Source organism: Schistocerca piceifrons, chromosome 2 (genome assembly GCF_021461385.2).
Source record: "Schistocerca piceifrons isolate TAMUIC-IGC-003096 chromosome 2, iqSchPice1.1, whole genome shotgun sequence".
NCBI lineage: Eukaryota > Metazoa > Arthropoda > Insecta > Orthoptera > Acrididae > Schistocerca > Schistocerca piceifrons.
In genome coordinates this window covers 510,422,883-510,544,778 of record NC_060139.1, presented here as the reverse complement: position 1 = coordinate 510,544,778, position 121,896 = coordinate 510,422,883, and the positions used below count along the sequence as shown (strand labels likewise).

General features: G+C 43.0%; 1 pseudogene; it reads left to right on the top strand.

Annotated features, from left to right (window-relative positions):
- Positions 1–11,052: 11,052 nt before the first annotated feature.
- LOC124775524 lies at positions 11,053–94,392 on the top strand (annotated as a pseudogene).
- The last annotated feature ends 27,504 nt before the right edge of the window (positions 94,393–121,896 follow it).

The window sequence follows — 121,896 nt, the reverse complement described above, 5'->3', positions numbered from 1 at the left end:
CAGCGCCTTTCCACGACCAAGTACCTCGCAGAGCCTAGTTCGGATATCTCGAACTCCTCATCCCTAGTTGCTGATGAAATCACGGGACAAATTGTTATTATCGCCACAAAATCACTGGTAATCACACTCTGAACTATCGGTGATTGTGCTCTGCGAAACTGACACATCATATCTCACCTTTCAAACATCTCCATCGAGAGTTAGGAGTTAAGCTTTTGGGGGCTATGTTTTCGTGTTTAGTTAATGTAGCAAACTGGATCAAAACTTCGACTACGTTCCATTTTATTTAAATTATCGTTGCTGTTGTGGTCTTTCTTTCATTTGAAGACGTCGGCTTCAAAAGTTACAGTTAGAAACAGTAAAATATTTCATCGCAAAGAAAGTCCTCAGAGCCATGTATCTTACATTTCACAAAAACCAGCGACAGGGTCGAAGAGCGAGATGGTTGCGGAGTCTTAAATGGCTTGACAAAATCAAATGGAGACCTTCTATTCATCTTTAGAGTTTGAATATCTTATACTTTTTCCGCGTCTACAGTTAAAATTATTGGAGAACTCACTCAGGAACAAGTGAACACCGACAGGGGCAGGACATACAACAACATCGCTTACAACGTGTTTAGCGAAGTGAAAAGGCGTTTGCTAAACCAAAATTTTACAAAGTATATTTAATGTGTGTGTGTGTGTGTGTGTGTGTGTGTGTGTGTGTGTGTGTGTGTGTGCATTGCTCTCAGAACAAGGAAGAATAAGGATGTGACTCAACAAAACGTGAGTAATAAGAAAAATATACACGCAAAACATTTTGCCACGCCAAAATGATGTCTTTTTTTTAAAAAAATCTAGGTCACAAGCTATCAGTACCGGATATCATACATATGGTCCTGCAAAACCATATAATGAAAAATCAAGGTAAGAACAAAAACATACAAAATTTGTCTTTAGGCCTTATTTTGTTAAATCAGTTACAACCTAAAATGTGTTCCCTTTTCACAGTTTTTCAATAAACAAAACCCACTGATGGTGGCACAGAGGTGCCGAAATGTGTTTGGATAAGAAGAAAAACAGTGTTCTGTATTAAAGGCGGAACTTATATCCAATAATTTCAACTGCAGACACGGATTAGGTACAAGAGCTGCAAATCCAAAAGATGAATATTTCGTCGCCCAGTCATGCATTATCTCTCAAAGCTCTACAGTAAATAAACACCTACCTTAATGAAACTTCAGAAGATAACCTCAACATATTGTTTAATAAAACTTGTCTAACTCGTATTTCCAGACTATACAAAGAGCTCTGTGAATAGCATGTCACCTGCTCCAAGGCGGAGGTTATGTTGTTAAAATATGACATTAAGGAACTATCAACTGAAAAACAATTGCTCACCAACGAAATTAGAATTTGCCAATAAATTCGGAATGTCACCACAGATTGAATAATTAACAGAGCCAGAAAAGGCACAGGTTAAGTAAATAAGTCAAGAACAACAGGAAAGATCAATCAGAGAACTAAACAGAATCATAAACACCACAAGCACATCCGCTGCAAACAGTCATGATAATAAAAAACATCAGTTCCATGACAGAATCACCAAACTAACTAATGTTAATCTCACCAAACTAGAAATAATTCTATTGGAAAAAGGTCCATAACACAGCGTCAACACACACATGCCACACAAAGCAATAGCAGATGTCATTACAGAAAGCCTATGTATCTTCATTGTTTCTCAGATCAAAATTTGTTAGCCTTACTTATTTCCTACGTTGGTAATTCTGTAACATGTCGGTAGGTTTTCATATCAACAACGCTAAACGTGCTTGTGGTGAAACCTGGAATACGAATTCCGTGGGTAAATTGCAGTAAGGAGTGGCAGTGATTAACTGATTGTGAACTATGTTTCGGTGTGACCTTTCACGTGTGAGGTGTTATCGACAATTTGTTTTGTCATTGTGTAGTCGAGAGGAAAACTGTAAATTGTCTAATACTGAAATCTTTATCTTGTAATCTCAGACTGCCATGAACGTGTTTATTTCACCACAAGATCATTGCATTATTTAATAGAAAAACCCTGCAGTGAATTTTTTAATGGAAAATCCCGCATTCTTCGCTCGTCCTTCTGTGGAAGATAAACTCGTGTGAAAGAACGAAAGCCGATACCAAGTCTGTCTAATTAAAAAATCTTATAGAAAATCTGTAAGACGTTTCCAAACACAATGGTACAATTCAAAACCGTGATTAAGTGGCAGCGTTGTAGGGAACACTCTTTTTTGTTATTACTTTGTACTATTTGGAATGGGTAATGACGGTTTTGAAAGGCATAAGTGGGGAGTAGACGAAGAGAGTCTTTAAAATTTCCTTTCGAAAGCTGAAGAGCAAGAATATTCCATTTCACATACCACAGCAGTTTTAAATGCAGTCAGCTCGGTACGCTCTTTCAGAGAAACACTCCTGGATGTTTTGAAATATAATTCGAAGGCTGATTGAAACATAAACATTATGAGGAGGCTAATTTCGACAATCTGCTTTTTAGCACGGGAAGAGTTAGCTCTTCAAGGTCATGACGAATCTGATGTGTCAGTAAATGAAGGAAATTATTTAGAACTTTTAGATTTATTAGCAGAAGAAGAACCATGCATGAAAGATCATTTAGCATCCGATAGACGTATCCATAGACCGGAGTGCGCAAGGCATAGCCACTGTTTTACTGCAGCTGTACAATACAAGTATCTTGTTCGACATCTTGCAAAGTAAAACTGTGGACATAACACGCTGTAGGCTCGAAATTAAAAACTGCGTTAAGACTGTTGAAAGACAAAGACGTGAAGTACATAGTGAAGCTAAGATCCTAATAATTACAGTAGGAGCGTCGGAAATTAATTTTAACGGACAGAAGCAAGTACACAAAAACTGAGAAGGCTAATATTCGAAATAATTGACACAGTAGTAGTAAATGTGTAAACTGACATACGGCCGGGAGAGCGATGTGCTGACCATATCCGCATCCGGTGACGCCTGCGGGCTGAGGATGACACGGCGGTCGGTACCGTTGGACCTTCACGGCCTGTTCGGGCGGAGTGTAGTTTTTTAGTAGTACACATGGAAACTTGATTCCAGGACTTCCGTGAAACAAGCTTTACAGAAATCGTAAATGAGTAAAAGTTCTCAGAATATAATAAATCAAACAATTTCCGCATACGTGAAGTTGAAAAGCTGCTTCAAAATATCCTTCCTTTGATAGTAAAAAACTGGAAGCAGAACTTACGTTTCGTTACAGCACAGAGGATAAACGTCTACAGCCTCAGAACTTCATTAAATCAGTTATAAACAATGAATTAAAAAACATCTTCTCTAAATGTATGAAATTACTGTTGTTAGTTCTTGCATATCCAGCAGCCGTTGTCGTCTTGCGAAAGAAGCACCAGTGTATTAAAATGAGTTGAAACCTACTTTCACAACACAGTGGCAAATAACAGAAGGTCAAACTGGTTGATTTTGGCTGTAGAGAAGGGAACTGTGAAATCTTCAATCAAATAGGAGGACTTCATATCTCATGTTATCGATACTTACGTCCAGAAAAAGAACAGGAGGATAGAACTAATTTATAAAAAGAAAATATGTAATGGTGAGTTACTATGTGTTACAATTTTTTAAAGGGGAACGTGTTTAATATTTTAATGTATTTATTTATAACAATTTCTGTAGTGGTTTCAATGCTAGTAGAAATAGGTAATTACGTCACTTTCACAGTGTTTTTGTTTCAGGATATTTTTTCTTTCTTCGAAATTCGTGATTCTCAACCTACCCTACAAAAATTCACGCTTCGTCACTGAAAGTTATATACTGGTACCGTTATGTCGATTGCATAATATGTCTGACTGGGGAACCCCTTCCCCCCCCCCCCCCCACACACACACACATAGAACAGCTAGACATTGAAATAAACAACTTACACCCAAAGATTCACTTCGCTTGACTTCATAAGATTTAGAAAACCGGCAACCACGAGCACCACCATTCACAATCTATCGAAGAACAGTGGAACTCAAGTAAACTTCAGATTCATGCTCGACAGATTGAACGTAACACCATAAGCAAACAGAATTACACACAGGAGCTCAACACAATAAAACAAATAGCAGTGGAAAATGGTTGCAAGAACCATATAGCATAGAAATTAAACCAAAAAATTGGTAAACCGAAAAGAAACGAACTTACTAAACACCCACTAAGCCTTACACAACATAGAACACAACACAAAAACAGTACCGCATGTGAGACACAACAGTGCTACAGCACACTTTTAACACAAAATGGCATCTACTCACTAACAATAACAAAACTTTGCACGGAATAGGCAACATATATAAAAAAAATTAAAAGACAACAAGGACTTCAAATAGGATGCAGGACAGACAACACAACAAGAAAAAACTCAGAACTCAGAAGACACACAAATAAATTAAAAAGATCAGGAATATATGAACTCAACAGGCAGCACTTGCCAATCACTATACGTAGGACTAACATGTAGGAATTTTAGAAGTAGATACTCGGAACACCTCATAGCCCTAAAAAGTAATAGCACCCAGAGCACATTTTCTGACAACCTAATAGCTCATGACCACCACCCAATTGCTACAGCAACAGATTTAAAAATACTGAAATCCAGCTACAGTCCATACCACAAGATAGAAGAAAACTTCCACATACAGAAACAATAGCATAGGGCAAACAAGTTTTAAATGAATGCATTACGCTATATAAAGGCACACTGTTTCACATATTAAAGGAAGTTTGCAGAAAAGACAACACAAATAGCTGAAACAGCTCTCTCTCTCACACACACACGCACATACGCACACGGAAAAAGAGAGATAAAAGTAAGCAAAATTCAAATTTGGTGCCAAACTCACTCGGGAACAAATGAACGCCAACGGGGATAGGACGCACCACATCATCGTTTGCACCGCGGTTTGCGGGGTGAAAAGAGGTTTGTGAAACCCAAATTATACGAAGCGTATTTAATGTGGGTACACAGTGGTCTCCGAATGACAAAGAAGAAAGATGTCACAACAAAACGTGAGCAGTAATCAAAAATATATGCTCAAATCATTTTACCATACCAAAACCAAGTTTTTTAAAAATCAATGGATTTGTTAACTCGCTGATAAAACTGGCATTTACATCGTTTGGTTTCCAGATGACAAGCTATCAGTGGAGGACACCATATAGATCGTCCTGCAAAACCGTGTAACGTAAAATCGAGATAAGAACAAAAACGAACAGAAACTGTCTTTAGGCCTTATTTTGTTAGCTATAACCTAAAACATGTTCCGAAATCCACTGATTATGGCACAGAGGTGGCGAAACATGTTTGGCTACGAAGAAAAAACAATGTTTTGCATATAAGCTTGTAATGGTACTTGAATTACTTAACCATTACGCAGCACACCCGAACCCCTCGATACCAGCTATAATCTACTGTGTTTCTGTAAAGTAGTTAACATATTTCTCAGACAGCATTCAGATTTAATTTCATTTGTCATACATCGATATGTTTATATTACAATGATATTATTCTTATGTGTATTCTTTCCTTTGTCACTATGATCTTTGACTTACTTGTAACTCTGACTTTTGGGCGCGTAAGCAATTAATAGTCAGTTAGTTAGTTGTTGAGTTGTTAGAGAGTCGGACCTTGAGAAAATCAAGTGTTGGACGTCATGATGGAAAGATGCTTAACGTAGTCCACTTATAATATGTAAACTTTAACAGTGACTGTGAGAGAGATGTTTTCAAGTATGTTTTGTATTGTCAAGTGATGATTTGTGTTTAAGTGATATTGCAATAAAAGCAATTAAAAGGAAGTGTAACTTAATTTCGGATTGCTGATTATTTTTTTACATCACCATTGTCCAGCAAAAGTGTAATCTTCAAGGATGGTTTGTGAAGCGCATCTACATAACTTTTGGATATAGCAGAATAAAATCTAGGCCTCCTTGCGTCCGAGCTTGGAATCATAACCACCAAGATTTTCAACGATTGAGCCATGATTTTACGACGAGAGCAGCGTGGGAAACACAAAAAGATGAGTGCCTAGTTTTTTTACTATTACATGATATGACTTTATTAACTGTGCTCTAATGACACCTGCCACAGAATATGATTGTTGTTGCCCGAAAATGCAGTATTTAGCAGCGTGAGCAACACCAAACTCGTTATTAATATTTTGAGCCTTGTTGTGGTAGGGTTGTTAGAAGCTGGAACCTATATATACTACTTTGAAATCCTCTCTGCGATGAATGGCGTTTACAAATTATTCTTCGTACACATACACATTCCTGAAGTAAATTTGGGGATTATCTGGAAACATTAATACGCCGCTGGCCATTAAGATTGCAGTACCATTTGTGGTAGCATATAATGTAATTTTAGTTATTCTGCATATTCAATACAACAGAACAAATATACGATTAAATGTGCTGGGGATTTGGGTGTATACACGCTGCAAAATTGAGAATCCCAGAAACAGTAGCTCTAACCAGGGTCAGTACGAGAACACAAGCGACTTACAGGTTCCAGAATGAGTTATTCACTCAACATCGGAGTGTGCACTGATATGAAACTTACTCGAAGGTTAAAACTGTGTGCCGGACAGAGACTGGAACGGGGGACATCTGCCTTTGACGGACAAGTGCAAGTGCTCTAACGACTGACCCAGCCACGACTCGCGACCTGTCCCCACAGCATTACTTACGCCCTTTAAAGCTCCACAGAAGTCCTTCTGTGTAACTTGCAGCACGAGCACTCCCGCAAGAAAAGATATTGCGGTCAATGCGGAGGCTGGCCGTGTGGCATCGCCCGCTCTGCCTGTGAGTGGACATGTGGCCGCTCCTTCAGCTAGGTCTGAGCAGGCACACGGGGGGAGGGGTTTATTAGTTACTGGGAGCTCCAACGTTAGTCGGATGATGGAGCCCCTTAGGGATATAGCGGAAAGGTCGGGGAAGAAGGCCAGTGTTCACTCTGGCTGCTTGCCGGGGGGTCTCATCCGAGATGTGGAGGAGGCCCTGCCGGCGGCGATAGAGAGCACCGGGTGCACACGACTGCAAATTGTTGCTCATGTCGGCACCAATGACTCCTGCCGTCTGGGTTCTGAGGTCACCCTTAGTTCATACAGGCGGTTGGCGGAGTTGGTGAAGGCGGAAAGCCTCGCTCGCGGGGTGGAATCTGAGCTAACTATTTGTAGTGTCGTTCCCAGTACCGATCGCGGTCCTCTGTTTTGGAGCCGAGTGGAAGGCTTAAACCAGAGGCTCAGACGATTCTGCGGAGTTCTGGGGTGCAAATTTCTCGACCTCCGCTATCGGGTGGAGAAATGTAGGGTCCCCCTGAATAGGTCAGGCGTGCACTACACGCCGGAAGCGGCTACAAGGGTAGCGGAGTATGTGTGGAGTGCACATGTGGGTTTTTTAGACAATTTCCTCCCTAGGCCCGACAAGACGCCTCCTGAGACGCGGCAAGGTAGGAGTAGGCAAAATGCAACCGGGAATAACAATATTAATGTGCTAATAGTAAACTGCAGGAGCGTCTATAGAAAGGTCCCAGAACCGCTCTCATTAATAAACGGTCACAACGCCCATAGTACTAGGGACAGAAAGTTGGTTGAAACCAGACGTAAACAGTAATGAAATCCTAAACTCAGATCAGAATGTATACCGCAGAGAAAGGCTGGACAGTGAAGGGGAGGCATGTTTATAGCGATAGGAAGTGCAACAGCATCGAAGGAAATTGACGGAGACCCAAAATGTGAAATAATTTGGGTGAAGGTCACGGTTAAAGCAGGGTCAGACATGGTAGTTGGATGTCTCTATAGGCCCCCTGGCTCAGCAGCTGTTGTGGCTGAGCACCTGAAGGATAATTTGGAAAATATTTCGAGTATATTTCCTCACCACGTTATAGTTCTGGGTGGAGATTTTAATTTGCCGGATATAGACTGGGAGACTCAAACGTTCATAACGGGTGGCAGGGACAAAGAATCCAATGAATTTTTTTTAAGTGCTTTATCTGAAAACTACCTTGAGCAGTTAAACAGAGAACCGACTCGTGGCGATAACATATTAGACCTTCTGGTGACAAACAGACCTGAACTATTTGAAACAGTTAACGCAGAACAGGGAATCAGCGATCATAAAGCGATTACTGCATCGATGATTTCAGCCTTAAATAGAAATATTAAAACAGGTAGGAAGATTTTTCTGTTTAGCAAAAGTGACGAGAAGCAGATTACAGAGTACCTGACGGCTCAACAATAAAGTTTTGTCTCAAGTACAGATGGTGTTGAGGATCAGTGGACAAAGTTTAAAACCATCGTACAATATGCGTTAGATGGGTATGTGCCAAGCAAGATCGTAAGAGATGGAAAAGAGCCACCGTGGTACAACAACCGAGTTAGAAAACTGCTGCGGAAGCAAAGGGAACTTCACAGCAAACATAAACATAGCCAAAGCCTTGCAGATAAACAAAAATTACGCCAAGCGAAATGTAGTGTGAGGAGGACTATGCGAGAGGCGTTCAATGAATTCGAAAGTAAAGTTCTATGTACTGACTTGGCAGAAAATCCTAAGAAATTTTGGTCTTTTGTCAAAGCGGTAGGTGGATCAAAACAAAATGTCCAGACACTCTGTGACCAAATTTGTACTGAAACAGAGGATGACAGACTAAAGGCCGAAATACTAAATGTATTTTTCCAAAGCTGTTTCACAGAGGAAGACTGCACTGTAGTTCCTTCTCTAGGTTGTCGCACAGATGACAAAATGGTAGATATCGAAATAGACGACAGAGGGATAGAGAAACAATTCAAATCGCTCAAAAGAGGAAAGGCCGCTGGAGCTGATGGGATACCAGTTCGATTTTACACAGAGTACGCGAAGGAACTTGCCCACCTTCTTGCAGCGGAGTACCGTAGGTCTCTAGTTGAGCGTAGCGTTCCAAAGGATTGGAAAAAGGCACAGGTCATCCCCGTTTTCAAGAAGGGACGTCGAACTGATGTGCAGAACTATAGACTTATATCTCTAACGTCGATCAGTTGTAGAATTTTGGAACACGTATTATGTTCGAGTATAATGACTTTTATGGAGACTAGAAATCTACTCTGTAGGAATCCGCATGGGTGTGAAACCCAGCTCGCGCTATCCGTCCACGAGGCTCAGAGGGCCATAGACACGGGTTCACAGATAGATGCCGTGTTTCTTGACTTCCGCAAGGCGTTCGATACAGTTCCCCACATTCGTTTAATGAACAAAGTAAGAGCATATGGACTCTCAGACCAGTTGTGTGATCGGATTGAAGAGTTCCTAGATAACAGAACGCAGCATGTCATTCTAAATGGAGAGAAGTCTTCCGAGGTAAGAGTGATTTCAGGTGTGCCGCAGGGGAGTTGCTATTCACAATATACATAAATGAGCTTGTGGATGACATCGGAAGTTCACTGAGTCTTTTTGCAGATGATGCTGTGGTGTATCGAGAGGTTGTAACAATGGAAAATTGTACTGAGATGCAGGAGGATCTGCAGCGAATTGACGCATGGTGCAGGGAATGGCAATTGAATCTCAATGTAGACAAGTGTAATGTGCTGCGAATACATAGAAAGATAGATCCCTTATCATTTAGCTACAGAATAGCAGGTCAGCAACTGGAAGCAGTTAATTCCATAAATTACCTGTGAGTACGCATTCGGAGTGATTGAAAATGGAATGATCATATAAAGCTGATCGTCGGTAAAGCAGATGCCAGACTGAGATTCACTGGAAGAATCCTAAGGAAATGCAATCCGAAACAAAGGAAATCGGTTACAGTACGCTTGTTCGCCCACTGCTTGAATACTGCTCAGCAGTGTGGGATCCGTACCAGATAGGGTTGATAGAAAGCCTTACGGGGATGATAGATAAACTCCAGTGGAAGACTCTGCTGGAGAGACGCTCAGTAGCTCGGTACAGGCTTTTGTTAAAGTTTCGAGGACATAACTCCACCGAAGAGTCTAGTAGTATATTGCTCCCTCCTACGTATATCTCGCAAAGTGACCATGAGGATAAAATTAGAGAGACTAGAGCCCACACAGAAGCATACCGACAATCCTTCTTTCCACGAACAATACGAGACTGGAATAGAAGGGAGAACCGATAGTGTTACTCAGGGTACCCTCCGCCACACCCCTTCAGGTGGCTTGCGGGGTATGGATGTAGATGTAGATGTAGACATGGTTAGGCACAGCCTGGGGGATGTTTCCTGAGCGAGTTACTACTTTGCACCCCGTCCCTCCGTCCTCTTCTCCTTGTACAGAATCATCCGTGTCAGATCTCGCTACCATTTGTGATCCATCTGACCTTTCTGGCGCTAGTCGCACGGAGCGGCTGCGATCGTACATAGCGTGGAGTATGGTCTTCCTGCATCCATAGATTCTGTAATGATTGTTGAAAGCCCACGATTCTGCAGATGTATAATTCGATAAATGGTTTCAGGCATCTCTCCATCTTCCATAATACGATCTTCTCATAAAAAAGCATTCAACTGCAATTACTGAAAGAGAAACGGGCTGTGTAATATAGCCTTGTGTTCTGAATGGAAATCTAATCATTCCTACCTACTCTGCAGGGTCGCGTTGATATGCTCATCACTGGCATACCCAGCCATGTAGCGCAGTTTTTAAGCCAAATTGATGCTTGTTAATCTTGCAAGTTTAATGGCCAGTGGTGTACCATAATGCTTATAACACACATCAACACGGCCTTTTATTTAGAAAAACTCACTACCTTAATTCATTAATGAACGCGTCTTTCGGTATGTGGATTACTTTCACAAAATGATCTACTGCGTCGGATTTAGGGGAGCTGAAGTGGAAGAGTACTAGAGAGCCATCGAGTTATGTGCATACCATTCAGTTTCAGCGCCAGCGGTAATCTTCGAAGAACTGATATCTCACTGATAACGGAGCGGTGTCCCGCTATCTCAGACACACCGGGCGCGGCAGGCTGACCACCGGGTCAGACGGCCGGCAGACATGGCACGACTGGGAGGCGCGGTGACGGTGACCATCCCGCAGGGTACGCTCAGGGGCCGCAAGGCCTAGACGCCCTCTGGCCGGCCCTACAGAGCATTCCAGGCCATCCCGTATGCACTGCCGCCTATCGGCCCTCTCAGGTTCAATTTGAGCTCTCTTAAGAACTACATTTACTATGATCAAGTAGCCTGATAAAGCTAATCCATTTGGTGTATTTCACTTCTGAGTCATCAGTAATCTGGAACACGTGGCCCGCCACTACGTCCTCTCCCGTGCCAATCTCTTCATCTGAGAAAGCACGTACACCCATCGTCTTCAGTCATTTCAGAAATATAACCCAATTTTTGTCTTCTACAATTTTTTCCCTCTAGAGCCCGCTCTTGTGTCATGGACATTACCTGCGTCTAAAACAATTCTCTCCCTCGCCCTTTCTAATCAATGCACCTACTTTCCAGCATCCTTCTACAACACATCTTAAACAATTCGATACTGTTCACTTATTATAACCTCTCTCGGATCTCAGTACACGTAAGGACGAAGGCTGCTACGATACAACTTGCAACCTCCCCTTAGAAAAATTAATTAATTACTATGCTGATAAACCTCTTACATTATTTGATTTTCAAACAGCTGAGCAGAACTGAACGCACCCAGACATTTCGCTCTTTACCTATTCTGATCAACACTAAACTGACACACAATATTTTTAGCGCAACGCAATATGACTTCCAAAAATCGCTACAAAAGAATGGCCCTGACTAACATTAGCCTATACCTTTCACAAATCACTTACCTCACCAAAAATCTTCGTTACTCGAACTACTGCAATACAGCAAGCGCCACTACTGCCAGCTAAATAAAAGATTCAAACTACTGATAGGCATAGTTAGCAAATGAAAGATTTTAATAGAGAACAGACAATGTATTTACCTTAATAGTGTTCAAAAGTCATAATATATATAGAAGTTCATGACATCCAGTCTTACAAATTTCCAAACTCCGCCATTTCTCTTCCCACATCCACCACTGCTGGCAGCTCACCTCCAACTGTGCAACGCTACGCGCAGTTAACATCCAGCTGCCCAACAGTACAATGGCAGACAACAATTCAAACTAGCCACAGACTGCACACAGCACAGCCAGTGATTTTCATACAGAGCGCTACGTGGCCTTACCAATAAGGAAACCTAAACAGCCTACTTACATAGCCCTCATGCTCCCCACAAAAAATTTTACAAATTGTTTTGGGCAGTGGCCAATACAGATTTGAAATAAATTTTCATACTTACGATAACAATGAAATCAAATGCACACACTTTTTGATGCAATGTTGGTCAAAAGCTAAAATTGTGTTTTTTTCTTCTCAAAGTCTGAGCAGTAAAAGAAAATGCACACAGAAGTAGTGGATTTCCATGCACTCTTGCAAAAGTAGTGTTGTCCTTCCAACAGAAAGACAGTGCTGACTCTTGACATGCAGACAGGTAATGGGCCACACCAGAGCAAACCCACAACAGAGTCAGTCGAAGTTTTCAAGAATATTGGTAGGTAAGTCATCACAGAGCAGACCCACTGCAGTCTTGTTAGAGATTGCGGTATTGGTGGGCCAACAGAGGTGCAGGCCCACCGCAGTCCTTGTAGAAATACTGGTATTGGTGGGCCATCAAAGATGCAGACCCCCTGTAGTACTTGTAGAGACGGCCAGCAACCATCTGTTGCGATGTGCAGGTGCACAATCACCATCGAAGAGTCTTGCGGACAATAGGACAATATTGCAAGTCCATAAACCACCACTTGTGCACTCACAATGATTTTTTTTTAATTGTCCTTAAAACCAGCAATGCTGTTAACCAGTCCCTCGCTAAATTATTAACACACGTGCAAACACTATCAGTCCCTACTACTCACATATTGTCCATATACTATGACCAGTGAAATGTACCTCACAAGTTACTTAATTTGAAGAACTGTTGTCAATTAGAATTTTATAACATCAGAATACAATAACAAAGGAACAAAATACGTCATTAAAAACGTAATAATACAGATAACATTTGTAGTAATACAGGCTTTACAAAACAATAGAAATAAACATATACATCAGTGTTACAGGAATTATGACATAAGTAAATACGTAAAAGATCAGACTAACTTTTGAAACATCAACTTCACATATGAGCATTAAAACAAAACAGAATAAATAATGTCTAAACATCTTTACAAAGTAGATAACATACTATCATAAAAATTCCACAATGTAAATCTTATTAGCTACATACATAAAGACAGGAAAAACACAAAGGCACAAGGGTACACAAACACCTAGCGGTATAATATATGAGGAAAGGACAGGGTTTGTTTTCAGTGTAACATTTGGTACTACAGCCCAACCCAAAACTTCATTCCATAGATCTTTTGTCCTATTTCAATATTTGTTTTCACCAAAGAAATCCTATCCAAGCATGCTTTCTGTATTTATATGTTCACATATTTCTTACCTCATTATTTATTTTCCATTATCTTACCTCATCATTTATTTCAAAGAAATTCCTACCTAAACCTGTTGTCCCTAAACCCTACTTTTTTGTTCATATCCTCTTTCAAAATACTTTTTTGGCCAAACCATTTTCTTATAGCTTCTCAATGCATTTCTTCCAATTCATCACAACTTGTTCTCTTATATGGCCTACCCCATCTTAAGCTAACTTAAATCTACTGAGCTCAGATGCTAAACTAAGGGACAAGGCAATGCAGCAGCACAAAACAATTAACACAAACAGCAATGACAAAAAAATGGAACATTGCAAAGCAAGCTACAGTAAATCTAAATTACCAAGCAATGCAACATTACAACTAATATGATCCAATGTGCAACAACAAGAAAAATAAATCAGTAGTAAAACTAGCGTAACAGAAATACAAAGTGAAATTTAGTGGCAAACAGCAGCAGCAAATGCAATAACTTATATCTGAATATGACATAGCTCAAGCACAAAAAATATTGCGCTAAAGACAACAATGCAGACAAGGGAAATGTATATTCATATCTTAATGTCTATGTAATTAAAGTGGTGCACCACAACTTATTCTATAAAAGAAATTACCAAGTACTTGAAGAGAAAATTACGTATGCAATTACTGTTATTAGTCTCTTCTTATTGTTCTTTTCTTTCCAAGTGCTCCTTTTTCGAAGACTGTGGATCATGAAATTATTATTGACTAGATCTGTTGCCTCTGAGCACTATGGAACATCTGAGGTCGTCAGTCCCTAGAACGTAGAACTACTTGAACCTAACTAACCTAAGGACATCACACACATCCATGCCCGAGGACGGATTCTAAACTGCGACTGCAGCGGTCGCGCGGTTCCAGAATGAAGCGCCTACATCCGCTCGGTCACAGAGGCCAGCACTTTTGCAAGAAACTCCATCTGGCCTGTTGGACATGCGGCTACACATTTGGTTACAGCATGATTTAGTACACTAAAGACAACAATGCAGACAAGGGAAATGTATATTAACATCTTAATGTCTATGTAATTAAAGTGTTGTACCACAACTTATTCTATAAAAGAAATTACCAAGTACTTGAAGAGAAAATTATGTATGCAATTACTGTTATTAGTCCCTTCTGATTGTTCTTTTCTTTCCAAGTGCTCCTTTTTCGAAGACTGTGGATCATGAAATTATTATTGACTAGATCTGTTGACAGAAGGTGTTCACATTAGCAAATGCATTTACTTTTATTTTATAAAACCAATGCTGCAACACAGCTGGAAACCAGATATCAAATGAAATAAGCAACTGTGTACAAAGTAAAGCATAAAAATATCATTCAATAGCCATGTGGCATTTCATAAGATAGTAGAAATTCTCTCAACTCTCGTAGAAAGACGCTTGTCGTAACCAGGTGTGCAGATGTAAGGATATTTCCCATCAGTTCATAAGCATTTCAGTAAGGAGCACAAAGTACGAGTAATCATATGTTTTCAAGTAATGAGCGTGTCATATTTGCGATGCTTTCTACAAAGAAATGTCAATAGCGAGGATAATGGCCTTTTATTTCCACCTGTGCCTGTGAAAGGCACACACTAATGGCTTTTTTCCAGGCAGGTGGTACAGCTGGGCGTCCACGACGCATTACGTGAAGGTCACTTAACTTTCTTACCGAAATATTTACGACAGCAGTGACAGTCTCATATAGAAATTTCACAGGTCGAGAGTTTGCGTTACAAATGTGTAGAAACAAAATTCTGTAAATATAAAAGTGTCCAAAAAATTTTCAGCGGCATTCTGATACATTCACGCATATACACACATTTCATTACTCTTTAAAGTACGATCTCAGCTTATTGATTATAAACGTACCTCAACAGCATAATACATATTGTCATCACAATAATAACATCATAACAGATCAACCACATCTCTGAATCGTTGCAGCCTCTTTCAATAATTTCAAGACCTTCAATAAAGTCATCTACCTCAAACGTACTTCAAAAATCATGATTGCTTACCAAATACATCATTCAAAGCTCTCATAGTATCACAATGGTTCAAAAAAATATGAACAGTTCACAAAGTACAGACAAAATACAATTTCATAAGTGTGAAGTTACCCAACTGTGTAATTGCGTAAACATGTGTCACTGATGTAGTAAAAAAATGTTTGTTTCTCTGTTAAACAATCAGATAGCTGTGTAATTTATGTGTTAGAGAAATATGGTACCGATGTGTAAAGTTGTGTAAGCAAATACCATATTAGCTAGGGCTCCTTGTGCTTGCCAAACACATGGTACACAAAGTAGGCGTGTACCCCCTGAGGATTAATGTAATTATACCCTCAGGTGTTACAGATTACAGCAATGGAATGAAATGTATCACGGAAAACCTTTGATCATTGTACTTCAAATATCTTTAAAAATAAACGATTTAAGTGCAAAATTAATCACTCAAATACGTGTACTGTAGCGCTAAACTGTGCGTCTTGTTGTAAGATAATATCTGTGGAAGTGTCGTAGTTATCGTCCTCCCAAAGCTAAGTTCTGCAGAAGTCAATGTACTTACCTCATGAGAAACAAAAGTGAAATGCTTTGCTTATAGATATCTTAGTTATTACGCTTATTGCCGTGATGAAGAAAGTACTGTGCTGTAACGTATTGTTGTGCTACGAAAAAGGCTGTCTCATTGTAGCTTTACCACGAAAGTTACTACTAAAACATGTTATATTTTCCAGAATAATACATATAAACTGTGCAGATATAAAACAGATACACCGCAAAAGCAACAATGTAAATTGTGTCACACATTAGTAGCGTCATGATATAATTGTGTAGCTGTCAAAGAAACCAAATGCAAAGCCATCTTTAATCCCACAGAAAGTATGTACTTCAAATAAAGAATGTCTTTTCAAGTAAACCAAAATGTTGCATGAAAATCTCATTAGCAGTACCAGTATATATTCTAAGTATGTAAGCCTTATAGTCGTTACGTAATCGTGCAACTAACAAGCAAGAATGTACACACACAATAACACTGTGACGTCTGTTCACTATAACAATGCATTCGTAATTTCTGTTTAAATAAGTTCTCTTGGTTCTTGATTGGATATTTAACTTCAAACATTGTTGCATGGTAACAGTTTCTTAGTCTGACAATGCATACTAGATATATGAAGTGAAAACGTTTATGCCAAAAACAAAGTAAAAAAGCAGACTATCTTTCAATAAACGGTTTTACATGTGAAATGTGGTGTAAACCTTTACTTTTCCTAGTACGCGTCAGTGGAATTATCATGTGGTGTATGGTACATCGGTAAAGAATGCTAAAATATTTCTCAAGGTTAGCGTCTATGTTATTTTTCCCTGAGCCAGCGGGTGCACGTGGCTGCCTGCGGTGCGAGTCATTGTCTGTTTCTTTGTTGGCGCATGTCGTTACTGGGATTAGGAGACCTAACTTCTACAAATTCACCTTGTCGAAAGGGCCCTGCTCTGTTTAAATCCCGCCAGTTCTGATGCAATTCAGGTCTGTCATTACGATCATATCGTCTGTCGTCATGTCGGAAGATTCCATAGTTTCTTTCTTGTTGGTCACGTGGTGGAGAATTTCTCCCTGAATCGTAACTGCGCGCTGGACCGTTGCGTCTAAAGTTATTCTGTCTCCCTTGATAATATTTATTTTGGTTCCCATATTGTCTGTTTCTCTGATTGTCTCTGTGATAGTCATTACCGCGGTGAGGTGATCTTTCCCTGTAATTATTACTACTCTGCCAACGGTTGTCATATGGGTGGTGTCTGTTTTGGTCACGATTTGTGTAGTGAGAATAGCCTTGTCGTGTCCAGTTATTATTTCTTTCATCGCGGAATTGCGACGGATGTGACCTGTAATTGTTGTGTTCCTGTTTTCGCGTTCCGCAATTGTCAGTGTCAATTTCTAATTCTTGTAAGAGCCCCTGAAAAGCTTCAATGTCGTCTTTGCAACGTCCTGCCAAAATAATATGTCGTAAATGTTCAGGTAATTTGATTAAGCAAATGCGGATGAGTTCTGAGGGGCTGTATGGGTTTGACAGGTACTGATTCATGTGCAACATGTCTTCAAAATATTTCACAAGACTGGAAAATTCAGATTGTTCGAAACGTTTCATCATTATGATGCTATGTTTTACTCGGTTTTGTGTAGCTTGAGACCAATATGCTGAGAGGAAGGCATGGTAAAATTCTCCTTCACTGTGACAATCGTAAATGACCGATCGCATTCTTACAGCTGGTTCATTCTCTAAATAGCCACACATAAATTCTAATCTATGCTCTAATGACCAGTTGGGAGGAAAACAATGAGAGAATTGATGGAGCCACGCTTGTGGATGAATGTCTTTGTCAGAATTCTTAAATGTTTTGAATTTACGAGTAGTAACGAACAGCTTATAGTCAAAGTCATCATGTCGGCGAGTGACATGTCAGTCATTGTTACGTCGTGTCGGCGGTTCCATCTCAAAATTCAGTGCACCTTGCGAATTTCTTCCATAATTTCCGAAATTATTTTGTGGCTTTTCCGTATTTCTAAGTCCCTCTTCCCGTGTTGGAGGGCGAGTGCCCTCTGAAATATGTAACTTTGTATTACTTGTGCCAACTGGTCTTGTACTTCCCGGATTTCTCTTTTGTGTTGCGTATTAATTTGATTCTGATTTTGTTTAAATTTCTTAATTTGTTCATACTCTTCTGTGTCAGTGATGACTACAGGTCTTGTGTCATTCAGGTCATCATCTACCTTTTTAGATAAGTTAGTGAACTGATCCGAAAGTTCGGCTACTTTCTCCGATAGTGTACTTATTTCCTCAGTGTGTTTTTCTGAACCAAGTTTCAGAGTATCTACTGTGTCCTTTAAGGTTTCCTGAGTTTTTGCAAGTTGCGTAACTGAATCGGTAGATGCAACTGAGTCAATTTTAGCTTGCAAGGTGTCGTGATTTTCATGAACAATGGTTTGCAGTTCTTTATGGCTGCTTCGTGATTCTGTAATGCATTTTCATGCATCAAAAAAAAAAAAAAAGGTTGAAAATGCTCACAAATTTGTGTTTTCACTTCATTACAGACTTTATGACATTTCGATTCAATGTTATGTAACTCAGTAGTTAAATCTTCACGTGTTTGTTCAAGTGTGGTGTCTAACTTTTGAAGCTTTTGCTGTGTTTATCTCTGATTTTGTTCCATTGTGTCTAACTGTTGCTGTGTTTGTCTCTGGTGTTGTTCCACTGTGTCTAACTTTTGAAGATTTTGTTCCATTGTGTCTAACTGTTGCTGTGTTTGTCTCTGGTGTTGTTCCATTGTGTCTAACTTTTGAAGCTTTTGCTGTGTTTGTCTCTGATTTTGTTCCATTTGTTGCATTAGCTGTAATAGCAATGCATTAGTGTGTGGAATCTGTTCCTCTACGCTTTTCGGCAGTGCATTTGCACCGGCAACATTCACATTTTGACAAGCAGAAAATGTGTCTTGACTTATTTGAGAAAACGGTGAGGACGCAAAACCTGAATCTACAGTATTTGTAAAATTGTGTCCTGTCATTTCGGATTCCTGAGGCGAGCTGTTTCCGAGCGATCGATCGATAATGCTTCCCTGTTCACTAATTCTTTCACTGCCTACGCCATTGTTTGCCGCCCGCTCCATTTCCCTATGCACAATTACCAAATTACCATGTTGAACATTAGTTAATTCATTACACAGTGGCGCTAACACACTGCTTTCGTCTTCACTGTCATTTCTCAGTTTACTTTGGAGCCTAGTATTACGTTTTTCAAACGCCATAATTGTCACAATATTTCACACGATAACACAGAAAAGCACAATTTGAAGAGCAAAATAAGATAACATAGCAATGGAAATAATGTCTACTTAATTGCAAGCGCAGCTGCGAAATACTTGGTGCAAGTCTACATGCATGTCACAACTGTTTTACTGTACAACAATGTAAAACTACAATTACAAAGAAAATTCTCTCTATGATTACGTGCTGGCAATAAACAAAGGCTACACTAATTACACAAACTACAAGAAAAAAATCAGAAGATTCCAGTGAGGTATCCTCGGCTAAGGGTCGACATATGAAACGTCCCCTTTTGAAAAATTATATACGTGACTGGGCTTAAACTGACACACAATGTTTTTAGCGCAACGCAATCTGACTTTCAGTAATCCCTACAATAGAATGGCCCTGACTAACATTAACCTATACCTTTCACAAATCACTTACCTCACAAAAATCTTCGTTACTCGAACTACTGCAATATAGCGAGCACCACTACTGCCCGCTAAATAAAAGATTCTAACTACTGAAGGCACTAACTACTGTTAGGCATAGTTAGCAAATGAAAGATTTTGATAGAGAACAAATGATGTATTTACCTTAATAGTCATAATATATATAGCAGTTCATCACATCCAGTCTTACAAATTTCAAACCTCCGCCATCTCTCTCCCCACATCCACCACTGCTGGCGGCTCACCTCCAACTGCGCAACGCTACGCGCTGTTCACATCCCTCTGCCCAACACTACAATGGCAGAAAACAATGCAAACCAGCCACAGACTGCACGCAGCACAGCCAGTGATTTTCATACAGAGCGCTACGTGGCGTTACCAATGTAAAAACCTGAACAGCCTACTTACAGATTCGATAAGCAATGAATAACACAGCGACATGGTAACGAAAAAAAAAGAATTAAGGAATTCATAAAGGGCTGTGAAACAATTAAAGCATTCGTGAAAGGAATTCACAGACAGCAGAGCAGAACATATCCGTTCCCAGAAGACAATCTGAATATTTAGGATGAAGCAGATGGAATAGGAAGAAAAGAGAGGCTACAGGAAAGTCTGAGACGTATTATCGAGTAAATTTTGATGCTGGGTGGTTGAAAAGAGCTAAATAAATAAATTTGTTACATTTAAAATATGAAAATAAAATTTTTTCAAATGGAAATGCCTTTTCCAGGACCAGAATATACTGGTAATGCTTTAGTCTCAGACTGACATAACTCTGTAGTGGAATTTACACTGAAGTTCATTCTCATGAAGATTTTTTTGTCTCCCAGATCGAGGTTATGACTCACGTCCTCGTATTTGCGGTCATCACTCTCGCAGATAGGACATATAACATAAACATACTTCACACTTTTAAGCTTCGATTAACTAGTACAGCTTTCTTACTTTCTAAAGTTTCACAGAAACCTTTCTACAAATCCCGGTAGGCTGAGGTACCACATCGAATCTAGTTGTTATCCATAGGCTATCGATAAGTTTTTGTCAATTAAGCTCTCGAGAGTTCTATACAGGAAGACCAGATGAGTTTCAAATGGGACATGGACTTCTGCTGCAAATAATAACCTCTAGATCGCTTATAAATTTATAATGACCGCAATTTAACGAACACATTTGCTTCAGTAAAAAGCAGACGCGGAACGCAAAACAATCTAACCCGCCAACTGGACAAAATGTGTGACGATGTCCCTTTGGATGACATCCAAGAACTCTTATCAGTCAGTGCCACGCCGAATAACTGCGTGTTTAAGTGACAGAGTTGGAACAACGCCTTAATAACTTGCTCAGTTTGTGAGGCTATTTCTATTGAATAAATCATCTTGTTCTTTCTAAACGTGCAATTATTCGTTCGCCTATACATGTACAGCGCATCTACAGATTTCTGTCCCATTAGTACAATTACTTGGTGATGCATTGCTTTTTTTCTTTTAGAGTGTATTAGAAACCGGTGTGTATTTGCTTCTGGCGTTCACATCAGGGATTAAGGGAAACAGCAATATATCTAATAATTCTATTTATGTGGCCATATAAATTCAAGAACACTTTGTTTTCAAGAACAATGACTCTTACTAAATGTTGTTTTTTGCTATGAAAACAGGAACTACTATCCAATAAAAGAAGATAAATTAGATGTATCTACTAAGCTTTCATGATGATTTATACATTTTAATTCCAAAGGCTGGAAAGTAAACTGATACCCTTTGTTACCTTTTTCATTATCCAGTTCGTTATGTATCTCAACATTTTTACCTTACCTTTAATCAGTAACACGACATCTAATTTTTCAGTTTCTTCTCTCATTTTGCCGCGGTAAACGCTTTTATTCTCCGAATTTCTAGATACCTCATTTAGTATGATGTTCAATACATTTTACTTCGTGCAACACACATCTCCCACGATTGGCTCACATAGGGTCGGGGAAGCAAAACATTTTTCTTACCATGTGAGATATGCCGACGGGAAATTGTGTTTCTTCACGTCTACATATTAAGAACAACGTCTAAATATCTTTCCTACCAACCACTAAAATTTCACTGCATTTGAAGTCAGTATTACAGAAAGAGAAGAGGAAGTAAATGAGAATGTGAGAGGACATACTGCACTTCTCTGAAGGACCTAAATAGAAAAAAGTAAATGACGTTCCTTGAGAATTATTATGATTTTTGGGAGAGCCAGCCACGAGAAAACCTTGCATGTGAGATATATCAGTAGTCGAAATAACCTCAGTGTTCAAGAGGTATGTAATAATCCGAACTTCAAACAAGGCCAGTGTAGCAAGGTGTGAATAGTGCCGAACCACAAATTTGTGCAGTGAGGTGTGAATATTGCTGAACCACTAATTTAATAAGTTACGCTTGCAAAAAAAAAAAAAAAAAAGAAACACGGGTTATTTTCAGATAAATGGGAAAATTGGTAGGCGCCGACTTCGTGGATGAACAGGTTTTATTTCCGAAGAAATTTAGGAACACGGGAGGTGATATTTATCGTTCAGGCTTAGCTTTAAAGAAAGACTGAAGAAAAAGAAACCTAAAATTGTAGTATTTGAGGTTTAGAGTAGGCTTTTGACAATGTTGACAGTAAACAGTCTTAGAAATTATGATTGTAGCGTGCGTAAATTTCCTATCTAGCGCGACTAAAATACTTATCTACAGTTTGTACACAGATCGAGCTCCAGTTATACGAGAGGAAGGCCATGTAAGGGAAGCAATATTTGAAAATTTAGTTACACAGGCTTGTAACTTTTCTTTGATGTTATTAAGTTTGTAAATTGGGTAAGCAGTAAATAAAAGACAGAAGAGATTCAGAAAGGGGATTGAACTTAAGGGAGAAGAAATAAAGACTTTTCAGTTTCCCGATGACTTTGTAATTCAGCCAGGGACGACAAGGGATTCGGAAAAGCCGTTTGACGGAATGGAGAATACTTTGGAATGAGATTGTAAGATGAATATTAACGAAAGTAAAACAAGGGTAATTAAATATAGTCGAATTAAACCAGGCGATGCTGAGAGAACTAGGTTAAGAAATGAGACAATATAAGTAATACATGAGATTTGCTATTCCGCAGCTAAATAACTGATGATAACCAAAGTAGAGAGGATATCAAATGTAGACTGGCTGTTACAAGTAAAATATTTATGAAAAGATGGAATTCGTTAACATACAATACAAATTTAAGAATTAGGAGCTCTTTTCTGCAGGTATTTGTATGGTGTGTAGCTTTCTACATCTACATGGATGAAAACCACATTTAAGTGCCTGGGAGAGCATTCATTGAACCACCTACACAATTCTGTATTATTCCAATCTCGTATAGCGCGCGGAAAGAACGAACACCTGTATATTTCCGTACAAACTCTGATTTCCCTTATTTCATCGTCGTGATCGTTTCTCCCAATGTAGGGCGGTGTCAACAAAATATTTCCGCATTCGGAGGTGAAAGTTGGCGATTGGAATTTCGTGAGAATATTCCGTTGCCACGAAAAACGCGTTTCTTTTAATGATGTCCAGCCCAAAGCTTGTATCATTTCTGTGATACTCTCTACCATATTTCACGATAGTAAAAACGTGCTGCTCTTCTTTGAACTTTTTCGATGTACTCCGTCAGTCCTACCTGGTAAGGATCCCACACCGCATAGCAGAGGACGGACAAGAGTAGTGCAGGCAGTCTGCTTAGTAGGTCTGTTACATTTTCTAAGTGTCCTGCCAATAAAACGCAGTCTTTGGTTAGCCTTCCCCACAACATTTTCTATGTTTTCCTTCCAATTTACGTTGCTCGTAATTGTGATACCTAGGTATTTAGTTGAATTTACGGCTTTTAGATTAGACTGATTTTTGGTGTAACCGAAGTTTAACCAATTCCTTTTTGCACTCATGTTGATGACCTCACACTTTTCGTTTTTTAGGGTCAACTGCCAATTTTCGCACCATTCAGATACCTTTTCTAAATCGTTTTGAAATTTGTTTTGATCTTCTGATGACTTTAATAGTAGACAAACGACAGCGTCATCTGCAAACAATCTAAGACGGCTGCTTCGATTGTCTCCCAAATCGTTTATATAGATAAGGAACAGCAAAGGGCCTGTAACACTAAATTGGGGAACGCCAGAAATCACTTTTATTTTAATCGATGACTTTCCGTCAATTACTACGAACTGTGATCTCTCTGACAGTAAATCACAGATCCAGTCACATAACTGAGAGGATATTCCAATCAAACGTAATTACACAACAAGCCGCATTTGTGGTACAGTGTGAAAAGCCTTCCGGAAATCCAGAAGTACGGAATCGATCTGAAATCCCCTGTCAATAGCCCTCAACACTTCATGTGAATAAAGAGCTAGTTGTGTTTCACAGGAAAGGTGTTTCCTAAACCCAAGTTGACTGTGTGTCGATAGACAGTTTTCTTCCAGGTAATTCATAATGTTTGAACACAATATATGTTCCAAAATCCTGCTACATATTGATCTTAACGATTTGAACCTGTAATTTAGTGGATTACTCCTACCACCTTTCTTGAATATTGGTGTGACCTGTGCAACTTTATAGTCTGTGGGTACTGATTTTTCGTCGAACGAACGGTTGTATGTGATTGTAGAGTATGGAGCTAATGCATCAGCATATTCCGAAAGGAACCTAATTGGTATACAGTCTGGACCAGAAGATATGCTTTTATTAACTGATTTAAGTTACTTCACTACTCCGAGGATATTTGCTTCTACGTTACTCGTGTTGGCAGCTGTTCTCAATTCGAATATTGGAATATTTACTTCGTCTTCTTTTGTGAAGGCATTTCAGAAGGCTGTATTTAGTAATTCTGCTTTAGCAGCACTGTCTTCGATAGTATCTCCATTGCTATCGCGCAGGGAAAGCATTGATTGTTTCCTGCCGCTAACATACTTCACATTCGACCAGAATCTCTTTGGATTTTCTGCCAGGTTTAGAGACAAAGTTTCGTTGTCTAAACTGTTATAAGCATCTCGCATTCTACATCTACGTGATTACTTTGCTATTGACGTAGCCTGGCAGAGGGTTCAATGAACCACATTCAAGCTATCTCTTTATCGTTCCACTCTCTAACGGCACGCGGGAAAAACGAGCACTTAAATTTTTCTGTGTGAGCGCTGACTTCTCTTATGTTATCGTGATGATCTTTTATCGCTATTAGGTGGGTACCAACAGAATGTTTTCGCAATCAGAGGAAAAAACTTGTGATTGAAATTTCATGAGAAGTTCCCGTAGCATCTAAAAACGCCTTTGTTTTAATGATTGCCACTCCAATTCACGTATCATGTTTGTGACACTATCTCCCCTATTTGACGATAATACAATACGACCTGCTCTTCTTTGTACTTTTTCCATGTCATCCGTCAGTCCCACCTGATGCGGATCCCACGCCACACAGCAATACTCCAGAACAGGGCGGACAAGCGTGGTGTAAGCAGTCTCTTTAGTAGACCTGCTGCACGTGCTAAGTGTTCTACCAATGAATCGCAATCTTTGGTTAGCTCTACCCACAATATTATCTATGTGATCGTTCCAATTTAGCTTATTTGTAATTGTAATCCCTAAGTATTTAGAGGAATTTACAGCCTTCAGATTTACGTGACTTATCGCGTAATCGAAATTTAGCTGATTTCTTTTAGTACTCATGTGAATAACTTCACACTTTTCCTTATTCAGGGTCAACTGCCACTTTTCGCACCATACAGATATCTAAATCATTTTGCAAGCCGTTTTGAACATCTAATGACTTTACAAGACGGTAAATGGCAGCATCATCAGTAAACAATCTGAAACGGCTACTCAGATTGTCTCCTATGTCGTTAATATGGATCAGGAACAATAGAGGGCCCATAACACTTCCTTGGGGAACACCGGGTATTACTCCTGTTTTACTCGATGAATTTTCGTCTATTACTACGATCAGTGGCCTTTCAGACAGGAAATCACGACCCCAGTCGCACAACTGAGGCGATACTCCGTAGGCACGCAGTTTGGTTAGAAGACGCTTGTGAGGACCGGTGTCGAAAGGCTTGTGGAAATCTAAAAATATGTAATGAATTTGACTTCCCCTGTCTATAGCACTTATTACTTCATGAGTATAAAGAGCTATTTATGTTTCACAAGAACGATATTTTCTGAAACCATGCTGACTATGTGTCAATAAATCGTTTTCTTCGAATACAGTATATGCTACAAAACCCTACTGATAATAGACTTTAGTGATATAGGCCTGTAATTCAGCGGATTCCTACTTCCCTTTTTGGGGGGACTTGAGCAATTTTCCAGTCCTTAGGTACGGATCTTTCTGTGAGCGAGTGGTTGCGTTTAATTACTAAATATGGAGCTATTTTATCAGCATACTCTGAGAGGAACCTGACTGGTATACAGTCTGGACCGGAAGCCTTTCCATTATTAAGTGATTTAAGCTGCTTCGTTACTCCGAGGATATCTGCTTCTATGTTTCTCATCTTGGCAGTTGTTATTGAGTGGGATTCATGAATATTTACGTCGTCTTCTTTGGTGAAGGAGTTTCAGAAAATCGTCTTTAATAACTCTGCTTTAGTGACACTGTCATCGGTGACTTCACCGTTGTTATCGCGCGCTGAAGGTATTGATTGCGTTTTGCCACTGGTGTGCTTTATGTGTGACCAGAATCTCTTTCGGTTTTCTATGAGATTTCGAGACAGAATTTCGTTGTGGAAATTATTAAAAGCATGTGGCATTGAAGTACGAGCCTTATTTCGAACATCTGTAAAACTTTGCCAGTCTCGGTGATTTGCGTTCTTTTAAATTTGTCATGCTTTTTTCGTTGCTTCTGCAACAACGATCTGACCCGTTTTGTGTACCATGGGGGATCATTACCATCACTTATTAATTTATGTGGTATATATCACTCAATTGCTGTTGATACTATCTCTCTGAAAACATTCCACAAGCCGGCCTGAGTTCTAGGCGCTACAGTCTGGAACCGCGTGACCTCTGCGGTCGCAGGTTCGAATCCTGCCACGGGCGTGGATGTGTGTGATGTCCTTAGGTTAGTTAGGTTTAATTAGTTCTAGGTTCTAGGGCACTCATGACCTCAGAAGTTAAGTCCCATAGTGCTCAGAGCCATTTGAACCATTTTTGAACATTCCACAACTTTTCTACACTTACGTGATCAGATCGGAAGGAGTGAAGACTGTCTCTTAAAATGGCATTAAGAGCATTTTTATCAGCTTTTTTAAATAGATATACTTGGCGTTTCTTTTTGATGGTTGTAGGTGTTACGGTATTCAGCCTAGCAGAAACTGCCTTGAGGTCGCTAATCCCTGTATTCGCCACGATACTCACTATTTCTCCTGGATTCTTTGTTGCTGAAAGGTCAAGTACGCTTTCACAACTATTTACGCTTCGAGAGGGCTCATGAACTAATTGTTCAAAATAGTTTTCCAAGAAAGCATTCGGTACAATTTCGGATGACGTTTTATGCCTGTCGCCGGCTTTAAACGCATAATTTTTCCAGCATATCGAGGGTAGATTAAAGCCACCACCGACTATAATTATATGAGAGGAGTACTTATTTAAAATGAGACTCAAGTTTTCTTTGAACTGTTCAGTAACTATATCTTCTGAGCCGGGGGGTCGCTAAAACGACCCAATTAATAGTTTAGTCCGATTGTCAGGTACAACCTCTACCCATACTATTTCACATGAACTATCTACTTCAATTTCGCTACAAGGAAAACTACCTTTGACAGCAATAAATACTCCACCATCAACTGTATCTAATCTATCCTTTCTGCACTCTGTTAGATCTTTTGAAAAAATTTCGGCTGATTTTGTTTTCGGCTTTAGTCAGCTCTCTGTACCTACAACTGTTTGAGCTTCAGTGCTTTCTATTTGGGCTTGGAGCTCGGGTTCTTTCGCAACATAGGTACGATAGTCTACAATACCAATCGTTTCTACAACTACCTGACTGTGTTTTACCTGCCCACTATTAGATGGACGTCACTTCTATGGTTCCCTGAGACCCTCTAACATAAACAACCGCCCAGTCCCTTCCACACACCCGCCGCTACCCGTGTAGCCGCCTGCTGTGTGTAGTGGACTCCTGACCTTTGCGCGTAACCCGGAAACCCACCACCCGATGGCGTAAGTCAAGGAATCTGTAGCCTACACTGTCACAGAACCGCCCGAGCCTCTGATTCAGACCCTCCAGTCGGCTCTGCACCAAAGAACCGCAGTCGGTCCTATCGACGATGCTGCAGATGGTGAGCTCCGCCTTAATCTCGGAAGCAAGACTGGCGGTCTTTACCATTTCCGCTAGGCGCCCAAAACCAGACAGAATCAGCTCCAATCAAAAGCTACACACGTCATTGGTACCGACATGAGCCACCACCAGCAATTGGCTGCACCCAGTATTCTTAATGGCATCCTGAAGCACCCTTTCCACATCCGGAATGACTCCCCCAAGAATGCACACGGTGTGCACACTGGCTTCCTTCCCCTCCTTGGCAGCCATGTTCCTAAGGGGCCCAATTACGCGCCTAACGTTGGAGCTACCGACTACCAGTAAACCCACCCTCTGTGAATGCCCAGATCTTGCGGACCGAGAAGCTTCCTCTGGAACAGGGTGGACGATTCCATTCGGCTCAGAGACATCGTTAGCCAAAGATAACGCCCCAAACCTGTCCGTCAAACCAACCAGGGAGGCCCTAGGATCGGCCCCTCGGGAAGTTTTTCGCTGCCTGCCAGACTTTGGAATGATCTCCTACTCGACCACGGGCGAGGGGTCAACCTCAGTGCAGGCAGTACTGGGGGCGACAGATCGGAGGAAACGTGGGACGTGCTCGACGACCCTCACATCCCCGCGTTCGATCCCCCCCAGTGACGCCCCTTGGTAGCAGCCTCAAGCTGTGTGACGGGATCCAAAGCAGCCTGGAGCTGTGAGTGAAGGGTCGCCATTGAAGTCCGCGCTAAATTCCGAGCTTCTGATAAGATTGACAATCTTCGGGATTTTGCGTCTGTTTAAATTTGGCAGGAGAGCTTCTGTGAAGTTTGGAAGGCAGGAGACGAGATACTGGCAGAATTAAAGCTGTGAGGACCGGGCGTGAGTCGTGCTTCGGTAGCTCAGATGGTAGAGCACTTGCCCGCGAAAGGCAAAGGTCCCGAGTTCGAGTCTCGATCGGGCACACAGTTTTAATCTGCCAGGAAGTTTCAAACTCAAGTTTTCTTTGAATCTTTCAGCAACTGTATCATCCGAATTGGGATGTCGGTAAAACGATCCTATTATTATTTATTCCGGTAGTCATCAATGGCTTCTGCCCATACTAACTCACAGGAAGTATCTACTTCAATTTCGTGACAAGTTAAACTACTTCTAACAGCAACAAACACGCCACCGCCAACCGCGTTTTGCCTATCCTTTAGGAACACCGTTAGGTTCTTCGCAAAAATTTCCAGTGAGGTTATCTCTGGATTGAGCCAGCTTTCTGTGCCTATAACGATTTGAGCATCAGTGCTTTCTATTAGCGCTTGGAGATCTGGTACTTTCCCAACACAGCTACGACGATTTACAACTGTTACACCAATGGTTCCTGTATCTACATTCTTTCTGTGTTCGGCCTGCACCCTTTGTGACTGAAGCCCTTCTTGTGTTTTCCCGAGACCTTCTAACCTAAAAGACCGTCCAGTCCACTCCACACAGCCCCTGCTACCGGTGTAGCAGCATCCTGCGTATAGTGGACACCTGACCTCTTCAGCAGAACCCGGAACCCAACCATGAACGCAAGTCGAGAAACCTGCAGCCTACACAGTCGCAGAACCGTCTGAGCCTCTGATTCAGACCACTCGGCTCTGTACCAGAGGTCCGCAATCGGTCCTGTCGACTATGCTGCAAATTGTCAGCTCTGCTTTCATCTTACAAGCAAGACTGGCAGCCTTTACCACTTCTGTTAGCCGCTCGAAACCAGACAGAATCTCCTCAGATGCAAAGTGACTCGCATCATTGGTACCGACGTGAGCAACCACCTGCAGTTGGCTGCACCCTGCGCTCTTCATGACATCTGAGAGGACCCTTTCCACATCTGGAGTGACTCCACTCGGTATGCACACGGAGTGCACATCGGTTTTCTTACCCTTTTTGTCAGCCAAGTCCCTAAGGAGCCCCATAACGCGCCTAAAGTTGGAGCTCCCTACTACCAATAATCCAACCCTCTGTCATTGCCCGGATCTTGCAGGCTGAGTGGTTTCCTCTGAAACAGGAGAGGCGACTGCATCTGGCTCAGAGACAGTGTCAGCCACAGACAGCACGTGGAACCTGTTTGTCAGACAAACCGGGGAGGCCTTACATGCGGCCGCCTGGGAAGTCTTTCGCCGCCTGCTTCGCCCTGGGGCGACCTCCCACTCGACCACAGGTGAGGGGTCAACCTCAGTGCGATCAGTGACTGGGTTGGCCACTGGTGAGGACCGATCAAAGGTCTCGTACATGCTAGACGTCCGTTGTATCCCCACGGCCGGCCCACAACAGTGGTGCGCATCCACTCAGCCTCCAGCTGTGTAACAGAAGACGTCAGAGCCTGAAGCTGAGAGCAAAGTGTCACCAACTCGGCTCGCATGGAACTGAAGAAAAGAATAGACGTTTTTTCAATACGGTGCTACAGGAAAATTTTTGAAAGTGAGATGGGCACAATGAATAACTAATGAGGTGGTGATAAATCGGTGTGGAGAAAAATGATAATCATGACACAACCTAATTAAAGGGAGGCATCCTGCTTGTTAATGATGGGTAGTGTGTGTGTGTGTATGTGTGTGTGTGTGTGTTGTGTGTGTGTGTGTGTGTGTGTGTGTGTGTGTGTGTGTAGGACGGGAGTGAGGGAGGTAATATCTGTAGAGGGAGGTCAAGTCTTGTATACAGTAAGCAGATTTAGTTCAATATAGGTTGCGGTTGATATTCAGAGACGGAGAGGGTTACACAGGATGGACTAGCATGAGGAGCTGTATCTAACCAGTCTTCGAAAACAAGACCACAAATCATTAAGGAATCTTATTACAATCTCGTCGTAGCAGTTGACGTGTCTCAGTTTTCTGACTATGTCTAAATGTTAATCAGGTCTTATGAAGCAAAGGTTGTAGATTTCTGATTCCTTCGATTTAGTTTGCAAGTTTATTTTTATCTTACGAAGTGTTTTTCCTGTACCCCTAGCAGTCGACGGCTGTTCTCCTAGTAGATATTCAGAAATGCTATAGTAATGTTACTGTCTGACTACATGATCGGGGAACAGCGCTGGTATTGCTTCAGCCACTTCTTACAAGGATATTACACCTGTTTTGCTAACACTGACAGGAGGTAATAAAATTTTCTAATTAAGACGCAAATATTTTAAAACAATTATTCTAGTCTTCTGTCATTAACGCTTCAATCACCTGCCGTATCAAGTCTTCGTTGTCTTGTAACACACAAGGTTTTTCATTTCTTCATTAACTCTTTTTTCTGAAATTAACTAACGGATACGTGCAGCAAATTGATCAAGGTTGTTGAAGGAAGTGAACAGATTATCAGCATTATGACAGAAGTGTCTCTGGAGCACAACACAAACACATCTGACCGCCAAGGATGTGCCGTCAGACACGTCTCAACATCAAAAGTAATTTAATTCCTCTCGATATTGGATTTATAGAGATAATGCAATCTCCTGCTACGAACCTGTCAAGTACTCTCGCGATATCTTATCAATTCACGTTTTGGATAACACAGAAGTCCACGAAGTGTTTTTCTCAAGTTTCCTCGTCACAGTAAATCGAGGTTTCTCCAGCTGACTCTTACAACTTTCTTAGTGGTTTCATATCCAAAAAAACTCTATTTTATTGCGTTAGATTAGCGTCAAATAAATGGAGTCAGTAAATAATTGTTTTCAGCCAATAGTTGGGTAATAAGAAGGGTGTTCATAGTCCTTACAGTTATCAAACGTTTAGGGAGTTAAAACATCCAAAAATAATACAAAAAAGTTACAGTGTAAAGTTAGTGTAAGTATGAGAACATGAAAGATTTGTTGTTACTTCAGACGCACTATACTGCGCAGGCTAACTCTCCTAGTTGAGATAATATTGATGACAATCTACATGTATGTTCTCGTTTAGTTCTAGGATTTTTGGATCTTGGCCAGCCAACAACCGTGAGGACAAAGTGTAGCTCTACGGTAGTAGAGGTAGGTCGTCCAGCACAGTACCACGTTAATAATAGCCTCGTCTGTCTATGACAGATAGTTACGTATACTAAAACTGGTATAAAATGCACTAATAAATAACCAGGAAAGCCATTTCAATAAACGAGGAGAAACTAAAATACTAAATAATGTGGTCAACTCAGGAATGAAAACAGGATGAATATACGGGATACTTCGTTTTCATTTAAGGAGTAAAGTGAAATGATGGCTTTAGATAAAATTACCAAATGTCTATAGATTTCTACCTTAAATTAAGGAATGTATCTAAGTGAAGTTAAGATTAATCGAACAGAGAAAAATATACACACATCGAAAAAAGTTTTGCATCACCTCGGTTCTGAGAGTTCCGGAACCTGTACAGAAAATTGAAATAGAGATCAACATAAACATCATTTCCGCCCTTTTTATTGCTCGATGAAAACCACAATTCCATGTTATACCGACATACAGCGAGACCGTCAGAGTTGGTGGTCCAGGCTGCTGTACGCACCGGTACCCCTGATACCCAGTAACACGTCCTCTTGCTTTGATGCATGCCCGTAAACGTCGTGTCATGCTATCCACAAGCTCAAGACACTGTTGCTCCAGATCGTCCCACTCCTCAAATGCGATTTTTTGTACGCCTCTCAGAGTGCTTCGTGGGTCACGTCATCCCAAAACAGGGCTTTTCAATGTCGAGCGATGTCGTTATCCTAAAGGAAATCATTCAAAAGATGTGTAAGATGGGGGCGCGAATTGTCGTCCATGAAGACGAATGCCTTATCAGTATGCTGCCGATATGGTTGCACTATTCACGTATGGCATTCACGTATCGTACAGCAGTTACGGTATTTTCCTTGAGCACCGGCGGCGTACGTCGGTCCCTCATAATGCCACCCCAAAACATCATGTAACCTCCACCTTGGTGCACTCTCTGGACAGTGCATCTAAGGCCTTCAGACTGACCGGGTTGCCTTCCAACCCGTCTCCGACGATTGTCTCGTTGAAGCCATATGCAACAGTCATCGGTGAAGAGAACGTGATGCCAATCCTGAGCGGTCCATTCGGCATGTTGTTGGGCCCGTCTGTACTGCGTTGCATGGTGTCGTGGTTGCAAAGATGGTCGTCGCCATGGATGTCGGGTGTGAAATTGGGCACCATGCAGCCTATTGCGCACTGTTTGAGTCGTAACACGACTGTGGCTGCACGAAAAGCATCATTCAACATGGTGGAGTTGCTGTCAGGGTTCCTCCGAGCATAATTAGTAGGTAGTGGTCATCCACTGCAGTAGCAACCCTTGGGAGGCCTGAGCGAGGCATGTCATCTACAGTTCCTGTCTCTCTCTGTATCTTCTCCATGTTCGAACAACATCGCTTTGGTTCACTCCGAAACGCCTGGACACTTCCCTTGTCGAGAGCACAAAGTAATAATGCGTACGCGATCGAACCGCTGTACTGACCATCTAGGCATGGCTGAACTACAGACAACACGAGCCGTGTACCTCCTTCCTGGTGGAATAGCTGGAACTGATCGGCTGTCGGATCCCCTCCGTCTAATAGGCACTGCTCATGGATGGTTGTTTATGTTTGGGCGAGTATAGTGACATATCTGAACAGTCAAAAGGACTATGTCTGTGACACATAACCACAGTCAACTTCTATCTACATGAGCTCTGGCAACCGGGGTGATGTAAAACTTTTTTTGATGTGTGTACAATCTGGTCAGAATTAAACGAGCATCAGTTACTGGACGTTGTATGGCACCTATCTATCCTTTGGCTTTACGACTACATGAACTCTGATGGGTCATTTTCAGTATGGATGAAAGTCAGCGAATTAATAACGGCTCATTCATCCTCAAGTATTAAAGCCAGACGAAGTTTTGATGCTGGACGCTGGGGTCAGGAGCGAAATCGAAGTTCTGACTGATCCCAAAGGTGTTCCATTGGGTTCAGGTAGACCGACCAGTCCATTTCAGGAATGTTATGGTCCACAAATCAGTCCATCACAGTTGCTGCATTATGACAGGGTGCATTGTGATGCTCATACAATCAATCACTTAGTACCAATTGTTCCTCTGTCGTACACAGTTCACAATGCTGCAAAAAGTTTCCATTCGCATGTAGCATTTTCTTAAGCTCAATAATGGGACCAAATCCTAACCACGAAAAACATACTCGTACCGTAACACTACCTCGTCCATACCCCAATGTCGGCGCTACACAACATAGCATGTAACGTTCTACAGGCAGTCGTCGAACCTGAACTCTTCCATCAGTTAACCTCAGGGTATATGGTGATAACCAGGATTTAAGTCCCAGCTATATCTTACTGTGAAAGTTTGTCGGCGATGCTACTGAAACAAGCTGAAGTTCATTATGAAATAAAGTAACACTCCTTCCAAGTCACTTTTCTGCAGTTGCGTGCTTCTGAAACTCAATCGTTAGTTAAATTCAAAGTACTGAAGTGGCGTGGCTGTACTGTCACCCAGAAAACTAAATTCAGCCCTTGCTCATCACTGCTCAAATTAAAAAGAAATGTTCAAATGTGTCTGAAATCTTGTGGGCACATTAGGCGCCAAAATGTAGTATGTCGAGAATTCCTTTTGATATCACTTAGCATGTAAAATACCAATTGGGTCGCCCCATCTTGGACGCCCAAAGGGTAGTGATCGAGAAAAGTTCTCCTCTCCGTCATAAAAAGGCTTGTAGATGAATAATGTGATCGTTCCACGATGGGCGCCAAAAATGTAGTGAGCCGTGAATTCTTTGATCTCTTGCGTAAAGTGACAAGCAGATTACTAATTACTTTGCCCCATTGTGCTACAATGATTAAGTTACATAAATAATTTAAAAAAATGAAAGTTAAAAGCTAGGAGTCTTTGATTAGTAACGAAAACGTCCTCGGTCCCGGGTTCGAAACACGCCACTGCTTAAATTTTGGTTAGTAAGTAGCACTGGCGGCCGAAGACTCCCGGCATAAGATGTCACCCTCATTATGCCAACGATATTGTCAAAGAGGGCGGAGGAGCGGACAGAGGTTCAGGGAAGGCACTCTCTTGCCCTTGGAGTGGGAAACCGCCCCTAAAGGGGGAATAATCAGCTACGGTGAACGTCATCAGGATCCAGAAGACAATGGAAACCACTGCATTAATGACACGTAACGTATATCCACAGGATAAGAAATCACTGTCATTCAGACAATGGCCTTGTGAAAGAGGGTGGAGGAGTGGACGGTGTCTCAGAACACTCTCTTGTCCTTGGTGTAGGAAACCACTCCTAAAGGAGGAAAAATGGACAGTGATCAATGAGGATGTAGAACGCAGTAACAATGGCAGTGGAAACCAATGTGTTAAAGACACCTAACATGTATTCACAGGATATGTGGCCTGTAACAGACAAAATAATGTCCTCATCATCTCTCCATTGGCAAAAGAGTCCGGAATAGCCCACCATTCGGGTCTCCGGGAGAGTACTGGCAAGGAGAGGTGACCATGAGAAAAAGTCTGAATAACCAATGCAAGGACAACGTGTCGGGGTGTGGGATGTCAGAAATTTGAACGTAACAGGGAAGCTAGAAGATCTGAAAAGGGAAATGCAAGGGCTCAGTCTAGATATAGTGAAATGGAAAGAAGATAAGGATTTCTGGTCAGGTGAGTGTAGGGTAATATCAACAGTAGCAGCAAAAGGTGTAACAGGGGTGGGATTCGTCGTGAAGAGGAAGGTAAGACAGAGAGCGAGTTACTGTGAACAGTTCAGTGGTAGGGTTGTTCTCATCAGAATAGACAGTAAACCAACGCCGGAAACAATATTTCAGCTGTATATGCTGACATAGCAAGCGGAAGATGAAGAGACAGATGCTGAACAGGCGATTCAATACGTATAAGGAGATGAAAAACTAATTGTCATGGGGAATTGGAAACCGAATGTAGGGGAAGGATTAGAAGAAAATGTTGCGACAGAGTATGGGCTTCAATTATAAATGGGGTAGGAGAAAGAGTAACTGAGTTCTGCAATAGACATCAATTAGGAATAGTATTATTTTGTTCAATAATCACAAAGGTGGAGGTAAACTTGGAAAAGGCAGGGAGATACGGCAGAGATTTTGAGGTTAGACACTGGATTGTAAAGCATACTCAGGAGCAGATATACACTCAGATCACCATTTAGAAGTGATGAAAAGGAGGCTGAAGTTTCAGATAATGGTCACAAAGAAACAATAGGAGAAGAAGTTGGATACGGAAGTATTAAGGAATAAAGAGATACGTTTCAAGTTCTCTGAGATATAGATTCTGCGATAAGGAATAGTTCAGTAGGCAGTTCAGTTCAACAGGAATGAGCATCTCTAAAATGGGCACGCACAGAAGTTGGGAAGAAAAACATAATTACAAAGAAGGTAACAGCAAAGAAACAATGGATAATAGAAGAAATACATTAGGTGATCGATGGAAGAAGAAAGCACAAAAATTTTCACGGATATTCAGGAATATAGAAATCCAAATAAATAGAAAGTGTAAGGAAAATAAGGCGAAATGGCTGCGTGGAAAATGTGAAGGAATCGAAAGAGAAATATTTGTCGGAAGAACTGTCTCACCTTACAGAAAATCCAAAATAACCTTCGGTGAAGTTAAAAGCTAGGGTTGTAACATTAAGAGTGCAATGGGAATTCCACTGTTAAACACGGAGGATAGAGCGGATGGATGCAAAGAGTACATTGATGACCTGTATAGGAGGAAAGACTTGTCTGATGACGTGTTAGATGAAAAAACAGCAGTTGATGTACAGCAGGTAGGGCATTTAGTATTAAGTTCAAAATTTGAAAGTTTTTTGGAAGACTGACGACTGCATAAGCCAGGAGGAATGTACAAAATTCCATCAGAATTTCTAAAATCACTAAGTTAAGAGGCAATACAACGACTATTCACGTTAGTATGTAAAATTTATGAGTAAGACGATACACTATCAGACTTTCGGAAAAACATCATCCACAAAATTTTGAAGCTTTCAAGAACCGACAAGTGCGAGATTTGTCGACAGTCATCTTAACAGCTCATACGACCAAGTTGTTGACAAGAGTAATATGCAGAGGAAAGAAAAAGGAAATTAAGGATTTCTTAGATGACGATCAACTCATTTTTAGAAAAGGTAAACCCACTCGAGAGGCAGTTATGACGTGGTGATTGATAATGGAAGCAAGACGAAACGAAAACCAAGACAAGTTCATAGGATTTGTGCACCTGGAAAAAGCGTAAAATGGAGGAAGATGTTCGAAAGTCTGAGGAAAATAGGGGTAAGCTATAGGGAGAGAAAGATAATATGCAATCCGTACAAGAACCAAGAGGGAACAATAAAAGTGCAAGACGAAGAACAAGGATCTGAGTTTTGCGTCTACTGTCCAATCTACACATCTGGCCTACGGCTTCCATTTAGTCCCATGTTGACCAGTGTGATTTGGCAGTTGAAGATAGCGAAACGAAAGCCGCAGTTTTAAATTTCACCTTCAAAAACCCTTTCGCAATGGGGAATCGTACAAACATACCGTCATTTGGCCATCGAGCAGAGTTCAGATGGAAGCCATCGTAATAAGCATGCACGGTGTAGTGAATCAAGTAAAAGGTTTGAAAGCAAATAAATCACCAGATCCGAATTTAATCCAAATTCGGTTTTACAAAGAGTACTCTGCGACATTAGCCCCTTACCTAACCTGCATCTATCGTGAATCTCTCGCTGAGCACGAAGTCCAAAGCGATGGAAAAAACGCGCAGGTGACTCCAGTGTATAGGAACAGTACAAGAACGGAACCGCAAAATTACAGACCAATGTCCCTAACTTGCCTTTGCTGTAGAATCCTTGAACATATACGCAGTTCGAATGTAATAAACCTTCTCGAGACTGAGAAGTCTGCGTCCACGAATCAGCATAGTTTTAGAAAGCATCGCTCGTGTGAACTCAGCTTGCTCTTTTCTCACATGATAAACTACGAGCTGTGGATGAGGAGCAACAGACGGATGCCATATTTCCGAATTTCCGGTAGGCGTTTGACACGCTGCCCCATTGCAGGCTGCTAATTAAGGTACGAACATATGGAATAAGTGAATCGCTCGTATACTTCTTTAGCAATAGAACCAAGACAAGCGTTCATCAAAGACAAGGCTGTCGTCAGGAGTGCCACAGGGAAGTGCGATGAGAGCGCTGTTGTTCTCTATATACAGAAAGGATTACACGCACAAGGTGGGCAACAGTCTGCGGGTGTTTGCTGATGATAGCATGGTGTACGGTAAGGTGTTGGGGTGTGCGTACTGTAAGACCTTCAGTACACACATCAGATTATTTGTCTTGTCGCTCTAACGAAGTAGGCGAGTGTCAGAAATATGTCTCGTGGTCTTATCGTGGCGTGAAATACCACTTGCACGCTTAGAGTAGCAGATTGAGGGCGACCAACTTTAAACAGAACTTGATTAATTTTCACACACTTTTATTAAAATAATAACAAGCATAAAAATTACTTAACTTGGTTCTGGATGCTATTTACAATTGACAATCTGAAGTTCCTTTGGTATTGGTACGTTAATCGTATTCTCACATATATCTCTGATACTTGACAAAAGTGTCTACACATTTATCATCATGGCTATGTACAGGAATATGGTAATCTTATTAGGCGCAGACTGAAACTTGACTGTAGACTGGTACAGACAAATGTAGAACTCGTACAGACTGGTACAGACTAAGGCAGACTGGTACAGACTGGTGCAGACAAATGCAGACTGACTAATCGGAGGTCTGTACACTCGTTATAATACCTCGCGCGTTCATTTATCACTACGCGAGTGTGATTCGCGAGGAGAAAAGGTTCTACGTTAGCAGCAATCTCCTTGGCTGCATTACATACACTCCTGGAAATTGAAATAAGAACACCATGAATTCATTGTCCCAGGAAGGGGAAACTTTATTGACACATTCCTGGGGTCAGATACATCACATGATCACACTGACAGAACCACAGGCACATAGACACAGGCAACAGAGCATGCACAATGTCGGCACTAGTACAGTGTATATCCACCTTTCGCAGCAATGCAGGCTGCTATTCTCCCATGGAGACGATCCTAGAGATGCTGGATGTAGTCCTGTGGAACGGCTTGCCATGCCATTTCCACCTGGCGCCTCAGTTGGACCAGCGTTCGTGCTGGACGTGCAGACCGCGTGAGACGACGCTTCATCCAGTCCCAAACATGCTCAATGCGGGACAGATCTGGAGATCTTGCTGGCCAGGGTAGTTGACTTACACCTTCTAGAGCACGTTGGGTGGCACGGGATACATGCGGACGTGCATTGTCCTGTTTGAACAGCAAGTTCCCTTGCCGGTCTAGGAATGGTAGAACGATGGGTTCGATGACGGTTTGGATGTACCGTGCACTATTCAGTGTCCCCTCGACGATCACCAGTGGTGTACGGCCAGTGTAGGAGATCGCTCCCCACACCATGATGCCGGGTGTTGGCCCTGTGTGCCTCAGTCGTATGCAGTCCTGATTGTGGCGCTCACCTGCACGGCGCCAAACACGCATACGACCATCATTGGCACCAAGGCAGAAGCGACTCTCATCGCTGAAGACGACACGTCTCCATTTGTCCCTCCATTCACGCCTGTCGCGACACCACTGGAGGCGGGCTGCACGATGTTGGGGCGTGAGCGGAAGACGGCCTAACGGTGTGCGGGACCGTAGCCCAGCTTCATGGAGACGGTTGCGAATGGTCCTCGCCGATACCCCAGGAGCAACAGTGTCCCTAATTTGCTGGGAAGTGGCGGTGCGGTCCCCTACGGCACTGCGTAGGATCCTACGGTCTTGGCGTGCATCCGTGCGTCGCTGCAGTCCGGTCCCAGGTCGACGGGCACGTGCACCTTCCGCCGACCACTGTCGACAATATCGATGTACTGTGGAGACCTCACGCCCCACGTGTTGAGCAATTCAGCGGTACGTCCACCCGGCCTCCCGCATGCCCACTATATGCCCTCGCTCAAAGTCCGTCAACTGCACATACGGTTCACGTCCACGCTGTCGTGGCATGCTACCAGTGTTAAAGACTGCGATGGAGCTCCGTATGCCACGGCAAACTGGCTGACACTGACGGCGGCGGTGCACAAATGCTGCGCAGCTAGCGCCATTCGACGGCCAACACCGCGGTTCCTGTTGTGTTCGCTGTGCCGTGCGTGTGATCATTGCTTGTACAGCCTTCTCGCAGAGTCCGGAGCAAGTATGGTGGGTCTGACACACCGGTGTCAATGTGTTCTTTTTTCCATTTCCAGGAGTGTATTAATACGCTGATCGGCGGAACCGGAATTTGGTCCGTCTCTATGGCAGCGCCATCTCGTAGTGCGGAGACGGACGAGCGCTGCGCCTGCGCTGTTGTGCTTAGCAGGGCGCGCTCTAAAGAGAAAGTTGAGTACGCAGAACTATGTACACAACAGGTGTCGAAGTTGAGTAACTGTAGGGAGATACATGATGGATTAGATAAAATTTCTAGTTCGTTTGACGAATGCCAGCTGTCTCTAAATGTAGAAAAATTTTTCATGCGAATGAGTAGGAAGAACAAAACGGTAATGTTCTGATACAGTATTACTAGTGTCCTGGTTGACACAATCAAGTAGTTTAAAATCTGGCCGTTTTGTTGCAAAGCGATGTAAAGTCGCATGTGAGAACTGTGATACTGGGAGCATTTTAGGAAAGAATGATTCACCTGTAAAGGATACCGCACATAGGACCCTGGTGCGACCTACTCGTGAGTACTGATCGGATGTTTGGTATACGTACCAGGTCAGATTGAAGGCAGACATGAAGCAATTCAAAGACGGGCTAATAGATGTATGTTCAAAAAACAAGTAAGTATTTCGGAGTTGCTACGGGAACGAAAATGAATCCTCGGAGGGATTGCGACGTTCTTTTCCATGAACGCTATTCAGAAAATTTGGAGAACCGGTATTTGATGCTGACAGCAAAAGGATTCTTCTACCGCCAACATACATTGAGCCTAAAGACCACGAAGGTAAGATACGACAAATTAGCGCTCATATGGAGGCCAAGACATAGTATTTTTTTGCCACGCTCTATTTGCGAATGGAACAGGTAAGGAAATGACTAGTAGTGATACAGGGTAACCCCCACCTCACATCATAGTGTGACTTGCGGTGTATCTATGTAGATGTAGATGTAGATGTAGATGCAGAAGATGCAACGAAACTGAAATAATAGTTCAAGAGTGGAATTAAAACTGATGGTGAAAGGATATCAATGTTAAGATTCGCTGTTGGCATTGCAAACCTCACTCAAAGAGAAGAAGAGTTACAGAAACTGCAGAATGAAATTAACAGAGTAATGAGAACAGAATATGGATAGAGAATATTTCGAAGAAAGGCGAAAGTATTGAGAAGTATCAGATATGAGAACAGCGAGGGACTTAACATTAGAATTGGTGATCACGATGTAGGGTAAATTAAAGAATTCTGCTCCCTAGCCACCAAAAGAACCCATGACGGACGGAGAGAGAAGGACACAAAAAACAGACTAGTATTAGAAAAAGGGCATTCCTGGCCAAGGAAATTCTACCGGTATCAAACGTTGGCCTTAATTTGAGGAACAAATGTCTGAGAATGTAAGTTTGGAGCGAAGCATTGATGGTAGTGAAACTTGGACTGTGAAAAAAACAGAAAACAAGAGAATCGAAGCATTTGAGGTGTACAACTTCATGGCGGGACCTTCGTTATCACGGCAAAGTGCTCTGTCAATTGAGATACACGACACAGATCCCTCGTTTGGAGGAGCCTACTGATATTAAACCTTAAGACGTAATATGGGGAGGAACGCTTTCTCCGTTACAATACCAATTCCTCGATGCATCAGGATGTGCCCATCCCTTCTTTTGGTTAGTTTGTCAAAAAGATTTTTTTCCTCAATGAGATGCAGCCCCTTCACATTATTAAATACATTTAGCCATGTAATCTTCAGCATCAGTCTCTTTTAAAATGTTTGTGTTCTTTTTTTGACTGTATTAATCATCCACCCCAATTGAAATAAACGTTTCCTGAAAAGACTTCCATACGTTTATATCTGTTATAGACGTCAATTTGTTTCCCTTTTGAAGAAACATTTTTCTTGCTGTTGAAAAGTCTCTTTACTTCCGCCATATTCAGTTATTTTGTTATCTAAGTACACTCACGGAAAAGAATCGCAACACCAAGAAGGAGTTGTGCGACATGAAAAGGTTGGTAGGTGTGTTTCTACATTTGAAAGATGATGTTTGTTCAGATTTCACGCCACCCGCGTAAGAGTGGCGCTAGTAGCGTCATTATGAAGGTACAAATTAGATTTGCTTTACATACTCCGTGTAACAATCGTGAGAGTTAGGTATCATTGATACTGGACGTGGTGAGTTGATGTTAGTAAAGAATGCGTTTAAGGTAAAAATGTCGCCATTATCAACACTTCATTGAGTTTGAACAAGGTCCTGTTGGAGGGCTACAAGAAGCTGGACGTTCTTTCTGCGATACTGTAGAAAGACTTCCCAGAAATGAAGCCAAGGTACGTGGTTGCTGGCAGCGGTGATCACAGAAATGTGTAGTCAATTGGCACTACCGAGAGGGAGGACCATAGTGTTCGGCATATGGCTCTGGCACATCGTCCTGCATCTGCAGGAGCAATATGAGCAGCAGTTGACGCCACAGCGTCACAAACAACAACAGATCTGGTAGCCGTGCGGTCTCAAGCCTCTTGGCATGGTTAGCGCGACCCCCCCCCCCCCCTGACGGTTCGAGTTGTGCCTCGGGCATGGGTGTGTGTGTTGTCCTTAGCGTACGTTATGTTAACTTAGATTAAGTAGTGTGTGAGCCTAAGGACCGATGAACTCGGCAGGTTGGTCCCATTGGAACTTATCACAAATTTTTAAAAAATGTGGTACTTCAAGGACTGCTGCGAGCCATACGCCCTGTAATGAGCAATCCACTGACCCCAAACCACCGCCATCTGCGACTTTAGTGGCGTCAAGTGAGAGCTCATGTGGGGGTAGGGTGGAGGTCAGTTGTGTTTTTTGATGAGAGCTGGTTCTGTCTCGGTGCCAGCGTAGGAGGTAGCCAGTTAAGGGCCTGCAGCCAACGTGTCTCCATGTTTAACGCACTGGACCTTATACCTGGAGTTATGGTGTGTTGTGCGATTTTGCTTGACAGCAGAAGCACAGTTGTGGTTATCCCATGCACTATGGGAGCAAATTTGTCCGTCAATGTGGTGATTCGACCTGTTGTGCAGCCACTCACGAACAGCATTTTAAGGGCTGTTTTCCAACAGGATAAAGCTCTCTCACATAACGCTGTTGCACCCCAACATGCTCCACAGTGTGTCGACATGTTTCCTTGGTTTAGTCGATCACCATATCTGCTTCCATTAAGTACATATCGAACATCATCGGAGGACGAGTCATCCACAAACATGATGTGACTTAGTCACGCAAGAGGTATGCGCCTATTTTATGAAATTTAAACTGTTGAACAGTACTCATATGGACGCTGGATAAATATATAAAAGTCACTTAATGTAAGGAAACTGCTTTGTTGGTGCGTTCCGAATGCACTCATCATCAGAATGTCTGGAAAACGTTACAAGAATCAACAGTAGCACCGTGATGGTAGCTAAAAGACAACCTAGGAAATACAATGAAGAGATCGTAAAAAACGTATACCAGATCCGGGAGAAGAACTTCACAATGGAAGTTTGGTGTCGTGTGAATATGACATAGTCCAAAGCACAACTGACTGCACAAGGCATAACGCCTAAGTTAACGAAGTGTCCAAAAAGTGGCGCTAGTGGTAACATACTGTAGCGGTTGAACATGGAAGTAAAATGTGACGTAAAGTACTAGAGAGCTGTAACATACATGCTATATACATACTTTAATCCTTGTTCCATAGATTATGAATTCATTTCGTAGTGATGTGGAATGTGTCACTTTAACATAAGTTTTCTATACACAAAATAATTAATTAATTCCTTTCTTTTTTTACATTTACTACTTCATATCTTAGAATTCATCTATTGAGTAGAAGGAGTTGTCATTCAGAAATTCTTTTAATTTGCTATTAAATGTTGGTTGCCCATCTGTCAGACTTTTAAGACCATTTGACAAATGACCAAAGATTTTTGTGGCAGCATAATTCACCCCTTTCTGAGCTAAAGTGAGATTTAATCCAGATTAGTACATATCATCTTTCTTCTAGTGTTGTAGCTATGGACTTCGCTGTTATTTTTGAACTGGGATGCGTTGTTAATGACAAATTTCATAAGTGAATATATGTATTACGTAGGTACTGTGAATATCCCGAGTTCCTTAAATAAATGTCTGCAAGGGGATCTTGGGTGGGCTCTAGCTATTACTCTGATTACACGCTTTTGTGCAATAAATACTTACTCTCTTAATGACGAATTTCCTCAAAATGTGATGCCATATGAAAGCAGTGAATGGAAATAGGCGTAGTAGACTAATTTACTGATACGTTTATCAGCATAATTTGCAATAACCCTAATAGCATAAGCTAACAGTTTCAGCAGATCATCGATGTGTTTCTTCCAATACTATTTATCTTCAATGTACACACCCAGAAATTTTAAGTATTCTGCCTCAGCAACAGACTTCCGATCATAGTCTATATTTATCAAAGGTGTTATGCCATTTACTATACAGAATTGTATAAACAGTGTTTTCTCAAAATTTAGTGAGAGTCCATTTGCAGAGAATATCTGAATAGTGTTCTGAAAGACATTATTTGCAATTTCCTCAGCTTTTTCTTGCTTCTTGGGTGTGATTATTTGCATCATCAGCCAAAAGGACTGGCTTTGCATCTTTATGAATATAGAGTGGCAAGTCGTTAATATATATCAAAAACAATAAGGGACCCATGATTGAACCCTGTGGGACACCATTCCTGATACCTCCCCAGTTGGAGGACTCTGCTGGTTTTTGCAGACTATCTGTACTGTTAATTTTAGCCATCTGAATTCTTCCAGTTAAGTAAGATGTAAGCCATTTGTGCTCTGTCCCACTCATATCACTATACTTAAGCTTATCTAGAAGAATTTCATGATTCACACAATCAAAAGCCTTTGAGAGATAAAAAATGTCCCAATGGATGATGTTTGGTTATTCAATGCATTGATCAGTGAAAGCATATACAGCATTTCTGTAGAAAAACCTTTCTGAATACCAATCTAGCATTTTGTTAGTGCATCATTCTTACAAATATGTGATGCTGCTCTTGAATATGTTACTTTTTCCAGAATTTTGGATAAAGTTATCAGGAGTGAGATTGGGTAGTAGTTGATAGCATCAAATCTATCCCCTTTTTTATGCACTGGTTTAACAATTTCAGTCTATCTGGAAAAATACCATGTTTCAGTGAGATACTACATATCTGGCTGAGAATCCTACTTATTTGTTGAGAACAAGCTTTTAGTACTCTGCTGGAAATGCCATCGATTCCATGTGAGCTTTTAATTTAAAGTGATTATTCTCCTAATTTCAGTAGGAGAGGTGGGTTGAACTTCAATTTTATCAAACTACATAGGTACTGCCTCTTCCATATATTGCCTTGCATATTCTAATGAGTGGCTGCATCCTATTTTCTCTACAATACTTAGAAAATGATAATTAAAAATGTTATCTACTTCTGACTTCTTGTTAGCAAACCTTTCATTGTGTTAACGTATGATGAATCATAACCACACAAAGAAAATGTAAAAACATACCAAATCTGACATTGCTCAAATAATATTGTATAGGTAGTTGTATAGGTAATTGAAAGTATGAATAGAAGAGAGACAAAAAGGGATGGGGCAACATAAATGAAGAGGGATACATTTGTTATCCTACAGAGATGGTAACATATCGTAGCATTGAACTCATGTCAGTGGAAGACGTGAAAGAATGGTCATACATATGATGAACCACAGCAACAGAAATAAAATGTAGAAGTGTACGAAAACGGACATTGCTCAAAAACTATGCCAAGAGAACACTCCGTGTGCAGCTAAAAATAGGTATAGGAGAGGGGCAGGGAGAAAGAGGGATGAGGGTAAAACATCAGTTACAAGGAAAAATTTATTTTATACCTACATGGTAACAAAAAATGAAGAAAATGAATACACGCCAAAGCAATGAAATTGTATCAAGGCCAGGATTTAAACCTAGGTCTCCTGCTCACCACGAAGATACGCTAACCACTGCACTCCACGGGGCACTGCATCTAAAATTGCTGCACAGATTTAGTACATCTTCCTCCGTAATACAAGGATGTGTAATTACGTTTAAAAATGAAATTATGTTGACTAAAAAGTAGGCAATAGTAATCGTGAAAGGGTCCTGTAGCCACCTTTCAGTAGTCCGGTAGCCCAGTATCACTAGCATTTCTCCTTCTTTTCCTTGCTTATATTATCTCATAACTCTCATAGTGGTGTGGTTGAATGAATGTGGCTGTGTGTCACGTTGCTAGACGGTGGCGTAGTCTGCTGCAGAAAGTCTGCGATAGTGATATAGATTCAGAAGCAGTTGTACGGAATAGCCAACTCTCGTACTGGTCAAGTAGGCAATGAGGTTTGCGCTACTTGTGAGAAATCCACCTGCGTTAGGTTGGTGGCGGAAATGGCATCTTTGGGTTTTCCGGGCCACTCGGAGCTTGGAGGAGGCTGGAAATGAAAAAGGGAGGCAGTCTGCCGGCGGTACGGGAAGCGTCCACAGCTGTGTTCCAGTCGAAGAAGGGTGAGTTAGACTGACCGCGTGGCGAGGGAAGAGCTGTTAGCTTTTGGTCTCGCTGGAAGTTTGCTTTGCCTTGTCCCAGCAAGGAATGCAAAACTTTGGAAGATTTTTCTTTTAGTAAATTTCTATAGCAGACTTTGATCCACCGGAGCAGTGCCACACAAAGTGTCGATAAGAAGTGAGCACTCGCTTCTGTATGAATGTCTGTTTGCCTTCAGCTGTGCCTGTATAAGCTTTCATTTTTCTAAATATTAATAGCTTTGCCTTCTCGTAAATTTGCCTTGCATTATGTATCTTTCGTCTGTGGGGAGCCGACCACGTGGTTGAACATTAAAGTTTGTTGGGCTACCGACATCACTAACTGTCCGGTCTCATGTCTGTTTTAAAAAACGTTAACTGTTCATGGTTGTGTGATAAGATACTGTTGAAACTTGACCATGATACCTAGAAATTGCGTCTCCACAAAACACGTGGGCACGCGGGTGTACTGCGAAACGTGTACCGTTTCACGAGTTATTGCGATCAGTTGTCAGGCAACAGCAGTTGTATGAATGATTCATACCAATGATTTTGGGTGTAGATTATAACGGTGTATGTTTCGATGCTTTTCTTTAACATTTTAGAAATTAATGTTATCAGGAATTGTGTACATGCCTCACATCCATATTTTAGGAATAAATGATTTTATACACAATTTTCTCTTGCATTCCGAGGTTACATTTTTGCACCTAAGCCACTCACCTCGTAGCTTTCCAGTTAGCACATCCAACGCGTTTCCTTACACAAAGGTCCAGTGATTAGGTTCCCCTTTTATTTTAGAACAAATGCTTTAGATTAAGTCTTATTTTCAGATGTGTTGCTGGGAGCTGATCTTCTGCACATTGTTCATGCATGTACTATTTTATTTTAAATGGTTGATTCTCGTGAACAGTGCACGGGAAATACTATTAATTACATCGCATCCCCTATGAGCGATATCATGACGTACGTACTTTTATGAGTTTTTGGTTTGTGATCAAATTAATTTATTTTCCGGCTCGGCCAAACCATTGATTAGTTGTACGGCTAGAGTCGGTGGCGACCCTAATCTTCTCACGTTAATTTCACAATCAATAGGCATTTCCATATCCACTCTTAACGTAGTAACCCGTAGACACAGGTTAGTCACAATAGTAAGACTAAAATGTGATATCATCCGAATTCCACTGAAATGACAGGTGTAGGTTTGACATAGCTGCCTGTAAATTGGAGGCAGGCTTAAAAACAATTTCAACCTGTTTTTGCTTTTCATTGTCACCTAAGTACAATATCAAGGAGCAATAGTTCATCCAATCCATTAGTCATCTAATGTGTCACAGAAAGAAGTACGTAGCAAAATTGTGCAAAGACGTTCTTTAACTTTTGGAAACCGATGAACATTGAGTGTGGTAGAGACTGTAGGGGGGATAATCGATTGCAGTGAATCCGAGGAAATGGATTGTTACAGATGTCACAGTGCTCATGTGTGTTCTGGTATAGTTATGTTGAAGGTGAGGGTGCTCATTGTGTGCAATTTCAGTTTCCCACACAGCGACATAGGTACATTACACAGTGCCATCTTACACGCTACATTCCGGAGCCCTCTAGTGGCAGCAAGTTGCAGCCCACATAAGTGAAACGGGTAAGTCTAAAGGTCCTAGTGATAGCTATCCATACTTATCTAATGTGAACCGACCAAATAAAAATAGTTGCAGGGACATTATATGACAGGCTGCAATTCATTAAAACTTTCTTAAGAAAATTTAATAGTAATTTTGATCCCCTCCACTTGTCCTAGAAATATGTTGCAGGCCAACACCAGAAATTTGATATTATCACTTTCTACACTGGGTATGGAAGAGTCCTGGTAACCATGCTTATGAATCCGGTGATGAGCACCTTTCGTAAGCCTAGAAAATTGTACACTGGCTTTGACCTTCTTGAATTGAATATCATCCAATATTACAGGATGGGCAACAGAATGAGCTGGATAACGCTCTGGATGTACTATGGAAGGCTGAGAGTTCCCTCAGTACTTACCACAATATGAGGTGCCAAATATTTTCCACCATACGTTTAGTATTCTTTTAGATTCAAATTTGTATTAGATCACTCTTTACAATGTACAATCCGACTGATACAGGCTAGCACCATGTACTAACAATTTCTGTAGTACTGCATGTCTGGGAGTTAAATTCAGCTGAGTGCTGACAGAAATGGCAACGTGGGCAACATGTTCCTCAGGAGCCGCTATCGGCTTTTTGTGTTCTGTAGGGGTGGAAATTTACCGCCCTGAGAGAGGACAGAGCGAAGAGGCAGTAGCGGTTTAGAATGCTGGAGGCCGACCCCATGCTGCTGCAGTGTAGTCAGAGCATAAGGGATGATGCTCCCTAGCGGGACGGAAAAAATTTCAGGATAGCATACCTGCAGAAAGAGTGTCTGAGGCGGAACAAAGCGAAAAGCCAGCCATTTAGTGTGAAAAAAAGCACTAGTTCACACAAAATGGTCACCAGCTGACCTCCAATGAAACTTCTCATGGAAATTGCTGTGGCACATCTCCGGCCGTAAAGAAGGGATGTGTTAGTGTGGCGGAATGCTAAGGATGTAGGAGGGGAAATGGAAACTTTCAGAGAATCTTCTGAAAAGAGTATGAGCCTTAGGTGACCGGCTAAAAGATTCATGGCCCATGTAGTGGGAGTTATTGTTCCCCTAACCAATTCTCGGATTTGTCCCTTGGCCACAAACGTAGAGGCCACATGTCCAGGAGAGAGCGGGATGTGGTTGGGAGGACCAACCGAGGGCGCAATAATATCCGGCTCAATCGAAGACATTTCCCTTTGGAGATCGATCTAGAGACTTTTCTGGCAATAGCCACAGTGGACAATCTGGTGGTTGGACTTTTGACGCAGAGAGGATGTAAAGTCTTAAAATGTGGCAAAGTTGTTATTCTGTTTGTTTCGACAACCATTTTTGGGGTGGCAAGTTGATAATAAAATATATTCTATTGCTTTGTCGTCTTTTACAAGAGCCTAAAAACTATTTTGTGGTCAGCCAGAAAGCGATGGAGAACACACTGAACATAATTTCCGTGAGTATATTCTTCTAGTATTCACTGAAAGATTTACTCAGTGGCATCAGGAACTATGATTATAAATATAAGTTTTAACTGATTCATATATTCAGTAAAAGCTCACATGCGCAAATGTAGTAATATTCCTGACAATAATAATAATAATAATAATAATAATAATAATAATAATAATGTCTTTATCACAAACAGCTCTATGAACAATTCAGAGGCGACTTCCACACTTAGTTCCAATGGTCTCTCGCCCTGACATCTTATGATCAAAGTTAATTGCTTGCTACAAAAGTAGAAAATAATCTCACCACTTTCCACGCGGTTTTGTTAACATCACAGTGGCACACGAACAGTTACTACTGTGAAATTTAAGCGATCCAGGGCGGTGTGCAGTCCTCTGGAGTTCACTTCCCATTTGTACCGAAAACATGCGTTTCGCAGCAGACTGTCTGTGACGTCATCTCAGGCAGCACTTATGTGCAGTTGATAGCTGGGTGCGAAGTGAGTGAATACTGCCTCTGTGGTCGTATTTATATACGGGCGCAGCGAACGGCCGAACGGAACATCTGCCGTCTTCCGCTCTATGGTCAGGTAGCAGCATCTAAACAGCCGGTTTCTCGGACACTTTTTTTAATTACTCGGTCATGAATTAATTTACAATCTTCGTAATTTTGTATGAGCGGAGTTAAGTTTAGTTTAATTACAGAAAAAAGTTTTAGCTCGACTGCATTTAAACTTCCCCGGCTAGAATGCTTAGAACGGAAACGACAGTAGAACATGAACCGAGAATTACATCTTTAAGAGACCTTGTATTGATTGTTATTTAAATTAAGGTCTTGAAACCTGTAATAGTTTCACAATTTTATGGATGTAATCAAGTGTGCAATCAGAACTTTCTATCATTAATATAAATGACACTAAATGTATTACAAATAAGGATGTCATTGTTACAGATTTAGTTTATGGTAAATTACTTGAAAATTACTTGAAAAATTAAAAGTAGCTTTATGAAGGTCACAGAGTTTTTGTTTTTGCACTAAACTGAAAGCTTCGTACGAATTTTCACCTTTCTGAGCCTAATATTTAGCGCTTTAAATTTTTTTAATAAAACGCCGACTTTGACCAAAATACTGCTACGATCAAGTTGAGATTCGTGACAGTTAGTTGATTGTGACATACATTTGGACATCCTCAACAATTTTTGAATTTATAGCATTACTATTTAGCGTTACTTGTTTTTTACTTAAAACAATATATTTAGTGAAACACATTCAGCTGATGATCTATAGATCTCACAGTTTTAACATTAATATACTGAAACATACGTTGACAAAGTGTGGAAAAGCTACTTAAATTTTTGATTTCATCCTTCGATTATTACGCAGTACTTGTGAGTGTTCGTATTTTTCACGCGCTCTTCTAAAGTGGAACGCTAGAAAAGGAGCTTAAAGCTGGTACGCTGAAACCTCCACGAGACACAAAATTGTAAATTACGAAGTAATCATACAGATGTAGTTATAGAAATAATTTATAAAGGCTGTGTAATTGCGTATAAAACAGTCGTTGGTTTTCCTTACACTTCTTTTTACTTGACTTGACTCGTTTCGTATTAAGCCCATCCTCCGATATCTGATGAGATATTACAGAAAAACGAAGGTAACGTCATCTTTCATATTTTACAGAAACCCAGATCTCTTAAATGTAATTTCTAAATGAACAATATTGAGGAACAGAACGCTATTTGGTATGGAAATACGCACCATTTTAGATACAAATGTGTGAGACTTCGATGTAACACGTATTATAAATATATACAATAATAAGTAGCATCAGTACTACGGTCTCTGCTCATCCGCCCAAGTGCGTGTGTGTACACCATTAGATGATTTCCCTTGGTCGCACGAGTAACGAAAAAAAACTTTTATTTTGTGATGAAAGTGAAACTCTATTTCCACGCTAAATAACAGAGCCTATTTACACAGTAACAGATTTTTTTTTTTTTTCATTTATTGAATTTCAATTCCCCCCGAAGGGGGCGGGCTGGCAGCAGCTTAGTACGCCGCTCTTCAGCCGACAGATTTTGTGACAAAGAGCAAGAGAACAAATAATAAAAAAACAGGCGATAAAATCGGAGACTTAGAGAGTAACAAGGCGAAAAGAAATCGTGGAACTTAAAACAACAACACAGGGATGATGACGCTAATAAAAATACATACGAAGTAGACAGGGAAAACAATAGACAATTAAAAAACACGGCGACAGTCTGGATTCTGTTCGCAAAGGAAATAAAATTCACACCGAGCGACAGCATGGTTTCTGTTCGCAACACGAGAAAGACAAACAACACTGAATAGTCACTGGAACATTGCACTAAAAAGTTGGCAAATGTGACACCACAGTCGAGAGCAGGTGGGGGGAAACTGGACAGAAGATGGGAAAACGAAAAAGGGGGGAAAGGAGAGTAAAAGCGAAGGAGGGAGCCGGGAAAGGAGCTGAAGGAGGATGAGGACCCATAAGAGGGGTGGGGGGCAGACGCGACAGGGAGTGGGGTAGGCAGAGGAGGGGAATACAAAAGGACTGGGGGGGAGAAGGGAGGTAGGGAGAGGTTTAGTGGGGAGAAAAACAGGACAGAAGGGGGGGGAGAGGGAGCCCAGGGAAAGGACAGAGGAAAGGAGGAGGATGGAGGATCAGAGTTGATAGGAAGGATAAATGGAGGGAGAGAGGGCATCATCCGGGAGGGGGAGGTGATGGAAGCCACCTTGGGAAAGGAGATGGAGGGTGTAGAGATGGAGGGTAGGGGGGACACAACGGTGAAGACGTGGCAGGGGGCGGGGACGGGAGAGGAGAGGAGCAACAAGGGGGTGAGGGGGTTCAAGACGGCGGGAGGTGTAGAGGATGCGGATATGTTCGAGGAATAGGAGCAGATGGGGGAAAGGAATGAGATCATAGAGGATCCGTATGGGGGACGGGAGGCGGATACGGAAGGCGAGGCGGAGTGCATGACGCTCAAGGATCTGGAGGGACTGATAGAATTTGGGGGGGGGGGGCAGATATCCAGGCAGGACTGGCATAACAGAGGATGGGACGGATGAAGGATTTGTAGGTGTGGAGGATGGTAGAGGGGTGCAACCCCCATGTCCGGCCAGAGAGGAGTTTGAGGAGTCGGAGGCGGTTGTGGGCTTTGGATTGGATGGAGCGGAGATGAAGTATCCAGGTGAGGTGACGGTCAATGGTGAGGCCAAGGTAGGTGAGGGTGGGGGTGAGGCGAACAGGACGTGGGCAGACAGTAAGGGAGAAATCCAGGAGGCGGAAGGAGCGAGTAGTACGACCTACGATGATTGCCTGGGAAGGATTGAGTTTCAGGAGCCATTGGTTACACCATGCAGCAAAAAGGTCAAGGTGATTCTGGAGAAGGCGTTGGGACCGTTGGAGGGTAGGAGCGAGGGCGAGGAATGCGGTGTCATCAGCATATTGCAAGAGGTGTACTGGAGGGGGGGGGTTGGGGCATATCTGCCATGTACAGGAGGTAGAGGAGAGGGGAGAGGACAGAGCCCTGGGGCACACCAGCAGAGGGGTAGAAGGTGTGGGAATTGGCATGATGGACAGTAACATAGGAGGGGCGGTGGGAGAGGAAGGAGGCCACCAGACGGATGTAGTTGATAGGAAGGGCGTAGGTTTGGAGTTTAAACAGGAGGCCGGGATGCCAGACACGGTCGTAGGCCTTTTCGAGGTCAAGTGAGACAAAAATGGCGGAGCGACGGGAGTTAAGCTGGAGGGAAAGGAGATGAGTGAGGCGGCGGAGTTGGTCATCAGCAGAGAAGGAGGGTCGAAAGCCACATTGGGTGTTTGGGAGGAGGTGGTTTTGGTGGAGGTGGAGATGGATGCGCCGGGAAAGGATGGATTCCAAGAGCTTGCTGAACACCGATGTGAGACAGATAGGACGATAGGAAGAGGCATCAGATGGAGGCTTATTGGGTTTGGAGAACATCAGGATACGGGAGGTTTTCCACAGGTCGGGATAGAAGCCAGTGGCAAGGATGACATTGTAGAGGGTGGCAAGGAGGGAAAGGAAGGAGGGAGGGAAGTGTTTGAGGTGGCGGTAGGTAACGCAGTCGTGGCCGGGAGCAGTGGTGCGTTTAGTGCGGAGTTTGAGGCTGATGTCCTGTGTAGTGATGGGAGTGTTAAGTGCAGAAGGTGGGGTGTGGCCCAAGTACTGGAAGCTAGGAGCAAGGGGAGGAACAGAGGTATTCGTACGGTCCATGACATCAGGGAAGAGGGAATAATCAAAGTGGGGATCATCTGGGATGGAAAAAACATCAGAGAGGTGGGAGGCAAAGTGGTTGGCCTTACTGAGGTTGTCAGGAAAGGGACGGTCATTAAGGAGGAGAGGGTACTGGGGGGTGGGGCGGTTCCCAGTAAGGCGGTGGAAGGCAGACCAATACTTGGAAGAGTTGATGGGGAGTGTGGTGTTGAGTCGTGTACATGTCTGGCGCCAGGCTCGGCGTTTCTTCGCAACAAGCAGGTTGCGGATGTGTCGCTGTAATTGCCGGTGGCGGGTAAGTGTATCCCGGTCACGAGTGTGGAGAAAAGAGCGGTAGAGGCGGCGGGACTCTCGAAGGAGAAGGACGGCCTGTGGAGGCAGGGCGGAGCGGTGAGGGTGGATGGCTTTGGTGGGGATATGGGTGGCGACGGCGTCAGACAATGTCTGGTGCAGGAAGGCAGCAGCGCGAGCGATGTCATCAGGAGACTGGAGGGTAAGGTCGTGGCCGTCAACCTGGGTGTGAATGGAATCCCGGTAGGCATCTCAGTTGGCACGGGAGTAATCATGGACAAGTTTAGGAGGGACGTCAGGGCGAGGAGCGTGGCGGGGATGGCGACCGTTAGAGATAGTGAGGAGGAAAGGAGCATGGTCACTGCCAATGAGGTCAAAGACATCCGCGGTGATGCGCCCAAGGAGGTTTGGAGAGGCAAGGACCACATCAGGAGTGGTGTTGGATTCGGGCCGGGTGTGCTGAGGCAGGGGAACCAGGTCTCCCTGGAGAGTGGTGAGAAACTGATGCCACCGTCGGAGGTCGGCAGGATCACGGCTGTGGATACTGAGGTCAGCGGCAATCACGTAGGTGGAGAAGGTGTGGTCAATGTGGGCCAGGAAATCGTACGGGATGGGGGTGCGAGGGCGGACATAAATGGTGGCACAGGTGATGGTAAGGGTGGGGAAGAAGAGGCTGAGGGTGAGATGCTCGGCAGGATTGTTAAGGAGAGGTTGGGGCCGGACAGGGAGGTACTTGAGGTGGCCTATAGCAACTCCGCCACGCGCAAGAGGGTACGGGTTATCGGTGCGGTGTAGAGTGTAAGGAGCCGTGGAGACGGAGAGACGGGGTTGAAGGAAGGTTTCATTTAGGACGAAGGCATCCACGCGGTGCTGACGTAGGGTGTGGAGGAAGAGGAGTTTGTGGGTGGGCAGGGAGCGAATGTTGTGGTACAGGATATGGTACGGTTGTTGTGCCATGGGAGTGGAGAGTTAGACAAGGGTGGTGAGGGGGGTGAAGGTGAAGTGGGCCTGGTTGTGGGAGTATGTGGCATAGGTGGTAAGATGGAAGATGGAACGGGCAGCGAGGGCGATTTGGGAAAGAGTGTGTGAGCGCTGGAAGGGGTGGATGTTTTGGAGCACAATGGTGGTGAAACGGATGATGTCCTCAGCAGTAGGGGGAGGGCGGAGCGAGTTGTTGGGGTGGATGGGGTCATCAACAGGATGGACAGGCATGGTGAGCTCAGGGGTTACTGGTGGAGGTTTCGCTTTACACTTCGAGGAGTAGGTAGGATGTGGTTCGTTGCAAGTGTTGCAGGAGGGGGGAGAGGTGAGGTTGGGGCAATGCTTGAGGAAGTGGGACGCTTTGCAGTGGGGACAAGTAGGGGGGTTCCTGCAGGCAGAGGTAACATGCTCGTTGTAGGTGAGACAGCGTTGGCAGCGGTAGGATTGGACGGGGGAACGGGAGGGGTCCACCTTACGGCGCTGATTGTAGATGAGGGCTCCCTCGGTGAGGAGGCGGTCAATGGAGGAGGAGGATTCGGTGAATATCCACAAGAGAAAAGTCGGTCTGGCATCATTGAAGATGCGACGGGCCGAGCGGATTTCAATGTCGGGCCGGGAGTTGAGTTCCGCCAACACCTCAGCCTCCGTGATCACGGGGCTAAGCTTCGTGATCACAGCGGTGAAGGTCGGCGGACGCCGGGGAGGTTGAGGCTGATGGGGAGAGGACGGGGTGTGGTAGGGGGTGAGGGTTGCACGTTGGCCAAATTGGATACGGGGGATGCGGGAGAGGAGATCGGTGTGGAGGGAAGCACTGGGGGATTTGATGAGGACCGAGTCCTTGCGAGGAATCAGTTGGGAGCATTGGGGTAGTATTTCCGGATGGCGAGGGTGAGGGAGCGGGCATCAAGGAATTGAGGGTCTGGATTGGAGAGGACAAAGGTATGGGTGGCAGTCGGGGCGGGGGCGGGGGTCGGAGCCGCGTCCATGGGGGTGGGTGGGTCACGGGGGCTGGGGATTTTTTTGGAGGAGACTGCAGGGGAAGGGTCAGCATTCGGGCGCTTTGAAGGTTTCGCGGGCACGACCGGGTGGAGAGGGGGCAGGGGTACGGGTTGCAGGGGGAGATGGCGAGGGGCAGGACCACCCTGAGCAGCGGATGACGCAGACGGAGGGGGCGTGGGTGTCACTGAGACTGTGGAACGTCGAGCAGAGATCCGTGCTGGCTTGGAGCCTGTCGGAGGCGGTGCGGGGAGCGGCGGAAAGTCAGTAGCTGTCGATGGGGCGACAGTGATAGGGGAGGAGGAGTTGGGGGTGGTTACAGCCGAAAGTGGTGCAGGGGTGGGGTGGACAGGGAGAGAAGGAAGGACGGGAAGTGGGGTGGAGGAGGAGCTCCATGTGATGGTGGTTGGAGCAGCGGAGGGAGAGGTGAAAATGATAGTGGTGGTGGTGGTGGGTTGGGACATGGCGGCGGCGCGCGAGAAGGGCGGCGGCGGCGACCAGACGGCGACGGCGACGGCGCCGACCGGCAGGCGGCGGCGGCGGCGGCGGCGGCGGCGGCGGCGAGCACCGGCAGGCGACGGCGGCGGCGAGCCCCGGCAGGCGACGGCGGCGGCGGCGGCGGCGGCGGCGGCGAGGACCGGAAGGCGGCCAAACGGCGGCGCAGACGGCGACGGCGGCGATCAGCAGGCGGCGGCGGCGGCGGCGGCGGCGGCGGCGGCGGCGAGCACCGGCAGGCGGCGACAAGGCGGCGGCGGCGAGCCCCGGCAGGCGGCGACGGCGGCGGCGGCGGCGGCGAGGACCGGAAGGCGGCGACCAAGCGGCGGCGGCGGCGGCGGCGAGCATCGGCAGGCAGTATGGACGGCAAGCAGACGACACAGGCAAGCAGACGACACGGCAGGGAAACGGCGGGGATCTTCCACGTCGAAGGTGCACCCTGAGAGTAGCCCAGGCAGTGAAACTCTTCGATGAAGAAGAGAGGGAATCCAACCCTCGAATGAGTGTAACAGATTTCATTTTGTCATATCTTGACAATATTACATATATGTAGAAACAAAAACATAGAGATTTTCCTACACTGATTTTATGACACCGCATCACTTGAAGTTTTGTAAGTAAGACTGGAATTTTACCCAATTGGACAAGCTCATTTGTAAATGTTTCATTTCATTTCGGCAATTGTTTCTTAAGAATTTAAATGTGATTCTTATATTGGTCACGAATCTGTGTGACGCTCTAGAAACTGCATCGACACGGTTACGCCACCTAGCGTTATCGAACCTTCTCCCAGCACACACGGTAGCGCTGACCGTATCTTTTATGGTACTCGTATTTCAACAGTTAAGGTCGAAACTGTGCAACTAATGATGCTACCTGTTATTGTGCATATTAGTATTATGTGTTATATCGAAGTCCTATAAATTTTCATCTGAAATGGCACTTATTTCTGTATCAAGAAGCGTACTGTTCACGAACATTGTTCATTTAGAACTATCTTTTATAAGAAATTTGCGTTTCCGTGAAATGTGTAGCGTAACATCTTATATCGTTTCTTATAACAGGTCATTAGATGGTGAGTGAAATGTGAAACGTGACGTGACAATTAACAAACATAGTCAAAGAAAAGTATCGACTCTTCTTAAGCAACCACAAAGCCTTTTTCAATAATTATTTATATCTTCTCTCCTTTTTAGAATGCAGACTTCTGTTCTCTGTGTTAGATATGTTACACTTGCTTCAGCTCTGACGTACTTCTTTCTTCTTTTTTTTTTCTTCCAGCTTCCGACAGGAGCCAGTGCCAAACTGATTCCAGTCATGTTGTGGATTCATGGAGGTGCGTTTATGTTGGGCTCTGGATACACGGATTTTTACGGACCTGAACACCTGCTTGAGCACGATGTTTTGCTGGTGACACTCAATTACCGTGTGGGTGCACTAGGTGAGGTATTTTTGGTCAACTATGTAGGCGCTGGGTGGTTTAGTTCGACTTGTTTTATTCATGGACACTGTAGTCATATCACGATGTTACCACTTATTTGTATTGCAGGTTTCTTATCAACTGGAGATGAGGTGATCCCAGGGAATGCTGGTCTCAAAGATCAAGTGATGGCCCTAGAATGGGTCAAGAGTAACATCGCCAACTTTGGTGGAGACCCACAGAACGTCACAATATTTGGCGAGAGCGCTGGCCTGCCATTTGTTACAAATCTCTCCTGCAGCTAAGGGTTCGTCGCCATAGCTTTCTGCTTTCCTAACTTAAATGGTCATTTCTTGATTTTGGAACCTTGGAAATTTTCTTAATACGTACTTCGTCGTGATATGACGTGGTGCGACGTCTCAGGTGCTTAGAGACTTTCGTGGTGGCGCATTGGTGAGACACAGGACTGCTTCTCCCTTCGATGGTGGTTCAAATCCCCATACGGCCAACGAGGTTAGTCTTTACTGCGATTTCCCTTAATGGCTTAGGGAAATACACTCAATGGTTCCTATAACATGGTATTCCGATGTCCTTCCCCTTCCTTTCTTATTCCGATCTCGTGTTTCGTCTCCAACGACTAGACTAGATTAGATTAGATTTACTTTCATTCCAATTGATCCGAAGTCTGGACGTCCTCCAGGATGTAGAACATGTCAGAAAACAACAATACATTACAAATATTGACAACTAAAACAAATAAGCTAATGTACCTTCCACAAGTCCCAAGTGGAATGAACGTCATTTATTAACTTTTTTTAATTAACACTATTTCAAAGGGCCGTTTTACAACAGTCATTTACTAAGATCGCATTATTGCACTGAATTTAAATTAAAAAAAAGTCTTTTTTATTTATAAGATAATAAACATGTAATAGAACTAATAAAATGCTTTTTTACAATGAACACATTGCGGCACTGAAATTATGCAGAAGTTTATCATCGACGGACTGTTAAACCCTACACGTCCTTTTTTCTGGCATATAGGCGTCAAACTTAACAAGCTCCCAAAGATTTACTGCCTGTGATATAAACTGTACGACATATTACACCACTGATTAGTTAAAAAGTCTATATCGATAGAAATGGCGCAATCCTTGTGCAAGCTAAACATCTAAAGCAGTCTTATAAAAATTGTAATCTCTCTTGAGCCCTGAGAGAAGGTTAAAAAACTCACCATTTCTACAACTAGTGATATAACCGCAGCAGAAGTCTGACTCCCTTAAGAGAGAAAAAAAATGGTTCAAATGGCTCTGAGCACTATGGGACTTAACATCTTAGGTCATCAGTCCCCTACAACTTAGAACTATTTTTTTTATTTATTTATTATTGTTCCGTGGGACCACATTAAGGAGAAGTCTCCATGGTCATGGAACGAGTCAATACATGAAATTATAACACGATTGTAGAAACAGATAGAATGAAATATAAGAAACATATTCAGGCGACAAGTCGTAAGTTTAAATAAAGAAAATCACCAATGTAACACTTGAATTTGATTAATTTTTTAACTCTTCTAGGAGCTCCTCGACAGAATAGAAGGAGTGAGCCATGAGGAAACTTTTCATATTAGACTTAAAAGTGTTTGGGCTACTGCTAAGATTTTTGAGTTCTTGTGGTAGCTTATTGAAAATGGATGCAGCAGAATACTGCACTCCTTTCTGCACGAAAGTCAAGGAAGTGCATACCACATGCAGATTTGATTTCTGCCTAGTATTAACTGAGTGAAAGCTGCTAACTCTACTACTACTTAAACCTAACTACTACTTGAACCTAACTAACCTAAGGACATCACACACATCCATGCCCAAGGCAGGATTTGAACCTGCGACCGTAGCAGTCGCGCGGTTCCAGACTAAAGCGCCTAGAACCGTTCAGCCACCTCGGCCGGCCTTAACAGAAATTTGGGCTGACCAGCGGATATGAAAACGAGCATCACTGAATGTCAAGGTGCGAAATCGAAGTGTTACCTAACTTCCAGAGAACTCTCCAGCAAGACAAAACACGGAAATCAGAACACGAAAATTAGAACACGTCAAATTTCCACGGAAAGAAAGTTTATTCGTTCTGACGAGTTGAGTCTCTTCAGCCAAAAGTAGCTGCACTTAATACAGGTACTGCCGACCGATCACGTGTGCACCTTCGTAGCTTCAACACCCAACGCTGTGGCGCAGAGCTTAGCATAAGGACGCCTATTTTGGAGGACAATGCTTCAGATCACTATCCGATTATCCAGATTTAGGTTTTCCATCATTATTTCTCTAAGTCGTTTAAGGAAAAGGTGGGAGGATTCCTTTGAAAGCGCGCAGCAGGTTTCCTTCCACAACTTTCCCTAATATGAGCTCGTGTTCCGTCTCTAATGACGTCTTTGTCGATGGGACGCTAAACTCTCATACTTCGTCATTCGTTTCTAAGCCACAACACTCACTCGCAAAAGTTAAAAATTAAAAACAGTACAAAGCTACATGGAAAGTCTCCGTACCGAAAGAAAATAGTCTTTCATACTTAGAACGTATCACTAACGTCCGACTACAACATATGAAAGTTCCAGTTTTGACCTACATCTAAGAAGGCCCACGGCGACCCTCCTACGTTTAGGAATATAGTCTGATCGACACTCAGTACTCAAGAACTCCAAGTACCTCGCAAGCTGTTTTCCATCCCACAACTAATGCGTTATGAAGGCTGAAACAGTTAACCTTCAAAATAAAATAAAATAGCATCTTACGATACACGGCTCTTGGTAAATTTCATTGACACTGGCAGTCACTTAGCTAGCCGATGTCCTCTTTCCATGATGCACCAACAGAGACTGTTCATAAACCGCTGGATGTGGCTCACCAACAGAGACTGTTCATAAACCGCTGGATGTGGCTATGCCCTGACCGGAGAGACAGTGGTGTATGACTCCGTCAGTCAACATGCAGCCCGCTCTATAAGACACTACGAATAAGGGGTACGTGGAAGAGTGTAGTTTTAAGCAGTTTTTGGGCTTAAAAGGCACTCTTTGTCTCTAGAAGCAACGTCTCTCTGAGTAAGCGCGTGAATGACTTAAGTGGGCCCGCAAATGTGGCCACACCTTCTTCGGTGCATGATAACGTGCGGTAGCGGGTGCAACTGGAAAATTCGTCGTGTCATTAGCCTCATTCCATTTCCGTTTATTAGACTTCTATCTTGCTGTGAGCTGTTTAGGGGCTGACATTTTATGGAGGTCTGTCCTCACCATGAAATTCCTACATACTCGTCGGGAAGCAGTGCCATGCCCGAACCTCGCTGAAAGATAATCGCCGCAAATGAACTGGATGATAGTTTGGTTAAACATCAGTCTTTCGATTTTGCCGATGTGCGTAGCGTCCTCATAGTATAAGTAGTAAATAACTTGAGTCCAACGAACGCTGGGCTTAGAGACACGGTATTATGTAGTCGTTGTACGTCTACAGATACGATACGACATCGCTTTACTTGTGGTGGTTATATGGCAAATTGGTCTTGTATTATGACACCACTGGCCTTCCTTACTCGACATTCTGCGACGTCGTATTGCGCCCAGATTCTTCCTTCTTTCGACGGTCGAAAACCACATTGTTATGTGGTTGCCGGGACACTTCGTTCAATATGTTGTAGAACGCAAGAGGAATGTCACATGAACTTCATGAAGTACATGATAACGGCGTATTGGACATAACTATGGTTGCCTCGATAGCGAACCATGTTGAATCTTGTTTTCCGTCGACAATTTTGTGGTGGTTAATTTAATTTTTCTGATGATAGCTGTTTCTCTTTGTTATGTGTGTTTCCATCCAATTTGCTTCGGCTTTTTCTCTCCTAGTTTCCCTATTTGTTTTGTTTTGCATTTTGACTCAGCATCGCTCCAGTTCTATTGTAAAAGTATACATATGTAGTGCTAATATACAATCCTTGTAAGAAAATTGATATTCTTCTTAGTTTCCTATTTAGAATTCCATATAAAAACTGAAAAATATATAAAGAAATACAAAGTAAAAATATTAAAAAATTACTAAAATATAAAAAACTCGATATAATAACATATGTTGATACATATCATGAGAGCTTGGTGGTGGTTTTTCGGCTATGTTGTCAGTTTTTTCCTTTCTCCTTTCATTTATTATTCTGTTATCATCATTCATTTTTTCTCCCATTGGCAGCTTATATTACACGATGATTTGACTGTGGTCTACTGAAGTGTCATGGTAGTACCAAGACATTCTGATAAATCAACTCATTCTCCGTCCCCGGTTCGAAACTCGTCAATGCTTAAATTTTGATTAATAACCAGCATTGGCGGCTGAAGACTTCCGCGTAAGCGGTCACCCTCGTTCAGGGCACTCTCTTGTCCTCGGGATGGGAAACTGCCCCAAAAGGTAGAAGAATCAAAAATGATCAACGTTATGAGGCTTTAGAAGGCAAGGGAACCACTGCATCAAAGATACATAAACTGTATCCACAGAACGTGTGGACTGTAACTGAAAAAGTCTGATGAGGACCTCTCCACAGGCAAAAGATTCTTGAATAGTCCCGCATTCGGATCTCCGTGAGGGGACTGCCAATGGGGAGAGACCATAATAAAAATACTGGGTAACCAACGAAAGGATAACGTTCTACGGGCTGAGGTGTGGACTGTCAGAATCTTGAACGTGGTAGGGAAGCTAGAAAATCTGAAAAGGGTCATGTAAAGGCTCAGTCGAGATATAGTAGGGGCCAGTGAAGTAACATGGAAGAAAGACAAGGATTGCTATTCAGATGAGCATAGGGTAACAACAACAGAAGAAAATGATATAACTTGTGTAGAATTCGTTATGAATAGGAAGTTAGGGCGGAGAGTGTGTTACTGTGAACGCTTCAACGATATAGCTGTTCTGGCCAGAATAGACAGCAAACCAACGATAATTCGGGTATAAATGCCGACATAGCAAGCTGAAGATGAAGAGATAGGGAAAGTATATGAATATACTGAAAGGTTAATACAGTACGTAAACGGAGATGAAAAACTAATAGTCATGGGCGACTGGAATGTGGTTGTTGGGGATGGAGCAGAAGAAAAGTTTATGGAAGAATATGGGCCTGAGACAAGTAATGGCAGAGGAAAGGCAATGAGTTCTGAAATTAATTTCTTATTTTAATAGCGAATACTCTGCTCAACAACCACAAGAGGAGGAGGTATACTTCGAAAAGGCTGGATGATACCAGAAGATTTCAATTACATTATATCACGCTCAGACAGAGATTCCGAAACCAGATACTGGATTGTAAGACGTACCCAGTAAGAGACATAGATTCAGATCGCAATTCCGTAGTGACGAAGAGTAAACAGAAGTTTAAGAGATTAGTCAGAAAGACTCAATACACAAAGAAGTGGGATACAGAAATACCGAAGAATAACGAGATACACTTGTAGTTCTCCAGGTCTAATATATACAGCAATAAGAAATAGCTCAGTAGGCAGTACAGTTGAAAAGGAATGGACATGTCTGGAAAGGGCAGCCATAGAGGATGGGCAGAAAAGCAAAGGTACAATGAAGGTAACTGCGAAGACACCGTGGATAACAGAAGACATACTTCAGTCGACCGATGAAGCCGGCCGTGGTGGCGGTGCGGTTCTAGGCGCTACAGTCTGGAATCGCGCGATCGCTACGGTCGCAGGTTCGAATCCTGCCTCGGGCGTGTGTGTGTGTGATGTCCTTAGGTTAGTTAGGTTTAAGTAGTTCTAAGTTCTAGGGGACGGGTGACCTTAGAAGTTATGTCCCATAGTGCTCAGAGCAATTTGAACCATTTTTTACCTATGAAAGAACGAATTTCAGAAACGTTTGACGAAATTTAGGAATACAGAAACACAAGTCGCTGAGAAATAAAATAAATATCAAGTTCAGAGAAGCTAAGACGAAATGGCTGCATGAAAAATGTGGAGAAATCGAAAAAGAAAGTATTGTCGTTAGGACAATAGGAAAGCCGAAACACCCTTTGGTGAAATTAAAAGCAAGTGAATGAACATTAAGAGAGTGCAACGGGAATTCCATTGCCAAATGCATAGTGGAGAGCGGATAGGTGGAAAGAGTACACTGAAGGCCTCTATGACGGGGATTATTTGCCTGATGTGATAGAAGAAGAAACAGCAGTCGATTTAGAAGATATGAGGGCTGCAATATTAGATTCAAAATTTGAGGGTTTTGACGAGCTTATGATCAAATAAGGCAGAAGGCATAGATAATATTCCGACAGAATTTCTAAAATCATTGGTGGAAGTGGCAACAAGAAGACTGTTCACGCTGGTGTGTGGAATATATGAGTCTGGCGACATACCATCTCACTTTCGAAAAAATGTCATCTACACTATTCGAAAGTCTCCAAGAGCTTGTAAGTGCGAGAATTATGGCAAAACAGCTTAACAGCTCATGGATTCAAGTTACTGACAAGAATAATATACGCATGACTGGATGTGTTAGATGACGATCAGTTTGGATTTAGGAAAGGTGAAGGTACCAGACAGGCAATTCTGACGCAGGATCACGGTTCTTTCATTTTATTATTAATTGTTTGTGTTGCTTTTCTTGTTTTCTTGAAATATTTGTATTTGCGGTTGATAATGGAAGCAAGACTAAAGAAAAATCAAGACACGTTCAAAGGATTTGTCGACCTTTGAAAAGCGTTCGTCAATGTAAAATGTTGCAAGATGTTCGAAATTCTGAGAACAATAGGGGTAATCTATACAGAGGGGCGGATAACATACAATATATACAAGAGCCAAGGGGGAATAATAAGTGTGGCCGACCAAGAATGAAGTGCTCTGTTAAAAGAGGACGTAAGACAGTGATGTACCCTTTTACCTCTACTGTTCAATCAGTACATCGAAGAAGCAATCATGGAAATTAAAGAAAGGTTAAGGAGTGGGATTAAAATTCATGGTGAAAGGATATCTATAATACGAATCGCTGATGACGTTGCTATCCTGAGTGAAAGTGAAGAACAAATACCGGATCTTCTGAGTGGAATGAACAGCCTAACGACTACACAATGTGGATTGAGAATAACTCGAAGAAAGACGAAGTAATGGGAACTAGCAGAAATTGGAGCAGCGAGAAACTTAATATCTGGATAGATGGTCACGAAGTAGATGTAGTTAAGGAATTCTGCTAACTAGGCTGCAAAATAACCTGTGACGAATGGAGCAAGGAGGACATCAAAAGCAGACTACCACTGGAAAAAAGGGCATTCTTGGCCAAGATAAGTCTACTAGTATCAACCATAGAACTTAATTTGAAGGAGAAACTTCTGAGAATGTACGTTTGGAGCTCAGTATGAGATGGACTGTGGCAAAACCGATAGAGATTCGAAGCATTTGAGATTTGGGGCTACAGACGAATGTTGAAGATCGAGTGGACTGATACGGTTAGGAATTATGAGGTTCTGCGCAGATTCGGAGAGGAAACTAGCATATGGAAACCACTGACAAGAAGGGACAGGATGATAGGCCATCTATTAAGACATCAGGGAATGATTTTCATGATAGCAGAGGGAGATGAAGAGAGCAAAAACTGTCGAGGAGCACGGAGATTGGAATTCATCCAGCAGATATTGAAGGACATTGGTTGCAAGTGCTACTCTGAGATGAAGAGGTTGGCATAGGAGAGGAATTCGTGATAGGCAGCGTCAAACCAGTTAGAAGAAGCATATATATATATGTATATATATATATATATATATATATATATATATATAAAGAAATATCGTGAAAAGCTTGTATGGATGTTGCAGAATATACCATGCTGAGAAATAATTCTTAAGAATAAAATTAATTACATTGTGTGCCCTTACCGATTCAGAAGAAGGCACAGTGTAACTGGTAATGAATGTTTGACACGTTGTAACTCACGGACCCACGGATGTCTGTACATTACCGCATTTTAAGCCGGTGCAGTTGCTTAAATTTGCACGCGCGACGACCTCATTAGCTAATTTCATTGCTAAGTTACACTGAAACGCCCCAACGTATCGAATCTATTTCTTAGCACAACATCCCCTAAAACCTCTTTACAAGCTTTTCAGATTCTTTATGACTACCCTATATATTACTATGGTCGGTCTCGAAATGCAGAAGGTAAGGATATAGCGTTCGTTGACGACGAAGACAAAAAAAGCGGAACACGAGGACAGGGAACGAATGTAGTCGTACACATTTGAAAGTAATGCATAGGATCATAAAGATAATTCTAGATTGCTGGACGGGGGCTTAACTTCCGTCCTGTCGACTTACTACGGCGCTACAACTCTTGGTGCTAATTTCCAAGCATTTACCTACGAAGGAATCGTTGACACCAGCATGTATTTCACTCTCTAGTGCAACTTCGAAACATTTAGAGAAATTCTTCGAAGCTGTCATCACACTGCTGTTAGTTCATAAAGTTCCTTCGAACTATGCTCCGCTTAAAATCTTTTATATCTTCGAATAAAAATAGCAACTGCTGGCATTTAAACACACTGAAAGTTGTTAGCCTGCTACTTGATTTTTTGCTGGCTGTGGGATGTTTGGGGATTGAAACAGTGATCCAAGAAGTGTAGAACAAATTTCGTGTGTTTCCGTCAATGATCACAAAACGTTTAGTCGTGAGACTATTGGTTTCGGTGAGAAATGACCCTCTTAAAATATCGGTGATGATTTTCTGCTTCAGTTTCAAATCGTAAGTTTAGACATTGCTATGGTCGAAACCGATATTCTCGGGATCAGATATTTTGTGATCATTGACAGAAATAGTAGCATTTTATTCTACACTCCCTGGATCACTTTTATAATGCACGACCATGTCGTAGCTTGTAAAAGTAGTGCCATGTCTGGTCTGCGACAGTATCAAAAACGCTCTGCAAACTTAAACAGCGCATCAGCACCGAGACGTAAAGATGGTCATTGCTGGCCGAAATCAACACTCTCAAGACCATGGGTTTTGTGATCATTGACGGAAATGAAAATGATTTATCCTACTTGTTTTTTAATCAGTAAGTCTCATACGCTCTGGTACACTGTCGACGAACAGAACACAAGAGCTGATAGTACTCCCAAGAGTTTATGTCGCACTTACTCATGCAGCACTGAAAGATGATGGAACGCCAATGTTGTGAAATCTTACAGAGTTAGTACTGTGTCGTAAATCACAGTATAAGACAGAAATCCTACCCCACAATGTGAACAATATTTATCCGTGGGGAACCCAACGTTAATCGAAACAAGACCTCTTTCTATAGCACTACTTTTTCAATATGTCGGTTACGTATGGTAATATAGATTTGATACGAAGTAAGTAAGTTTTTAACTGTTGCGCATAAGATAAGATTCTGACGCCAATTGGTGCGTTTCGCGTGTGTTACGAGAATGACAGGACACCAAAAGCACAATTCCAAGACCTTGGGTAGTCGCACATCCTATCGACAGTGAAGAAAGCAAACACCTGTTATGACTCTCAATTCCTACGAGAGGGAGCTGTCTAAGTGCCCTAATGCAATTGTTTGCCATTTTCCATTGCATTCATTAAATATCGAGGAACTTTTAAATAAAACGTTTACCTTTAGAGTTTCATGTTATTTCCCAGCAGCTATAATTTGAAAACATCTCACTTACAGCCGATTCATAATCTAGGAGTAAGTACTTATTTTCATCTCCGGTGACATATGGATCGTTCAAGAAGTTTTATGAGCTGTCTGACGGTTATCTACGCTTCCTGTACCACTGCGGTGTACCGTCATTAGTAATGGTGGTACAGCTAGACTGGGTCATCCGTACTCGGTAAACACGCTATATTCACTCTGACTGTGACTTATTTCCTACAGCTAAGAGCCGTAATAAAGTGAATTCAAAACACTATTCTCCCAATAATTTCGTGTCTTGTATGAAACAAAGAATAATATAATAATTCCAATCGCAAAGAAAGCAGGTGTCGACAGATGTAACAATTACAGAACTATCAGTTAAACAAGTCACAGCTGCAAAATACTAACGCGAATTCCTTACATGCGAATGGAAAAACTGGCAGAAGCCGACCTCGGGGAAGATCAGTTCGGATTCCGTAGAAATGTTGGAACACAAGAGGCAATGCTGACCTATCTTAGAAGAAAGATTAAGGAAAGGCAAACCTACATTTCTAGCATTTGTAGACTTAGAGAAAGTTTTGACAATGTTGAGTGGAATACTCTCTTTCAAATTCTAAAGGTTGCAGGGGTAAAATACAAGGAGCGAAAGGCTATTTACAATTTGTACAGAAACAGGATGACAGTTATAAGATTCGAGGGGCATGAAAGGAAAGCAGTGGTTGGGAAGGGAGTGAGACAGGTTTGTAGCCTCTCCCTGGTGTTATTCAATCTGTATATTGAGCAAGCAGTAAAGGAAACAAAAGAAAAATTTGGAGTAGGTATTAAAATCCATGGAGAAGAAATTAAAACTTTGAGGTTCGCCGATGACATTGTAATTCTGTCAGAGACACCAAAGGACTTGGAACAGCAGTTGAACGGAATGGACTGTGTCTTGAAAGGAGGATATAAGATGAACATCAACAAAAGCAAATCGAGGATAATGGAACGTAGTCGAATTAAGTAGGGTTTTGCTGAGGGAATTAGATTAGGAAATGAGACAGTTAAAGTAGTAAAGGAGATTTGCTATTTGGGGAGCAAAATAACTGATGATGGTCGAAGTGGAGAGCACATAAAATGTAGACTGGCAATGGCAAGGGAAGCGTTTCTGAAGAAGAAATTTGTTAAAATCGAGTATAGATTTAAGTCTCAGGAAGTCGTTCCTGAAAGTATTTCTATGGAGTGTAGCCATGTATGGAAGTGAAACATGGACGATAAATAGTTTGGACAAGAAGAGAATAGAAGCTTTCGGATTGTGGTGCTACAGAAGAATGTTGACGATTAGATGGGTAGATCATATAACTGATGAGGAGGTATTGAATAGGTTTGTGATGATGAGAAGTTTGTGGTACAACTTGACTAGAAGAAGGGATCGGTTGGTAGGACACGTTCTGAGGCATCAAGGGATCACAAATTTAGCATTGGAGGGCAGCGTGGAGGGTAAAAATCGTTGAGGGAGACCAAGAGATGAATGCACTAAGCAAATTCAGAATGATGTAGGTTGCAGTAGGTACTGGGAGATGAAGGAGCTTGCACAGGATAGAGTAGCATGGAGAGCTGCATCAAACCAGTCTCAGCAGTGAAGACCATAACAACAACAATGAAACAAAGACGACGGCAGATGTACGCGTCGAGCCATTTTTAATGTGGGCATACTCTAAAAAGCACACGTTTGAACATGTGCCGCAACTCGTACGTCCAGGTCAATTTTGTCACTGTTAGAACTCCAGGTCTAGAGTCTGAGATCATCAGGTACTCAACTCGTAAACTTGTCCACGTCTAAGAAATCTCCCATGACTACAGTAGTACTCTCTATCAAGACTCTCCATGGCAGGAAACCCGTACATTAAATCTGCTGGATTGTTGTCTTTCGTGCTCAAAGTGACTAACAGAACATATCTTGGAGAGTAAATGTTCTTTCTGTAACAGGCAGTGACCGACACGACTTGTCAGATTAAAACCATGTGCCTGACTGGGACTCGAATCAGAAACACTTGTCTTTCACTGGCAAATGCCCTACCAGCATATGTGTGTCCGCTAGTATATTTCATGCTGTTATTTTCAAGCGATAGTAAATGAACAGCATCATGAGTCTCTTTCAATCAACTGTTCCTAATACTACTTTCAAGGGAATTTTAGTCGGACATACGTTAACCCTTAACTCAATAGGTTAATTTTCCGTATCGTGTTCTATGAGGTGGGAGTCTATGAGACCCTTATGCTTAATGTAAGAATGACGGCATAAATGATCTCAAATTTTTAATTTAAGTTATGTAATACCTATATTTGCAATAATTTAAGCGTCGTTTAATTATTCCTTTTTGACATTATTGCACTAAATAATGTCTGCAGTATTTTGCTTTTTACCACACCAATCAACGCTTTTTTTGCGTTTTTTTAATTTTTTATTTTTTTAATAGAACTGTTAGAGAACCGAATTTCACAATCTGAAACATTTCAGTAGCTCTGTATAAAGTAAATATCCACATACAACTAAATTCCAGGGTTTAAATTAGCAGATAAAAACTGCACTTGGTAAGTACAAAAAGAAAGTCTGCAAAATTGACATTCAATTCTGGGATCTAAATTTTTCTTTATCATCACTCAGAGCACTTTTGGTTTTGACCAACACCTTAAGTACTTTATTGGAGAGATACCGACATCCGCATCACAATATTCCTGAAGATCTGCCTCTGTACCATCGTGCTGTTCGGTAGCAGAAATGTGACCACTGCCTATTGTGAAATCGCCTTTTTGTTCTGTTTCTTGATCTATATCAGTGACATCTTCATATATCTACCGATTAACACTTAATCAAGCTTACGATCGTTATAACTGACACTTTCCTACTAACACGTTTTGTACTAAACTGAAGAAAACAGGTACGTAATTCACGAGGCGCGGTCCAGGAGATCACAACACGTGTCAGAAACGCATGTCAACAACAAACAAAGAAGCAGGTAACGCAACTGATAGCAAAACATTATGCGGTTGGCGATATAAGTATGGTTGTGGGAGCATGGAAGCATTCCCCTAGAACTGGTCTAGGAAAGCGTTCGATAATTTCGACGCGGTCTGAGAGACCACACTTCATGAGTTATGCGTTAATGAAAAGTTGTTCAGTAACGTGATGTTTTGTTTCATATGTTCTCTTTTTGCAGGTTTGTTCCACAAGGTTATCTGTCAAAGTGGCGTGGCGTCTTTGGAGCTGGTGTCGGCTCCTGTTAAGGACAGGACGTTTCGCCTGGCACAGTCCCTCGGCTTCACGGGAGACAGTTCAGAGGAACTACTGACCTTCATGAGAGACCAACCAGCGCAGACGCTCGTCGAGAGTGTACTAAACTGCCTGACCAAAGAGGTGGGGTAAACGTGTGCAACATTCGCGAGGTACTATTACGAATGAAACGTTACAAGTTTTTAATTCCACTCTACTGTGGACTGTCTTTGTCGACTAGGAAAAGCAGAGAATGCAGACGCTGGTACCTTTTGCGCCAACCATAGAACCGGACAGCGTGAAGGACGCAATCATCACACGGAATCCTATGGAAATCTTGAAGAGTGGCAAGTTCAACAAAGTGCCCACTATCTTGGGTGTCTGTTCTCGCGAAGGAATATTGTTCATCCGAGGTAGGTATACACGGCGCCTCCGACATAGACTCTAATTTATGATCTGAAAACTGACATGTTCCGGAAGGACAAACTGAACCTTACGTTTGTATATAAATCAGTCGTTGGTAATCGACTCTTCTTACTGATACTGTTGACAGTGGTCGTTTTCTGTCATGTCTAATATTCGTTACATGACTTACAAAAGCCCGTAAAATGTACTTCCTCTAAATGATTGTGAATTATTTTTCTTTCTAGTCGTAGTACCCTAAAGCAGCCTACGTCCCTCTGTTATTTGGGAAAGGGAAGGAACCCGTAATCCCACCTATTCAGAACGTTGTGCAAGAATAAAATGCCTGTTACATTGCACATATAGCAGTTTTCTAAAAGTATCTTCCGTACCATACGGATCCAACAAGGTGCCTTAGACATCGATCTAGTACAACAAATCTGTCGCCGCTCGACTAACTATTGTTATTACACGAAAGGTGGGAAGATACTTGTTGTTGATAAGTGAAAAAAGAAGATGACTGAAAACTCTGTCAACAGACGATTGCAGAGCTTTATCTGAGGGAGGAATTACTATTTTCCTTACACAAATTTACGTAATTTGTCTAAAGTCATTGCATCAACGAAGGTTGGCAAGTGAATGGAAAGATGTGCAGATCCTTTCAATCATTAACAAGGATCGCTGGATAGGTGATGTTTGCCGTCAATATATTGCACATGGCTGGTCATTGTATTTAACAGAACGAGGAATAATAAATAAAGATATCTTATTTATTTTGCATATACAGTATGGCAGGAAGAACTTGATTAAATCTGTGCGTGGTCTCATGATATAAGGGACGCAAAACTTAGTACACATAGGTAGTTTGGATGACACCCTTACGTCGTTCCATGCTTTTTCAACCCGATGCCATAGTCGATCAATCGTAGTGATTGTCCATTGTGGTAAATCGATCTCTCAGCAATACACAGCCAGATGTTTTCACGTGGAGAAATCTCAAGAAAGTGTTGGTAAGGCAAGAGTCAGACACCTTTATATCGAGCTAGATTAGGACATTAGGGTTAACATGCCATCCTGCGTTTTCGTGTTGAAATGTGACATCACGGATCACTTGGCGTTAGTGGACAACCACTGGCTTTAATGCATCATAAATGTAGCAGCTGCTGTCGAAAATAACGGCTTTGATAACCAGAGGTTACCGGCTTGTGTATCCAGAGCACACCATTCATTCATACTCCTGCCGGTCTCGCATGAAGATGACGGATTCCATCTGGAACGTGCGTTATTCTCGGAGCCTCAGGTGACGTCTTCCGCAGAACTGTACACAGAACTGCAACTCACCTGTACAATCTTTCCTCATACGCAGAATATAGTCTGTTGTCATGCTTACTTCATAAGAAACACCGAAACAATGGAACTGCAAGCTCTAGAATTCTTCGTGTGATTCCATTTAAAAATCAGTTGCATTTTCGTAGGATAGTTCAACTAAATCTGACTCTTAAAGTCACGTCCCTAATACTGATTTCACGCGATTATTTCTAACAGCTGATCTCCATAGATTCTCTTCTCTGGTGTTCAGTACAACACAATGCTGTGCTGCAAACATCTTATACATTCTCAGAAAGTTCTTCCTCCAATTAAGATGTATGCTTGATAATAAAAACTTCTATTGGGTTTCGTTTACTCACAATCTATAATCTGTAGTAACTAAACTGGTCAGTCCATTCAAAAGATCATTTAATTGTTCTTCGCCTTCCTGAGGATAGCAATGTTAACAGCGGACCTTATCGCTGATATTCGTTCACCCTGAGATTTGATCTCACTCTTGAACCTTTCTTTTATTTCTGTCATTGCTTATTCTGTAAAGAGATTGAATGTTAGGAACGAAAGACCGCACTTCCGTCTTACAGCCTCTTTAAGCCGTGCATTTCATTCTTGGTCTTCCAATCTAATTGATCCCCCTTGGTTCTTGTACATATTCTATATTTCTCGTCTTTCATTATAGATTACACCTATTTTTCTCAGAATTTCGAATATCTTGCATGGTTTTTACATTGTTTCTCTAGATCGACAAATTCTATGAGCGAGTCTTGAGTTTTCTTAAGCCTTGGTTCCATTATTAAGAGCATCGTCAGAAAAGCCTCTCTGGTGGCTTTACCGTCCCGAAATCCCGACTCATTGTCATTTAACAGCTCTCAGAATTTCTCTTTCATTCTGTATAATATTCGTGTCATGAACTTGGTTGCATAAGAGAGTAAGCTGATATTAGATATCCCTGGCACTGTTGTGTTCTTCCTACATTCAGAATTGTATGGACGAAATTTTTCCGGAAGTTCATGGTATGTTAGAGGACCATAAATTATCTACATCAATTTGAAAAGTCGTTTGGTTGCCACTTATCCCTCTTGATATTACAAATTCAGAAGGAAATATATCTATTCTTTCTACATTAAACGATCGCAAGTCAGTTAAAGCTCTGTTATACTCGAATTATGAGTCGCCCTACTTACGTCTTCCATCTCGACTCACATTCCTTCTTCTCCGAGCGAGGTGGCGCAGTGGTTAGCACGCTGGACTCGCATTCGGGAGGACGACAGTTCAATCCCGTCTCCGGCCATCCTGATTTAGGTTTTCCGTGATTTCCCTAAATCACTTCAGGCAAATGCCGGGATGGTTCCTTTGAAAGGGCACGGCCGATATCCTTCCCCATTCTTCCCTAACCCGAGCTTACGCTCCGTCTCTAATGGCCTCGTTGTCGACGGGACGTTAAACACTAATCTCCTCCTCCTCCTTCTTCAGTTGGGTAACCAAACAAGTGCTCACTCTTGCAGAGGCCTCAATGTACTTTTTAAAGCCATCCGCTCTCACTTCTGTGTTTAACAGTGGAATTCCCTTTGCACTCATAATGTTCCCGACGCAACTTTATTTTCACTGAGGATTATTTTGACTTTTCCACATTCAACGAGTAGGTCAGTTCTTCCGATGATCACTTCTGTTTCGATTTCATCACATTTTTCCGCAGCTATTTCACCTTGGCTTCCCTGCACATCCCATTTATTTAAATCTTAAGTTGCTTTTGCTATATTCCTCTCTTTCCCTAAATATTTTTTTACTTTCTTTTTTTGTTGACTGGTTGAAGTAGTTCTTCGCAATTACTTTGCTTGTACCTGTAAGGTGGCAATCATGGAACTATATAAAATAAAATTGTCATAAATTCTGAACGGTTTTGCGTTAGGACATTCAAACTGCACGGATGGCCACGGGACATAATGGAAATCAATATACGCACGTGCACGCGCCTTGTTGTTGTCATTTGGATGGATATCTCAATAAGAAAAATTGGCACATTTGGAAGATTGAGAACACTCATTTCACGATTGAGAAGTCTGTTCACCCTCAGCTGGTGGCTGTGAGGCGTGCAATGTCTATTCATGGAATAATCGGTGCGATATTCCTTGATGGCACGGTGACTATAGAACGGTACGTGAACGTTTTGGAACATGATTTCATACCCATTATCGAAAGTGACTCTGATTTCGACAAGATGTGGTTCATTCAAGACAGAGTTCGACCCCATCGAAGCAGGAGAGTGTTTTCTGTCCTGGAGGAGCACTTTAGGTACCGTATTCTGGCTCTGGGGTACCCAGAGGCCACTGGCATGGATAGGTTTCGACTGGCCGCCATATTCTGCGGATCTGAACACGTGCGACTCCTTTTTCTGGGCGTCTATTAATGACAAGGTGTACATACATAGCCACGAAGTCATTGCTGAGCTAAAAATAGCCATTCAGAAAGTCATGGACAGCATCGATGTTCCGATGCTTCAGCAGGTCACGAAGAACTTCGCTGTTTGTCTGCGCCACATCATTGCCATTGATGGCAGGCATATCGAACATGTCACAACCTAGATCCGAATATCTGTAGTGACGTTCACATGTTGAATAACGTGTGTGCACTCCGTAGGTTGTAACTAATTTACGTTTTCTTTTCACATAGTTCAATAATTATCACCCAGTATGTTTGTAGTCCAACTTCCTTGACCGTTTTTTACTAAGTCGTTATCCTCGTCTATATTTGCTCTTGAATATATTTTACTATTAAATACATGATTTCGGAACTCTATCTGTGAACGATGTAATCAAGCTTTGATCTTCCCATCTCTCGGAACCTTTCCCACGTACATTTCCTGTCTCCCTCTGTGAAAGATTACTTCATTTCTGTCATTTGTAAAGTCCACTGCATGAGAATGTTTAACTGCTTTCACCAGAACTGACGGAGAACAAGGGAACTATGCGGGAGCTCAATACAAACTTCCAGAGGCTGTTGCCAGCCGACATTCCCGTTAAGAGGGAGGAACGCATTACCGTTGCTCGAGACATCAAGAGGTTCTACTTTGAAAATCAACCTCTGGAAGATTCAACCGTCGAAATGTATGGTGACGTAAGTCTCAAGCTAATTAATATAGTTGATTTCTTTTGTTCTCTTCTTAGACTGCTGTATGTATCGATATTTTTCAGTGAAATTTTGAGATAATTGGCAACATTTCCTTCTAACAAAATGTTTTTGAATGAAATAACATACAACTCTAATGTACTCCGGGACCATAAGAGTAGAAGCGAAAACGTTTTATATGCCAAATATGACATCTAGCAAGAGAGTGAGAAAAAAGCTTCTCTCTGTTTGTACATGGCTGATTTGTACCCAAAACATTGACAACGTATTATGAGGCCACAGAATTGGCTGCTCACCGCATCACCGAAAAGGTAATAAGACAAATTAGAAAATATACACTTAATTAAGAATGTTCTAAGCATCGTACCAGAAAACTGACGATCTAAGTGCCAAAAAGAAATTTTTTGCAAGATGATTCTTATAAGGAAGAAAACAGCAACTTGATATTTACTCGTATTTACACAAACACCTCCGTTACCGGTTTCGAACAGATAAGTTTACCTTTGTTGTTGTTTATGTTAGTTGTCTGCTTTTTCCCAACAACTAATATATACGAAAACAGTTTTAATATAAACTTTAACTGGCACCTGAAGCCAAACTGTTGGCTCGAAACTGTTAACGGTGCTACTTGTGTAAATAAATACCTTTGTTAACTTGGATGATTGCTGTTTTCTTCTTTGTGGGAATCAGCTTATATTTTGTACACAGCCACACACTGAAAAATGCCAGCAGTTTTTGAGAAAAAATCAGAATGCAAGTTTTTGTTGGAAGTGCCATTACTACTGAGACGCTATGTTATAGTATCTATAACAAAACGACAGAAATACATTAGGTTTTTAGGTAGTATAACTGAAATGAACGTAAACCATTTCTCATTTTTTTAACTTGTGGAACATTTAAAACATAGCGTATCTAATAAATGTTCATCATTTAAATTTCACAGATCCTTAAAAAGAGCTATAATGAAATATTAATATTTCACCTTACAAATTCATAATTTAACTCCAATAACGTATGACGCTAACTTGGCTCAAAGACCACAGACCATCTACTAACGCATGTTTGAAAGACTTTCTCTTGGTTTGGGTCTTGGATGAAGTCGATGAACATGCAGAAGAGTACCAGTGCTGTTCTACAGCATAGAAAGAGTCGTTTTATGAAAAAATGGCACTCCCATTTCCACACTTCATAACTATTGGAGGTTCGACGTCGATCATGTTCGTTTTATTATTTGTGCTTCTTTCCGCTCATCGTCTCCGCAACTAAAGACTTCCCTATATTAAAATGTACAGCTGATTCACCAAATAAATATGGTTATGTTTTTATATGTAGTACTTTATATGTAGTATTTACATGTAGTCTTTACGACGGAAATTCTGACAGAAAGTTACGCGTGTAGTCCCACGCTAACACCTTTAGTATCAAGATTGATACACTTTTAGGAGTGAGTACATGCTCTGGGTTTGCTGTAGACACAGTACTATTGTAGTACGCATAACAGGAGATCCATATCGTAGGAGTGAAAAGGCGAGGCAGTTGGAAATTTGAAGTATGTTGGCAGAACGTCTAAATTGAACACAGATTCACCGTAGAGTTCTGGCGGCATCTGGACCAAATGTAATTTCACGTATAGTCATAATGAGCAGGTGCTAACAATTTGGCCAAGTCCGCAAAGACGTGGATGACGCTAACTGGGAAGGCAGACCATCCACGTCGACCAAAGACGGTAACGACCAGGTAGTCTAATCGAGTAGGTAACTCGCAAAATTGGCCAATTTTCAAACAATGAGGACCTTTACCAGCGTTTCTCCACTGGCTACGTGACGAAGGAGCGGATTTCTGCCTTCGAAAAACAAAATGATTGACAGAAGATCACGACCATCGGTTACAGGTAGTTGGTGAAAATGTTGTCACATGTGATAAAATGAAACCCCTACAGCCGTTATTATGATTTTATTTCTATGGAAGCTACCAGTTTCGGCGCTTCAGTGTGCCATCTTCACACATGTACGCATAAAGCAGTAACTATGGCATTATCAACTTATCAGTCATGCGACGTAAACAAAGATTAAAAACAGAATGAGAAATAAGGAGAAGACTCAACAAGTGAAAACAGTATAATTCGAAACAAAACATTTCGCAATTAGCGGTGACGGGATGAATAATGCATTACAATATCTATCAGAGGGGTAATGTGCCTTAGGTGGAACAGCGCGCAGGACTGGTTCAAATGGCTCTGAACACTATAGGACTTAACTTCTGAGGTCATCACTCCCCTAGAACTTAGAACTACTTAAACCTAACTAACCTAAGGACATCACACACATCCATGCCCGAGGCAGGATTCGAACCTGCGACCGTAGCAGTCACGCGGTTCCGGACTGAAGCGCCTAGAACCGCTCGGCCACACTGGCCGGCGCGCAGGACTGACGGCGTGTTTGTTGTATGCGCTGTCCACCAGATAGGGACTACTTGCGAGCGGAGTAACACGCCTATAATAGACTAGAATGTACATCCGTACACGTATCGAATGTTCTCATTGTAAACCTCTAAACCAGTGTGGCAGACGTATGCCATATAAAAACGATGAATATGTGGATATGCTTCTGGTCCTTGGTGCATCTGATAACAGGGATGTTGTTGCCGTTCGTGAATATGCTGCTAGATATCCTCTTCGACGCCATCCAAATAAAAATTTGTTTCGTCGTCTGGAACCACGCCTTTGGCAATCAGGTTCTCTCCAAAGCGTGACACAGGTCGTCCACGGACTCGCCATACTCTAGATACTGATGAAGCTGTTCTAGAAGTCATAAACCAAGAACCTCAGCGAAGTATACGTCGCGCAACAAGGCAGCTGGGTGTCACGCAGTGCACAGTCGTTAACGAGCTGCACGAGCGTGAGCTGCAGCCCTATCATTATGCTTTCACGCAACACCTGCATCCGGCAGATCGCCATCAGCAGATGCAATTCTGTGAACGGTTCCAACAACAACGGGAAGTCAACGATGGCTTAGTGAACACCGTAATGTGGTCGGGTGACGCAGTATTCACTTGTGAGGGTGTGTTCAATATGCACAGTACCCACCATTGGTGTGAGGGTAACCCGCACGTAACCTGTGATCATGGATATCAAGTTCACTTTGGTATCAACGCGTGGGCCGGAATATTGGGTGATAGGTTTTTGGCCCCCTGCATGTTGCCTTACCGGTTGACTGCAAAAAGGTATCATGGATTCCTCTATCTGTTTGATGCACTGGTAGATGTTCTACAACATGTTCGGCAGAAGATATGGTTCCAACATGATGGTGCGCCTCCACACTCTGGAATTAATGTGCGACAGTATTTGGACCGAACATTTCCAGGGAAATGGCTCGGACGTAGAACTCCAGATGTATAGCCACCTTGTTCCCCTGACCTAAATACCCTGGATTTCTTCGTGTGGTGACGATTGAAGGGCACATGTACTCTATTCCACCGACGAGTATGGAAAAATTGGTAGCGCGTATTTATGTTGCTCTTGTTACTGTGGACGCAGCTTTGCTGCGGAGGGTTCAGAGCTGCATGATTGGGCGGGTTGCGCAATGTTTGGACGTGCAGGGAGATCGCTTTGAGCGTCTGTTGTTCTGTGGACGACATATTCTGTTGTGAAGGTCATGCGGTCATTAATATGAACATACAGGGCTATTACAAATGATTGAAGCGATTTCATAAATTCACTGTAGCTCCATTCATTGACATATGGTCACGACACACTACAGATTCGTAGAAAAACTCATAAAGTTTTGTTCGGCTGAAGCCGCACTTCAGGTTTCTGCCGCCAGAGCGCTCGAGAGCGCAGTGAGACAAAATGGCGACAGGAGCCGAGAAAGCGTATGTCGTGCTTGAAATGCACTCACACCAGTCAGTCATAACAGTGCAACGACACTTCAGGACGAAGTTCAACAAAGATCCTCCAACTGCTAACTCCATTCGGCGATGGTATGCGCAGTTTAAAGCTTCTGGATGCCTCTGTAGGGGGAAATCAACGGGTCGGCCTGCAGTGAGCGAAGAAACGGTTGAACGCGTGCGGACAAGTTTCACGCGTAGCCCGCGGAAGTCGACGAATAAAGCAAGCAGGGAGCTAAACGTACCACAGCCGACGGTTTGGAAAATCTTACAGAAAAGGTTAAAGCAGAAGCCTTACCGTTTACAATTGCTACAAGCCCTGACACCCGATGACAAAGTCAAACGCTTTGAATTTTCGGCGCGGTTGCAACAGCTCATGGAAGAGGATGCGTTCAGTGCGAAACTATTTTTCAGTGATGAAGCAACATTTTTTCTTAAAGGTGAAGTGAACAGACACAATGTGCGAATCTGGGTGGTAGAGAGTCCTCACGCATTAGTGCAGCAAATTCGCAATTCACCAAAAGTTAACGTGTTTTGTGCAATCTCACGGTTTAAAGTTTGCGGCCCCTTTTTCTTCTGCGAAAAAAACGTTACAAGACACGTGTATCTGGACATGCTGGAAAATTGGCTCATGCCACAACTGGAGACCGACAGCGCCGACTTCATCTTTCAACAGGATGGTGCTCCACCGCACTTCCATCATGATGTTTGGCATTTCTTAAACGGGAGATTGGAAAACCGATGGATCGGTCGTGGTGGAGATCATGATCAGCAATTCATGTCATGGCCTCCACGCTCTCCCGACTTAACCCCATGCGATTTCTTTCTGTGGGGTTATGTGAAAGATTCAGTGCTTAAACCTCCTCTACCAAGAAACGTGCCAGAACTGCGAGCTCGCATCAACGACGCTTTCGAACTCATTGATGGGGACATGCTGCACCGAGTGTGGGAGGAACTTGATTATCGGCTTGATGTCTGCCGAATCACTAAACGGGCACATATCGAACATTTGTGAATGCCTAAAAAAACTTTTTGAGATTTTGTATGTGTGTGCAAAGCATTGTGAAAATATCTCAAATAATAAAGTTATTGTAGAGCTGTGAAATCGCTTCAATCATTTGTAATAACCCTGTATTTATTGTCACTGGTTGCTAATGTGCGACATCTGTTCACTCATATTATATGTAGTATAAATGACAAGTAGATGTTGTGTTATTGTACTGTGCTATCATCTTTAGCATCTCGAAACTGATATTGTTTTTGTAATTATTCTGTGCTATGACTGGTCATTTGTTTCAACTGTCTATTTCTTATTTGTCTAACCACGTGCTTCTTATGTTCAGCTTTACAACATGTAAATTTAGGATACATGTGACCTAAGTAACGGTGTATATTACAATATGGAATGACAGATGAAATTGGCAAATAAAAAAAAATGGGTCCCAACAAAGGATGAAACGCTCAACCTCCTGTATGCTACCCCAAAACTCAATCCACTGCACCAATCACATAGCACAAATAAAATATGCTGACAGAGGTAGTTCCCATATGTGAAGTTACAGTGTTGGCAGATTGCCACTTTTTAACGTCCTTTTTCTGACAGATATACTCGCCTGACGAAATTTTGTGAGAGACACTTTTTTTATATTGCTGGCATGGAGGACACGCGCTGCGAAGCCCGAGTGAGCGAATCACTTCACCTTGCATGTAGAGCCAGCATCTGGGATGCGTAATTTGTTAAACCGATTGTACGATAGTTCCCGCACTCTCCCCGTGCTATCTTCTGGATGGCGTGGATAGTATTTTTCCGAGTCTCGTGGTATGTCTGCAGACCCATGGATTCTACAAATCAATCGCAGTAGTCATTTGATTGGCACTTCCCGCAATAACTTTAGAAACTGCAAAGGTAGATTTTCTATTCCTTCCGCCTTATTTGTTCACAAGTCTTCTAAAGCTCTATTAAACGCTATTCGTAGATCACCTACGACTTCCTTGTCGGTCGTCACTTCTTATTTTGTCACCAGATACTTTCTCCCCCTCGTAGATCCCTTCAATGTACTATTTTCACCTGCCCTGTGTCACCTCTTGCGTTTAATACCTGGATTTCTAATACCTCTTAATGTTGACGACCTGGCCTTTAATTTCACCGAAGACTGCCTTGACTCTTCTGTACGCTGAATCTGTGCTTACGACAACCATTTACCTTTCGATTTTCTTACACTTCTGCTGTAGCCAACTAATTTCGTTCCTAAGTGACTTGTAATGCAGTTCTACTTCATACTCACTAATATTTTTATACTTCTGCTGTAGTCGATTAATTGAAGTATTTTTTCAGTTACCCAAGGTTTCTTCGCAGTTACCTTCTAGTTCCATAGCTGTGTGTTCAACCTCTGGCATTTTCCTTTTACGAATGTTCATTTTTCTTCAACTTACTTGCCGAATGTGGTGTTCATTAGGAGATTATCTACGCCATCAGGCAACTTCAAACCCACTTCAGTTTTCCTCAGTACTTCAGTGTGCCACTTTTCTAAACATCGGTTCTTCTTTGCTATTCACTTTAAATGTGGCGCATTCTTCTTTACTGGTATAACATTTCCTTTTATAGGCTAAGTAGTACAACTGACACAGAGGATGCCTTCTCTTTTCCTCCGTAACGTAAGTAATAAACAGATTACAGCATATTAATTGTTAACATCAATCAAATTCTCTATGTTCAACAAACACAACTTCCTGGTTTTGTTTTCTGTACGGCTATTGGTGCGTAGTCCTCCGATCACGGAGACCTCCGTTGAAAGTCTCTAAAAAGAATTTCCTATAAAACATTTCTAACGAGACGATGTTTTGTGTGTTACGTAGCACACAAACTAGTGCCTCAACGTGTTAGCAAACTAGAAAGGCCGTTTCATTGCTTGGAACACAATACGTAGGAATTTGACACATTCACTGTCTGCACAGCGTAGTAAAATGTCACGACCCTCTTCCGCAACACTGCCTTCTTTGGTGTACCTAAATTAAAGAACGCCACACTTCCTTTCGAATATGTTGATAATATGCCAACTAGCTCTGCAGATGACGAAGAAATTGAAGAAATGTATGACGAAATAAAAGAAATTATACAGACAGTGAAGGGAGACGAAAATTTAATAGTCATGAGTGACTGGAATTCGGTAGTAGAAAAAGGGAGAGAAGGAAACGTCGTAGGTGAATATGGATTGCGGCTAAGAAACGAAAGAGCAAGCCGCCTGGTAGAATTCTGCACAGAGTACAACTTAATCAGAGCTAACAATTGGTTCAAGAATCATAAAAGAAGGTTGTATACATGGAAGATGCCTGGAGATACTGACAGGTTTCAGATAGATTATATAATGGTAAGACAGAGATTTAGCAACCAGGTTTTAAAATGTAAGACATTTCCAGGGGTAGATGTGGACTCTAACCACAATCTACAGGCTATGAACTTTAGATTAAAAATGAAGAAACTGCAAAAAGGTGGGAATTTAAGGAGATGGGACCCGGATAAACTGACTAAACCAGAGGTTGTACAGCTTCAGGGGGAGCATAAGGGAACAATTGACAGGAATGGGGGAAAGAAATACAGTAGAAGAAGAATGGGTAGCTTTGAGAGATAAAGTAGTTAAGGGAGAAGAAGATCAAGTAGGTAAACAGATGAGGGCTAATAGGAGTCATTGGGTAACAGAAGAGATATAGAATTTAATTGATGGAAGGAGAAAATTTAAAAATGCAGTAAATGAAGCAAGCAAAAAGGAATACAAACGTCTCAAAAATGAGATCGACACAAAGTGCAAAATAGCTAAGCAGGGATGGCTAGAGGACAAATGTATGGATGTAGAGGCTTATCTCACTAGGGGTAAGACAGGTACTGCCTACACGAACATTAAAGAGACCTTTGGAGAAAAGAGGACCACTTGTATGAATATCAAGAGCTCAGATGGAAACCCAGTTCTAAGCAAAGAAGGGAAAGCAGAAAGGTGTTTAGTCCCCCTTAAACATCCCAACAACCACCACCTCCACCAGAAAGGTGGAAGGAGTATATAGAGGGTCTATACAAGGATGATGTACTTGAGGACAATATTATGGAAATGGAAGAGGATGTAGATAAAGATGAAATGGGAGTTACGATACTGCGTGAAGAGTTTGACAGAGCACTGAAAGACCTAAGTCGTAACAAGGCCCCGGGAGTAGACAACATTCCATTAGAACTACTGACGGCCTTGGGAAAGCCACCGGCCGATGGTGGCTAAGCGGCTCTAGGTGCTTCAGTCTGGAACCGCGCGACCGCTACGGTCGCAGGTTCGAATCCTGCCTCGGGCATGGATGTGTGTGATGTCCTTCGGTTAGTTAGGTTTAAGTAGTTTTAAGTTCTAGGGGACTGATGACCTGAGATGTTAAGTCCCATAGTGCTCAGAGCCATTTGAACCATTTGGGAGAGCCAGTCCTGACAAAACTCTACCATCTGGTGAGCAAGATGTATGAGACAGGCGAAATACCCTCAGACTTCAAGAAAAAATATAATAATTCCAATCTCAAAGAAAGCAGGTGCTGACAGATGTGAAAATTACCGAACAATCAGTTTAATAAGTCACGGATGCAAAATACTAACGCGAATTCTTTACAGACGAATGGAAAAACTGGTAGAAGCCGACCTCGGGGACGATCAGTTTGGATTCCGTAGAAATATAGGAACACGTGAGGCAATACTGACCCCACGACTTATCTCTGAAGCTAGATTAAGGAAAGGCAAACCTACGTTGTCTAGAATTTGTAGATTATAGAAAGCTTTTGACAATGTTGACTGGAATACTCTCTTTCGAATTCTGAAGGTGGTAGGGGTAAAAGACAGGGAGCGAAAGGTTATTTACAATTTGTACAGAAACCAGATGGCAGTTATAAGAGTCGGGGGACATAAAAGAGAAGCAGTGGTTGGGAAGGGAGTGAGACAGTGTTGTAGACTATCCCCGATATTATTCAATTCGTATATTGAGCAAGCAGTGAAGGTAACGAAACAAACATTCGGAGTAGGTATTTAAATCTATGGAGAAGAAATAACATTGAGGTTCGCCGATGACATTGTAATTCTGTCAGAGACAGCAAAGGTCTTGGAAGAGCAGTTGAACGGAATGGACAGTGTCTTGAAAGGAGGACATAAGATGAATATCAACAAAAGCAAAACGAGGATAATGGAATGTAGAGGAATTAAGTCGGGTGATGCTGAGGAAATCAGATTAGGAAATGAGACACATAAGTAGTAAAGGAGTTTTGTTATTTAGGGAGCAAAATAGCTGATGAAGGTCGAAGTAGAGAGGATATAAAATGTAGACTGGCAATGGCAAGGAAAGCGTTTCTGAAGATGAGAAATTTGTTAACTTCGAGTATAGATTTAAGTGTCATGAAGTCGTTTCTGAAAGTATTTGTATGAAGTGTAGCCGTGTATGGAAGTGAAACATGGACGATAACTAGTTTGGACAAGAAGAAAATAGAAGCTTTCGAAATGTGGTGCTAGAGAAGAATGTTGAAGATTAGATGGGTAGATCATATAAATAAAGAGGAGGTATTGAATAGGATTGGGGAGAAGAGAAGTTTGTGGCACAACTTGACTAGAAGAAGGGATCGGTTGTTAGGACATGTTCTAAGGCTTCAAGGGATCACCAGTTTAGTATTGGAGGGCAGCGTGGAGGGTAAAAATCGCAGAGGGAGGCCAAGAGATGAATACACTGAGCAGATTCAGACGGATGTAGGTTGCAGTAGGTACTGGGAGATGAAGCTTGCACAGGATAGAGTAGCATGGAGACCAGCATCAAGCCAGTCTCAGGACTGAAGACCACAACAACAACATGCTGGTAATAAATGAAGTATCGTTATTAGTCAGGTCTACAGAATGAACCTATTGTGTTGCAAAATTCTGGCAACCACTTTAGTGCTTGTGAATGCCGTTGATGAATCTTAGTCTGAAGACCTTTCTCTTCGCCAGCTCCGAGGCGACCTCTTCTTCGTGCATCCCTCCCTTGTGACGGCCCGAGTGCAATCTGCAGTCGCCGGAGCACAGCCGGTGTATTTCTATCACTTCGAGGCCGTCACCAATCTTAACGTGGCCAAGAAGATCTTAACCAAAGCTGACATTGCTGGTAAATACATAATTCTTGACATGAAAATCTTCCGCTATTTTTCTAGCAGAAATAACGGAAAAACAAAGTCCCATAATCAATCGAAATATAAGAGGCGATCAGAAAGTCTCCGTTCGAATGCCGTACAGTCCAGAATCGGTATGGCGCTATAGGCAAAATCGACAGGACCTGAAGCAATCGTTCAACTGACGCACCAGGTTAAGTATATCTGTTTGGTAAAGCAACGAGTCCTCCTGCACGAAGAAGTCCGAAAGCGCCTGCTGCACATCCTCGTCCGACAGGCATTCAAGGTCTTCTTTAAGGGACGCGAGGGGAGATATCGGGAGTGTCGAGTGTAACGGAGGAGGCTGGCTTCCGCGATCGACCGACATCTTGTGTCGAATTGGCTCCAGCACAGACATGGAGCACCATTCCATAACGGAGGTTTTCGGCAGACATGCTGCCTCCATTCTTCATTCTCCAGTGCATTCCTACCGGTGTTTGTCCCTCTTTAGCCAAGAAAAGAATAACAGCACGTCGGCCACGTTAGGACGTCTTTATTAATAATGTTGTTGAACCGTAATTTATTTTCAAAGAATTTTCTTGAGAATTACGGTTCATTACTGGTTAACACACCAAATCAGACAAACATGACAGAGGAAATTCCGAACGACAGACAGACACTAACTGCCTAATAAATGCGGACGAGAGACAGACGAGCAAGCTGGGGACGAGAGACTGGCCAAGAAAACAAGTAGAATTTAACAAGTAAATGAAACAACATATCACCAATCACTTAACTTCTAATAAAGTGCAATTTCTGGAGAAGACCTGGCGCAGCATCCCGAAATCGCTATCCCGAACCGTCCGCTGCCAGCCGCTTCAACGGACGCGGGAAGGCGCGCCGATCTCCCGTCTCACGGTGTCGCAGCTCGCACCGGCCAGACCGATGTCGTGGGTTGACTCGTGTTGCTATCGTGTCGACCGCGAAGCCACTATCCCTTGCTATGCGGCGCGGCCCACTGGACTCACGTGGCGACTTCACAAGCGCCGACGCTCGCGGACAAGTCATCTTGTATCTCAGTGCGCGACCGACCAACTGATCGATCTGACCGCCAATGACCATTCCCTGAGCAACTTCAGCAGCCTGGCGGCCTAACGTGCAGACTCAGATGCAGAAAATAAGCCCCGACCGGGCGACCACTCGCTGAGTTCTCTTACTGGTGGAGTGTCATTTATCCGGCTTTAAAGATTGATCCGAACGAAAGACATACTAGCACTCCGGACGACAGACAGACATTAACTGCCTCACAAACTCGGACGAGGGACAGACTAGCAAGCTGGGGACGAGAGACTGACCCAGACTTCACCCAAGACTGACCGACTGGCAAGCTCATAGCGCCCCTTATATGCACGTGGACGGGCAACCTTTCCCCTTTCTTACCAGAGAGAGAGACACCAAAGCTGCGATTGCCACAGCGGCGCCACCGCCATAAATGGAGGGCGATTGCTTCACACTACGCGCTGCGGCGCGCTCTTCGAAACAGCAATTTTTACCATGGCTCAGTTGTCATAGTTCACGTACACGCATTTACCTCTCGCACGTTGCAAAGTCACCAATGCCAAACTAATCTCCCGCACGTTTGCCAGTGCTTATATATCCGAAATGAAGTCGTGCTACGGTGCGTATACCCTTCAGCAACGCCATAAAGAGAAACTTTCTGATTACCCCTTATAAAATTTACATGTATAATTGTATGATTTCATGTTGAATTACTTTTAACTTTTAAAGGATATATACCATGTAACAGACCCTGCAGTGGTTATCGCTTAAATTTATAGGGGCCTCACACGGCGATGACGTCGCCTATTTGTTCTACGGACAATTGTTTAAAGACATACCCAAGGGACCAGAAACGGTGGAAGGAAAAGCAATAGCGCGTATGACCCGCATGTGGACGAACTTCGCCACTAAGGGGTAAGTACGGTAGCTGAATAATACTACACCTTACGATAATACATGTCTGTTGTTCTGTACTGTAGATGTGGCTCTTCTTCATCAACTCGCCTTGCACAATGACGGCATTTAGTTTCGAAATAAAATAAACAAACACCCGTCGACAGAAGAGAAGAAATATGCAAAAACAAAGTTATGTAAACTCGTCGGACAAAATACTTGTAACTCCCTTAAAAGTACACTTGGAGCGCTGTTCATGGCACACAATTGTTTCTGTTCGGTCATGTGACCATCCAATACATGTGTAAGTCATGGCAGTCAAGTGCTGTGTACGTGCCAGTCAGTTGTAGGGGATCAGAGTAGTGTGACTGGATGACGTGAAGAAGTGACTGAATGGCAGAAAGTAGCTATCGCGCCTGGACGTACCATGACCATACCATGAATAAAGTTGCCCAATTCGTTGGTATACCACCTTGGATTGTCTACCGTACGAGGTTTGTTTGATAAGGCCGCTAAATTTCCGTGAAATGATTGAACACTTTTGCTCCGCCATCGTGGTATAAGTTTCATTATTCCAATGGTCGTAAAAGAATTTCAACAGTGTTCAGTGTATTGTTGATTGTAGACAGCCGTTTGAATTGGTCAGTGTATCGAATACGATTTAAAGAGGAGAAAACATTTTCATTTGAGGGGGTGATCTGCCGTGCAAATATAAACTGAACTGGATAAAGTTCAGAGTCTGCACCGTCACTGAAGACCATCTGCTTTTGAATTAATCAATTTAAAAGTGGTCTGACAGCACTGAACACGGTCTTGCTCTCCAATTGTAGTCGCCACTATCAAAACCGTTTACAAAATCAACGGTATGGTAACGCAAGATCGCCGAATAAAAATCCGTGTGGTTACTGATACTGTACGCATCGTAACTGAGTGAGTGCATAATATCCTACAACGAGGATTGGCTATGAAGAAGATGTGTGCATGATGGAGTGCCGTGATTCCTCACAATCGATCAAAAGCGTATCTCGTACAGCATTTGAACACAATGTCTGGCGGCGTTCAACCGCAATCCGCAAGACTTCTTGCGTCAGTTCGTAACTGCTGATGAAACATAGATCCATTGTTACGTACCAGAGTCGAAATGGCAGTCAAAACAAGTTAACCGAAGAAAGCAAGGATAATTTTTTGTCAGCTCGTAAGGTGTTTAGGTGGGTTTGGATTTCCAGGGAATAAATCCATAGAATACATGTAAACGGCAGACACACGTCTGGATTCTATTATTCATTGTTGGATCTGTTGAAACAAGCTTTGGCTGAAAGCAGGCCACATTTGGCACACAAAGATTTGCTCTTTTGCCAGGATAATGCACCATCCTACACAGCAGTGATAACAATGGCGGAAGCTCCTGAAATGGGCTTCGAATTGGTTCCTCATCACTAGGGCGCCAAGTGACTTCTTCCCGTTCAATATCTTGAAACTTTGGCTTCTTGGGAACATATTTTTATATAATCAGGAGGAGACAGTTGCAGTCTACGAGTATTCTTTGCAGTCAACTAGTATTTTCGGAGTCTGTTCAAATGTGTGTGATATCTTATGGGACTTAACTGCTAACGTCATCAGTCTCTAAGCTTACACACTACTTAACCTAAATTATCCTAAGGACAAACACATACACCCATGCCCGAGGGAAGACTCGAACGTCCGCCGGGACCAGCCGCATGGTCCATGACTGTAGCGCCCTAGACCGCTCGGCTAATCCCTCGCGGCTTTCAGAGTCTGACAGAACATATCTTTCTTATGGAATGAAAGAGCTGGAGCATCGCTGGAAAAAGTGTATATCCCTGAAAGGTAACTCTGTCGAGAAGTAAGATGAGTTGTTTACGAAACTAACTTTTTTACCAGGCTTATCAAATCACCCTCGAAATACGCGTAGGCATGTAACACGCCGTAAGAGCAGTGGATGTATAAACATGCTAACCTGTTTAGACCGGAGACATGTGTTACGCCTTACTACTGGCTGTAGGTTTGAAACCCGACATGAATTGCTGCTGTCAGTTATTTCAGACGCATATCAGCCAGTTTTCGAACAATCATTGCAAACGATACTGCATGAAATGGAAACTTGGAGTCGGGTGCCTCGCAGATGACCAGTGCTCTCTGCGATACCGCACAGTAGCCAGCTGGAGGCGTCCTGAGTGGTCCGAACTGTTGATATTTGGCCCCATTTCAGATGATTTAAGGCGATGAATGCACAGAAAGGCCGACGAAGTGTTTATTCCGCAGTGTGCGGAGGGTTGCGTTTAGGTTTCAGGTGGTTCTGGGATGTTATTGAGGGTTGATTTCGTGAAGATGATCCAGGATGGTTATTTTAACATTATCGGTGACCAAGTGTTATCCATTCTTCTACATCTTCATGATGAGGACGATACGGACACTTCCGTCTTGTAGACTGTCCAAAGGCCTGCACACTCAAGTTCCTGGTTTGACTAACGCTACTGTATTCAATCACAGCTCGATTTACACGCTAAATAATACAATATTACATCCTTTGGGGGGATACGCGACCGTTGTCAAATACAAGTGGAGCGGATTTATTCATCATGAAAAATATGATGCACAAATCCGCTCCACTTTGTATTTGGCAAGTTCTTTATTTTCGATAAAATCGTACACATGACGCTGTTTTCCGGATGTAGGTCCTATCTTCAGGGGCATGATTGAGTACGAGAATATCGTACCAGTCATGTAAAATATCCTACAAATTTATCAAGTAACATGCGACTTCCCGTGCCGGTGAGGCATAAGAAGGTTCTTTGAGTCAACCAGAACCACACCGAGTAAACGGGACCATGTAAGTGCCCAGCCCACGGCATATCGTGGACGGCTAACCAGATCGCTCAAAATACTACTGCGCCAACCGCAGTGAGACGCCTGAGTACATTTATACGTCAGAGAGCGGCCGCTACCAGAACTAACGCCAAGAGCGCGAGGGACAACTGCAGCTGTGGAAGTGAGTCCGACCATTCTCTCTACTAACATCATCAAACCTATTATAATATGCAGAGCCTTTGAAGATACGGCATAAGGCCAGGAAAAAGGAGGTTATGATGAACTGAAGATTAAAATTGAAAAAAAAACGAAAAGTACTAAAATGAGGAGATAGGACCTGAATAAGTCAAAGAAAACAGAAATTGTTCTGAGAGTCTAAGGGAGCATTAGGCAACGAATGATTGAAACAAGGGAAAGGAACACGATGCAGTTGCTCAAGTATTTACCAGTCTTTGGTGTTTCTCCGGTGTTGTACAACTTTCCTGTGAGGTGAGTTTCGGCAGGACGCTCTGCACATTTTACCTGGTCCTAAAAGCAATCACAATCGGCTGTAAGGCAGCTCGTAAGTCAATGCATTTCATTGCGATGATTTCAAACTCCTGACGGTGCACGCGGTCTGATCGCGATTTCTTTTCTTCAAAGACGAATCTTTTGCCACTCTGCAGAACTATATAATAGATTGTATGAGCCTTGTTCGGTTCTATTCAGCCTTCATATTAATCTCGATATTGATGAGAAGCGTCCGAAACCTAAAGTGTTACCGATCCAAAACATGAGTGTGTCATGTCCCAAACATGTCCCAGATGAACTGCCGTACTGAATGCCTGATATGTGCCTTAAAGCCTTTCTGCCTACCTGTATTATTGAACTCCACAATGTTTCGAGTGGACATATTGACAATAATTTTATATTTTATTATTGTTGTATTGCTAACAGATATACTTTAAAGACAAGTGTACTTACAAATACTGAACATACGCACACACACACGCACACACACACACACACACACACACACACTCACTCACTCACTCACACACACACACACTCACTCACTCACACACACACACACACACACGCACACACACTCACTCACTCACTCACACACACACACACACACACACACTCACTCACACACACACACACACACACACACACGCACGCACGCACGCGCGCGCGCGCGCGCGCGCGCACAGAAAGAGAGGGAAAGCAGGGAATGTTGCCACTACTCTTCAATCATCAAACAAAACGTCAAGGCCGTACCGAGATGGATACACCGGTTGTTGTCGGATAGCCGCAGTTGCGCACCGTGGGGCCACCACTTGAATGGGCGACCGTCCTGGTGCGCCGCGTGCTGTTGATATTTTTCCCTTTGCCTTCACGGCACAGGGAACGAGAGGGGTAGTGGCGTAAATTTCCTGATCACAATTGTCCTGTATTATATTCCAAACCTCCCCACAGCGTGTCGTGAAATGAGGGCATGCGACACTGTTGTTGATCCGTACGACGGATGGAACAATTAAGATTGGCGGCCACTTTGCTGCTCTTTGAGAGGAAAAGGCTTTGTGCCATGGCATGGTTTCGCCGTCTAGCTTCTCCCATCATCAGGAACACGACAGTGGACTACACATACACACCACTACAGTCATCAACGCTTAAAAGACGCACTTACATACACAGTTCTCACGGTTCGCGAGCGAAATGTATCTGCAAGTGTGGGAAATATGAAAAACGTTTACCGTCGGCGGCTGTACCTGCCCTTCTCGGCCCCACACTCATTCAGGCCAGACGGCTTAACTTTTGCTTCACCAAACAATAAATAAACTTTACTGTAAACAAATGTATCTTGTATTTTCCCCGTAACGAGCAAATTCTCAAGATACGAAGTAATATTCTGCACGTCTTCTGACATTTGATGTATGGCTTGCGCGAGGCGGATATTTAATACGAGCATAATTACTTGAAAATCTTCAGTAGAGAAGCAACTTCAACTGATCCACGCTCCTTTTAGAATCAGGAAATAATTCATTTAAACTTTGGTATGATTTCCGAAAAATTGCTACCGTAAAACTTTTCCCATTTTCATGTAAAATTTTACACTGCATTGTTGCGCCCTTGGATCAGAAATTATTATGATCATCACTAACTTGTACAACACTCAAAATCCAATATTTCGGAAACTGAGTCGGCCGTAGTGGCCAAGCGGTTCTAGGCGCTTCAGTCTGGGACCGCGCGACCGCTACGGTCGCAAGTTCGAATCCTGCATCGGGCATGGATGTGTGTGATGTCCTTAGGTTAGTTAGGTTTAATTAGTTCTAAGTTTTAGGGGACTGATGACCTCAGAAGTTGTACCATAGTGCTCAGAGCCATTTGAACCATTTTCGGAAACTGAACAAGGTTTCCTCATTCTGAAACAGTGCCCTTAGTCTGGAGGTTGTGGCGGATACTGGTGATCCCAAATGCACGTCGCTAGGACGCTTCATTTCTATTCAGAAGTCACCTGATAGGTGGTCCTGATCGAGAATGTGCTGTGTATGACGACCAACTGTGGGAGTTGGATGCAGTGTATGGTGCGAGTGTAGACACGGTATCTGAGCTATCTACTGCAGACAAATGCGTAGTGATCATAAACGCACGTCGCGAGTTACCTCACATGGGATGATAATCGACATAAGACGCATGGGCCATAGTATTTCGGAGGTAACACAAGAATTCGAATTTCGTAGGTCAACAGCATGTAGAACGGATTTTCAATACCGCAGACAATATTTCTACACTAAATTGTGACACTAGTATTTGGTGAATGGACATCTCGTCACCTCCGCAGAGCCATACATGGTCTCCGATAGGTTGCCACTGATTGGAAAGCGGAGTGTCAGGAACCCACCCCTAATTCGACTGTAGAGGGACATATGCAATGCAAAGGCACTACCAGACACCAACCAACTCGTGTCCCTTTGCCCTCCCATTTGATTTGGCTACTCAAGCGTATTTCTCGAATAGTCTTGAAGCCTAAATTAAAAGAGTAGCTACAGATAGGCCACCACAGAGGTTAACGTATCCATCAGAAAGACGGATAACCATCAAGCTTCTCGGCTCTCTTTGCAAGTGACACAACTGAGACTTGTGGGATTGAACCTAGAACATCGGTAAACAGTTTTCTGATCAAATAATGAACGTCACCACCTTTCTTGGCCAAATATCTACCCTTTCAGTTTGCGAAATCATTAATGCCACGCCATCTTGCTCTATTTAAATGAATACTGTATATCTGTGTGTTGTAACTTTATGATTATCATTTTACAGGAATCCCACACCAGATCCTGAAGATCCCATTTTGTCTGTGACATGGACTCCATTCAAGAAAGACAATCGGTGCTACTTGAAAATCACAAAGGACGGACTGAGTGTCGAGAGGGACCTCTACAAGGAAAGGATGGATTTCTGGGACAAGCTCTACAGACAGTAAAAGCATGATTGTGCTCAGGACAATCACCATGAATTGTGTTGCTATGCATTGCAATGTTCTTCCGTAGACCCAAAAGTGACTTAACTGATTTATGCGATATGACATCCATTTGTGCATGTTGCAATCAATAAATTGAGTTCCTACTGAGAAAATCCCAAGACTGTAACTAAAAACTCAGTATACGACAAAAGAAAACAAGTATATCAGATCATGTAATGAAGACATTGTGTATACTGAATAAAGTCCTTCAAAAATTAGTAAACATGTTGACTGTCACATCCTTTCCTTTTTCTTCTTCCTTAGCGTTTGTCTCGCGTGCTGGAGGGTTCCGCTGTTTTGGCTCGTTGTCGCTACTTCTTGCGATCTTGTGCTTGATCTGGGTGAAGGCCTGAGGTCTTGAGGTCTTCATGCAGGGCGTCAAGCAATCGCTGCCTTAGTCGCCCTGCTGGTCGTTTCCCATTTACATTTAGATTGAAACTAGTCTTTGCCACAGTTGTCTCGTATGCTCTGCCATGCCCGTACCAACGTAGGCTTCTATATCTCATTTTGTCTACTATTGATGCAACACCACATATCCTGCGAACTTCATTATTCGTAACATGGTCATGCAATGTTAATCCTGATGTCCACCTAAACATTTTAGTCTCCATAACAGCAAGTCTTTGGTCTAATTTCTTTGTTGAACGCCAGCATTCAGCCCCATACAGTGCAACTGAACTGATTACCGATCGGTTTAATTTTGATATGAGCCTGTTTGGAATTTTCTTGTCGCATAGTACTCCAAAAACGGAACGCCATTTGAGCCATTCGCTGCTAAGGTGTTTGGAGATATCTGCACTGAGATTTACATCGCCAGCAATTTTCGAGCCCGGGTACTTAAAAGTCCTTGCTGCTGGGAGGCCAACACCGTTGATTGTGATGGTTACAGAGTCATTTAAATCTGTGGTAAGGTAATACGTTTTAAGACAATGATCGGTAGTCCTACATCTGCAAGGCGGTCATTCCATACTTGGACTTGAAGTTGTAGATCATTCTTATCTTCACTGGCTGGTAGTACATCATCAGCCTGCAGTAACGTCCAGGGAGACGTTTTCAACTGGTTTCTTGTGACTGTATCCATGACAGTGATAAATAGGAGCGGTATGAGAGCAGATTTCTGATGAACTCCCACGGAAATAGCGAAGTCGTCAGATAGTCCAGCAGCTGACTGTATCCGGCTCTTCGTGTTCTATAACGCCAGATAACGAGAACTGGCAGTCATCTGCCAGTCCATGAGATGGTTTAACTGTTTTCTGTTCCCCTGTACACCCAACAAATCAGGCATGCATATAACTGCAGTCTGGAAATACACACATACAAGACAAAACAATATACGCAGGTGGATGGTATGTGAAACTCCACGACTCAGACTATTATGATTTGGCGTTGTGGCAACTCAAAGACGGAGAAAGAGGAAGACGGGCGGTCAGCGTTCCGTCGTCGACGTGATTAGGGACGAAATAGAAGCTGGTATTGAGGTAGGAAATCGGTCGTGACATTTTTAAAGGTGCCATCCCAGAATTGTCTTAAGCGGTATAGAGAAAATGCTGGATATCTAAATTATGATGACCGGAGGGGGTTATCAATTTCTGTCCTTCCGAATTCAGTTGCAACTGTATCAGTATTCTGCTTAACTTTAATTTACCTTCTCACTAATGTTCTTCCTACTATTTTACTTGGGTGGCAAAATTTCATTGAAGTCAGAAATTTAGACATTCAGGGATTTGATTTTTGAGGGGTATTACCTCTCACATGTCAATTTATTTTGTTAAATGACTACGGGGTGAGGAATTAGTCGAGAAAACATGACTAACATTGAAGTTAAGAAGCATTTCAGGAGTTCGTAAATATTCTGTGTATATATAAAAATGTATGTACGTGTGTTTCACATTTTCAAAATCACTGGCCCGATTTCAACAAAAATCTGTTGTCCCCTTAGAAAAATTATACATGGCTGTGCGTAAACTGACACACAATATTTTTAGCGCAACGCAATCTGACTTTTAATAATCCGTACAAAAGAATGGCCCTGACTAACAATAACCTATACCTTTCACAAATCACTTACCTCACAAAAATCTTCGTTACCCAAACTACTGCAATACAGCGAGCGCCACTACTGCCAGCTAAATAAAAGTTTCAAACTACTGAAGGCACTAACTACTGATAGGCATAGTTAGCAAATGAAAGATTTTGATAGAGAACAAACAACGTATTTACCTTAATAGTGTTCAAAAGTCATAATATATATAGCAGTTCATGACATCCATTCTTACAAATGTACTGCTTCTGATGGACACACGTCCAGATCATCCGCTCTAAAAAATCCGCCATCTCACTTCCCCACATCCACCACTGCTGGCCGCTCACTTCCAACTGCGCAACGCTACGCGCTGTTAACAGCCAACAGCCCAACATTACAATAAGCGAATATTACAAAATGCCACCCAGCCACAGACTGCACACAGCACAGTCAGTGATTTCCATACATAGCGCTACGTGGCGTTACCAATATAAAAACCTAAACAGCTTACTTACACAGTTACTGCCAGGAAAGAATCCCTGTGGGGATTACATCCACATAGCTATTAAAACGCTGTGGGTGACGAGGCAGATTAGTCATGATACGCGAATACCCAGACTTTATTCATACAGTATTTGAGAATGAGAGCACTTAGTGCCTTACAACAAACCTTACACACAACTTCAAACCCCTAAGAAACTGTCTCGCTGACAAACCTCACAAAATGATGAAAGGAGAAAAGTTTATCGCTTACTACATTTTCGCAGTCCATGCACTAATTTGTTACTTCTTTATTATTAACTGTATCCGCGGCACATGTTTCAGACAGTATTCATACCTATCACTGAATGTACCTGCAAAATTATATCACTGTACCAATGATACTTAGGAGATATGACATCATAAACACTAAGATTCGTGGGATACTGAAGGACCATGCATGACGTTTTAATTTATTACGTCTTTGGTACTAACTCCGTTCCCACACATTTCACAGACATCATACATATATATAATTCAATGTACCTGGAAATTATGTCATTGTACGACACATTGTTCAAGGGACATGACAACATAAAGATTGTGCCGTGTAAAAACTAAACAGCCAAGCGAAATTTGCTAGAGATACAGAAAAAATATTTGTTACATCCGTGACAAGTTCGTATTCTGGCACAGATGAGGTTGAAAACTTCTCCTAGAACGCTGGATCGTTCGCAGCCAAACTTGGTGGCCGCGCGGTGTAGCCGCGCGGTCTAGGATCCCTGCCACTGGCTATCCCCCCGTCGGAGGTTAGAGTTCTCCTGCGAGCATAGGTGTGTGTGTGTTGTTCTTAGAGCAAGTTAAGGTTAGAGTAAGTAGCGTGTAAGCCTAGAGACCGATGACCTCAGCAGTTTGGTCCGTCAGGGACTTACCACAAAATTTACAAACTTGGTACACACATTAACTTCTACTCAGGCAGAAACACTAAAGGGTGAGGTTGAGAACTTGGAGAGAAAACATGGGACAGAGAAAATGGAATGGTAGGGGGAAGGCGGTGATTGACAAATATGGGGGGTATGGGGGTGGAAGAAGTCGACATAGAGAGGAGGGTGAGGAGGTAGAGAGTGAGGGGGGAGGAGAGGAATTGAGAGGAGGGAGGAGGAGGAGAGGGTCAAGAGTGGGAGAGAGAGGGGGGGGGGAGAGGATAGGAGAGAGAGAGGTAGGAGGACAGGTTCAGAAAGAGGAGGGAAGAGGAGGTCGAAGAAAGAGGAGTGGAGAAGAGGAACAGAGAGATGGGGGAAGAGGAGAAGGACAGCGAGATGGGAGAAGAGGAGGAGAATGCCAGAGAGAGAGATAGAGGAGAAAATGGACTAACAGAAGACAGGAATAAATACATACCCGTGTAATGCTCGGTACTTAGCTGGTATACATTGGAAAGAGTACATGGTTAAGGAGTGAAGGGCTGCGTTTATTCCACTGACACGTGTGAGTTGAACTTACTTTATTCAAATTTCGTAAGAACAGTGCAATATATGTTGGAACTTCTCGTACATCATCTTCCTAGCAGCGAAGGTGTAACTGCATCATATGAAGTCAGTTATACGTTTCTGGGAGTGGCAGTTGGTATTAATAATTGTATTTTATTGTATTGTATGTTAACTGGGGGCCTAGAAACGACGGACAGTCTTCGTTCCTGCCGCAGCCGTAGTGGTCCACAACCCCACGACGACTACCTCAGTCCACTTCACCCTTCCGCCGCCCCACAGCGAACCACTCTTTCAGGGTTATTGTGCGGTTCGGCTCCCGGTGGACCCTCCCAGGGAACGCCTCACACCAGACGACTGTAACATCTACGTTTACTTGGTAGAGTAATGGTGGCATACGCGTACATGGAGAACTTGTTTGGGCAGCAATCGCCGACATAGTGTAGCTCAGGCGGAACAGGGGGAACCAGCCCGCATTCACCGAGGCAGATGGAAAACCTCCTAAAAGCCATCGACTGACTGGTCAGCACATCGGACCTTCACAGAAGTCCGCCGGGTGGATTCGTGCCGGGGACCAGGCGCTCCTTCCCAATCCGGAAAGCCGTGCGTTAGCCCTACCACCATCTGTATATGTGCATATCATATGTCATAACTTTTTCACCTCAATGTAAACCAACATTTGGACATACCCGCAGGATAACCTCAGCCAGCACAATGTTCTGCTTATAGATGTGTTAAATTGCACCTGCTTACAAGGATACTGACTCGAGTCTTCAAACAAGAACCCAATAGGTTAAATAACTCATCGTTCACCAAATGAAGTACTACAAACAATTCACATCAACAACTGACTAGGACAAGCCGAACTAAAGTGACTATCACAGTAGCGACTATAAAAACTGTTCCAGAGCATGGAGAAATAACGTGATCAATGCTCAGGTAGACGATCAATACTAGCGACGTCACGTAGCAATAAGCGATACACAACGTTATCTATGACGCTCGTGGTTGGCGAGAATTTCACACTTAACCACAGTTATACCGCTGTGTGAGGAGGGCAAAGATTTATTCAGAACATTAATTTTTGTGCACAGAACTTAATTAGCAATCCTTCCGTTCACAACAAGACTATGTTGCTATGAAGCAGGGAGGAATAGGGAAACACAGCTGAGCCGTAATAAAAATTGCTGTTTTGAAGAGCGCGCCGCAGCGAGTTGTGTGGAGGAGTCGCCTTCCGTTTCTGGCGGTGGCGCCGCTGTGCCAATCGCAGCTTTGGTGTCTCCCTCTGGTGGGAAACAGGAAAGGTTACCTGTTCATGTGCATTTAAGGGACGCTAAGAGCTCACCAGCTGGTCTCTCGTCCGAATTTGTGGCGCAGTGAAAGAACTCAACGAGTGGTCGCCCGGTCGGGAGCTTAGTTCCTGCATCTGAATCTGCCCGTTAGGCGCCCGTCTGCTCGAGTTGCTCAGGCAACGGTCATTGCGGTTGGATCGATCGGTTGGTCGGTCGCGCCTTGAGCGTCGGTGCATGTGAGGTCGCCACGTGAGTCCAGTGGGCCGCGCCGTATAGCGAGGGATAGTGGCTTCGCGGCCGACTCGAGAGCAACAGGAGTCAACCTACGACATCGCTCTAGCCGGTGCGAGCTGCGACGCCGTGAGATGGGACATCGGCGCGCCTTCCTGCGCCCGTTGAAGCGGTTGGCAGCGGACGGATCGGGGGAGCGTTTTGGGGGTGCTGCTCCAGGTCTTCGCCAGAAATCGCAGTTTATTAGAAGTTAAGTGATTGGTGATATGTTGTTTCATTTACTTGTTACATTCTTGTTACTTGGTGAGGTCACCAGTCTCTTTGTTTTTGAGTCGTCCCACCATTCTTCTCCGTTTGCCCACCTGCGGGAAGGTGGTTATTTATGAGTTGGGTGGCCCGTTTTTCCCTTGTGGAGTAGGGACGGGTTAGAGCAAACTGAGGTTCGGGTTGTTCGGTGATCTCCCTATCAATCTGCCGTACGTTAATAGCTGCCTCTGTCATGTTTGTCGGATTCGGTGTGTTAACGAATTTATTGCTTGAAGTGTAACGGCCTAATTCCTGAAATATGTTTTTATCTTGCCTATCATCTTGGGAGGCGGTATACGTGTACTGTAGAGCATGTTTTGCCAACCTTGTATAATTTTATGTAAGATTGCATTTCATGGGCTTTTATTTAAATGGTCATTTTAGTATATAAAGTTTCCACCCTTCCACTGTAAGACTTTTGTTAGAAGTTAAAATCAAGTTGCACCGTCGGTGGCAAGTTAATCTTTTAATTTTAGTGTTTTGTACCATTTCCATCCCTCCTACGGGGTGGATAGTTTGTGTGCTTCTGTGAATTGTTAAAACTTTTACCTTAAGGTAATCTGATGTGTTGCAGATTTGCACCTGTGTAGTCTTTCAGAGGTTGTTGTGTGGGGTCGCGACTACGGCCGTGTCAAAAGGGAGTGGCAAGGTTCTCAGCCCGAAAGCTCATACACTCAAAAATTTGTTTCTTTCTGTCTCTGAATAAATTGTAACTTGATAATTAGAGGGTGCTTTCTGCTTATAATTTTAAATATGTTTCTTAAAAAAAAAGCTTTTAGGAATAAAATTCCCATTTGTTAAAAGCAATTTCATTTTGATTTCATCAGTTACTCCCCGGCAACTAATTCCACGCTCACATAGTGTGATTAAATGTGTTAATGTTCTTGATGAATCGCTAGTAAATAAAGTAAAATCTTAAGAAAAAGTTTTGAAAGTAAATTCACGGTTCAACAGCAAACATAATTAACAGTTACATAAGTAACTGCCCAATGTAGCTGTCCGATGTGGAAACCTCCTCAGTATGACATCTTCAAATAGAGCCTAACAGACATGATGCCTGAAGCTTAGCGAGAGTAAACCACGAAATAACGGACCGACTCGTATTCCAGTTCAACGATGTAATAAGGACGGTAGCAACCTACACTGGTAAAAACCAAACTAAAAGACAAGAAGTTTAAAACAACATCCACGGTTCAATTTCGCTTCTCACACTGTTTATTAGCGAAGTCACTGCAAGACCTCATTATCCAGTACGTTCTACAACCGCAGGAATCCAATAGCCTATGCGACGTCCGAATGGGAAGGACCTGCTGGTTCAACGAAGCCGCCTCTGGCACTCTCATCACAGAACTGTCGGAGTCCTGCAGGAATTGCACTCTCTGTGACACCACCCTGGCCGCACGCGCCTCCGCTACCCGGAGCGCTCACGTGCCGACACTGAACCGTGCCGCGTGAGAGCATCACAGAAACGGCGCCGCAGGCCATAGACGATGCGATTTAGATTGCCGGAAGAATATTTGGCATTCTGACACAGCAAACGCTAAGACTCCGTTGCTACTATAGACTGTAGCCTTCTACACAATTTAAAAGCAACCACGGGCACAAAACGCACTCTTCTCCGTTTTAAGGACTAGAATAGAGAGCAAATAAGCAATAACAGCTGTACGAATGAGAAAGATTAAAGATAAAATGCCAAAATTTTAAAGGATATGACGAAATCATCCTAATGCATTACTTGACACACCCAGGCCAGTGGAATTTCGAAGTGACACCTTACACAATCTAGTGTCCTCCTTTCCTCGCTCTTTCTCACTTGTGAACAACTACTTTTTAGAAACAATCGGTCGACCGATCTACTTTAGTAGAGGAAAACAGAAAACAGATTTAATACACTTAGACCCCCAATTTATTTGTGACATTCTCCCACAAGATGCGGGTCATTCGTTAGAGAGAAAAATACCGCCCTATTTTGTATTTACGGGACTGAATTTCTTGCCTTATACAGCAGAAGCTAACGCTACTAAGAAAATTTTTCATTGAAAAAAGTATTGACAATGCACATTATAATTAAATCACAAAGTTAAGACTAAGTACACTACTGGCCATTAAAATTACTACACCAAGAAGAACAGCTGATGATAAACGGGTATTCATTGGACAAATATATTATACTAGGCTGACATGTGATTACATTTTCATGCAATTTGGGTGCATAGATCCTGAGAAATCAGTACCCAGAACAACCACCTCTGGACGTAATAACGGCCTTGATACACCTGGGCATTGAGTCAAACAGAGCTTGGATGGCATGTACAGGTACACCTGTCCATGCAGCTTCAACACGATACCACAGTTCATCAAGAGTAGTGACTGGCGTGTTGTGAGGACCCAGTTTCTCGGCAACCATTGACCAGACGTTTTCAATTGGTGAGAGATCTGGAGAATGTGCCGGCCAGGGCAGCAGTCGAACACTCTCTGTATCCAGAAAGGCCCGTACAGGACCTGCAACATGCGGTCGTGCATTATCCTGCTGAAATGTAGGGTTTAGCAGGGATCGAATGAAGGTTAGAGCCACGGGTCGTAACACATCAGAAATGTAACGTCCACTTTTGGAGGTGCCGTCAATGCGAAGAAGAGGTGACCAACACGTGTAACCAATGTCACCCCATGCCATCACGCCTGGTACTAGGCCAGTATGGCATTGACAAATACACGCTTCCAATGTGCGTTCACCGCGATGTCGCCAAACACGGATGCGACCATCATAATGCTCTAAACAGAATCTGGATTCATCCGAAGAACTGACGTTTTACCATTCCTGCACCCAGGTTCGTCGTTGAGTACACCATCGGAGGCGCTCCTGTCTGTGATGTAGCGTCAGGGATAACTGCCGCCATGGTCTCCCAGCTGATAGTCCACGTTACTGAAAACGTCGTCGAACTGTTCGTGCAGATTGTTGTTGCCTTGCCAACGTACCCATCTGCTGACTCAGGGATCCAGACGTGGCTGCACTATCCGTTACAGCCATGCGGATAAGATGCCTGTCATCTCGACTGCTAGTGATATGAGACCTTTGGGATCCAGCACGGCATTCCGTATAACCCTCCTGAACCCGCCGTATCCATATTCTGCTAAAAGTCGATGGATCTCGATCAACGCGAGCAGAAACCTCGCGATACGATAAGTGCAATCGGGATAGGTTACAATCCGACCTTTATCAAAGTCGGAAACGTGATGGTACGCATTGCTCCTCCTTACACGAGGCATCAGCACGACGTTTCACCAGGCAACGCCGGTCAACTGCTGATTGTGTGTGAGAAATCGATTGGAAACTTTCCTCACGTCAGCACGTTGTAGGTGTCGCCACCGGCGCCAACCTTGTGTGAATACCCTGAAAAACTGATCATTAGCATATCACAGCATCATTTTCCTGTCGGTTAAATTTCGCGTCTGTAGCACGTTATCTTCGTGGTGTAGCAATTTTTATGGCCAATAGTGTGTTACATTTATGAGAATGTGGCCTATCTTTTACAGTAATTCATGAACTTAATTTTGAGGCTAATGAAAGAAGTGATGTTCCATTGTTCATAGAGCCTCCAAGCTTCAATACATTCTAATCAATTTTTCATATACTCAGAAATATAATAACTTCCAGCTACGTACCACTGAAACTGTGACTATAATCAGTGCGTAAAAACTACACAACAACTACTTTCTTATTCTGTAATGGGCGACCGATGGCACGTGTAGGGTGTAAACATACCACATACACAAAATTTATAATATTTATTGCAGATAAGATGGAACATTTTACTATGTAACAAAATGGTCGCTGGTGTGCCATTTCCCCGCTAGGGACTCATGAAGGTAATGATGATAGTGGTGTTCAAGGACGATGTTCAAGCTGCAGTGCGTTGAATGTTGTTTTAGTGATGCTGTTGAGAATGTTGTCCCTTTACATTAACGCACAACTGGCATCTGCAGGCTAGTAATTGTGTAACTCGATTAAAACTTGTGTTTCACGAATAATGGCGGCAACTTTAGCCAAATAGGCAACCAGCTCTTCTGGAGTGTCTATCGGTGTCACCAGATACTTCATTCCTCCACAGAAAAATAAATCCATAGGCTGTCAGCAGCATTTCTAAATTAATATTCATCACATGGCAGTTTGAACACTGTCTTTGAAAACCACAAGCGTTGAAGCTTTCGTGGCGCCTAATGAGGAACCAGCGTGTCAGGGACAATTCTTTCAAGTACAGTAGGTGTTTCATTTATCGACTTTTAACATTCTAAACGTAGTTTTTCGAAAATGGTTCAAATGGTTCTGCGCACTATGGGACTTAACTACTGAGGTCATCAGTCCCCTGGAACTTAGAACTCCTTAAACCTAACTAACCTAAGGACATCACACACATCCATGCCCGAGGCAGGATTCGAACCTGCGACCGTAGTGGTCGCGCCGTTCCAGACTGTAGCGCCTAGAACCGCTCGGCCACCCCGGCCGGCAATTTTTTACACCCTTTATACTATATAGTACATGTAATCACGTCATTTCACGGTAACTGTGCTATCAGTATTGAGAGCTGTACTAGTGACTATTTCAGTAGTCCGTATCAGATGACCTACGGGCAAGAAGATATTAAAAAGCGGTCGAGACAAATAAATATTTTTCAGTCAGCTATGGTTTTCCTTTAATGTCCTCAGTGATGTGTCGTCACTGCCTGCGAGAAATGTTTCATTTTTTAAAACGTGGTTCCTTTACATTATTGGGATACCTATGACAGGTAGGCTAAAATATTGCAAATATTCGCAAACAAAGTTGTAAGACACAATGAGTACTTTTCTGTACAGGGTATATATTGATGAAACCAACTGATTGCAGGGGTGGATTCCTGATAAATAGAGTAAAGAAGGTCCTGTGAACATGTGTCTGGAAATGCTTCATTGCCACGGTAGATGGACCTGACGAACAAAAGTTCCTCTGACCACGTGCCGTATGTTCCTTGCATGCTGAAGGCTGTATGATTGATTCAGTGTACTGTAAGCATCAGATTGGTCCTGTTTCATGTGGACATTAGGCTTAAATGATGTTCGTGTACGGACAAGCAATTGGAAAAGGACGAGATTAAGAACGACTGCTCCAAAACAAGTACTCTCACAGACTCCAGCCACATCACACATCATTTCAGGCCCTTTTTTGGCATTTTTGTGATCATAGCTCCTCTCTGATACAATAACGTGCAGGGAGGCGGCAGACTGTACGTACACAAGATATGGTGTACCGGATTCCCCGGGATATGGAGATGAACCCTAGTAGAAGCTCCAGGCAAATGGCCTACCAACTTGATGTAAGCCAAAGTTCGATTATGTGTATCCTGCATGACAACCGCTACAATCCCCATCACCTACAACGAGTTGAACATCTGTTGTGGCGTGGATGCGTTGTAGCTCCTACTGTGTTCCGCGACGATTCTGTATAGGGGAAGGGAAAGAAAGGGAAAGGGGCAGAAATAATGACTTCCAGCCGCACAGGGCACAGCGGTATTGCAATGGCGAAAGTTGAGAATTTTTGCCAGACACGATTTCGAGCCCGTAAGCTCCGATTCTCTAGAACGGCCGCCTTTATCGTCTCGGCCAGCCGGACACGCCTGCTGTCCAATGCAAATTCTCACCTTATCGCATGCTGCATTGCAGCGCCCGTCGTTCTTTACACCTCCTGTCCCTTAGGGATTCCAATGGCATTTGTGCATGTCCGACAGACCAGGCGACACTCAGTTACATTAATATAATCAAACAATCCTGTCGGAGCAACATTCGCAATTGAGCATTATATCAGAGGTTAAAATACCGCTGCTCCGCGCTCGCTGGTAGCGCACCGCGTCTTGTAATCATCCACGGTGGCCCTGCGGGGTCAGAGCACCAAATTACAACACATGAAGAAGGGCGCTTAAGAGACCCAAACCGGTCGCCTTCTAAATAAATAAACCTTACAACTGTAGCGGTATTTTCAACCTCTGTTGTGAATATAATTGATCGCGACGGCTCCATGATGTATGGTTGGATGTGGGGACCCAAATTTCCTTGGAACACTTCGGGTATCAAGTGTTTTCAAATAGGTATAATGGAATGCCATTAGTTAACAATTTCGGCAACCGTTATACAGACGCGATACATTCAGATTCAAATCCTGGGCCACAAATCCTTCAATTTTCGCCTTGGCAATACCGCAATGCCCTGTGCTGCTCGGAACATGATTTCTCACCGGCCTCTTCCCCTTTGGTTCCCTTCGCCTATTTAGAGAAACAAAACTAAATGTCTTTGACGTGGCCAGACTGTTACCGCCTGACGCCGTGGTACAAGCATCTCGTAAACAGAGAATCTCACCAGTTGCTCACATCTACTGGCATGTGTACGTATGGAAAATGGTCGCACGACTGTGAAACCACGTGTAGGTGACAAGGTATCTTACGGCCGCGCTCTACTGCCGTGAACTTCTCTGCAAAGTGGATGAAGGATGGTGAAACAAGGAGTACACGACAAGGTGTCCGAAGCCCACATTTCTTCATAGAACGTGGAGATTTCAGTGTTGCCCGTACCGTAAGGCATAAGAGACCGCTGCGTGTTCCCACGCTGATCCGTCGTCATCGTCTGTTGACGAAATCATTGGGGTTACACATGGTCGGGCGAATCACATTTCTTGTTAGATGACATCGATGGTTGTATCCGGATATGCCGATCGGCTGCTCGAAACATGCGTCTCGCCAAGAACACAGGATGGTAAGAACAGCACTATTCCACGTGGGCATTCACGTGGGTTTCCTTCTCTACGCTAAAGACGCACCCGAGATGAGATATCGAAATGCCAGTACACGGTTCTTCCCCATCCGGCTTACAGCCCGGATCTCGGACCTGACTTCAAATCATTTGGCCCAATAGAGGATACCACAGGGAAGCACTGCAGCAGTGATAGAGAAAAACTTGCCCGAGACGTAAAGCAATAGAGTGGCACCATCACAGCACACAAACTCTCACATTAAAATGGCGCAAGGCTATAAAAGTGAACGAATATTACGTTGAAAAATAAGATTTTGTAAGCAGAAATGGTCCAATATAAAATAAAAAAACCAAGAAAATTTATTGTCATGTAGGAAATAGCCAAAGATGAAAAATTCATTTCTCCTTATTTATTTGCTGACCAGTTTTGGGTTTCATACCACTATGTCAAGTCATTCGAACGGAAAAAGATTTTGTATTTCCTTACGTTGATTAATTAAAGTGAATATTGTACATACTTGTGTCTATAGTTTTTCAGTGACCACTGGCATTAAACATTTACAACATGTGTTTCTCATATTCGTGGTCACTGAAGAACTTGCTATACACGAGTACGCAAGATATTAACATGGTTTGACTGCTGCTATAATTTCTTTCTGTGTCGATGATTTGAGAATGGGCTCTGATACCCCAAACTGGTGATCAGTTAAATAGAAGGAACTGAAGTTCGCAACTTTGGTTGTTTCCTACATCAAACTGCTTAACACAACTTGCTGTCATGTTATTAACCAGTATGCTGGAAATTCTTGAAGAAAATTATCATCTCTGGTGACAAATAAAAGCCAAGCAAACAGGGGATAGCAACTACCCAAAATCTCTCATCTCGTAAAAGGGAATCTAATTTGTGAAGAAAATCTAAGAAAAAGATTTTTGAATGTGCTCTTCACAACAGAAATTTGGAAAATTAAAAATAAAATAAAATTAATTTCGACCATTGTTCGGAGGAAGAGAAGGATAACAACCACCCAAGCAGGCGTCATCTGCACTGAAACGAAAAAGACTGTCATTAATGACAGTAATTTTGTAAAAGTGGTATCAGAGATTCAAGTGAATGAAAATGGAAATAAAGTTTGAATTTCCTGACTTAACTAAGTCTACAAAAAGTTCCATCTTCCACGAGCTCCTGTGTCGCCACACCATCTGTCTAAGAAGGGAGATGGTGCAGAGATAGACATCAGGATCAGCAACGGCCATCGGCCATATCTCAGCATCACCACATCCGTCATAGGTTGAAAGCAGTCTTTGGGGGGGCACACTATTATGTGGTACCCGAATACGATAATAATATTAATGTAAACTAAAATTAAACTAGTATATGATATTATAAACATTGTATGCACCTGTCAGTTTTTATAATGCGGATCGCTGACTGTGCACGACCGCGGAGCCAAAGATACTGATTCCGGTCTGAGATTGTAGTGTTGAAGCAAGAGAGTGCTGGGTGCACAGTTGTAAGTACCTGTTTGTGAGGGAAAGAGTTTGGAGTAAGTTTTTGTGTTGTGCTTTGTGAAGCCACCAAGTGTTGGTTTAATGTAGGTATGTCAATATTGTTGAACACCGAAGCCAAAGTCATCTCACAACCAAGCTAAAGATGTTAAATGGTTATGATTTTTGTTTTTCTAGCGTGTTAGTATAGATGAGTTGGTTGATAATTTGTAACTGTTGAGTTGCCCCAGAATGTCCATATACTGATTTGATAAAAAGACTAGTTAGATATTTCACTTTTGTAATCCTTGTAAGATTTGTTAACTGAGATACATGTAATCTGATGATTTGCATTTATGCTGGTTTAATAAGGTTAGAAAATACTTGCTGTAAAATTCAAATTGTTCGTGAATCAATTAGTAAGTATGATGTATTTTTCTCACCAAATTTAATAGTCAAATGTTTTGAAAAGGCAAACTTCACTTTCAATATAATTTTGCTCAAAAAAAAAATCTGCGTTAGTCGTTCACCACACTCAGTACCGCCCCCCCTGTCCAGGCCACATATTTTTAGAAGAAGCTGGATTTTTCATAAATGTTTTCATTTATCAGGTAAAAGAATTTCATGTACATTTCAAAGCATTACCGCCAGCATTGAACTCCTCTGACCCTGTAGCTATTTTTTTTGTAATGAGAGACCAGAATTTATAGCATTACTCTGTTGCTGCTGTAGAGGTAAGACAATTTAATTTATTGGTTATGTGCACAGGGACCAAAGTTACCAGTATTGAACAGGGCCAGATCATTCAGTGCTTAAGGGGCTGAATGTATTTAGCAGTGACTGTATTTCTTTATTAGTATTGGGAGTTGCATTGCCCAAACTGTTCTTATAAGGTTTTCGCTAACAATAACAACAGTTGCACTTACAACACGCTACACGATAATTCGAATTTTGTATTCAGTCCACATTTACAAAATCATTCAAAAAATTATTTAAAGAAAGTTATTTATTTGTTATGTAGACATTCATTCAACATAATCTAAGGAATTAATAACATTCCTTATTAAAGAACGTTACAAATAAACAAATACTAATACCGCAAAACACATTCAGCACCGTAGACACTGAATCCTTGACCCTGTCCAATAACGATAACCTTGATCCCTGTGCAAATAACAAATAAATTAAATTGTATTACCTGTAAAGCAGCAAAGTAGTAACGTAATATATTATGGTCCTTCATAAAAAATAAAATAAAATATACTAGCTACAGGGTAGGCAGTGTGCAATGATGGCGGTAATACTTTACAATGTACTTGTAATTCTATTAGGTGATAAACGAAAACATTTATGAAGAAACTAACTTTTTTGAAAAACACGTGACCTTGACAGGGAGGCGGTGCTGATTTTGCTAATTTATTAAAACTAATCATTTTTATTAAAATTATATGGCAAGTTAAGTTTGTCTTTTCAAAACATTTTACTATTAAATTTGGTCAGAAAAGTACATCATACTTACTAATTGATTCACGAACAATGAGATTTATACAGCAAGTATTATCTAACCTCACTAAACCAGCATAAATGCAAATCATCAAATTACATGTAGCTCCATTAACAAATCTTAGAAGCATTACAAAAGTGAAATATCTAACTAGCCTTTTTAATCAAATTAGTTTACATACATTTTGAGGTAACTCCACAGTTACAAATTATCAGCCAACTCATCTATACTAACACGCCGGCAAAACTAAAATAATAATTATTTGACATCTTAAGCTTCTTTGTGAGACGTCATCGGTTCCCATGTTCGAACCGTGAATTTACTTTCCAAACTTTTTTAAGAATTTACTTTATTTACTAGCGATTCATCAAGAACAGTAACACGTTTAATCACATTATTTGAACGTGGAAGTAGTTGCCAGGGAGTAAGTGGTGAAATCAAAATGAAATTGCCTTTAACAAATGGGAATTTTATTCCCAACGTCTTTTTTTTTTAAGAAACAGATTTAAAATTATAAGCAGAAAGCACCCTCTAAATATCAAGATACCATTTATTCGGAGACAGAAAGAAACAAATTTTTGAGTGTATGGGCTTTCGGACGGAGAACATTACCGCTCCCTTTTGACACGGCCGTTGTCACGACCGCTCACAACAACCTCTGAAAGACTACACAGGTGCAAATCTGCAACACACCAGATTACCTTAAAGTAAAAGTTTTAACAATTCACACAAGCACACAACTATGCACCCCATAGGAGGGATGGAGATGGTACAGAACACTAAAATTAAAAGATTAACTTGCCACCAAAGGTGCAACTTGATTTTAACTTCTAAGAAAAGTCTTACGGTGGAAGGGTGGCAACTTTATATACTAAAATGACCATTTAAATAAAATTCCATGAAATTCAATCTTACATAAAATTATACATAGTTGGCCAAACATGCTCAACAGTACACATATACCGCCTCTCAACATGATACACAAGATAAAACATATTTCAGGAGTTAGGCCGTTACGCTTCAAGCAATAAATTCGTTAGTACACCGAATACGACAAACATGACAGAGGCAGCTATTAACGTACGGCAGATTGATAGGGTGATTACCGAACAACCCGAATCGCAGGTTGCTCTAACCCACCCCAACTCCACAAGGAAAAAAAAAAAAAAAAAAAAAACGGACCACCCAATTCATAAATAACCACCTTCCCGCGGTTGGGCAAACGAAGAAGAATGGTGGGACGACCCCAAACAAAGCGGCTGGTGACCTCACCAAGAAAACAAGTACAATTTAACAAGTAAATGAAACAACATATCCCCAATCACTAAACTTCTAATAAACAGCGATTTCTGGCGAAGACCTGGCGCTGCACCCCCAAAACGCTCTCCCGAACCGTCCGCTGCCAGCTGCTTCAACGGACACAGGAAGGTGCGCAGATCTCCCGTCCTTTTCCTGGTCCGCACCAACCGACCAACTGCCCGCTGCTCGGTCCGCGACTGCTGCTCCGTCGCGACCGCACTGCTGGTGCGTCTCCCACTCACTTCCAGACACACGACGGCGTAAATACTGGCTCGGACCCGACCATGCCAAGGAAACACGCCCACTGGCAAAACGACATCCCTGCACCAGTAAAGGACCGAGCGAAGCTCCACAAGATGGTAACTGAAGGGGCCCAGAAGCGCTCGGAGAACCAGTTACACCGCGGCGTCCGAGCTCACACCGGCCAGACTGATGTTGCGGATTGACTCCTGTTGCTCTCGTGTCAACCGCGAAGCCACTCCCCTTTGACATACGGCGCGGCCAACTGGGCTCACGTAGCGACCTCACTTGCACCGACGCTCAAGACAGATAAATCATCTTGTGTCTCAGTGCTTGACCGACCAACCGATCGATCCAACCGGCTTTACAAAAAATGGTTCAAATGGCTCTGAGCACTATGGGACTCAACTGCTGTGGTCATAAGTCCCCTAGAACTTAGAACTACTTAAACCTAACTAACCTAAGGACATCACACACATCCATGCCCGAGGCAGGATTCGAACCTGCGACCGTAGCGGTCGTGCGGTTCCAGACTGTAGCGCCTTTAACCGCTCGGCCACTCCGGCCGGCCCGGCTTTACAGGTCGATCCAAACAATAGACATACTGGCACTCCGAACGACCGACAGACACTAACTGCCTCACAAATTCGGACGAGAGACGGACTTGTTAGCTGGGGACGAGAGACTGCCCAGACTGCCTCCAACTGACTAACTCACTCAGACTGACAGACTGGCGAGTTTTTTTTTCCTTTATTGATTTTCAATTCCCCCCCGAAGGGGGCGGGCTGGCAGAAGCTTAGTACGCTGCTCTAAAGCCTACAGACTTTTATTTTAAAAAACGGAAGAAGAAAAGAAACAAGAAAAACAGGCGATAAAACGGTGACGTCAAGTGTAAAATGGCGGAAAAATGCGGAAAGTTAAAACAGAAAGCAAAAGGGTTTGGCAACGTTAACAAAAGACATAGGAATCAGACAAGTAACATAGTACACACACAATTAAAAAAACACGGCGACAGTCTGGTTTCTGTTCGCAAGAGATAAAAGGCACACCCAGCGACAATATGATGGCCGTTCGCAACACTTCCCAAAAAACACAACACGGAACACTCACTGTAAAACACTCACTGTAGAACACTCACTGTAGAACACTGCACGAAAGTGGCGGCACAAAGATGACACTCCCGAGCCAAAGGCAGATTGGGGGGGGGACCTGGAGGAGGGGGAAGAACAAGGAGGGAGAAAGGAAAAAAACGATAAAGGGGGGGGGAACCAAGGAGGGAGAGGACAAATAAAGGGGGAGAAGGGCAGATGCGAGAGGGAATGAGAGGAGGCAGAGGAGAGAAATGACTCGGGGGAGAGAAGGGGGCAAAGAGAGGGGAGGTGGGGAAGAAAGAGGATGGAAGGGGGGGAGAGGGAGCCCAGGAAAAGGACAGAGGAAAGGAGGGGGAGTGAGGATCAGAGTTGATAGGAGGGATAAATGGAGGGAGAGAGGGCATCATCCGGGAGGGGGAGTTGATGGAAGCCACCTAGGGAAAGGAGATGTAGGTTGTAGAGATGGAGGGTAGGGGGGACACAACAGTGAAGACGTGGCAGGGGGCGGGGATAGGAGAGGAGAGGAGCAACCAGGGGGTGCGGGGGTTCAAGGCGGCGGGAGGTGTAGAGGATGCTGATATGTTCGAGGAATAGGAGCAGATGGGGGAAAGGAATGAGATCATAGAGGATCCACGTGGGAGACAGGAGGCGTATACGGAAGGCGAGGCGGAGTGCATGACTCTCAAGGATCTGGAGGGACTTATAGAATTTTGGGGGGGAAGGGGGCAGATATCAAGGCAGGACTGGCATAACAGAGAATGGGACGGATTAAGGATTTGTAGGTGTGACCGGCGAGCTCACAGTGCGCCTTAAATGCACGTGAACAGATTACCTTTCCCCTTTCCCACCGATTGCCACAGCGGCGCCACCACCAGAAACGAAAGGCGACTGCTTCACACTACGCACTGCAGCGCGCTCTTCAAAACAGCAGTTTTTACCAAGGCTCAGTGTTCAACAATACTGACATACCTACATTAATCTAACACTTGGGGACTTCACAAATCACACCACAAAAACTTCTTACGCCATCATCTTTTGCTCACGAACAGCTACCTACAACAGTACGCCCAGTGCTCTCTTATTCCAACACTAAAATATCAGACAAGAAGCAATATCTTTGCTTCTGCGGTCGTGCTCAGTCATCCATCCCCATTATAAAGCTTATTGGAGACATACACAATAAATCATACACTAGTTTATTTTTATTTTACATTTATTGTATTATCGTATTCGGGTGCCCCTGTAGACTCCTTTCAAGATCCCTAGAAGATGGAGATCCAGTCAAAGCTCCTTTCCTAATGTCCATTAATGTATGTGTATCTTTGTCTGGCACTATGAATACTTCTAAGTTGAAGCTTCCGGTATATGCTGAAATGCAGCCTTTGATCCTGTGGTGACAGGACACAATTGACATCGTCCCCACGTGATATGGTAACAGCATCATCCTCCACATAAAACATTGAACGGACTCTCCTCCTATCTGTACTAAGGCGGACTACACATTCAAGATCCTGACATCCCAAAACGTAACTGCAGGCTGCGACGCTGATAGAAAGTAAGTCACTTCATCGATCACGATGCCTTCCTTAGGAAGGATAGCCGTGCCAACGCCATTGTCCACGCACAGCGCCTGGTAAACGTCGTATTTATAAACAGATAGGAACTTGTCGATGCGCACTTCCTATACGAACATGAAGTCTAGATCCGCGACCCAAAAAGTATCACTAAACACCTGCAAGTTGATTCTTGACCTGAGGCTATTGACACTGATGGTGCCAATCCGGTAGACGTGGCATTGGGAGACGGAATCCTTAGCGCCCATTGAGAGGGATGGGGGTGGGAGAGCGAAGAAAACTCCCCATCGCACAAGGTGCCCCTTCCAATATCCATCGGCGTTTAACTGTTGTGATATGACGTATCCGAAACAGCTTAACGGCAGGAGACCATCAGGTCCTTGACGTCATCAACACCTGCAGTCGATCTTGTACGGTGATCATCCTACAGGGTTACAGGGATGGCCGGAGGTTGCAGCATATCCGCGACGGGTAGAGACAAAAGCCACCTGCAGTCCATCATCCAGAAGTATGCCGCTGCGAGACTCCCCTGTGCTTCCGTTCGACTTACGTCACGGGAACAGACGGTCATATCTTCCTGTTGGCGTTTCGTTCATCGCTTCGTAGCCTGTTGTTATTACGCGTGAGTGTCAGTATCTCACGACGACTTGGGTGGTTTTCCTCGGGCTCAAAAACTGCACATTTTTTTTCAACCCAGAAAACTAATGAACAGAAAAGACTACGCGTCGTTATAGTTTTCTGCTAGTGTTTTACTACTAGTCTTTGGGTGATGTTTTACACGATGATTATAGTATCACAAGGGCAAAGAAAGCTACTGCACTCATACCTGGTGTTCATATACGGATGAATTTCAGCAGTGAATAATATGATACGTAGGGACGCCATCCCCTGTGGCAGTAGAGGACACCATCTGCTGATACGGACAAAGATTAGAAGATGAAATATGAGTGACGGAGGGTGTTTGGAACAGTACTTACGTAGCGAAAATATTAGTATGTTACAGGAAAAATATGGAGGGCAAAGTTTAAAATCAAGTTTTTTCCATTTTTTCTGCAATGAATACCAATAAATGCTCTCAGAATCAGTACGAACCTTCTGAATACTACAGTTAAACAGGTCCTAATGAACATATAATGGACTGTATACCATCGCGTCACCATATGAAAGAATACAATGGAGATTTGGTCCTAGGGTTGCCATAATTCTTTGCTTTTTGGAACGTATATTCCGCACTGATTCTTTTACAGGGGAACACGCATGAAAGCTGCTGCATCCGGACATTTATCTTTTGTTAACAGCAAATTTCCAGTTGAGCCACTTCACAGCGCTTCATGAACACCTTTAAAGGTGCTTATGGCTTCTTGCATTCTTCGTAAATAATCGTGAGGTGTTAGAATCTCACACAAGACACAGTTTATATTTATCACGTGCAATCAGTGCAGGATATATTGCAACAAAGGTACAACAATGCCTTCAAATTTGAACCATTGTTAATTGGACGACTTCGTCATGTTACAAAGAACTGACGAACTGTGCATGACTTCAGAACTTTTCGGACGGCCTTGAATCACTGTGCAAGCAAGATTCGGCCACTGATTCAAACATCAGAAACCGAACGAGATCGTAGAGCCTGACGGTGTACTACTAGATGCAGGAGAGCGTCCTGTTGAGATATTATTCTGATGAGGAGAAAAATTTGTCTTCTTCTTCTTCACTTCATGTAATAGGCAAATTGCCTGTTAGGGTACGTTGACTTTCGTATGGTCTTCCTAGATTTCTTTTCCAATGCATTTAGGATTGAGAACCATTATTGGTAAACGTCCTTCTTCCATAGGTTATATATTCCTAAACAGTTCCTTATATCTTTTTCGATCTTGTCTCGTACATCCTTCCATTCTTCTTAGTAATCCCATTTCCTGAGCCTGCATTCCACTTTCCTTGAGCTTGGGACGTTGTCAGCCGGAACGTTAGGAGAATTACTCTCAAGGAAGTCGAATTAGCTAAACATTTGGAAGAAAAGGAAACAGAATTTGTAGCAATTACGGCAAATGTGTCTCCGAGATGTAAACACGTAAGTGTGCATCGTGTGAGGTGAGCACGCCTGACGTTGATATCAGAGTGTTTGGCGTGGCGCCTGAGACCTTGCTCTGCGGTTATCTTCCCCGGTACCAAAGCAGCCCGTCATTCTGCATGTCAGCGTGGCTCTCTTCCCCGGTATCAAAGCAGCCCGTCATTCTGCATGTCAGCGTGGCTCGGCATTGCATGAGTCGGTGGCGCGGTGAGCATCAGCATTCCCCCCCCCCCCCCCCCACCCCCCGCGGCACTCACGGGTCGCAAGCTCACGACGCCCCCGGCCAGAACTTACTGTAGCTGCGTGCGCACCCCTTACGCCTAGCCAACCGTAGAATTGTGCAGATTCAAGTTGAATTCAAACACTTTCTGCTTTCGCTTACTGCGAAGGTGTCGTTGATATCGAGATCACTCAAGACTAATGGCAAAGGATAGCACATAAAAACAAACAACGAGAAGTGACATTTCTAACTTGGAGACCAGGATTTGTAAGGTAGATCACCTAATTTTAAAAATTTCCTTTCTTCACACACAATGGCACATCATCTTTGCATAGTGTAAGTGCTATTCACAGAGCTCAAGTGTGGGCGGTGATTACAGTATGGCAGCGAAACTTCGAAAAGTTCCAGTTTTGGCTACCAGCTGCAGATCTGGCGCTGTCATTGAAAGACAGAACTATAGAAATGTTTCCCTACGTAACGGATAAGAAATGGGACGTTGGCAGAAAGGTTCAAACAAGTGACAAAGTCATTATGTTGATTCTATTATTATCTGCTACTTACATAATTTGTTCAGTGTGAGCACCAGAGATGTCAACGAGATGCAGCATCCGTAAAACGAATTGATAATTCGCTCGCAGCAGTTGCAGTGGAAATTAACCAACGTGTTTCGTATTCTCACCTTCAGATCAGGTAGGGACCGAAGATGTCGCTGATAAACGCGTTCTTTTAGATACACACGGAGCCAAAGGTGAGTTATATCAGTTAATATTGCAGGCCATGTATCCGTAAAAGATGTGGATATAACACATGGTGGAAGTTTGCATAAAGCACGTCTTTCACTAGGCGAGCGACATGACGTATTATCCCATCTTGCATAAAAGCAATGATTTCCACGCAATTGCGTTCTTCCAAAGCAGGATTCAAGTGCTGTACAAGGTCTCCATAACGTGAAGACGTCGCCGTACGCCTGACAGGCCCTCCGGATTTATCCTCTTCAAAGAAGAACGAACTGAGAATAAAGGTGTTTGTGAATCCACACTACGCAGTCACATACAGCGAGTGCAATTGCTCTTCGTGTTCAACACACGATTTGAAAGTTCGACGTTCTATGTATCTACTGCCCCCTGCAGCGTAAAATGGGCCTCGGCAATCCGTAGAATTTTGCCTGGACACATGTCATCAACTTCGATCTGTGCCAGAAATCAAAAAGCAATTCCAGAACGTTCCTGCGGACCAGGAGCTTTCAGTTGCTGCGCCGTCTGGATCTTATATGGGTACAGTGTAAATAAGATTGCACAACATTCCGTATTGTTGATCATGGGATGGACAATTGTCTTACACTGCACGAGCACTAGCACAGCGCTTGGCATGTGCTTATGTTCATTCACATCAACAGCAATCTCGGCAATAACTTCCACCAGTATAGGAGGCATTCCTCTTTCATGTGCTGTACCAAGCATATCTGTGTTTACAATTTCATTATCTTCTTCTATAAACCATTTAATGACATACATCCTGTCCTCTGGCTTTTCAGTCGGCGATGCCCTCTCATCGCAGCATTGTATTGCTGCCGTCCTCCTAACACAGTTTCACTAAAAGCGCAGTGGCCCCATAATCGATAAGTTCATATTTTTTCACCGAAAGCGTCTTTCTTAAAGCCCTCTCGATGTCACGGACGAACAGGCAAGCTGAATACACTCCTGGAAATTGAAATAAGAACACCGTGAATTCATTGTCCCAGGAAGGGGAAACTTTATTGACACATTCCTGGGGTCAGATACATCACATGATCACACTGACAGACCCACAGGCACATAGACACAGGCAACAGAGCATGCACAATGTCGGCACTAGTACAGTGTATATCCACCTTTCGCAGCAATGCAGGCTGCTATTCTCCCATGGAGACGATCGTAGAGATGGTGGATGTAGTCCTGTGGAACAGCTTGCCATGCCATTTCCACCTGGCGCCTCAGTTGGACCAGCGTTCGTGCTGGACGTGCAGACCGCGTGAGACGACGCTTCATCGAGTCCCAAACATGCTCAATGGGGGACAGATCCGGAGATCTTGCTGGCCAGGGTAGTTGACTTACACCTTCTAGAGCACGTTGGGTGGCACGGGATACATGCGGACGTGCATTGTCCTGTTGGAACAGCAAGTTCCCTTGCCGGTCTAGGAATGGTAGAACGATGGGTTCGATGACGGTTTGGATGTACCGTGCACTATTCAGTGTCCCCTCGACGATCACCAGTGGTGTACGGCCAGTGTAGGAGATCGCTCCCCACACCATGATGCCGGGTGTTGGCCCTGTGTGCCTCGGTCGTATGCAGTCCTGATTGTGGCGCTCACCTGCACGGCGCCAAACACGCATACGACCATCATTGGCACCAAGGCAGAAGCGACTCTCATCGCTGAAGACGACACGTCTCCATTCGTCCCTCCATTCACGCCTGTCGCGACACCACTGGAGGCGGGCTGCACGATGTTGGGGCGTGAGCGGAAGACGGCCTAACGGTGTGCGGGACCGTAGCCCAGCATCATGGAGACGGTTGCGAATGGTCCTCGCCGATACCCCAGGAGCAACAGTGTCCCTAATTTGCTGGGAAGTGGCAGTGCGGTCCCCTACGGCACTGCGTAGGATCCTACGGTCTTGGCGTGCATCCGTGCGTCGCTGCGGTCCGGTCCCAGGTCGACGGGCACGTGCACCTTCCGCCGACCACTGGCGACAACATCGATGTACTGTGGAGACGTCACGCCCCACGTGTTGAGCAATTCGGCGGTACGTCCACCCGGCCTCCCGCATGCCCACTATACGCCCTCGCTCAAAGTCCGTCAACTGCACATACGGTTCACGTCCACGCTGTCGCCGCATGCTACCAGTGTTGAAGACTGCGATGGAGCTCCGTATGCCACGGCAATCTGGCTGACACTGACGGTGGCGGTGCACAAATGCTGCGCAGCTAGCGCCATTCGACGGCCAACACCGCGGTTCCTGGTGTGTCCGCTGTGCCGTGCGTGCGATCATTGCTTGTACAGCCCTCTCGCAATGTCCGGAGCAAGTATGGTGGGTCTGACACACCGGTGTCAATGTGTTCTTTTTTCCATTTCCAGGAGTGTATCTCTAGATCTCAGAGCACGGGATCCATGTTAGTTTTTACAGAGGATTAATTTTTATATAGTTTCTTACCCAAATAATGTCACAGTACCTAAGCTATAAACATATGCGTCTATCCTACGACCCATTTTCAAAGCGGCGATGGCCTGATCTGTTTTCTAGTCGCTAGTTAACTTTCGCTGATTCAGCGACCTACGATAAACTACAACTAAAAGCAAACTAACCTGGTTTTTCGTAATTTCAGTACAGCCCTCCATCCTTATATCCTCCATCCTTACAAATGAGAAATATTTTATTACACTTCCAACAATCCTTGTAACACCTGCAGTCTTATGATATTAGATTCCCTCTCTGGCGTTAACTGATTCGAAAATTTCGGGTATCGAAGTTACTGGAACGTCTCAGGTATTGTCATCTGCATTGGCTGGAAGTATTTTCAGACAAAGCATTCAGAACACTCTCACATGACTCTGGTACCTGTTTCAATCGCATGACTCTCTCATTCTATAGCTGGCAAATTAAAGTCTCTCCTTTATCAACAGCATGTGCCGGAAACCTACAATAATCTTCAAGTTGTCTCTGAAGCGCTCTGTCACTTCAGCTCCGACGCAGGTGGTCTATAAAAGCATCCGATTATCATGTTCGGGTCAGCTCTGATGCTAAACATCTCCCAGATTACTGCATATTCTAGGTGAGTAATGAACTTACTGGATGTACGGCAATAAATAGGCCATCACCATTGACATCTGAGCTACCTGGTGATACGCAGGGTGTTTCATAATTCATGTTACAGACTTCTTGAGGTTTTAGAGGGGCTTAACAGATCAATCTTTACATAGGTACCCATGATCGAAAACGGTTCGTTTCCATGTTAGGAGAGCAAGATGTACACATTTCACTCCTATTTACTGTGATATACCAGGGCTGTCCAATGCGAAGACCTTGAAGTTTGGTGCACAGAGTGTATCTGTCAGGTAAGTTCGAATAAACTCCGTCCAACATCCGTAGTGTATGGCTAATCAGTTCTGCCGCGGCCAAGATCCTTGCAATCATATCTTCCCCCAACTCGACAGGTATCTCGTAAACAAGACTCTTCATGTGGCTCCACAAGAAAAAGTCCAAAGTGGTAAAATCTAGGGTTGTTGGTGGTCACGTAAGTGGCTTGCATCGACTGATCCACCCGTCTGCTTAGATTAGGTAAAATGGAAATGCAAAATGTGCTGGAGCGCCCTCATGCTGAAACCACGATTGCTGCAGAGTGTCCATTGGCACATCTTCCAAAAACTTCTTCAGCCCTTGCAGCAGGAATATCAAGTATATGCCATCAGGTGAGGAGGAAGGATGTACGACCCAATCATACGACCATCGCAGGTACCTGGCCAATTAACGCCGAACTGCATACGTGGCTTAGGGGGTTTGCTGATCCCAAATGTGGCTATTTAGTGCGTTCAGTAGACCTTCCGTTTTGCAATGTGCTTCGTCTGTGAACAAAATCTTCCTTGGAAATTGAGGAAAATCCTTACAATGGAGTAAAAAACCAGTACCCAAATTGACACGTGTCAAAAAACTTGCCGGCAGCGTCAGGTGTACCTTCTGAGAGTGATATCGGTGGAGTTGCTGTTAATGCAGTACGTTCCAGACAGACGAGGGACACACGCAAGTCCCGTGCGATGGCCCGCTGGTGTGGTCGAGCGGTTCTAGGTGCTTCAGTCTGGAACTGCGCGACCGCTACGGTCGGAGTTTGAAATCCTGCCTCGGGCATGGATGTGTGTAATGTCCTTAGGTTAGTTCGGTTTGAGTAGTTCTAAGTTCTAGGGGACTGATGACCTCAGATGTTAAGTCTCATAGTGCTCAGAGCCATGTGAACCAACCCGTGCGATGGCTCGACTACTCATCAATGGGTTCTCTTCAGCTTGAAGCACTTTGTCTTTCAGAGCAACTGTCTGCCGCTTTCATGGAGCACCCTACTGCAGTACTAGTCACACTAATGTCACCTGAAGCATCACCAGGAAGCACGGAAACAAAGTAGATGGAAACAGAGGACATCACGCGACATCGCGTCATCATACCATTCATGAGTGTAGGTAGCCTACCACAATAGGCGAACTGCGTGGGAGGCATATAGGGTGCTATTGAGTAGCTCTTGTTTCCCTTGTCAATTGAAACAAACCGTCTCAGACATGGGTTCCTATATTAAACGTAATCTACTAAGTTCCCTTCACAACCTCTAGTAGCTTGTAGCAGGAATTGTGGAAGACCCGTATATCCTGGTAAG